This window comes from Gymnodraco acuticeps, unplaced genomic scaffold (assembly GCF_902827175.1).
Source record: "Gymnodraco acuticeps unplaced genomic scaffold, fGymAcu1.1, whole genome shotgun sequence".
Classification (NCBI taxonomy): domain Eukaryota; kingdom Metazoa; phylum Chordata; class Actinopteri; order Perciformes; family Bathydraconidae; genus Gymnodraco; species Gymnodraco acuticeps.
In genome coordinates this window covers 82718-211086 of record NW_022990757.1, presented here as the reverse complement: position 1 = coordinate 211086, position 128369 = coordinate 82718, and the positions used below count along the sequence as shown (strand labels likewise).

The following is a 128369-nucleotide window of genomic DNA, read 5'->3' as shown; positions in this document are numbered from 1 at the left end:
AGGTAGAATTGTCCGGTGCTACAGAAAAAACATTCGGGGCAGGCCAAAATATTATTTACCAACAATGTGGAATTTATTGGCTACATATTACACAGATTATGCACAGCGGGAGCAGCAATAACCGTCAAATAATAATTCAGACAGGGGAGCTCTGCACCCCCTGCCTGCCGCTAGGGGGTGCTGCAGCGCCCTCAGCACCCCCCTTCCCGCGCCCATGGACCCAACAGTAAAAATAAACATATTTATAACTAGTTTAGGTAGTTTGAGAGGTAATTAAAATAGCTACATGTGATGATCTAACTTGAAGTGTGTGTTTTGTTCCGCTCGACGCTCCATCACAGCGGGCGGAGCTGCAGGTGATCATGCAGAGCTGCGTGTCTCCGTCAGCAGCAGCTGATCTCTGATCTCTCTCTCCTGTCCGATTAGACTTCACTCGCGTTTATCTCCATATCGATCAGATCTAGCTAGTTCTAGCTAATGATATGACTGCCTGAGTGTCAAAGCACACCTAAACAATAAGCGTCATTTTGACCGGCGAGATTTAGATTTGCCGGTCTTCAGCATATTTTACCGGTACTGCTGTTGTTGTTGGCAAAACACATCAGCAATGACGCGGGTGAGCAGGAGAGGTAGGTAGAGGCAGGGCCATGGCGTATAGGGCGTACACACGGAGCCGTTTGGCCCCCCAGAGCATTCCGTCCGCAGATCTATCCACCTTGGGACCCGTTATCGTTTGAGGGTTCCGTTTCCGCGGTTCTGTTACGGCCTCGTGTGAAGGAACCGTCCATACGATAGAGCAGGGGTTCCCAAACTTTTTCAGCATGAGACCCAAAACAGAAATGTTGTGGTCCTAAGGGGACCCAAGCTCAAAAAATGTCATGATTTTCCATAATATCTATATTTATAAACAAAGAATGCAACACACCATGAATTTAAAATGAAAATATTTATTTAATTATAAAGTGCATCGCAGCAATTAGGTTTCTCACCATAACAACCTTCCCTTTGAGCTTTCCCAGAAAAAATAAGGATCAAAGCAGAAAGACGAAACATGGGAAGTGCAGTCAAGTACAGTACAAATCAAATTTAAATTATACAATTATCAAAAGTGCAATATTAAGTTTGTCACTAGCTCAAAAACTATGAACACACCATTTTAAAGTATTTTAAATGAACAAAGCAAAACATGTTGTAAACAGAAAGGGACAAAACACTAACTATAGGAAGTGCAGTCAGGTGTATACAGTACAGGTGAAACCACATTTAAATGATCAGAAGTGCAACATTAAGTTTGTCACTAGATCAAAAACTATGTACACACATTTTGTAAACACTTTTAAATGAACAGAGCTGTTGTAAAACACTGAGAGACAAATAAACTCTAACACTTGGCAACTGATTAACTTTACTGACTTATTTACAATATTTTCTTATCTGACATGCTAGAAGGAGTATTATATCATATATTGATACATGATATAATATAATAACAATGACATCTAATGAGAGGTATGTGGCTGGTTGCAGTTTTCAACCAGCAGATCTATTCTGGGCTGGGTTTTTGACAGTGCCAATCTGAGGTCATGCTCAGGATTTAGCCTGTCTCTGTATTTGTTTTTCAGGTATGCTAAAGTAGAAAACCCAGATTCACACAAGTATGTGTTGCCAAACTGTATCAATACTTGTACAGCTATCTTAGCCAAGCAGGAGAACTCAGCCTGCTGGAAATGAGCAACCCAAAACGGTGTCTTACTAAAACAGCATCTTACTGCCCCTGTTGACCTGCAGTGTGACCAGTGCCTCTAACTCTGCCTGACTGAGACCCAGGTCTTGTGATGGCACAGCTTGGAAGGGAAACTTCACCCACTGAAGGTTTTGAGCTCTCTGTGAGTCAGGGAAGTACCGCTTGAAGTTCTCCTGTAGTTGAGACAAGTGCTCGACTATGTTTTGCTTCACAGAGTCACTCAAGGGAAGACCGGTGCTTACTTGGTAGGCAGTGAGAACAGGAAACATTGCCAGTTCTCCTGCAACCAGCTGGGAATGCCACAGACCAAGGCGTGCTTCAAATCCTTGTATTCCATCTTCAAGATCCAATATGCTGTTCTCTTTTCCTTGAAGGCTGGTGTTCAGCATGTTGAGCTTGTTAAAAATGTCCACAAGGTAGGCAAATCTTGCCAACCAGCGCTTGTCCTCAAAATGCTTGACAAGGTTAGCGTCCTCATTTTTCAGGTAAGCCATGACCTGCTCTCTCAGCTCCCACACTCTCTGTGGAACTTTTCCCTTGGAGAGCCACCGTACCTCACAGTGGAAGAGTAGGTGCTCATGCTCTGCCCCCATTTCCTTGCAGAGCTCTCTGAAGAGCCTTGATTGTAGTGGTCGCTTTTTTATTAGATGTACCACTCTAACAACCACATCAAGAACCTCACCTAAGTCCTGTTGCAATGCTTTGCTAGCCAAAGCCTCCCTGTGGATAATACAGTGTGTTACCTTCACATTTGGGACCACTTTACGTACATGAGCCACAAAACCAGACCTGCACCCAGTCATGCTCCTTGCACCATCAGCGCAAAACCCTATACAGTTTTCCCATTCTAATTTCAGTTCTTTCAAATGTGTGTCCACCACTCTGAAAATATGCTCTCCCCTTGTTGTTGTGTGCAGCTGGTCACAGAATAGGAACTCCTCCTTGATATCTTTACCACTAATGTATCTGTCAAATACCATTAACTGGGGAATCCCAGCAACATCCACAGACTCGTCAAGCTGCAGTGAAAATAATTTGTGCTGCAGTATTTCCTCTGTGACTGTTTTTTGGATGTCAGCTGACATATCCTTGATTCTGGATGCAATGGTGTTGTTTGAGAGTGGGACAGACTCTATTTTGTTCGCTGCATCCTCACCCAAGACAGAGAGACACACATCTTTAAGACAAGGCTTTATCAGCTGCTCCCCGATGGGCTTCTTTGCTTTGGCAATGTGGAGGCTGACTTGATATGATGCTGTTACAGCCGCTACTTTTGTTATGCCCTTAACTCTGTTTGTGTGTACCTATGTAAATGAGCTGTGCAGTTCCTCTGCTGTCATTGGCCGTCCCGACCTCGCAACATCCGCGGTGATTGGACGGACGTTATCCAATCCCCGCACGCTTCTGCCACGTCAACCGTGGGAGGAGTACAAAGGCCGGGCACGGACATCATTCAGGAGGCTCTGTATTATGGGACAGACGCCTCAAGCCTCTCGCTATACTACCGCCATACTCTGTGATTCGTTAGACTGCCTAGCAGTGTGTTCAGTAGGGTTCCTGTGTTAGCTACACTGAGTAGCAGTGTGTTGTAGTAGTTCTGTGTGTAGCATTTGTGTGTATATTGCTTAGATCCAGGTGATTAGCACCTGTAGACCAGCATTTGTGTGTATATTGCTTAGACCCAGGTGATTAGCACCTGTTGATCAGCACCAGCTGTGTTCTCCCACAGCCTCGTTTGGTTTATTGTTTGTTCCACTTTAGAAGTGAGATATTTTATTTTCCTTTTTGTATAGTACTGGGCAACTCTCTTTTGGAGACCCTTTTGTTAGATAGTAACAGTTTGACCCGTTGTTGGGCCAAACTGTTTGTGTATATAATTTTACTCATTTGCAGTTACAAATAAACCGCTTGTAACACATACCAATTCTACTCTGGTCGTGTCGTTTCCCTTTTGTTCCCCTAGCCAATAGGGAACGTAACAGATGCCCTCAGTGCCCCTCCTCTCCCTTGGAATGCCTGAAAATAACAGAGAAGATATCATCATTAACATTGCTGGGTTATTGGGTGATTTTTAACACCAGCCGGCGTACGCTGTATACCTAATGTGGACCTGGCAACCGCATTTATAGCGCATTACATTACATGTTACTTGTTAGACGCTTTTATCCAAAGCGACTTACATACTCAATACTGTGGGGAATCCCCACAGGGGAATTTTGACAGGGTTGTTGCACAAAAGATCCAAGCGCGCACAGAAGAAATCTGAGAGCAGACATTTCACAAGCGCACAGAAACAGCCTGAGTGCAAGGAGAAGGTTTTAAGCTGGAACACAGGAAATCTGTAAGCAGCAATATATCTGAGTGCAAGCGTACAGTTTGAGCAGAAGCAGAGCAAATCTAAGTGCAAGCAGGCACTATTTGAGTGCGAGGACAGGGTTTGAGGGAAAGAAATACATATTCTGAACGTGAAATCAATAAAGTATGCTCTCAAATGTAAAGACCACGCTCTTGAATAAAGATAGGGAATAACCCCCGTATGTATTGTGCATCACACTGCAGCAGTCACGTCCGTGCGGCTGCAGTGAAAAAAGCTTTCTCTCGCTTTCCTTCTCATACTGCCTGTCACTTTCCCTCTAATCTTCCTGTGGTTATTGTTTCTCTGTTTTTCTCCCGGCCGTTTTAAAAACATTTTAGGCTAGTAAAAATTGAAACATCGCTCTGTGCCGCTGCAGAATGTAGTGGAATCGCGGGAGCGAGTAGAGGACGCGCGAGAGCGCGCAGCTGGCGGTCCGCTCCGGGGCTCAGTCTGCATTTCATCCAACTTTGCATTAACGAAACAATTTCACAACAGACCCTGACAAGCTCACAAACACACAAAACAAATGATTAAAATGAGTGACTTACTTTTCCGCCGTCAAAACACTGCTTCTTGAAAGACTCTTCTTTGCAGATGAAAAAATCCTTCGATTTGTCCCGATGTAGAGGATGTTTTGTTTGGAGATGCCGGTCCAATTTATTCATTTTCAAGCTTTCGTTACTGAGCACCTCTCCACATAAAACACACTGAGGCCGCTCTTCTCCATTTCTAACAGCTTTTGTGAAGCCAACGTTTAAAAACTCCTCTTTGTGTCGTCTTTTTGCCATCATGTACGATCGGGATTAATCAACAGACAATAAACAGACGGCGCGAAAACTTTCGCGGGGGACGTGTCAGAGCTGATACAAATACAATCTTTTATTTTTAGTTTATTTGTATTTAGAAAATTAAATCATTCAATATACAATGCTATATTGCATAAATTCATTTTCAAAATAAAAAATAAAATGCAAAAATTATAAAAAGATTGTATTTGCAACGCAGCCATCAGCTCTGATGCTGTGTGTGTGTAGCAATGCATTTAACATGGCGACCCAATCAAAACGGGTCCGCGACCCATTTTGGGTCGCGACCCTGAGTTTGGGAAAGGCTGCGATAGAGAACTGGAGTAGTGGATACAACCCGTTCCGTCTCCGTGTAAACGGGGCCTAAAGTCTAATTTAAGACTTGATTATATTTCACATCATTAATACAAATCTGTAAAGTAACTAAAGGTACTGTAACGATCACAAAGGGAGTCGGAAACAGGCTGCTAGTTATTAGGCTTTAATAACTCTTATTCTTTACAGATGATTACAGGTTCAGGAACAGCTTGTGGGTTCAACCTCACACTAACACTAACTTCTACACATACCCATATAACAGTGTCTACGTCACAACTTCCCGCCCTCCCCCGTCTGCTCCCCCAACCACAGCCCCGCACCTCAACCAGCATCACTGTGCAGCTCTATGATTGGCAGAGAGACGGGGGATGCCTGAGTGACACCCTCAGCATCCTATACAGGGTCGCTACAGTACTAAATAAATGTAGTGGGGTAAAAGTACACAAGTTACACCAAGTACAGAGTAGCATAAAATGGAAATACTCAAGTAAAGTACAAGTCCCTCAATATTGTACTTAGGTACAGTACTTGAGTAAATGTACTTAGTTACTTTACACCACTGAGAGCAGTAGTCATGCGTCAGGAGGATGCATCTCCAGGATCCATGCAGCGAGGGTCAAACTGGAGCAGGAAGTGATCTGAATGTTTTTGATCAGAATAACAACATGAAAGCAGAATTAGAGGCACAGATTTGTATAGCGATGAAACCAAAGCACAATGGACTTCCGTTTTCGTTCCTCAATTTGATTTCACACAAAATATAATGTTGTGCTTCTCCAATATCAGCGATGGAAGAACCAGATATTTTACTGACACAGCAATGCAAAAGGGAACATCCTGCATTTAAAATATCTGTTAAGTATAACTACAGAAGTATTATCAGGAACAAGTAACTTCAAGTATCAATAAATATATAATTTGTGCAAAAATAATTTTAATGTTGTACCTTCCCGTATAACTGTGTTCTGCATTCGTGCTAGCGTTAGCATACACGGTAGCGTTAGCATACATGCTAGCTTTAGCCTGTACACATGCTTATTGCACAGCTAGCATTAGCTATATTGACCTTGTTTACACTTAGCTGTCCTATGTGTTAATCTGTGTATGTTACACTTGCATGTATGAGATCATTAAGTGCCTTGTAACTTAATTTTGTATAGTTTCACTGTTTGAATGTCAGTAGACTGCAAATAAGTCAATAAAGGAGCATGGCTGCTCATTCCCTGGCTCTCAAAAGAGTTTGGCTGGCTGTTTAATCTGTTCACACTGAGACAGTACAACACATAGAGAGAACAGTACACCTAGTGTGTAAGTACATACAAGCAGGTCCCACAGTATGATCACAACTACATAACATCTGTTACAAAAAAATCTGTTTTTATTAAAAAGTACAGGCTGCATATGTTCTCAGCCTTGGAGAAACTTGACATGTTTTGGTACATGTGTCTGAACCTCTCTTTAGTGGTTCATTAATAAAGCAGATATTTGAGTGTGTGCCTACTTTGTTCATGTACTGTTAAGGTTCATTTCAGTAGTTGTGTGCTATAATGTATTTACAAAGTGTGAAGAGGAGGCCACTTTAGAATAGGGAACATGTTCAGGTCAATTAGAGTCAAACTAATAGCTTATTGGTTATGAACAAGACTTCACTTTAAAATATGGAACATGTTCTTAGATATAAATACCTAATTTTGAGTTATTTAGACACAACTAACACTTATCGTTTTATGTCTTGTAGAAGAGATCATATTTGTTAAGTGTTATTATGGGATAATTACTATTCTTGTGGTACTACTGTCTTATTAGGCCCATATTGAGCAGAGCATATTAAGACCAAAACTCATGTACAACAACTTCCTTACATGCAACAAATAAGCACTAATTAGAGGGTTATTGAGGAAAAACTCTCAACTAATGGCTTATTACTTGTAGAATATGGTCATGTAGAATAAGGCATTAATAAGTGTTTTATAATGACTAATAAAGAGCCAATATACTGCTAATATGCATGTTAATGAACAACTAGTTGATGGTTAATTTGTGTAGCCTATTAATATAAAGTGTTACTGTTTAGTGAAGTTAGGTGCAACAAATAAATAATAATAATACATGGTATTTATATATAGCACTTTTCCTGGTGCTCTTATATTAGCCTACCTCAGGTATAGGTTCAAGAATAAAAAAAGAATGAAGTAAATGTACTTCCATAATTTTGAATGTTAATAATTTCACTTTTGGACAGGGAGAGGGATGGCTATTGGTTCCTTCTGTGTGTGAGAGGCAGCTTTTATATGGCCTGAGGAGGAGGAGGAGGAGGAGTAAAAGGGGGGAGGGGGGGAGAGAGAGGGGGGAACTTGTAGAGCTGCCTGCAGACTTCATTGAGAACTCGGAAAGCGCCAGGCTAACATCTATGAACTGAGTCCTCTTCCAGACCCTTCCCTCTGTGTTCTGCTGGATTACCCTCCCTCCTGCTCGGATATTATTTATAAGGAACACCTGGACCGACCTGGATCTATGCGAACCCTTCGCGGGAGTCAACGGCATTTTGTGAAGCTGAACAGGAGGAATGTATCGTTTCTTTGTGAAACTAACATTTCTGATTCCTGCAATCGTCCTCACACAAGGTAAACTTTCACTTGTTTAAATATGCGCTGCAGAGGAGCATGAAGATGAATTAAAGTTTGAAAGAAGGTTGTAAATATCAGTACCGTGGGATTCTGAGCTGTTAAAAACGAGCTGTAGACTGATCACAACTTGGAACCCCCCCAGAAACTTTAATGAAGTTAGCCTACTTTATTGCTGGTGGGAATTTACAACAAGTGCATGAGCCAAATGCCGCGGATTCCCTCTGTGTGAACGTTTTTACTTTGTATTAAGGGTCCAAAGGTATTTAAGTAGCCTATAATGAGCACTTGTAACGCAACACAAAGTTATACAAAAGTAATGGATCAAAACGTGTCATTTGATTGGCTGTTGTACCTTGGATTTGATCCCTTATAATAACATATTTGGATGTAGATTGTGCTGAGAAGCGGTTTTAAATAACATGGGACATAATGGGAGCGGGTGCGTGTGTGGGGGACGCGTATGGGGGGGGGGGTGGGTAGGGGGGGACACCTTTTGTCTGTACGGTGGTAGAGTGTTGTGGGTGGAGGAGGTGCTGTTATTCCCGTCTGCCGGTAAACAATGCCCGAGGAGAGTGTTGTATGGCTCGTGCTGGACTCTGATTTCTTTTGTTCCGCACTGAGCCCCGCAGCTGCTGCAGCTCTCTCCGCAAAAGCGTGCGCCCCCCCCCCCCCCACTACCCGCACCACACGCTCTGGACTCACCGGTGTCCACGAGAGGCTTCCCCCCCAAAAAAAATCCCCCCAGGACAACTGTGTAACAAATCAATTACAGATTAAGGATGTGTACATTAAAATAAATGTTTTATTAAAGAATTGAATTCACTGAGGAATCATTTCCCATGTATTCCAACTCCAGCTAATCCTTACAGTTCAGATTGCACAGTGGTGTGGAGTAACTAAGTACTTTTATGGTACTTGCACTTTACTTCAGTATTTCAATGTTGTAGCCTACTACTTTGTACTTCGATTCCTCTACAATTCAGAGGTAAATGGTGTACTTTTCCTCCACTACATGTATCTAATACCTTTAGTTACTTCACAGATGTGGATGAATGATGTGAAATCTAATCAAGTGTTAAATCAGACTTTAGTTCCACCTGGAGTAAATCCACAAGCTACCCTGCAGTATACAAAGTCATTCAAACTAGCTGCACCTTTACCAGCTTTGAGAACACTTTCATGATCAATCATTATAAAACATATCATATATATTATTCTGAAATGGACCAGTCTGCACAATGAATACTTTTACTTGAGTAACATTTAGAATGCAGGACTTTTACTTGTAACAGAGTATTATATTCTTGTACTTATACTTTTACTCAAGTTCAAGATTTGAGTACTTCTCCCACCTCTGGTCTTATGAGTGTATTATTCATTTATTGTTGTGCTCCACAGGTCTAAAATGCTCCCTTCCCACTGAATCATGCCTGAATGGAGGACGGTGTGAAGGCAGCCATAATGGAAATGGAGAGTGCAAGTAAGTGCAGAGTCTGATGCAGCAGATGTTGAAACGCAGACCACCACAGAGCTTCCCGTTATCTTCTAGTCGTCTTAGAGGTGCAGTCTGGCGTGTTTTCTCTACTCGAAAGTGCTTTTTTAGGACGGGAGAAAAAGAAAAAAAGGGGCCACATATTCCCCCTTTTCATTCCAGCTTTTGAGCGGGCCCTGTGCCCAGCAACCAGGGGCCCTTGAGTTTGATCCGGGGCTGGTTTAGCTTCTGCATCGCTACAGGAGCCACATTTCTTTCTGAGGCTGCACACATTCCCCTTAAAAAAGATTCAGGAACTTTATTGTCATTGTTAAAGAACAACAAAATCTCTTTTGTGCCAGTCCCGTTGGTGCAACATATTTAGAAAATAAATAAATGTAGCTGCCTTTCAAATATATTAATAATGAGATATAACAGGATAATCATAAATGATACAGCTTAAATAACTACCCTAAACATGATCATAACGTGTGCATACTTAGTTACTTTGAATATGCAAGTCTATCCTCTTCACTTTATCACACATAGCCATCGTAGCTTAATGTACTGGAGTACACCTCAGACTGGGATTTATGGAAGTTGGAAAGAAGCACTTTTTTTGTCTGTTAAAGAAGTGAAGAAATACAAGTTTAGCAAAGAGTGCAGCTTCAGAGAGGTGAGAGAAGGGGAGCCTGACAAAAGCCCCCCACTCCCTCCTCCCCGTTAATGAATGCAAGACCCCTTCCCCAGCAGAGTGAGGGGACGCGTCCAGTCCTAAATCTTGTTTTTTTGTCTTTTCATGGGCGACAGCTGGGGCTCGCCCGCCGCCCGTCACCCATTGTCCCGCAGTCAGAATAATGCTGTGTGACTAATCTGAGTGGGGCTTCCCATCATGCCACAGCCACCACAGCACACACCAAACCCCTGCCATAACCCCCCTCCTTGCAAAAGGCTTGTCTCCTGCTTTCTGAATGGACAATCCCAAACCCCCCCCACCCCTAACCTTACCCTGCTTGTGATCTCCATTAGAAAACCAGATGGCAGTGAAATGTAATTGGATTGGATGTCAAGAGAGTCGGATTAATTGGAATGAAGTGCAGACATTTAAAGGCAAACAAGTGGGAATGGAGGCAGATTGTGGGATATCTGTTTGGACTTTGCGTGTGTATAACAGTTTAATAGGTGTGATATTTAGCTGACCTATATATGAAAATGTGTGAGTCACCAAGTTATTGTGCAAGACGACAAAAGACAGCTGGACAATGTCATTCCTGAAGAAATTGTTGTGTGAATGCTGAAATGCTGATGATGAAGTTATTACAAAACTGTGAATGAATTATGGTTAATACTTTCTGGGTTCTGAATGTCAGGAGTTATTGCAGTGGATTCCTTATCGAGCTGAGGGTTGTGATGTTTGAACAGAATGTCTGCCAATCATACATTTGGAGTGTGCTTCTCAGCATTCACACCAAACAAGAGGAGGATGAAAAATATTTGTTGCACTTGTTATAGTGATTTCCAGCTCCAGCCCTCGGGGCTTGTGGTCAAGGGACAAGGGGGAGCCATTCAGAGCCCCATACTGCTCGCCCAGGGCCACCTATTTCTAATCTGCACACGCCACACACTCCACACACTCCAAACACACACACACACACACACACACACACACACACACACACACACACACACACACACACACACACACACACACACACCACACACACACACACACACACACACACACACACACACACACACACAGACCACCGCACGTGTGCACTGCAACTGGTCCCCCCCCCCTCCACAAAGCTGTTATTTTGGTCTCCATCTCTACTCAGTCCAATTAAAAACAGACAGGATAAGAGCATCACTGTCCCTCTTCCTCCTTGCTGTCCCTGCAGCCATCAGTCACCGGAGGTACAGACAGGGGTCAGGGGTGTAGCGTCTCTACTGAGGGGGTTAGGGTAGCAATAACCATTGTTTTCTAGATTCATTTATTGGTTTGGTCTTTAATGTTTCAGAAAGTAGTGAGAAATAGACCCAAAACTACTCACATTAACATAGACAACAACAGGGTATCTCAAATTCAGGAGACAGAAGGCAGCATTTTCTGCCATTTTTGCAGATATTCACAATATTTTTATTTCCACTCTTAAAGGGGGCTTTTAAAAATATACCTCTTATCCTTACTATATATATTTTTGGACACTTTATCTGGCAATTTCAGTGAGTGATTGTGTCTTGACATAAATGGAAAGTCCACCTGGGGAAACCAATGGTTTGCACGCTAGGAGAAAAAGAGTCTCACACTGCAATAATAGTGAGAGCAATGCCACAAAATTGGGCCAGGGTTGAGATATTGTGACCTAAAATTGTTCCTGTTAAAAGTCGGCATCACATTGTTTTAAATCCACTTTTGTGGTGCTTGGCCCCTGAGTCATACTCTGATTTGGAGTTTTTTGCAGCGGTTTCTGAGGCATGCAACGACTCAGATTTGAGTGGTAAGGTATAGATTTAAATCCTCTTGCAGCACAGTTCCCACGAGTGTGAGCGCAGAGGGTGAAATCACTTGCTGGCATAGAGAACAAGGTTAGGCTTGGTGTAAACTGTGGTAATCAGATGTCTTACAGATGGATTTAGGGGGATAATAATCACTTCGAGACTAAAGTGGTATTCCATTGTCCCCGTCTTTCTGTCCTTCCTGCTTCTAAAGTTAGACAAACAAAAACATTTTCAGGCTGTCCAGACAGGTTGTTATTCTATGAATTATAGTGCTAATAAATTAGACTCTGTCTTTGGACAAACATGTCATGGGAGGGACAAACACAGTATCAACAAACAGTATGTCTTTTTTAATCCTTACAAAGGAAAGTGTCTTTTTTATTTTTTAAAGACATCTCATCAGGTTTGTCTTCAATTGCACAACCTATTTTTAAAGGTCGCTGTGCTTTAAAAGAAACCCAAACTCATATTTATGCCTCAAATCAATTGGTCACAAGTAATGGCCTCAGTGAGGGGCCAATCTGAATCAGATCTAAATGGTCTCACATCATGTTGTGGTAATACCAGACGCACAGAAACAACAGCGAGCCGGCGTAATAGGGAAGCACTCGCTCATGATTCTGTGAAGTGAAAGGTTATCTGAAGGTCTGGGGCTTCCTGTTTCTCATGCAGCTGAAGCCGCTCGCTATGCAGGCAGCTCTGAAAGCATGTGGGGGCACAGAGTCACATCTTTAGTTTCCATTTGTGGGACGGTGATGGACGCACGGTGAGGTTGAGAGGTTGCTGCCCCTCGAACCCCAGCTTCACAGCTGACTGCTGATGCGTCTTTGCTGAAATAGACCCTGTTTTGGTGCAAGGTGCACGTTAATAATAAACTCAGAAAACATCTCAACTGTCTCGCTGCATGGTTCAAATACCGCAAGACATCTGACAGAAATAGACCCGTGGCAGAAAAACTTCAGTCTGTTGCGGTGTGTGTCCGACCTCTGTGACCTTGCATGGAACTGTCTGGTGTTGCATATTGATGATAAAATGTCTCACACATGAAGACCGTCTACAGCACCACTGAGGAGACGTTCCACTCTCATTCAGGAAGGAATGCTGCTCTTCATTCGTCCTCCTACAGGATTACGGAGCAGGTCTCAGCTCCATGTGGGCTTAAGCCAATCAGGTGCACGGCTGGGTCAAGTGGGCCTGTTGGTGTGGGGCTTTTATTGGGTCTAAGCTCTGAGGCTGCCACTCCCCTGGTTGGGCCCATTCCCAAGATGCCAGGCCAAGTTAGTAGTTGATTTTGAGTCCTCCAGTGTGGAATACACATTCGATACGTGGACACATATTTCCCCACTTTTAGTGTCAGCGGGGCCCCAGAAGAGTGGGATCCTGTGCGCCTGGAGATCCTCAGAGCGGGGCGATCAAAGTCGTGTCACAGCGAAGAGATAAGAGGCTATTTGGCTGTAGTGGGTGCTGACAGTTCACAGGCACAGGCTGTCAAACGTAGAAACACCAGCCACTTGGCATGTCAGGGTGCACCACAGAGCATGTGGAAATGGTGTGAACGGGTTAGAGGCGTGTAAGTGCATGTTTTGCAGGATTAATCAAAGTTGTCAACTTTTAGATGAATCAAAAACTATTTTGACAACTGGTTAATCAGTTCGAATCATTTTCGTAGAAAGAAGAAGTGAACATGACAGTGATTCCTGCTTCTTCAATGTGAACACTTACTGGTTTTGTTACTCATGAAAATATCCATGAGAGGAAATGTTATCAGTTAAAACAGTTACTGCTCATTATCCCTAAAGTCCCCTTGTTACAAGTTAGTATTTCTGCTACAAGAGACAAGAACAACTGCGTCGAGCTGGTCCCATTTCAGCTCTAAAAGGAGGATGTTACATGTGATGTGCCGCCCTGATAAAGTGTGACCTGAGGTACTTTAGCAGATGTGTTGTCGCTGATAACGATTGTCAGAAGTGCAGCGGCAGGCAGGTGTGTTTCCTCCTGTGACTGTGAGGCGGGAGGTCTCCAGAACAAGGTCCACCTCTCTCTCTCACACACACACACACACACACACACACACACACACACACACACACACACACACACACACACACACACACACACACACACACACACACACACACACACACACACACAGACGATACAACCCGGTGTTTGCTAACTGGTATATATTTGTGCGTGAAAGCGATCTTGCAGTCATTAGTCAAGCAGGTGCTCCCATAGGTGTCTGAGCCTCGTAAATCTTCCCACATCACTCCTTTGAGAGTGTGAGACAGGAAGTAGCTTAATCACTGCCAAAACAAACCAAGCAAGAGCCTCCTTTTTTCTTGATTTGCAGGATTTAACACCACTTAGCAACCACACTTTTTTTTTTTACTTTGCAGTTTTGGAATAGTACAACTTGATAGACAGGAGAGATCTTGATAGGAACCCACTCTCCTGCATGTATTTACAGCTATTATGTAGCTTTTCACATGATCTCCTGTAGTATCAAACCCACTGATTCGAGTTCAGTCCCTTCCATGCCGGTACATTTTTCATTTCCTTTCTCAAGAGCCTCACTGTTTTGTTCTATGTCTTATTCACAGATGTGTACCCCAGGGGTCAGAGCTTGGCTAATGATTAGACACATCCAAAGGAACATCAGCTAACTGAGCCAAAAAAACGAAAGACAGTTTAGAGAGCCAAAGGAGTGAAGTGAGTGTGTGAGATTTGAAAACATCTGAATCAGAATTCCTTTATTTGTCCCGCAACCGGGACATTGACATTATTGTGCAGATAAAGTAAAGCACATGTTATTAATGGTTAAAAAACACAATAAGTAAAAAAAACAATAGCAGATAAGTACAACATGGTAAAAAAAAGTAGCAGTGTATATATAACTTTTTTAAGTGACCAGATACAAATAAAGAGATAGCTGGTATCGTCTACAGATTGTAAATACATCTTTATATTCACAGGCACTGTTATTGCACATCATCAGGGATCAGCAGTCTATGTGTGTGGTGGTCAGGAGATGCTGTTTCAAGACTCACCAATAGAATAATACCAACACATTGTCACCGGATGCCAATCGTAGTCATTTTCAGGACATTTTTCCTCAGTTGTGGCATTTCCAGCACACAGTAGGGGCTGGTCTTTGTGTCGGGGGATAAAGTCACCCCGAGTGGCAGATGGTAGATCAGCCTCAGAGGAAAGAAAAGGGAGAGGGGAGAGAAGGCAAAGAGGCCGTCCTCACAGTCACAAAAGTGTTTGGGGTCAGAGGTCAGGGAAGCATCTGCTCCGGCCTGAGGGGACATTGCATGGCGGAGACAGAAACCTGTTGCCGTGGTGTGTGTGTGTGTTTGCTGCTTAGCTTTTCAGCGTGTGGGTGGATCTTTATCTCAGATTGGGCTGACTTCAGGACAAAGAGGATCTATTACAGTTAGTTAGCGTGGGATGACACACACATGGGTGCACACACACACCAATACAATTAACAACATCTGTTCCATTACTAGGTTTTATATGCAGAGGTGGTAGAAGTAGTCAGATCTTGTACTTGAGTAAAAGTAGAAGTGCTCAGATCTTGTACTTGAGGAAAAGTAGAAGTACTCAGAGTGTAGGAATACTCTGTTACAGTAAAAGTCCTGCATTCAAAATGTTTCTCAAGTAAAAGTAGAAAAGTATTCTCATCAAAATATAGTGAAAGTAGCGACAGTAAAAGTAGTCGTTGTGCAGATTGGTCCATTTCAGAATAATATATATGATATGTTTTATAATGATTGATCATGAAAGTGTTCTCAAAGCTGGTAAAGGTGCAGCTAGTTTAAAGTACTTTGTATACTGCAGGGTAGCTGGTGGATTTACTCCAGGTGGAACTAAAGGCTGATTTAACACTTGATTATATTTCACATCATTCATCCACATCTGTGAAGTAACTAAAGGTATTAAATACAGTGGAGTAAAAGTACACCAGTTACCTCTGAATTGTAGTGGAGTAGAAGTACAACAAATTGAAATACTCATGTGAAGTACAAGTCCCACAATATTGTACTTAAATACAGTACTTTAGTAAATCTACTTTGTTACTTTACAACACTGTTGATATGAACACGGTGAATTCTCCTCAGTGTGTTTTTATGGTTAAGTGGAACAGGAAGCAAGGAGACTTCAAAGCAAACCCAAATGTTTTTTACAATCTTCTGCCAATTGCAACTGTCTGGGCTCCCTGTGGAGCTCATGGCACTGTTAAAACCCTCGGAGTGGTCTCACCTCACAAAGTCAACAAGGGAGTTTTTCAGCAGTCCCATGTGACATATGGGGAGCGCTGTGAAAAGCAAACAGCTGGGAGTTGTACAGAAATTCAGGATAGAAAACAGAGCAAAAGCAGAGACATGAAGAATCAGAATCCGATTCCTCTATTAGTCCTGCAGCGAGGAAATCTACAACGCTACAGCAAAAGTGACATAGATAAAGGGCAAGCAATACAAAAGAGTAGCTAACATGTTAAATATAGAGAAAATGCACACATTAGAAATAAACAAAGACAAATGAGTACTCATCCATTTAAAATAAAAATGAGTATGGAATAGGGAAGTGGACATATTAAGCTTTGAGATACTATACAGATTATTTGCTGCACATGAAAATGGTTGTTGCACAGTAGAATTGCGCAAAAAGTGTATATATTGCCCATTGATATATATCACAAGAGGGAGAGAATATTCAGTATTAGTGCAGAAAAAAGGGATTGAGAAGAGGAAAAGGTAGGAACTAAAAAAGCGTGGGGGAGAGGAGACAGAAGTTGCAACAGCTGACTTCACATGGGTTCTTTATGTCCCTGGAGAAGAGGCTGGCTTGTTCGCACCCCCCATCTGACAAGGGGACAGAGGGGAGGGCTGGGGGAGGGAAGGAGGGATAAGGGGGGGGGGAGGAGTCCTGTCCAACAGCTGCCTTCATTAACATGCGCACCTGCTCCCTGTGGAGACACTCCAACAGATGCCCTCCCACACACACACACACACACACACACACACACACACACACACACACACACACACACACACACACACACACACACACACACACACACACACACACACTACACACACACACACACACACACACACACACACACACACACACACACACACTCACTTGCCCCGATTCAAAACATAAACACTTCTTTCGCTGACGTTCAATGATGACACATGACACAGAGGACTTCCTGTTATCTTCAAGCATTTGAACTAAGAAGTCGTTTTTCATTATGGATTTATCTGTAGATTATTTCTAAATGAATCCTTTGGTCTATTTAATAGTCCAAGGAAGACTCATTTGATTTCTTTAAACGTTTTTTATGCCAAATACTAAGGATATTTAACTTAAATAGGACTTCACGTTTTTGTACAACATTTTAAAAAAAAAGAACAACAGCAGGAGAACTGATCAATCACAGGCTGAAAAGAACTGTCTGTAGATTTGCATGAAATCACTTGAAGATGCCGAATGCTTTTCTGACAGTTGTTCAGTGGAATTATGCAGCTCTAATGTTTAAGCTGAGTTTTATTGGAGACAATGTATTACTGCCCAGACGCTGCAGAAGAGTGCGGCCGACCTGATTTCTGTGAGTTATGTGACTGTAGCAGCAGTCCATCCTTAGTGTGAATGTGAGGGCTTAGAATGTGAATGCAGAGCTTTATTTAGGACATCCAGAGCCGGCCCGGCCCCTTGATCTCTGCACTCATTCAGGATGAGTGTGGACAGCCTGGGGGGGAAAGGTAGATGGGAACCGCTGTGGACTGTTTAGCAGCGTCTGTTCTCCAACACTGTGTGTTCAGGGTTCTGAGGGAGTCTAATCCAGAGAGACACACTAGATCAACAGGCCGTCCCTGTCCCGCTGCACTGGGACTTTTCTGGGCGGGAAACTTTCCCACCTCCCCTCCCCCTTATTCCCCCTTTTGTTTGGATAATTGCTCAGAGTTATACAAGAAAAAAAGATCCTCGTTTTCTAATCACCAGTTCTTCTCCCTTCTCTAAAGACACACAATACAGACTGTTGTGCAATAAACCTGCAAGATAGATGGATAGAGAGATAGATAGAGAGATAGAGAGAGAGGTAGATAGATAGATAGATATAGAGAGATAGAGAGAGAGGTAGATAGATAGATAGATAGATAGATAGATAGATAGATAGATACAGAGGTAGATAGATAGATAGATAGATAGAGAGGTAGATAGATAGATAGATAGATAGATAGATAGATAGAGAGGTAGATAGATAGATAGATAGATAGAGAGGTAGATAGAGGTAGATAGATAGATAGATCTTCAATTATTTTGTTACATCAGCAGTGTGTTCAGGCATTACAATATTTGAAAAGTGGAATAAAGTATAAACACAATGAAATCAAAAACATTAAAGGTGTGTGTGTGTGTATATATATATATATATAAACATAGCAAAGGAAGAAAAGACATGTATATTATTATATATTTTTTTTAATTATATTTATTATAATATATATTGTTGGCTTATCGTGTCGATCTTTTTTAAATTAATCGTTGGGTCTCTAAAACTGTTCAAGAAAGTCAAAATGTGATTTCTTAAAACGTCTTCTTTTAAATGCCAAAACCCAAAGATATTGAATTCTGTATTTGACAGAGGGCGCTTCACCTTTATGCACAAAAAAGCTAAACATTATTATTATTATTATTTTTATGTATTGGTTAATTTGCAGATCAATAATCATTTGGTTTAGAAAACGTCAGAAAAAAGTGACAAATATCAATCAATTTTCTCAAGTTCCATAATGATGTTGTTAAATGTCAGCCCAAAACCCCAGGAAATGGCATTTTATATGATTAAACAAAGATAAGATAAGGTAGACCTTTATTGATCGCTGTTAAAGCGCCCACAGAAGAAGAAGAAAAGCAGGAAAGCTGATGAATTGAAGGCTGATACAAAAAATGTCTGCAGATTGCTGGCTACTATTATTATTTCTTAAAAAGTGTTTTATTACTTATGTGTGCTGCTTTTCTTTTTTATTATTGCTTTTTTTTGTACCTGCTATGTATTCACTGTTAATGTCCCGCTGTGGGACTAATGCAGTGGTTCTCAAACTTTTTCTGTCAGGCCCCCCCCTTTGGAGAAAATAAAAAGTCTGGCCCCCCCAACACAAATAGTCACGTAATGGGCCAAGTTAACATTTATTAAAATACATCAATATGAACGTGAGCATTCCTTTGCTAGATCAGTGATAATAAAACAATGCTCCATAAGTCTGTGTGGTCAGAAAAAATAAATACATAATACAATTGTGCAATCCCTTTGCTAGAACAATAAGTTATAATACTTTGCAATCATTGCAAAAAAATGAAAAGAAAGAAAATGCTGATATTTAGCAAAAAAAGTGTGTCTTATCATTAGTGGCTGCAATGAGCCTGTTTGGCACTGCACATTTCTTCAAAACGGGGTTGCAGGCTCAGTGGCAGTGCCAGAGATTTCTTTTGGGGGTGCTGTGGGGTAGCTTGACATTTCATAGAGGTTGCTCAAACATTTAGAGTTTCCCATTAATGTACCGGGCGCTACAGTGGAACTTTCTACTGCAACACTCCCCACGCAAATACAGTGTACCCGCAACAGTTACAATGAAGGCTCGATAATCAGCTCATGGCATATAGGTGTAAGCAGGAGTAAAGTGCTATTTTTATAAGTGGGGCGTGGACCTAACATAGGGGGGTCCGGGGGCAAGCTCCCCCGGGAAGCATGCCCCGTAAACAGATTTACTTTTTCTTTATGGATATTTTACAAATCACTCCCCTTTTAAACATATAGTATTTCAAACCTGTTTTTCATTTATTCTCTTATTTTTTTATAACTATAATGATCATATAAACGTGTGCCTTGGAAATAATTGTTTACATTAATCATGACCAAAACGTTTGAGACCCGGCCACTGAGAGAGTCCTTTACTTCACCTGAGCCTCTCAGTCTGACAGGTGAGTTCTCCCTCCACCTTGTTGTTGAAAAAGCTCCTTATATCCGTTAGCGTAGCTCGCTAGCACCAGAAGCTAACAACAACGATATCCGGTACCGGTGCGCTCTCTCTCTCTCTCTCTTGCGCACGCACACAAAATGGCTCGTTTCACACACACACAGAGCCGAACTTGAATGAGACACTGAGACCCAGACGTATTTGTACTGTATCATATTATTTTCGAATCAATAATTTGACAAATTATGATTTCGTTTTTCAAAAACATTTTGTCATGCCTCTGCAACCCCCACTTTGAGAAACACCCGACTAATGACTGAGTTCTGGTGCTGATGCTGGTTTTCTCCCCCCCAGGTGTCCCAGTGACTACGTGGGTAACCGCTGCCAGTACCCGAGCCCCTGCAGCCCCTCCCCCTGCAGGAACGGAGGGGAATGTCGCGCCGTGTTACATGGCAACGGGTTTGATTTCCGCTGCGTGTGCCGCCTGGGTTTCACCGATGAACTGTGCCTGACCCCCAACAACCACGCCTGCATGAGCTCCCCCTGCCGCAACGGGGGGACATGTGACCTCATCACCCTCACCGTGTTCCGCTGCAGGTGCTCCCCTGGATGGTCAGGTGTGTGGAAAATAATCCATAAATAACTGTCTGTCTGTCTTTCTATCTATCTATCTATCTATCTATCTATGGTTGATTGCACGTATTGTCAGTTGTGTATCATTAGTAATGTGAAGATGAATGACTCCTTCTTGTTTTGCTCTAAAGGTAAAACCTGCCTGCTCTCTAACCCCTGTGCGTCCAACCCATGTGCAAACGGGGGCCAGTGCTCGGCCTTCGACTCCACTTACATCTGCACCTGCCCCCCCGCCTTCCACGGTCAAACCTGCAAGCAAGACGTGAACGAGTGCGCCCAGAGCCCCTCCCCCTGTTTCAACGGCGGGGCGTGTGTCAACGAGGTGGGCTCGTACAGTTGCCGCTGTCCTCTCGAGTACAGGGGCCAACACTGTGAGACCCCCTACATGCCCTGCAGCCCCTCCCCCTGCCAGAATGGAGGCACCTGCGTGCAGAAGGGAGAGACCACCTACGATTGTAGCTGCCTTCCAGGTAACACACAAACAGCTGTTTTCTCATATAAACTCCAGGCCAAATCCAGAAAAAATCAGGGCTACACATCTGCTGGAGTTTTCCTTTTAAACATGTAGCAACCAACAGGAGATTGTCCATTCTAGATGCTCACTTCAAAACTCCTTTCGGAGCGAGAGGCAGGAAACCAGTTTGAATTTGGTCATAAACCACAGTTTTGGCTGTTTTTACCTTTTTTGTTGTTGCCATTTTTGTGGCGTTCACACCGGAATAAGTCCCTGAAGGAGGATTACGCAAATGAAGCCGCTGACGTCACTTCTTCTTCTTCTTCTTCTTCTGCTTTGGGTTTACTGGCAGGCCGCAAACAACTTCACAGCGTATACTGCCACCGGAAGTCCCGGAGCCCCCCGGACTCTGGGACTTCGGATGGCAGTAAATCGCCAAGGCAAGGCAAGGCAAGTTTATTTATATAGCACTTTTCAACACAAGGCAATTCAAAGTGCTTTACAAAAAATAAAAGACATTAAGAAAATGGCATTTAAAAACAGTCATTAAAAAGAAAAGATAATAAAATAAACATTAAAAGAAAAAATACATGGATAAAAGTTACAGTGCAGTTTAAGATATGAATAGTTCAATTAAAAGCAGCGGCAAAAAGAAAAGTCTTCAGCCTGGATTTAAAAGTAGTCAGAGTTGCAGCGGACCTGCAGGTTTCTGGGAGTTTGTTCCAGATATTTGGAGCATAATAACTGGACGCTGCTTTACCATGTTTAGTTCTGACTCTGGGGACAGAAAGCTGACCAGTCCCTGAAGACCTGAGAGATCTGGATGGTTCATAATTTAGCAGGAGGTCAGAAATGTATTTTGGGCCTAAACCATTCAGTGCTTTATAAACCAGCAGCAGTATTTAGAAATCTATTCTTTGACACACAGGAAGCCAGTGTAAAGACTTCAGAACTGGAGTGATGTGATCCACTTTCTTAGTGTTAGTGAGGACTCGAGCAGCGGCGTTCTGAATCAGCTGCAGCTTTCTAATAGATTTTTTAGTGAGACCTGTGAAGACACCATTGCAGTAGTCGAGTCTACTGAAGATAAAAGCATGGACAAGTTTTTCCAAATCCTGCTGTGACATTAGTCTTTTAATCCTAGATATATTCTTTAGGTGATAGTAGGCTGATTTAGTAACAGTTTTAATGTGACTGTTGAAACTCAGGTCAGAGTCCATGACTACACCTAGATTTCTGGCTTTATCTGTTGTTTTGAACATTGCAGACTGAAGCTCAGCGCTAACTTTTATACGTTCTGCCTTGGCTCCATAAACCATTACCTCAGTTTTATCTTTGTTTAATTGGAGAAAGTTCTGACACATCCAGTCATTGATTTGTTCAATGCACTTACTCAGTGTTTGAAATGGAGCATAGTCTCCTGGTGAAATTGTTACGTAAATGTGTGTGTCATTCCAACCTAGTCCATTCACTTCCACGTTAACTTCCAACCGTTGCATTTTCATTTCCAACACGGCCATCTTCTGTAGAAGTTTGTGGAAGTCATCTGTAGAGAACGGAGGCATTTTGCTGCTAACTAGCTTAAGCTAAATAGCATGCAGTAGCCTTCCAGGCTTTAGCTGTTGCTAGGCCACGCAAGACTGAGGTCGTCGTAAAAATATTGAAATATGGCTGAAACCCTCCATCTATTTACGAAGAATAACTGTCCCAGTGATAGGTTAATGTCCAGGAGCCGCTGCTCGAAGTTTTCAGAAAAGAAAAATAGAAAAACAGCATAAAAAAGTAAGCAGAGGCAAGAGCAGGCAGAAAAGCGTCTGCACTGTAAGAAGGCTACACACACACATCTTCACCCGAAGTCCCGGGTAAATCACCAGTAGCGCCGACACCTCCTCATCACTCCACCGCTCCCACGTTTTATTTTGTGTTGCCATAAGTTAGTCTCTCTCCGTTGGTTCACTGGGCTAACGCTAGTGCTAATAATGCCAATGCGAGCAAATGAAATGGCGGCTTCACAAAAACCTTTCTGAGTTTTACGGGGTGTGGTTTGCAATTAGCCCAGCCAATCAGAAATTGGAACCATTTCCTCCCCAGGAAAGTACCACCTCTCTAGCAGGGATTGAAAAGGTTCCCGAGAACTAAATTCTAGTTCCAGATTATTTTGGTGTGAACGCAAAATCCCAGGAACTATCTGAACTATTCCTGGGAAAAGTAATCCGGTGTGAAAGCACCTCATTATATGCCTGATCCACTTGATTTGAACACTTGCATTCTCACAAACAGCTCCTTAGGGTAACGTTTAAATACATTTAGGTTGCAGCGCATGAGTAAACAATCAGAACAATCGTTTTTTGTTGATATATGGAGTTGCATACTGTATGGCTCGTGCAGCAACAGCACAAATACTTTTTTTTTTCCTATTACATCAGTCGACCGAAAAAAACTGCTTGTTGATATAGTAACATCTGATTGAGTGGACGAGTGGTCCCTGCTTCTCCCCCCCCCCCCCCCTCTCTGCCAGCCTCCCCTGGCAGGATGCAGTCGTACAGACGTTTCCTTCTGATAATGTCCCACAACACCAGGGGTACACACATAAAGGTATAGATAAACACGCCCTATCTTGTTTTCCAGCTAGATGCAGCCCCGGTCTGGTTGGCGTCTCTTCATTGTGTTGGCACCTTAAAGCCGCTGCAGTGTTGTGTAAAACTTTGGTTCATTTTGAGCTACTGTGGTGACTGCTGTCAGAAGAAAACTTTGTACGAAGCATTTTCTCAAACATGGATTGGTTGAGGACTTGGACAATAAAGCACAATCAGTAAAAATTAAGAAAGATAATTAAAGGGGACCTATCATGCAAAATGCACTTTGTGATGTCTTTTATACATAAATATGTGTCCCCGGTGCGTCGGGGAACTCACGCAGCGTCAGAAAATAAAACCCTCTCTCTTTTCCTCCGTACCCAAATCTTTTAAAAACAGGGGTACAACGAGCGGATATAGATTCCATCCGATCTGACGTCAAATCGGCAGCGGACCCACAGAACGTTGCTATCAGAAACAATACCTGACGTGTTGTGGACGTCTTTGTTTACATTAGCAAGCCTCGCTAACACTCAGAGCTAACCTGTACTGTAGAGCACATGTGTTTAAAAAGCAGGAAATAAAAAAAGGAACTCACCTTGTGATAAACCTGCAAGAGAAAAAGCATTTGAGCTCCATACTGTTTCAGAAATAATCCTTGACGTGGTTTAAACAGGATGGCGAAATATCACAACCGAATTTAACTTTATCTCCGGTAGAATTCTGATCAGGCATTAGCTCCGCCTCCTCTTATTTATTTTTTTCAAGCTAAAGACCCAAAATCTGCATTTCTCTAACAGGGCTTCAACAGAGGGGTATGAGCAGTATGAGGCATGGCTACAATGGGTGATCTGTTTGGTATTTTGAAAAAAAAACTTCACAGACATGTTTTGTATAGGTATGGCCCTACAATATATGTTTCAAATATAGCATGATAGGTCTACTTTAAATAAAAGGTAGAGTTCACAATGCATAAAACAGAGGGAGGTCCAACAATGAGACATTTATCCTTAATGTTTACAACAATCACACTTTTATCTAAATGTATCTTCTCCATTATGTGTGTTATTATGAACAGCATTTTGTGTATAATAACCCTTTAAAATGCTTGTATCGCTTTTATTGAGATCTTTAGGTACATTAGCAAGGTAGAAAACCAGCCACATTTCTATTTCTCAGAAAGATTTGATGTGGCAATTATGCAGCTTGTATTATTGTCTGAGTGCACAGAATGAGTTGTTTGTATATGCAGATGACCAAGAGATATTGTGTGTTAAAGTTGAACCCACGCTGTGTGTCTCGCGGGGGTCCGTGCAGGAATGCATTGAGAGAGCGGAGCTGCACGACGGCCTGCAGAGAGCTGAACGTTATCTGTCTTTAAGTTCACAGCGATATCGAGAGGAAAAAGAGGCCTTATCTTTACTAATGTTGCCTCATCTTTTTATGAATCCTCCACAGTTTTTCACCACTCTTCTTGTCTCTCTCTTCAGGCTTCAATGGTCCGCACTGTGAGCATAACATCGACGACTGTCCGGGCCACAACTGCCAGAATGGCGGCATGTGTGTGGACGGTGTGAACACCTACAACTGCCAGTGCCCTCCTCATTACACAGGTGACGTTTTGCTTTAAGAATAAATACAACTTCAAGGTCAAACCTGTAAAGAAGACATTTGTAACCGTTCCTCTCGTTTTTGTGAACTCTTGCAGGTCAATACTGCACAGAAAACGTGGATGAGTGTGAGTTGATGCCCAACGCTTGCCAGAATGGAGGGACGTGCCACGATACTCACGGCAGCTACCACTGCGTCTGCGTCAACGGCTGGACGGGCGACGACTGCAGCGAAAACATCGACGACTGCGCCAGCGCCGCCTGTTACCATGGCGCCACCTGCCACGATCGTGTGGCCTCCTTCTTCTGCGAGTGTCCTCATGGTCGCACAGGTACGTCTACATTGGCTTTCCCACACATACTCTACCTGCAGGACAACACTTTATTTCAACCACAAAAAATGTTTTGTACATGAACTACTCTCATTGAATTCTATAAGAAATGCCTCTATGGTGAATAAAGAATCTGAAAATCCTTCATTCACAGTAGAGGAATGTGAGAGAAATCTATTACTTTACTAAGGTAACACAGGGTGAAAGTCCGATTTATCCTCCTCTTGTGTGTGAAGTATTCCTGTAACAAAGTGATAACATACAATGACACAGTTCGATTCAGTCTTATCTTGTGATGCCTTCAGGTTTGCTGTGCCACCTCGATGACGCCTGCATCAGCAACCCGTGTCAGAAAGGCTCCAACTGTGACACCAACCCCGTCAACGGCAAGGCCATCTGCACATGCCCCCCCGGGTACACCGGCTCCGCCTGCAACCTGGACATCGACGAGTGCTCCCTCGGTAAGTGACGAAACTTAACTAAAACATTCCTGCTTTCTGCAATCACTCAACAAATCCCTTTCAGAGAACTCACATCACACATTTGTACATCCAAAAATCATAATGCGTCCATCTGAATGTAGTGTATTTAATTGAATATGGTATTTTTTGCAAACTCCATGTTAATATATTTATTTTGCTATCTCTAATTGGCCCTTTATAGTGTATATATTACACTCTTCTGGTATACTGTATACAGAGGTCGCGTTAACCGAATATTTCCGTCTAAGAGGGATATGATAACAGCGCCAAAGTTTCCCCGCAGCGAGGCTCCGGTGTTATGCCGTGTTATGCATGTCCTCCAAAAAGGAAATTATACCGTTTCCAAACCTAACTGTGCCGTACAAATCATTGAAATGTCTGTTTTGGCTTTACGCTGACAGTTCACGAGCATGCTTTCCCCCCCTTCCTCGTCAGAGTTGTGTAAAGGCCGACGGGTAATTCTGGATTTTGACGGAAGTTTTACGATCCTGCACGTCACAATGACGGGCAGCGAAAAAGTCTAGCGCAACCTCTGACTGTATATCTTCTTATGGTTTAAGTTCTGTTTTTATTTGTATTTTGAGGTGTTTATATTTGATGCTTATGTTTGTTTATTTTGTACTCCTTCTTCACATTGAGTGCAATGCCTTGTTTACATGGAGCTTGACAAAAAAAATCCCAAATTAGGATCAATAAAGTGTATGGTATCTTATCTTAAAAATACTGTTATACCCAGTTATATTTGCATAAATTACCACATGTGCATGACAACCTGTATCTCTTGTGTTAGGCGCCAACCCCTGTGAGCATGGCGGGCGCTGCCTCAACACCAAAGGCTCGTTCCAGTGCAAGTGTCTCCAGGGATATGAGGGCCCTCGCTGTGAGATGGACGTCAATGAGTGCATGTCTAACCCCTGCCACAACGATGCCACCTGCCTGGACCAGATCGGAGGCTTCCACTGCATCTGCATGCCAGGTAACAGCATGGATTTATATCGGAAGGGAATGTGGGGAGATAATGCGTGGATCTCCATAATATTGAATTTTCCAACTCCTGGGATTTGTCTAATAACTAATAACTCATGTGTGTGAATTCAGGATACGAGGGTGTGTTCTGCCACGTCAACACAGATGAGTGTGGGAGCCAACCTTGTCTCAACAACGGCAAGTGTGTGGACAAGATCAACTCCTTCCACTGCGAGTGCGCCAAAGGTGAGAAATAATGAGGGAAATTGAAAGATGAGGAAGTTAATGGAGTAAAACAAATAAGTTTTGGGATCCATCAGGTCTCTTTTCACCCCTTTTTGTTCAGACAATATAAGTGGCTATTAAATGGTAAAGTATTAACTCAGCTGTAAATGAGTATAGCACGCCACAGATCAAATGTGAATGATTTATTTCCTCTAATAATGTAAGTGAAAGTGTTTCGGGTGAACAGGACACATTGGGTCAGGTTGCAGAAACATTAGCATTTTTGGCGGGTTTGTGTAAGAGCTTAGCGCCAAAATTGGGGGCAGGGATTGGTATATGGCCGGTGAGCTGGAGGCCATTGTGTTTGGGTTTGAAAGAAAGATTTCCCTGCACAGTAAGAGCCAAGGAGGGGGGTGTTATGGATGGTTTGTTTGGACCTGCATTCCTACTTCAGATGCTAATTAGCTTCTAGCCATGACATACACAATATAACTTTTAATTGCAAACATTCAAGCAAATACCTGAAGCTTAATCCTGTGTTTTCCTCAATACATTTGCAGGTTTTTCAGGGAGTCTTTGTCAGGTGGACATTGACGAGTGTGCCAGCACCCCCTGCAAGAACGGAGCTAAATGTACTGATGGTCCCAACAAGTACACCTGCGAATGTGCTGAAGGTAAACAAACTGTCTTTTTTCTGAAATGTCTTGCATTTTGTTGTAATTCCTCTCCAAATAAACACTCCTTCCTCTCTTGCGCAGGTTACACAGGGCAGCACTGTGAGACGGACATCAACGAGTGTTACTCGGACCCCTGCCACTACGGCACCTGTAAGGACGGCCTGGCCTCCTTCACCTGCTACTGTCGCCCGGGCTACACCGGCCGCCTGTGTGAGACCAACATCAACGAGTGTCTGAGCCAGCCCTGCAGGAACGGAGGCACCTGCCAGGACCGGGAGAACACGTATATCTGTGCCTGTCCCCAAGGAACCGCAGGCAAGACTTTAGAACAGGGCCACAAACAGAAACAGAGAAATATACAAAGGGCTGGGCCCCTCACTACAGGGGAGGTATATTGCCTCATAAGTTAAGTTATGAGTTAGCACAATCAATCACATGTAGGTAAATGATGCTTGCTACTTGAATATGCATACATCACAGCTTTCCATAAGGTTTTATTTATTTTGTTACAAAAGGTGTTGAGAGGGGGGGGGGTTAAGGCGAAATAGGAAGTGTATATATGCTAGTTATGCAAATAAGTAATTGGGCTTTTTTAATTCAACAGACTATTGCGATATAATGAGATTTTCCCTAATATAATTTGCTAACTTAATTTCAAATCTACAGGTTTCCACTGTGAGGTGAACCTGGACGACTGTAAGAGCAAACCCTGCGACTACGGCCGCTGCATCGACAAAATCAACGGCTACGAGTGTGCATGCGAGCCGGGCTACACAGGTGAGCACTGGAAGGAGGTACAGATGGGGGGGGTGGCCCCTGAGCTTTGGGAGGGGCAGGTAGGACAGGTGGCTGGCGGGTCCACTGCTGCGAAACAATGGTGTCACATATCCTGGGTTGGAGAGAAAGGAACACAGTCCCATACCTGATACACACACAAAGCAACGCACACACACACAAAGCGCTTACTTTGTGTGCCATCTGAAAAGGTTCTGACGTGGAGCCTGGAGTAAGGTGATACTTTAAAAGGAAGAGAGCTTGGCCTTTAATCACATGTCTGAAGTTTAGCAGTGTGTAACAGCACTGCAAGTCCAATTCCTATCTCAGAGTGAAGCAACACTTAATTCACCTCAGGGGGAGAAGTACTCAGATCTTCTACTTAAGTAGAAGTACCAGAGAGTAGGAATACTCTGTTACAAGTAACATTCCTGCAATCAAAATGTTGCTCAAGTAGAAAAGTATTCTCATGAAAATATAGTGAAAGTAAAAGTAGTCGTTGTGCAGATTGGTCCATGTCAGAATAATATATATGATATGTTTTATAATGATTGATCATGAAAGTGTTCTCAGAGCTGGTAAAGGTGCAGCTAGTTTGAATGACTTTGTATACTGCAGGGTAGCTGGTGGATTTACTCCAGGTGGAACTAAAGTCTGATTTAACACTTGGTTAGATTTCACATCATTCATCCAGATCTGTGAAGTAACTAAAGGTATTAAATACATGTAGAGGAGGAAAAGTACACCATTTACCTCTGAACTGTAGAGGAGAAGAAGTACAAAGTTGCAAAACATTGAAATACTGAAGTAAAGTACAAGTACCATAAAAGTACTTAGTTACTTTACACCACTGTGCAATCTGAACTGTAAGGATTAACAGGGATTAGCTGGAGTTGGAAACAAATTGAAATACTCAAGTAGTACAAGTATCTAAAAATTGTACTTAAGTACAGTACTTGAGTAAATCTAAAATAAAATGGACCTTTGATGATAAAGATAAAAGATAAAATAATGAAAAATATAAAATAAAATATGAATAAACATGTAATAACAGAATGAAGAGAAATAACATGAGGGGAGCAGGAACAAGTGTGCAGGCTTCTGTTCACCCTCCCCCTCCTCCTCCTCCTCCTCCTCCTCCTCCTCCTCCTCCTCCTCCTCCTCCTCCTCCTCCTCCTGCTCCTCCTCCACCTTTGTGTGCTGACTGGGTGAGTGTGGAGGGCATGGCGGGACGGAGAGGGACAGAGGACCATTGTGAGTGCAGATCAGGCAGTTGGGCCCTCCCCTCCTGATTGATGAAGAGCAGGGTGGGTGAGGGGATCAGAGAGGGGGGGGGTTTAATTGTTATTCTGTCGTCTGTGAAATGGCTCTGGCCTTCTGTCCCCTGTAAACAGCCCTGGGTGAGGTTAGCTCTCCCTGGATGGGGGGTGGTATGTGTGTGAATAGGGATAGTAGCTACAGCCCCCCCCCCACCTCCTCCTCCTCACCTCCTGGCAGGACACCCCCCCCCTCAGATCCAGCTGAAATCCTCCTTCTGCCTATTCAACAGGGCCCCATTTGATCAATGGGAGCGAGGCAAAGGGCCTCCAGGGGCCGCGAGGATAGAGACACACTGGAGCGGCCCCAGCGTCTGCCTGTTTAATGCTTAGAAAGTCTTTACTGTGCAAAAGAAACTCAGCTAGCAGCTGTTCATCTCTCTAAGTATGTTTTGCACATTTCTGCACACATTTCTCCAAAACAGAAATTCTTTAGTAGACCCACATCGGGGACATCTTCTGTCTTTCAGTAAAAGTGGCATGGCAGTCAAAAAAAGGCAAGCAATGATAAAAAAGAAAAGCCCACATGAGTAAAAAAAACAACCTCCTTTTCCAAATATAATACACTGCAGTTTGGTCATATATTCATTATACTACAAGTATATACAGTGATGTAAATACTTGTCTTAATTCTTTTTTAATGCTTAATAGTTACTTAAAAATGTATTTTCTTTTTATGATCGTTATATTTTTGACCTACTATTGCAACTTATTTTCTTATTGTTTATGTTTGCAACACCAGACACCAAAGCAGATCCCTGGTGTGTGTAAACGCACCTGGCAATAAAGTTCATTTTGGCTCTGATAAAGGCTCACAGAATACCACAGCAAACGGCAGAAGTTTACTTAAAGCTGTGCAAACTCCATAATGATCACAGTAGATATTTCCCATTTCTCAAAATCGTTTCTCTTTGTCTTTCAGGATCAATGTGCAACATCAACATCGATGAGTGTGCCATTAACCCGTGTCACAACGGGGGCACGTGTGTGGACGGCACCAACAGCTTCACCTGCCTGTGTCCGGAGGGCTACAACGACCCCACCTGCCTGTCCCAGGTGGACGAGTGTGGCAGCAACCCCTGCATCCATGGACACTGCCAGGACCTCGTCAACGGGTGAGCACCGAACACATCTCAATTAGGACACGAGTGCTATTACCCCGGACGTTCATAACTTTCATCATTCTAGAAATATTAACCATAATTCATCAACAATGTACTATAGCAGTTTGGGTACAGCGTCTTATAAGTAACATTTAATATTACACATCTAAGCTAGCATTAAATTATAGCGTCAGGTTTCAGCAATGCATACAGCATTCTCTAGTTATCCTTCTCCATGACCGTTATCTCTAATACTCGAGATGGATAATATCACTACAGGCAAGAGGAGAAGTATCTCTTTGGATTTAGTGGTAAACTGTTCCTTAAAAGATGTATAAGCAGCTTAAAGTGACACAAAACATCCTAAAAAAGAAACATGATTGACCTGATATATCCTTGGCATTACAGCTACAAATGTACCTGTGACTCTGGCTGGAGCGGGCCCAACTGTGACATCAACAACAACGAGTGTGAGTCTAACCCGTGCATGAACGGGGGGACCTGCAAGGACATGACCAGCGGGTACCACTGCACCTGCAGGGCGGGCTTCACTGGTCAGTGACAACTCATAATTTCACCATTCCTTCATTGAGTGTGTCTCCTGTGAGCCTACATCTAACAGTGTGTTCTCTAATCTGTAGGACCTAACTGCCAGACTAACATCAACGAGTGTGCCTCCAACCCCTGCCTGAACCAGGGCTCCTGCATCGACGACGTGGCCGGATATAAGTGCAACTGTCTGCTGCCCTACACCGGTACGACATGTGGCTGCTCATCTTTCACACTATCAACAGGTTGATTTACTTAGCTGTTTGCACAGGTCTGAAAATGTAAAGACAGTCTTCCGGCTTCCACGCAGAAGGCTTATCATTGTGTTGTTTGAGAAAACACCACACAAACAGTGAGGTCTGTTTCTGGCATCCCTGTGTGGAAAGATCTGCTATGCAGGAATAACAGAAGGTGTGTGTGTGTGTGTGTGTGTGTGTGTGTGTGTGTGTGTGTGTGTGTGTGTGTGTGTGTGTGTGTGTATCTGTGTGTGTGTGTGTGTGTGTGTGTGTGTGTGTGTGTGTGTGTGTGTGTGTGTGTGTGTGTATCTGTGTGTGTGTGTGTGTGTGTGTGTGTGTGTGTGTGTTGTAGAATAACATGCCACAACGGCTAATATAAGCCGGATAACTGGTGCCTACTCCAGGCCCTATTCCCACTTCCGCCACGTCCTGTTTCCTGTCTGTGATCACACAATAGCAGGAAACAGGAAGGCCCTTCCTGTTTGGCTAAGTTGTCATGGAAATGGATAAGGAAGTGGGATAGAAAATGGGATTTAGAAATGTATGTCACTACTCCTGTAATCTTTTTCAGGGACTTTTATTCATTTATTCTACGACTTTTAAATATTGAAGTATGAAGAAGTTGCTCCATATATCCAGCGCCCTGCAATCACTGATGTGATTCCCCTGCTAACAGGTGATAACTGTGAGACCCTGCTGGCGCCCTGCAGCCCCAGACCCTGTAAAAACGGGGGTGTTTGTAAAGAGTCTGAAGATTACCAAAGCTTCTCCTGCATCTGCCCCGAAGGATGGCAAGGTATCTATCATTTCTACCTTAAAATGTATATAAGAAGTGGACAAAGTCACTTTGTTGTCCTATTCATCTGTGGACCATGGTTTTTACGTCTTCAATTTGGCTACTTTTTTTAAAACTATCTTTTCCATCCTATTAAGGTCAAACATGTGAGATAGATATCAACGAATGTGTGAAGAGCCCGTGCCGCAACGGTGCTATGTGCCATAACACCATGGGGGGCTACCAGTGCAAGTGCCAGCCAGGTTACACCGGCCAGAAGTGCGAGACCGACACTGACGACTGCAAACCAAGTAAGGAACAGATGCAAGTTCTCAAGTTTCTCAACCTAAAAACTAGAGAATGGTTATTTATTGTATCCCCTCTCTCTGTGTTTCAGACCCCTGCAGTAACGGAGGTCTGTGCCGCGACAGTATCAACTCTTTCACCTGCACCTGTCTGCCCGGGTTTCGTGGCGGCCGATGTGAGCAGGACATAAACGAGTGTGAGAGTAACCCCTGTAGGAATGGGGCAAACTGCACTGATTGTGTGAACAGCTACACCTGCACCTGCCGGCCGGGCTTCAGCGGCATCAACTGTGAGATCAACACCAACGACTGCACCGACAGGTAGCTCACTCTTTAGAAATATTCTCTCTACTTATTTAACCAGCATGTCTTATGAGGGTTTAACATGTTGTCCTTGTGTCTCTTCAGCTCCTGCTTTAACGGGGGCACCTGTGTGGACGGCATCAATGCGTTCACCTGCCTGTGTCTGCCTGGGTTCACCAGCAGCTACTGCCAGTATGACATCAACGAGTGTGACTCCAAGCCGTGCCTCAACGGGGGGTCCTGCCTGGACAGTTACGGCACATACAAGTGCACCTGTCCTCATGGCTACACAGGAATCAACTGTCAGGTGAGAATCACAATAATAATAATAGCTTTTTGTAGTGCTTTTTAATACTCAAAGAGACTTTCAATTTAAAAACATTTCATACAAGCATACAAACAAACATGCCTACAAAAAGAAAAAAACAAGATGCGATGAAATGGATAAAAAAAGCAAAAGAAACTAGGACAGAGAGCAGTTCAAGCTAGCAGTCATTTTTCTTTTAGGAAATATTGTTTAGTTGTTATCATCTTTGAACACTCAAGTAAAAAGCTGCCACACAGATCTTCAGGACAGAAAGGACTAATCTCAATTTCACCATTTTCATTGTCAAACAAAGATGATTACGTTTTGGCCACCACGTGAGAATAAATTGGTGAAAATCTGTGTGGGTGCTTCATTTTAGCCTTTGAGTGTTCAACTTTGCAACTGAACCACTGGGAAGGGGCTTCCTCTCAGAGACCTAACTACTATATTATCTCCTTAGAATCTGGTGCGCTGGTGTGATTCGTCCCCCTGTAAAAACGGAGGAACATGCTGGCAGCAGGGGGCCTCGTACACCTGCCAGTGTCAGACTGGGTGGACCGGTCTCTACTGTGACATTCCCAGTGTGTCCTGTGAGGTCGCAGCCAAACAGCAAGGTAAGATGACCTGCCTAAAGTTATGATCCCTTACATGATAAAGCTTTTTATATCTACAAGTTTCGTGTGAGATTTGTCTATTTTGTAACTCTTTCCTATCTGTTTTCAGGGGTGGAGGTTGCTCACCTGTGCAGGAACTCAGGCCAGTGTCTGGATGCTGGAAACACTCACTACTGCCGCTGCCAGGCCGGGTACACCGGGAGCTACTGCCAGGAGCAGGTGGACGAGTGCTCCCCCAACCCCTGCCAGAACGGAGCGGCATGCACCGATTACCTGGGAGGCTACAGCTGCGAGGTGAGTTCAAATGAGACCAGGATTAAATAAATAATAATAATAATCTTTAGATATGATGAGAGATAATCAGACCATTGAGACCATTGGATAGATTCTTATTGCTTTGATCCTGCATTAGGGGATCTCCTAATATTCGAGCAATGCTCCAAACACTGTTTATAGCATTATAACATCTGATTATATTTGATAAAAAAGTGAAATAATGAGTTAAATGCTTGCACGATATCATCCCAGCTGGAAGGTGCTTAAATGCTGGAATTTGACTAGAAAAAGTTTAGGAACCCTGAAAAACATTTCCTATAATGGTCGACTTATTTCCCTCAGTGTCTTCCTGGATATCATGGTGTAAACTGCTCCAAAGAGATCAATGAGTGTCAGTCGCAGCCCTGTCAGAACGGAGGCACGTGCATCGACCTGATCAACACGTACAAGTGCTCCTGCCCCCGAGGAACACAAGGTACACAGCTGCACCACACATCCACAGGCATACATTGACAAAAAGTCCCCAAAATACAATTTAATTTCTACCTTCCTCTCTCCTGTAGGCGTGCACTGTGAGATGAATCTGGATGACTGCACCCCCTCCAGCGACCCCCTGACCAACGAGCCAAAGTGCTTCAACAACGGGAAGTGTGTGGACCGCATCGGAGGCTATCAGTGTGTGTGTCCAGCGGGATACGTAGGAGAGCGCTGCGAAGGCGACGTCAACGAGTGTCTGTCGGACCCCTGCGACCCCCAGGGCTCCTACAACTGCGTCCAGCTCACCAACAGCTACCGCTGCGAGTGCCGCACGGGATACACAGGTATGAAGAGAACTGCAGCAGGATCCCTGTGTGGGAATGGTGTACAGGTGTTAAAACATATATGTTCTGTTCTCCAGGTCAGCGCTGTGATAAAGTGTTTGACGGCTGTAAAGGAAGACCCTGCAAAAATGGAGGGTCTTGTGCTGTTGCCAGTAACACACCTCACGGCTTCATCTGCAAATGTCCTCCTGTGAGTACAACTCAATACACTTTACAAATGTATCTCAAGAAATAATATTATACACTTGTATTGATTTTATTGCGATTTTATTAAGTGATGTTCAAGACAGTCAAATCATTAGCGCATACAAAAAACTGATATTAAGAAGTAAAATAAAAGTTATATAAAACACTCCTCATGGTTTCATCTGCAAACATTCACCTGTTGTTATAATTGAAGACATACTTTTTCAATCCTGTTCTTATCTCAAGTTGTCCACTTTCATAACAAAGTGATAATCAAAAAAACAAGCAAAGCAATAAAACAGTTGTCCAACGCTGAACTTTATATGTATTAATTTAGCACTTTTCATAATATAACATGCTGCTGAAGACAGGAAATAAAAAACAACACAGTTATTCAAAACAGATTTTATAAAAGTATGTAAAACATAAAGAACAACATAAATGTTTTGTGTAGCTCAATGATCATCTGTCTCTCGTCTGTCCTCAGGGCTTCACCGGCTCTTCCTGTGAGTACGACTCTCGCTCCTGCGGGGGTCTGAATTGCAGAAATGGCGGTACCTGTGTGTCGGGCCACCTGGGCCCCCGCTGCCTCTGCCCCCCCACCTTCACTGGGCCCGAGTGCCAGACCCCCACCGACAGCCTCTGCATCTCCAACCCCTGCTACAACGGCGGCACGTGCCAGACCACCCCTGACGCGCCCTTCTTCAAGTGCAGCTGCCCGATCAACTTCAACGGCCTGCTGTGCCACATCCTGGACTACTCCTTCGTGGGGGGCTTCGGCCGGGACATCATCCCCCCGCCGGAGGTGGAGGTGAGCTGCGAGATTCCTCAGTGTGACGAGTGGGCCGGGAACCACATCTGCAACTCTCTGTGCAACAACCACGCCTGCGGCTGGGACGGGGGGGACTGCTCGCTGAACTTCGACGACCCGTGGCAGAACTGTTCGGCCGCGCTGCAGTGCTGGCGCTACTTCAACGATGGGAAGTGTGACGCTCAGTGCAACAGCCCGGGGTGTCTGTACGACGGCTTCGACTGCCAGGGGCAGGAGGGGACCTGCAAGTGAGTCTGAAACTGAAGAAAAAGGAATGTTTGGCAAGCAAATATGTTTGGGATGTGTCATGTATTTGTCGGTAGGGGTGCTGTGATATACCGGTATTGGTGTTAAAAGTGGTATTATAATAATTATAAATAATAATAATTGTGTACAAACCTCCTCTCTGTACTCGCAGTTTTAATTGTTTGTATTTCCCAAAAAAGGAACAAAACACATAAAAAAAGTTATCAATGAGTTTGACTGATAGCATAATTATTTTATTTATGAGATATCAAGAACGTATTGTTATCATTCATGTTTTTGCCATCATAACATTTACTGTTATTTAGTACAGTATATCCCAAATTAATTAATTAAATATTACGTATTTAAACAAACAAAAAGTATTTGTTAATACTAACAAATAAGAATACAAAATTAAAATAATGAATCTTGAAGTGAAAGACATGCCTTAATTTAACGCTAACCAAAGCTCCTTGTGTTCTGCAGCCCGCTGTATGACCAGTACTGTAAGGACCACTATGCTGACGGTCACTGTGACCAGGGCTGCAACAACGCTGAGTGTGAGTGGGACGGGCTGGACTGTGCAGAGAACATGCCGGAGAAGCTGGCAGACGGGCACCTGGTCCTGGTGGTCCACATCCCCCCCGAGCAGCTGAAGAACCGCTCCTCAACGTTCCTCAGAGAGATCAGCAGCGTGCTCCACACCAACGTGGTGTTCCGCCGTGACGCCAAAGGAGAACCCATGATCTTCCCGTACTACGGAAACGAGCAGGACCTGGTGAAACACAACGTGCTGAAGCGCTCCACAGACGGATGGCCGGAGTGGGCCGCCAGGCCCGCCTCCGTCCTGGGTCAGGTCCAGGAGAGCGTGTCCGCCATGGTCAGCCCCCGCAGACGCAGAGAGCTGGACCCTGTGCAGATCAAAGGGTAGGACCACAGAGAAATCACTATACTACTTCTTCTTTGGTTTTATTAGCAGATTAGTTTCAGTTTATTGTCTTTTTGAACAATTAAGACATGATGTACAGGAAGGGGCAGAAAAACCCACTGGGCTTTTTTAAAACCTCCACACAGAAATCCACAATGTTATAGAGGACGCAAGATTCAAATACAAATAATAATAATCTATATTATTCTTTTAATGATATTTAGATTTGATTTAACATTTTCATATTGTATTCTATTTTTTTGTTTCACTGAGCTGTATTATAGTGTTAATATGTCCTCCCCCCGCTGCAGGTCGATTGTGTACCTGGAGATTGATAACCGTCAGTGTTACCAGCAGTCCAGTGAATGCTTCCAGAGCGCCACAGATGTAGCGGCGTTCCTCGGAGCGCTGGCCACCAGCGGGAACCTGAACGTCCCCTACATCGAGGCTGTCACCAGTAAGTCTCTAAAGCCTTTTTGTACAAACATCTATATCTTCAACGTGTAATCAGTGGGGCAATGTAACTAGGTACATTTAATCAAGTTTTGTACTAAATGCAAAATTGACTTTGACTTTAGTTGAGTTTTTTCTTTTCTGCACTTCAGTGCAATTCAAAGAGAAATATTTAACGTTTTACTAAGTTAAACTAGCCAAGCTTTTATATTACAACTTTTTGAGAGATTTTGAGAAATACATTATCATTTATACACAAGTAATTTATTTAGAATTAAGTTTTTGTATTAAATATATTTATTTCACAGAGTACCTTTAACAGTGTTGTATTAGTATATTTTCTTAAATAAAGGGTACTAAGTACTTCTTCCATCTCTGCCTGTTATATTAAAAGTGGTCACCAAGTTAAGATAAGTTAAGATGAGCCTTCATTTATTCAGGTGTCTTAGCAGCAACAGTAAAAAGGCAGAAGTAATATCAGATGTTTCCCCTCCAGGTGTGAGACCTGCCCCCTCCGGCTCAGAGCTCTACCCCATGTACGTGGTCTTCCTGGGCCTGGCCGCTCTGGGTTTCGTGTGCCTCGGTGTTCTGGTGTCTCGTAAGAGGCGACGCGAGCACGGCCAGCTCTGGTTCCCTGAAGGATTCAAAGCTTCAGAGCCCACCAAAAAGAAGCGCAGAGAGCCTCTGGGAGAGGACTCTGTTGGGTTGAGGTACGGACACTTTGAGAATGGATCAAATCTACCTGCGGCTCGGCATTGTCTTCACCTTTTGTATTTGATTTAAAGCATCTAGTCTAACCTGCCTCCTCTTTTCAACAGGCCTATGAAAAACTCTGACATCAATCTTATGGATGACAATCAAAACGAATGGGATGATGAGGATCCAGAATGCAGGCGCTTCAGGGTAAGGAAAAACCTCCTTATCTCTGAAATAACTTTGTTTTATCACTCTCGCAAACATTGCTCTACATGCTTTCGATGCTCATGTTGTGATGATCTGTGTCTCTCAGTTGGAGGAGCAGGCCATGTTGGACCTGAGTGACCGTACAGATCACAGGAAGTGGACACAGCAGCATCTTGATGCAGCTGACCTGCGCACTGCCTCCATAGCACCGACTCCTCCTCAGGGAGAGATCGAAAACGACTGCATGGATGTGAACGTCAGAGGACCAGGTTTGTACAGCTGTTGTTGGAAAAAAGGTTCTGACAAACAAGTGACTGTGAGCTGATTATAATCCCTTTTCCTGGTTTGCAGATGGTTTCACCCCCCTTATGATCGCCTCCTGCAGCGGTGGAGGGCTGGAGACGGGCAACAGCGAAGAGGAAGAGGATCCCTCGGCGGAAATCATCTCCGACTTTATTTACCAAGGCGCCAACCTCCACAACCAGACGGATCGCACCGGGGAGACGGCCCTCCACCTGGCCGCTCGCTACGCCCGCTCCGATGCTGCCAAACGCCTTCTGGAGTCCAGCGCCGACGCTAACGTCCAGGACAACATGGGACGCACCCCGCTGCACGCCGCTGTGGCTGCGGACGCTCAGGGAGTCTTCCAGGTGAAGAGTCTTATCAACCTGCTGGGTCTTTTCAGTTGAGACTTTAATACATGTTGGATGCTACCATTAACACATGTATCTAGTTAAGGCTGTTTATGCTCTCCTTCACCTGCATACATGCATATGAATTCCCGCAAGAAGTTCACTTACAGATATACAGATATAGTATTGAATATATTCCAATTTCAATAAAAAAAAGAACCTAATAAACTAAAAGTGCTTTCACATAAAAACCAACAAAAAATAGTAAACTTTTCGTCAACACTTCTTAAAACTTTTTAAAACACAAAATAAATAGAAGGTCATAAAACATGAATAATTATAATTCTAAAATATAATAAAACATTAAAATAATGACAAAAATGCATGAAGAGTCAAATAAAAAACATGCGTATGAATCTACAGAAGAGGGTTACTTTATCAGATATAGTATTGAATAGATTGCTTTTAATCATAATAATAACAATAATAAACTGTATTTGTTTATGCAAATAGTGCTTACACATAAAAACAGAAGACCTTTAAAACACACAGAGAACAAAGCAAGCAAGCGGTTTGTGACCGAGTTCCATCTCTGAGTTTCTCATGTTGTTGGTTGTGCTTGTTTAACACTTTCCAGCACCTTAAAAGCATTGAACTAAACACCATGTGTCTTTGCAGATTTTAATCCGAAACCGCGCCACTGATCTTGACGCCCGCATGCACGACGGAACAACACCGCTGATCCTCGCCGCGCGATTGGCTGTGGAGGGGATGGTGGAGGAGCTTATCAACTGCCACGCCGACGCTAACGCCACCGACGACTCTGGTACGCTAACTAAAATGCTATCATCATATAATCCTCTCCACCGTTCAAAAAGAGGCCTCCCAGTATGCTGAGCTGTTTGATAATCATCCCTCACCTTCCTCCTCTCTCTGCAGGAAAGTCTGCTCTGCACTGGGCTGCGGCGGTGAACAACGTGGAGGCCGCCATGGTGCTGCTGAAGAACGGGGCCAACAAAGACATGCAGGACAACAAGGTGTGTGAAGTCAATGCACTGTCAGAAGCTCCATACGTTCGCAGTAGTTCATATATTTTTTCAAAAGGTTCAAATTAAAAAAATCAAAACAGACCTCTTTATGAGTTTACTGCATTATCCCAAATTATTCCAATGATTTTAAACAAAAAATAATTTCTAATTTCATTTGGTCGCTTGCAATGGCATTGTGTGCTTCTTTGCTGTTTTTGTAAACCAGAAAACATCATACATTTACTTTTATTCAGGTTTAGGCCACATTTGAACCACTGTATATTTGAACCGGACGAAGGTCCTCAAAACATCTGTATCTTAATTCATCAGAGAAATAAGCTGAGAAAGCATCTGCCTTACTGAACTGATCACTTTTTCCACATGAACAGCTTAATTCAGTTTTTACCCCCTGATGTATTTGTTTTGGAGGAGGATAGCTCTGCAGATAATCTGCCTAACAGTAATCTTATGGCGCTTTCCCACTGCTGCACGTAGCACGCTTTAAGCTTTTTTTTGCTTTTCCACCAGGGGTAGTTCCGGCCCAGGGCTACTTTTTCACCTTTTTTCTGGCCCTCCAAAAACGAGGTTCTTACCGGGCCAACAACCGGGCTGAATATGCTAAACTAGTGACGTAAACACTCTCGACTGCTGAATGGTCGGAGAGAATCGCTGGCAAGGGGATTACAACAACATGAACATATTTGACCGTGATTTAATTGTAATACACGTTTCAAAATGATGCCGAAGTAACAACATACTGATACCGGTTAGTAAAAACCATGAATTAATGATTTGACAAGTCTGCAGACAGACGGCAGGCGAAAAACCTTTTAAAACCTTTTTCTGAATGGAGATCGGCTTGATCAGGCTAAGCTAATGCAGTATATGCTCCGACCGTCCACACTCACAACAACGGCCTACAGACATAAATAAACCAGCGACTGTATTCTCCATGACACAGGCAGTCTGTGGTTTGTACTTGTTTAACTTCTGTCTAGTTTCTGAACAGATATGAGGAGCTGTGAGCTCTGAGTGCTAACAGCTAACGGCTGATGTTGGTTTTGTGGTTCGCATTGAAGATGACGTCACGGCAGTTTAATGCAGCGTTGCACCGCCCGCTAAACAGCCGATCGCCCCGCCTACACCGCGTTACTATAGTTACTACCCCTTTTACTAAACTGTAATGGAAACGCAGCATAAAGTGAGCCTGGGCTACCAAGGCCTAACCATACCGTACTAAGCCATACTAGGTCCTGCACTGGAAAAGCGCCATTAGTTAGAAGAAGCTGATCCCACAAACTCCCATGATCCCTAACTCTATGCCGCCACCAAACTCCATCTTTTGTAATTGTTTTCATTGAGAGACTCCTAGTATCAGAAAATGAAATATTGTTCGTTTAACCGTTATTTTGTTGTTCTCATTACAGGAGGAGACGCCTACCTTCCTTGCCGCCCGTGAAGGAAGCTTCGAGACAGCTAAAGTTCTCCTGGAACATTTCGCCAACCGCGAGATCACGGACCACCTGGACCAGCTGCCCCGAGACATCGCCCAGGAGCGCATGCACCACGACATCGTGCGCCTGCTGGACGAGTACAACGTGGTCCGGAGCCCCGGGCTCCACAGCGGGCCCCTGAGCACCTCCAGCCTCTCCCCCCCCCTCTGCTCCCCCAATGACTATCTCAGCAACCTCAAACCCAACCTCTCTGTAAAGAAGGTCCGTAAACTGAGTGCCGGGAAAGGAGGAAAAGATGGAGGTAAAGATAACAGGATGAAGAAGAAGAAGTCGCTGGATGGAAAGGGGAATCTGCTCGATTCGACAGGTGTCCTCTCCCCAGTCGATTCTCTCGAGTCTCCTCACGGATACCTCTCCGACGTAGCTTCTCCTCCCATGACATCCCCCTTCCAGCAGTCGCCTCCCATGTCTCTAAATCACCTCCAAGGTAATGGGGATCACATGGGCCAGATGATGGGTAAAGATATGAGCTGCATGTCTTTCGACCCCCCACGTCTCTCCCACATGCCCGTCTCCAGCCCCAACAGTCAGGGCAGAGGGGGAGGTCAGTGTGACTGGATCTCAAGGATGCACCCGGGTGTGGGCCAGCAAGGGGGCTACAGCCAGCCCATCTCCCACAACATGATGGGGGCTCTGCACGGGGTCAGCACGGCCACGCTGTCTCAGATCATGGGCTACCAGAACATGCAGACCAGCCACCTGGTGATGCAGCAGCAGCAGCACTCGCGGCAGCTCCAGCACCAGAACTCCAGCTCCACCACGGGGGGGCTCAACCAGAGCTTCCCCAGCGTGGATCTGAACGACGGGCGCTCCATGCCCATCCTCACCGTCATGCCGCAGGAGACCCAGATCCTCGGCACTCAGTTCCTCACCCCCCCCCTCCCAACACAGCTACTCTGGCCCCATGGACCACACCCCCAACCACCAGCTGCAGGTGCCCGATCACCCCTTCCTCACCCCTTCCCCCGGCTCCCCCGACCAATGGTCTAGCTCGTCCCCACATTCCAACATGTCTGATTGGTCGGAAGGCATCTCGAGCCCACCCACGAGTATCCATTCGCAGATGAACCTGATCCCGGAGCAGTTTAAGTAGAGACTTTTAAAAATGGACAGTGGGAAAAAATTCAAAGAAATACAGAAAGAGTGACAAACCTATCTAAAGACCTTTTTTATTATCAGTTTTTATACTAACGATAAGAACAGTTTTAGAAATGTTGTATTTATTTATGTGCTTCTTTTTTAAATATAAAGAAGATGCTTTTATATTTATGCTTTTTTATTTGTATTTGTATTTGTTATGTATGGGAAGATTAGAAACTGTTTTAAAAGGAGTGTATATCATAAGAAAAAAGGACTCCTGTACACTGGCTATTTATTTGTGTCTCGTGTTGCTTTGTTCACTGGATCTATTTTTATCTTTGTCTTCACAAATGTTTTATTTTTGGGGATTTGCATTGCTTTATGTTTGTACAGATTTTTTCTCCCAACTTTCTATAGATTATTTTAAAATGTTCAGTATTAATTAATTATATTTTAACCTACTTTGTGTTTTGAAATGACACAGGTTATGTTACTGAACTACATTTCACTAAGTCTTATCACTGAGTCCGCGTTGGATGATAAAATATATATTTAAAGTGTGGCCTTTCATGATGTTGCTCGCTCTCACAGAGTAACGAAGGTAACAGAGACCTTAAAGCACAGAACAATATCCCTTATGAGTTGAGAGATGCTTTTTCGAAAAGAGTTAAAAATGCATCTTAATCAACCTGAGCCTATTTTTGATGAAGTTATGGTGTTGGCGGGTGCTGAGTACTTGATTTGTAATAATGTATGATGCAAGGAGAGTTTCTTTATTTCATATTGTATTTCAAACCAGTGATAATGGTTACCATGTTTAACCTGTAAAGTGTTCAATGGCAGACCTGTCGTAGAACATGTTACATTTGCCACAGTTTAAAATAGTGCCAGTGTGATTGAGTTTTTCTTAAGAAAAGCAACATATTTGTGAGATTTCTTGAAAAGAAAAACGTCTTCGAAGTGAAGAACATAGTTTGTGAAAGAAATGGGGACCTTTGTTTGTGTGTTTGAACACACCACCTGCACTTTGTGTGGTTTAAGGTGTCTAGATGTCACGTTTTATAAACTAATTCAGAGATACGAAAGATGTTTTTAAGAAAAGATGTAATTCAAAATCAATGTTCATGCAAAGTTGTAGTTTGCAAAGAAGTATTTCCTGATTTAAAAATGTTTGTAAAAATGGTCTTGATTCAATAAAAGTTGCTGTTAAGCTTTAAAATATGGCTTCATTTCCTGTTTAGTCTCTCTTTGCTGCACTATGTGGCTGACTGTAGCCCCCCCCCCCCCCCTCCTCCCCGGAGGTATCTGAGCTGACTGTAGCCCCCCCCCTCCTCCTCCCCGGAGGTATCTGAGCTGACTGTAGCCCCCCCCCCATCCCCGGAGGTATCTGAGCTGACTATAGCTGACTGTAGCCCCCCCCCCCATCCCCAGAGGTATCTGAGCTGACTATAGCTGACTGTAGCCCCCCCCCCATCCCCAGAGGTATCTGAGCTGACTATAGCTGACTGTAGCCCCCCCCCCCTCCCCAGAGGTATCTGAGCTGAACACACTTTATACAGCGAGCCTTGGAGTCTGGCGCCCTCTGGTGGCGACAGTCTGACACTACCACAGGAAGTGACACCACTTTGATAATTGTGCTTTACTTTAGTATTTCAATGTTATGCTACTTTTTACTTCTACTTGGCTACAATTCAGAGGTAAATAGTCTACTTTTACTCCACTACATGTATTTAATACCTTTAGTTACTTCACAGATGTGGATGAATGATGTGAAATCTAATCAAGTGTTGAATCAGACTTTAGTTCCACCTGGAGTAAATCCACCAGCTACCCTGCAGAATACAAAGCCATTCAAACTAGCTGCACCTTTACCAGCTTTGAGAACACTTTCATGATCAATCATTATAAAACACATCATATATTATTCTGAAATGGACCAATCTGCACAATAACTACTTTCACTGTCGCTACTATACTTTTCTACGTTTACTTGAGTAATATTTTAAATGCAGGACTTTTACTTCTAACAGAGTATTCCTACACTCTGGTACTTCTACTTTTACTCAAGTACAAGATCTGAGTACTTCTACTTTTACTCAAGTACAACATCTGAGTACTTCTACTTTTACTCAAGTACAACATCTGAGTACTTCAGTACTTTAGTCTTGGATAAATGTGGCTGCCATCGTAGAAACACTTACCAGTAACAGGCTGTACTATCCCCTATGAACATATTATACTACAAATGTAATCGTTCTAAATGTGTGCTGGATGCTTGGAAAAGAGAAGTGGCTAGCTCAGCCTGATTTGAAAAATAATAAATTCAAAATCGGAATCAATCCACACATGAACGAGCAGTCATTAATATCCGTGCATGCTCATTTATCTACATTGGACATTATGATGTAACCTGGCATAGTTACTTTAAAGATTTCATTACCGTCTAGAGTTGTGTTATTATCTATGGATTAAAGCCATTAAGGGAAATATTTAGCATGACAAACATTTATTAACAGCTGAAATTAAGTATTATGTCTATTCAGAGCAACCCCCTAAATATTGACCAAAAATATACTAAATTATTTCTTTCTGTACTTCTTGAATCAAGTATTTCCGTATCAAACACAGCTCTACCAGTGCTAAAACACCGTTTTTTAACAATATGTTATCTACTTCTCTACCTAAGTCTTAAGTACAATATAGACAAATGATATTAAATAATTAAAACAAATGTAAAAAAAAGTTATTTAGGTTAAATAAATATGAATGAATTGCATATGCATATACAAAATGTATACAACATTAATATTAATAACACAACATAACATATACATACATACATATACACAGGTTTACTTAATCAGGCATATTATTATTTATTGTATACATGTTCTACAGCAAAGGGGCCGTGCAGATAATAAGAGAAGCAGACAGATTCAAGAAAGAGACAAGCACAACATCATCAAATATAAGTCATATTTAAGAACACATGAAAGGTAAAGAAATAAGTAGCAGCATTATAAAAGTAATTCAACATATGAACGTATTCAACTAGCATCCAGTAATAATAATGTTACAGTCTTAGGCAGTGAAGAAGCAGCCACAAATAACAGTATTAATTATAAAAAGTAAACATGGTACCGATGATCTAGCTAAATAATAAAAACAGGTATACAACATTGTGCCTGCAGTGCCCTCTGCTGGTGAGGTTGAGCACTGCAGAGGACAGAGGAGAGCAGGTCCCCATAGAGACAGAGAGACAGAGAGACAGGCAGCCAAAATGACCCGTATGCTCTCTGAAACCATGACAGCCTCAATGTGAAGCAGCCGGCTTTGGGACATTAACATTTCCCTCGAAATCAGACTTCCGGATGGTTGCCAATCAGATTTTTCATTATTGGATTACCGACCAACAGTGTGTGCAGGGAGGAGTCCTGTGTTTCACCGCTAGCCGAGCTAAAACCAAGCCAGCATGTCGGCGATTTAACAGCAAACACAAAGCGAGCCAATGCACTATTAAAGGTGAGTCTCTGTTGTGTGTTCCAGCTTTTATTTCCCGAGTGTGTGCGCAGTTTAGCAAGCTAACACGGCTAATACCAGGCTCTGAATGGTGCTAGCTTCAGGTCATTCATTGGTCAGCACAGATTGCAGCTTCGACTACCTGGAAAATGCATTATCAGTCACAATTGTGTATATTTTATTATTTTTGTATAGGTAATAAGCATAAAGCAGCTGTAATGTGTGTCTAATAGTGCTGCTTTGCTTCCATTCCAACCCTACACACCATCAGCTGATCATCAGCTGTGCAGATAAAAGGTGTTTTGTCTTGAATGAATGTAATGGTCATTGTACAACATCATGTTGATTGACAGCCCAGACAGTAGCAGCAGAGTAAATCAGGTGGATCTATGTGTAGTATTTCATAAAAAACATGATGATCAGAGCAGGTGCTGTCGGGGGGCTGCAGGCCCTGCTTGTTGTTCTTCATATCATATCGATGATGTAATGCGATGGGCTGATACTGGGGGTAACAATGTTTCTGTCTTATATTCAGAAATGTTTCTTTAATGTTGGGACAATAGCACCAGTTTGTAAATATTGTGTGATTTGGTAGACTACCTGGTGCAGGGTATGGCCTGTTCCTTTAACATTCAGCATCACAGCCAACACTAGAACAAATACATCCGAAAATATATCAAATATATATCCAACAAACAGTTTTTTGGAAAGACAACATAACACCAACACATAACATTAGTATTGACACTATCACTAACTTGAAACGTGATTATAAATTGTTAATATACAAATACAATACAACAATCCTATAAAAGAAATTCCCTTTTCATGAAGCTGATTCTCTGTTTTGAACTCAAATTAAATGCTTTTTTGAGTGCCTGAAATGTGTAATACAAATAAATGCAAGTCACTAGCTTACATTTATTTTAAATGTATTTAATAGTGTTTATTATTTGTTTATATGATTTTATTAAACTAATTAACATTTACATTCCATTTATGTATATCATTTGAATAAAATGAATCTATTTATTTATTCTTTATTAATCATTATTATATTAATGATCATAATTGTATTGTTTTGTACATTCTTCTTGTTTTTATTCTTATTACTATCTTTCTTATTTTACTATGATTATTTTATTATTATCGTTATTATAAATATAATTATTCTAAATCTTACTACTATTATTATAATGTTTTTTTTAATCATTACTATTATAATTATTACTTTTATTATTACCCTTATGTAACTCCTTTTTCTTGAACCTTTGAACAAGTCAACACTAAGGGTTGTGTGTGTGCTGCAGGATGGATGTGGAGGGCAGCTCTGGCAGGGACAGCAGCTGGAGGCGGGCAGCAGCGCAGGATGTGGGAGGACGAGGAAGCATGGAGGCTCAGGTCGTTCCGCTGGAGCTCTACGACTCTGCCAGAGCCAAAATAGAAGCAAATCTCCGCTGGCTGTTTGCCAAAGCTTACGGTAAAGGTAAGGCTTTACTCCCCGCTCACTGGAACATATCTATTGTCCTTTAACACGTTGCTCTTTGGTGTAGCCAAGGAGTTGTTCCCGTATGTGTATTGTAATTCATATCAGCAGCTGCACATGTGGTGTTCTACATGCTGTTTGTTCTACAGTCAAATAGACTGGACCTATGATTTACCAATGCTCAATGCAAACCATGTTCAAAACAATTGCATCAGTTCCTTTCCTGGCATGCTTTCTTGGAGAGCAACAAAACCAACGCATCATTTTAAGCCAGGGACATAATAACATCAGTGTTTTGAACAAATCCCGGTCAAAAGGCTGGTTAGGGGTTACAGCACGTGTATTATAAGCTTGTATCAACCTGGTATTAACAAGAGGACAAATACAGTACAATAAGTAGCCATGCATTAAGAAATGAAGGCTTACACGTTTTACTTTAGCTTTTTGCTTTTATTGGAAGTTCAAAATAGTAAAGGGTGTGATATGCATCAAACCTCGCCGCTCAGAAACATTGCAGTTCTACTTAGAGCTGAAACGATTCATGAGCTGAGAGAAAATAAACAACCATTTTGATCCACATTGATCCTCTACACCAACAATGACAAACATTACCTTGCAATATTTTCTCCGATATGGGAACTTGCTGCTTTTGGTTGTTGCTGGAGAAGTGCATGTGGTGAAGTGCATGTGGTGAAGTGCATGTGGTGAAGTGCATGTGGTGAAGTGCATGTGGTGAAGTGCATGTGGTGAAGTGCATGTGGTGAAGTTGAGGACTGTGTGCTGTGGATGTAGTGCTCTTTCTCTTAAGGCGAGGTGGCGCCCACCTCTGCTATAAAACACTCGAGGATATACATTGCAGTATGCTTGGATGATGCAGTGAAATGAACTGTGACTATGCATAAATGGATTTGGAAATAGAGTTGTTATTGTCCACGAACAGAGTATGATCACCAACTACTGACCATGTTCTCATGCTGCTGTTAGCCTCTCAGATTTGGATATTTCTTGCCTTACTCAGTTTTTTCATATTCTTGTGAATGAATGTCTTTGTGGATTTCGATTGACAAGACAAGACATCACTGAGGACCTGAAGAAATGAGGATGGACATTGGGCAGTGTATCGGCATGTCCTCTTAGTAACTCCTGTATTCAGGTGAACTGTGCACTGGAAACAAAGTTACAAAAGTCACGAGAACAAGATGTTTTCGCTTGTAATAAGTTACAAACAATCTGCCAATACAACAAATGAAATGTTCTTGGAATATGATGGGATATTTAGATAAATGACATCTTGTAATCAGCTGGGGAAACTTCTTTTGAACTATATTCAACATATTATATATATATATGTGTTTTCTAAAATCAAGCAACAAGGTGACCCCTCTTTTACAAATACCATAGCAGTTTAAAAACCTTGTGACATGTCAAATAAAAACTTGTTTTATCTGAGATCCAACTCAAATAAGATGTTTTCAAGAGTCTGACATCAAAAGATACTAAATCAGAATCAGAATACCTGTATTGGTCCCAGAGGGGACATTTACATTGTTACAGCGTAAGGGAAGATGCATTGTCTAAAAACAACACCCTATACCTCAACAGTGTTACTTCTTCCTTTATGATGTCCTCTATGTAGTGTCAAGACATACTCTGACTAGACATTTGACAAATATACTGTTTTTGCAGTGTTTATTGAGAAGCATTTAGCTTTGCATTGCTTTGTTGTCTGGTTATTTTTACAATAATAAACATTCTTCCTGAATCAAAGTCAGCAGCGTAGCAACAGAGCAGAGCTTCATGTTATCGAGTGAAGCTGACATCATCAGCCAGAGTCCTTTATACACGGGCCACTAACCTCGCTCTACTCAAACACTCCAAATGACTGCTCTACATGTCCCAGTACATGTCTGGAGAAGACTCTGAATGTGGGCTTTGTGCCGCTCGCTCATCAGAGCTGTGACTGTCCCTGTCATTTTATTAGGAGTTCACAGTGAGGCATTTGGAAGTCATTCAGTTAAGAAGTAGCCTTCATCCTCAAATCCAGTGTATGAGCCATGCCTACAGTAGTGAGCTGTCTCCTGGTTTGCAGTGGATGACTCAGTATATTTGAGAGGGAACTGACGCCTCCAGGTCAAAGCTTGAAATGTGAAGTCATCTTATGCAGAGGTGGAGAAGTACAGATCTTGTACTTAAGAGTAAAAGTAGAAGTACTCAGATCTTGTACTTAAGTAAAAGTAGAAGTACCAGAGTGTAGGAATACTCTGTTACAGTAAAAGTCCTGCATTCAAAATGTTCCTCAAGTGAAAGTAGAAAAGTATTGTCATCAAAATATAGTGAAAGTAGCGACAGTGAAAGTAGTCGTTGTGCAGATTGGTCCATTTCAGAATAATATATATGATATGTTTTATAATGATTGATCATGAAAGTGTTCTCAAAGCTGGTAAAGGTGCAGCTAGTTTGAATGACTTTGTATACTGCAGGGTAGCTTGTGGATTTACTCCAGGTGGAACTAAAGTCTGATTCAACACTTGATTATATTTCACATCCTTCATCCAGATCTGAGAAGTAACTAAAGGTATTAAATACATGTAGTGGAGTAGAAGTACACCATGTACCACTGAACTGTAGTAGAGGAGAAGTACACCAGTTACCTCTGAACTGTAGTGGGGTAGAAGTACTGTACACCATGTACCTCTGAACTGTAGTGGAGTAGAAGTACTCCATGTACCTCTGAATGTAGTGGAGTAGAAGTACTCCATGTACCTCTGAACTGTAGTGGGGTAGAAGTACACCATGTACCTCTGAACTGTAGTGGAGTAGAAGTACACCATGTACCTCTGAACTGTAGTGGAGTAGAAGTACTCCATGTACCTCTGAACTGTAGTGGAGTAGAAGTACACCATGTACCTCTGAACTGTAGTGGAGTAGAAGTACTCCATGTACCTCTGAACTGTAGTGGAGTAGAAGTACACCATGTACCTCTGAATGTAGTGGAGTAGAAGTACTCCATGTACCTCTGAACTGTAGTGGAGTAGAAGTACTCCATGTACCTCTGAACTGTAGTGGAGTAGAAGTACTCCATGTACCTCTGAACTGTAGTGGAGTAGAAGTACTCCATGTACCTCTGAATGTAGTGGAGTAGAAGTACACCATGTACCTCTGAATGTAGTGGAGTAGAAGTACTCCAAGTACCTCTGAATGTAGTGGAGTAGAAGTACTCCATGTACCTCTGAACTGTAGTGGTGTAGAAGTACTCCATGTACCTCTGAACTGTAGTGGAGTAGAAGTACTCCATGTACCTCTGAACTGTAGTGGAGTAGAAGTACTCCATGTACCTCTGAACTGTAGTGGAGTAGAAGTACTCCATGTACCTCTGAACTGTAGTGGAGTAGAAGTACTCCATGTACCTCTGAACTGTAGTGGAGTAGAAGTACTCCATGTACTTCTGAACTGTAGTAGAGTAGAAGTACAAAGTAGCTTCAAAGTGTTGCTTAAGTACAGTACTTGAGTAAATGTACTTAGTTACTTCCCATCTCTGATCTTATAAGAAAGAATTGCATTAAAAGAACAAAGTTAAGAATAGAAAATGTTATCCTGTAACGTGATGATTGACGTGAAGTCTTTAATCTTTTATAAAAAGTGACAGCCGGAACCAGTATTGCACCGTCAGCATGATTGATATCACATTCATCTGCAAACAAGTGGAGGATTGGGATGCTTAGAGCCAATGGCAGTATTAGAGCTCTGTCCTGCTGGGGTAACCTTTGTGAATCGAACCAGCCATTTAAAACACAAAGTCACACAATAACACAAACAAACGTATGTCACTGTAGATGAGTCATTAGAGCTGTGTTCTGCTAAGTGAAATACACTTGTTGTCAATGGAGTCTGGTGACTTTAAAGAGACTATAGATAATGGGTTTAGTTCCTCGTCGGAAAGTAATGTCTGACACCAAGTTAAAGCGGTGCAAATGTTCTATCAAATCAAATCAAATCAAGTTTTATTTATATAGCACATTTATAAACGATTTTTGGTGGAGCCAAAGTGCTGTACATAAAATAAAAATAGCCTACAGTAGAAACACTTTACAGCAAATACAACAGCACAGATTGTTCAGAATATCAGTATGAGAAAAACGACACCCTCTGTCCTTAGACCCTCTGTCCTTAGACCCTCTGTCCTTAGACCCTCTGTCCTTAGACCCTCACATCGTACAAGGAAACACTTCCAGAGAAAACCCACAGTTTAAAGGGAACATGGGAGAAACCTCAGGGAGAGCAACAGAGGAGGGATCCCTCTCCCAGGACGGACAGACGTGCAATAGATGCCGTGTGTAAATCAAAGAGATAATACATTTTACAGCATATAGACCGAATGTTAGGAAATGCATGTGTCTGTAATAAGAAGATGAATCCACGAGGATGTCAGCTACAATCCTGAGGAAGCCATCAGGGAAGCAGCATGACGAGACCCAAGGCAGGACCGCAGAGACAGGTTCAGCCACGACCCGAAGACCACGACTTAATCCAGAACTCAGGATAGAGGATCCAAGACACAGGACTACAGTAAGAGGTTCAGCCTCGACCCGACCCGTTCTAGCACACAATTAAAGTCATATTGAAGTTTTTAGGTGGCTTACATTTGTTTGAATGCTGCAGTACATTTCTATATATCTGCGCTACTACTACAGACTTCTGGTCTGAACTGTGGGTGTCCCGACTGTCATTCTGTAGGTGACACTGAGTATGAATAAGTGCCTCATCACTAGGGTTGGGAACCGAAACTCGGTTCCAGATGAGAACCGATAAGAAAATGCCGGGTACCGGGTACCCATACAAAATACACAATTTCGGTTCTGCTTAACGGTTCCTAAACGCGGTAGACCCTGTATTCCAGCGGGTCCGTCTGCACCGCGGTGCTGCGGTGACCCGGTGGAATACAGGGCGGACCTGGAGAATCACAGAACGGCCGGTCGTCAGCGGGCCGTTGACGGCCGGCTCGGTACGCTGACGGCCGGCACCGCCCTTCATTTTTTTAAACGGCATCATATAAATTGCGCTGACAGGCGACAGAGGTCCACAGTTGCCCCGCAGCGATGCTCCCCCGCCCTCCCGTAGACATTTCACGAGCTCAGTCACTTCATAACACCAAAGATAGGTCGCGGTAAACACTCTGAAGTGAGGCTCCACTAAAAAAGAAAAAGAAAAGGCAAAGTGTAATGCCTGTTAATAGCTTGCCACAGGCATAGCTCAGTTAAAATAAAGCACAGCTATTGTGCAATACATTTGTATTGCATGTATATTTTTTAGTAACAATTTCAGTTAAACCTTTTAAGAATAAATATATTTTTGTTATCTAAACGTTTGACCTCTTTATTTTACAATTTTGGAATCGAAACGGGGAATCGATAAGAACCGGAATCGATAAGCAGAACCGGAATCGAAATCGGAATCGATACATTTCAAACGATACCCATCCCTACTCATCACTCTTCTAAAAAATCCCTTTAAAGCTTTACCACTCTGTTACTAAACAGGGCAGAGTTCAGACGCCTGTAATAAACAGCAGAGCCTCACCTTTCCCCCCTCAGGCTTTCTGCTGCTCCTGTAATCTGATTGGCTGCTGCTGACGTCACACTGTGCCAGGGACACATCTACTACTACACCATCTCCTTTTCACACAGAAAGGACAGGGCTAGCTTTTCATTGTTTGACCGCCATCACAGCTTTTAAGAGGTTCTCACAGTAGAGATGTTAAAGTACACGTAGTTTTGCACATTGATGAAAGAAATAATGGTGGAACAAATAAATAGCATTTTCTTTGGTTTGGTCATGGCTGATACCTGTTTCTCTACCGTTGAGATGTTTGGCTGGTGGTCTCTCACGTCTTGCTGATTCAATCAGTGATACCATCACAATGATGCAGCGCCAGAGCTGGGGTCTAGGCTGAATCAAATGTTTTAATTGGCAGATTATGGTACTGCAAAATACCCTACTAACTGGAGCTTAAGCACATATTACAGGCCATCTGTTCTTGGTATCATATTGGTGAACTTTAGCAGCATTTGGGCAAAGGTCCCACTTAGGGCTGCAAAATAAAAATGATAACAAAATGACCAATTGCGACTATATTGACTGAAATTAGGAAATGATCATTTTAAATAATGGTGTGATTTTAGTTTTTTAGAAGGGTCTGAACCAAACAAGGATTTGTATTGAAGTCTGTAGAATACTGTTTGTAGACCTGTATTTCTTTGTAGCTCCATAATACTTCATTCAGATATTTCACAAATGTAGCCTTTATCAAATATTGCGATTTGGTTATTGCACCAGTCCATATGGCAGTTTCAATAAAATGCCCTAGTCCCACTTACACCTCCTAAATCCAGAATCCCATTTTCTAACTTCTTAAAAATGATTGGCATGCTATACTCCCATTTCATTATTTAATGATATTTAGAATAACCAGCCCCACATCTGTCAATGATGTTTCTCTTGTGAAACAGTATCTGTTGTTGATGCACAGTGAGACCGTGTATCAGATTAGACCCACAGCGCGGTGCTGCAAGGTGTGTGTGTGTGTGTGTGTGTGTGTGTGTGTGTGTGTGTGTGTGTGTGTGTGTGTGTGTGTGTGTGTGTGTGTGTGTGTGTGTGTGTGTGTGTGTGTGTGTGTGTGTGTGTGTGTGTGTGTGTGTGTGTGTGTGTGTGTGTGTGTGTGTGTGTGTGTGTGTGTGTGTGTGTGTGTGTGTGTGTGTGTGTGTGTGTGTGTGAAAGCCACCACAGCCAGTCACATGTTTAAGTGTTTAATGGGATTGGACCTGAAGAATGTTTCTTTGTCCAACACAGCCTGTTTGTTTTGACTCTTGACAGTTTCATAACAGGCCTTCAGAGGCCTATACTACGAAGCCAGTTCAACCTAACCTGGATATGTTTGAGTTAGCCGGTTGGCCTAATCCAAAACATACGCGCTCTCGCTAAACTGTACTACGACGCGGGTTATCAAGTGGATCGCTCAAGCCAGCCGTGTCCTATCTAGTTAGGTGCGCGTTCACATGAAAGGGATGGTATTTGGAACATTCGACCAATCACAAACATGGAGAAGCGTACTGACAGCGCAGCGTCATACTTCCTGAATGAAAAGTGAACTATAATATTAGACATATGAAGAAGTTAAACTTTAAACATCCATGACTTAAACACTTTATCCAGGATAAAAGCCACAGAGCTGCACCTGCAAGGTGAATACAGCTGGTAACAGAACAAGTGTTTGAATGCGTACATTAACAGGTTTATGATATCACTGCCCCGTCTAAGACACGAGTGGATCTGACTTTAATTTCATTTGACTCGAGTGTTTCGTCAACTTAATGTGTTGCTTAAAATAATACTTCTGCATACAGTATGTGACACTGTGAGTGTTGCACGGCCTGATACGACTCAGCTGACTCAGATAAGGAGATATGATACATTATGATGTGATATGATGTGATATGAATGATAATGGGACACATCGACGTCTGCACTCACAGTGCCGCGGACTGTAGGCTACGTAATGTTACTTTGACCCGGTTACTTATGTTGTGGCAGATATTTAATTAAGCTTTCTTAACATAATAGTATAATAGTTATAATAGTCAGATTGCTCTGAAGATGGGAGGTGATGTTCTATTCATTTTCACGTTCACACAGTCGGTGATTTTGGCCGGCCGTCTTTCCTGCAACGGCCAGTGCTTGAATTGGAATGAAAAAGGTGCCAGTACTCTAAAATCAGCAACTTTTTCAAGTCAATTTTATATATACAGCCCACAAACAAGAATTTGGCTACTATAATGCTGGTGGGTTTGTCTCTTTACTACTGTATATTTTAGAAAGGTTCACTGTACTTAACATTTTTTATGATAGGCAGCGGATATGGCTAAAGCTCAGTAAGGTCAATATTAACTGAAAATATAGCAATCAAAGTCTAGATCTTCTGCTGAAGACACATGAAGCAGAGACCTTTCAGGTGAGAGCCCCTCTGGTGGTGTTCAACATTAATGACAAGGAAACAAAGCTCTGGTCAGAAGCATTTTTTATAAAAAGCTTTAACAAAATTAAGTATTTCTGTACATTTTGAATGCAATCTAACTTTCCAACTCAGAAAACGAAAAAGTGCCAAAAGTCTTCTCACATGGCTGAGCTGCTTTGCAATATACTTCACCACTGAAGAATACAAATATGTATAAAGTAAACTATGATGCAATCTAACTTTCCAACTCAGAAAAATGATAAAGAGCATGAACAAAGAACATGTAAAAACAAATGCAAAATTTGCACAATCTAAAATGAGAAACTGTAACTGCAAGTAACAAAGTCTGAGCCATGGTAAAGAGTTACATTGAACACCAAGCTGATCAGATAACTCCCTGGTTGGTCTGAAGTCCTTCTATCTCCAGGATCTGTACAAATCGGCACATTATGCCAAAAGTCTTCTCACTGGGTGAGCTGCTTTGCAATATACTTCACATTGTTAGAAAAGGCTCCAGAAGGCCTTGGGGACATCAGTATCAGGGGCTGAAGCTGGACAGGCTCTTTCATCAGCACTTCTCCTTCCCTTTGCCAGCCAGGACCTCACATACTGTTCCGGATTGAACTGTCCTAGTGATGGTCCATTACATTTAATGAAAACCAGGCTGGACAGTCGGCTGACAGAGAGAGCATTCCTTTTTGCAGTAAGGATATGGTTCATGCAGCTGAATGCCCGCTCACACTCACTAGTGGAGACAGCGATGGTTCGGACTGCTTTCAGTAGAGGCTCCATGGCAGCAGGTGTACGGGATGCCCTGGTTTCCTTGTATTCGCGAAAGCCCTGAACAGTCTCTCTTCTCTCCACTTTCAGCACTTCGCACAAACGTAGCACCTCTACGTCCCCATACTGTACGTCTAACTCCTCTTCAGGCCAACTTCCAGGATGGATAACTTTCATGTCCTGGATTAGCTGATTGTCCCGGGCCTCCCGGCCATGTAATGGGATTTCTCTTGTGCTGACATGAGAGGAGGTTGTGGAAGTCATTCTGTGTCTCAGATTCTCTACCATACTGCGGAAAAACTGACCTGCATGAATCTGTACAAGCCTGCCATTCTCACGCAGGGCAACACCCTTGAAGGACTTCTCAGCTAGAGCTGTATGAACTGTAGTCATGTGTGGGCCAGGCATGGTGACCATGGATTAAAAAACTCATATTTCTCGAGTTAAGAGCCTATCTGCTGTAGGCAGTGTCATCTCTCTTTTTTGGAGTTGCCGAGAGAGGTCGCTGAGCTCTGTGAGCGCATCGTACATCAGTCCCAGATTGCTGACAAACGTTGCAGATGTGAGCACATCATCCAGGCCCTTGTACTTTGCTCTGTCTCTGGAATCCCTGCTCGTGTCGTTTGCAGCATTTGTGAAGTGATCATGAAGCACTCGGTAGTTTTCCCAGACTGCTCTGACGCTCCTTTCACTTGAAGCCACCCAGCGGATGGACAAAACACGCCCTATCACCAGGAGACGCTGTCCGACTGCTTGCGCACACTGCGCTAACTGCCTCTGATTTTTGGGGGAGGCATGGAACAAGGAATAGAGTTTGTCAAAAAAGATCTGGAAATGATTGAGCCCTGAGACCTCCTTGACCACATCCCCAACTGCCAGCTCTAGACGATGATTGGAGCAGTGCCACACAAACAGGCTTGGGAATTTACTACACAACTGGGTAGCAACGCCTGTTCTCTTCCCTAGCATGACTGAAGCCCCATCACATGCAAAAGAAACGAAACACTGACCTAAAAAGTCCTCGTTAAAATCTCTTCCAAGACACTCCATTAACGCCTTTGTGATGTCATCAGCCGTTGTTCCATCCAACTCGATCAGCTCCCAAAAAAACGTTTCGGGCTCAGCATCAGCTAATGCTGAGCGTAGACACACAACAAGCACCGTTTTACCACTAATAGTGGTAGATTCATCGACCAAAACACAGAGTTTTCTTTGGTTTTCTGTAATGTCTTTTGCCATTTTTTTCTTCAGCTCATGAGCTATGTGGTCGATGATTTCGCCACAGGTTTTATTGGAGTGCAAAACCCTGCCCACGTTCAGCCCGTATCAGTTTCTGTACATTCAAATCAATTGGCATGTCTGTGAATGGCCGGCTATGTTTGCCAATTTTATATGCCGTTCTAAAAACTCTGATAGTGGTGTCTAATTCAGATTTATGCATAGACTGCACTTGATGTTGAATAGTTTCACGTGAAGCAGATGTAAGGATGTCAGCAGCTTTTACATGGGCTTGTGATTCTTTATGTTCTTTGATTTTTTTTCTCAGGCTAGCTTGTTGTTTGCCCTTGTCAACACCGAAATGAGACACTGCACACTCACCCCATTCAGTTGACAGTTTCAGTCCTTGTCCAGTGTGTATTCCCAAAGATTTGACATCTCTGCATATCCGACATCCTAGCTTCTTATCTTTAAGAAGGAGCCATGCATTGGTCTTGCAAAAATATTGCACCTGGTCCGTTGTCCAGCAGTCAGGTGCATCGCTTTGCCCGGTGTTGGTGGTGGCAGTTGAGCCAGCAGCAGCTAACGTTAGAGGCTCTGGAGGAGGCGGCGGAGCTAGTGCTAATGGTAATGCACTAGAACTTGGAGCAGGAGGATCAACCAAAGAAAGCTCCCCATCAGACACAATTTCCAACACAGGCACAGCATTCTCTGTATTTGAAGTTTCTTCCGGCGACAACCGCTGTCTTTTTGCACTTTTATTAATCCACCTAACATTTTAGAAATGCTAATTTGTGACGTGACTTGCTTTCCTTCTCTCGGGGGCGTGCCTGCTCTGTTCTATCACTCTACATAGCCACCCACTGGGTGGGAGTTGCACTGCATAAACACAACACACGTGCATCTAGGTATGTACATTGTAAAGCATTAAAACATGGTTTTACTAACAGTTTTCAGTATGTTGTTACTTCGGCATTATTATTATTATTATTATTTTGAAACGTGTATTACTATTAAATCACGGTCAAATAGGTTAATTTTGACAGTCGTTTCCACCACAGTATTTACATGGAGAAGATAAGCCCCGCCCCCTCTCCAGCACGTTCTGTTTGAATGACAGGAGTAAACAGCTGAGAGCGATGAGAATGTCCGTTCGGCACCTCATGACGCATCTACTGAGTACCGGGCGGCTGTATATATATATATGGATGTATAATAAGAACGGCGGGAGAGTGTTGAGTACTGGCACGGTGCATGAGTACCGGAGTACCGCCAGCATGCCGGTACTGAGCAAGAAGTGCCGGTACTCCATGGGTCAGAACCAGAAGTGCCGGTGTTACCGTTTAACTGGTTACACCGGGGAACTCGTTACGTTACGTTAACGGTAGGAATGGGGCGTGTACTTTGAGGAGCCATTGTCGAATAACCAGGAAATACACATTTCGATCGCTTCTTTTGTGGTTTACATTTATCTTTTGGTATATTTGGCTCCATAGGAACACTTTGATGCACATTCAGTACCAGTGTGTGAGGTTGAGGTTGCGATGCCGATATCCGGACGCGTACAGCGAGGACTACAAAATGACAATGAGGTGACTGGGGATGTCTGTTCAAAACATTGCAAACGTGAATAAATCATTTCAAATATGTATTTGTCTCCGACTTTCATTTGTACATCGTTGTTAATGTGATGTTTAGTAGCTTTGATAGCTGTCCATACCTCCAGACAGCCTAAAAGCAAGACACAAGTTGTTTACTCACAGCCCGAATGCAGCATCGAGATCCGTGGCCAGCTGTGATCCTCTCCGATTAACTTGTGACAGGACTTCTTTAGCTATTCTCCAGCGAGCAAGGTTTTTATTAAATACCTCCATCCCTCTCATCACAACAAGACTCTACACTGTGCAGAAAAAAAACAACATAAATGAAAATAACCTTGCTGGATAGCTTAGAATGAAACAAACAAACTATCTTCCATGGCTGATACTGATGTCACAGTAACGGCTAAACCACAGACAAGTCCACCGGGGGGGCACAAGTTGAATCCATATAATGAACATGTTATTATTTCATATATATGTATATACATATATATATATATATATATACATGCTATATATATTTATATTTATTTCTATCCTACATTGTCTAGTCTATATAAACCGGCGGAAGTGTCACAACTTTCTTGGTTTGTGATTATAGAGAGAGATAGCGATAGAGACATAGATAGAGATACTGTAGAGATAGACATAGAGAAAGATCGGCTGTGTGTGTGTGTGTGTGTGTGTGTGTGTGTGTGTGTGTGTGAGAATATGTTATGTTAGGGCTAACCAAGAGGGGATGGATTCAGGAGTTGTTAAACAACTGATGGATTTTATGATCCACGATATTTATGCTGATGGCTTGAAAAAAAGAAAATGGTTGACAATTATCCTTTATTATCTTGTATGAATATATCTGGTATATTGCTCATTTTCCATAAAAGAAAAACATTTATTTGAGTTTGATGCATACAAATACTGTAGATGATGATTGTTGAAAATGCACTTTTACCATAAAATGCCAGCACGACCAGTTGGTTGAGGCTCATAAAAACAAGTAGTTTGTGTCCCATTTGATAAAAAAATGCAAACAAATACTTTTTCTATAGATTTTTTTCTTGGTCTGTCAATTAAAGGGTTAAGCCTATATGTTTAAGCAATTATGTCTGCCTTCCCCGTCTTGCACCATTAGGACCCACTGATATAAAATGCTTAACTGCCTAAGTTGCAACTATGCACTTTTTGGTGGGCTAAGCGCAAGCTTCACATATTTTTGGCTACATTTAAAGTGCCAAATGTAAGTTTAGATATTATGCAATGCAACGTTTTTCTTGGCCTACATCAGTGTTATAGAAGGAAAGACAACAGTGATAGTTATGTTTCAGAATAACATTTATTGGAAATTGTTGGAAAAATATCACTTTTCACCAGTTTGAGCTTCAACCTCAGGATCCATGTGTCTGTGATCCTCTCCAGAATGGAAGTAGTCATTACATACAGAGCATCAACTAGTTCCTGAACAGTGTACTTCACATGCTGATATCCAAGAGAGGGAGTTACATAGTCACAAGATGGAGGAATAGAAAGCAGTATTCAATGTTTACTTCAGATTAGCTGCACGTCAGAAATGAGCATGCTTGATGTCAAGCTATCCAGCAAGGTTATTTTCATTTATGTTGTTTTTTTTCTGCACAGTGTAGAGTCTTGTTGTGATGAGAGGAATGGAGGTATTTAATAAAAACCTTGCTCGCTGGAGAATAGCTAAAGAAGTCCTGTCACAAGTTAATCGGAGAGGATCTCGATCTCGATGCTGCATTCGGGCTGTGAGTAAACAACTTGTGTCTTACTTTTAGGCTGTCTGGAGGTATGGACAGCTATCAAAGCTACTAAACATCACATTAACAACGATGTACAAATGAAAGTCGGAGACAAATACATATTTGAAATGATTTATTCACGTTTGCCGGTACTCGTTTGCCAGTACTCCGGTACTTGCCGGAATTGGGCCGGTACTACCGGCCCAATTCCAGCACTGGCAACGGCAGTTTAAACTGTATTTCCTCCGCACACTGAGCTCTGATTGGTCAGCAGGCGTGGTGCTTTTCGCTGAGTTGATCTCTTATCCTGGAACCTATCCGGCTTCGGAGCACAGACTAGGTTCCAGGATAAGTCACCATGGAGATCTAGCCCGCTAAAAAGTGAACCAGCTTTGTAGTACCGGAAATCCCAGAAGTTATCTTGCTAAACGAAAATCCTGCTTCGTAGTTTACCCCCCTGGTTAGCCGCACAGCATAAGTTACCATGGAGATCGAGCCTGCTAAAAAGAGAACCAGCTTCGTAGGACCGGTAACCCCGAGTATTCCCTGAAGTTAGCCGGCTAAGCGAAAATCCTGCTTCGTAGTACACCCCCCTGGAACCAAACGAACGTTTATAAATGTTACTATAAGAAACCAGGGAACATTTCTGATTTTCAGTTTCCATGAGACGTTCCTGGTTAAAAAAGGTTCAATAAATAGTCAAAACAAACACTTTTCACATGGTTCCACATCAATTGATCTTTAAACATTATGACAAGAAGTAATGAGTGGGATATGTTACAGTAGGCAAATACAAATGTTATTTGTTAATGATTTGTTTTTATTAAATGATCAGCCATGCAATATCTGCACTAGTGGAAGATCAACTCTCATTAAACCATGGAGGATCAAAATGATGAGCTACATTCAGATAAATAACATGACCGATCAGAATCAGGGTTATTACCAGGTAGGTTCACACGTACCAGGAATTTGACTTGGTGTTGTGGTGCATAAAAACAAGAACTAGAAACATATGAAAAATAATGATATATAGTCAAATATAAAGGATACATTTCCTTTTGTTCTGCAGAGTCAGACTGTTTCTATATAAATAAAGCTGAGAGGCATACTGTCTACCTTTTGGAGAGGACAGTCCAGTGCCCCCCTGCAGACCCTCAGTCTGCCATGTCAGCACATCGCTGCTGATCAATCTGACCTTGTGTCTGAAAGAATAGGAACAAAGACTTTCCCTGCACCCCCTCCTCTAGATATCCCCCCTCACACACACACACACACACACACACACACACACACACACACACACACACACACACACACACACACACACACACACACACACACACACACACACACACACACACACACACACACACACACACACACACACACACACACACACACACACACACACACAGAGACCAGGGTGGGGTTTAACGCTTGGATCAGGTGGATGATAAATATCTAAGGAGCATTAGCATCTGGGACTAGGAGAGGAGCTTCAATTCCCCCGAGTCACACACACACACACACACACACACACACACACACACACACACACACACACACACACACACACACACACACACACACACACACACACACACACACACACACACACACACACACACACAGATCCCTGATGTCAGGGGTGATAAAACGATTGAGTGAGCATGCCTTGGTGGGTGTGTGTGATGTGATGGCCACCCAGCCCCCGCCTCTAGACAAGTTGGCATCCATTAATCTCCACAGCAACCGGGGAGGAGGATGAGAGTGCATGCTGGGATATCTGAGAGGCAGGGCAAAGAGAGATGTGTTTGGAACTGTACAGAGGAAGACGTTCAAGATTGGCTCTTGTTGAGAGAAACATAAATAAGAGGTGTGAGCCTGGAGGTGTGTGAAGAGTTTCCTGACCTGTTCTGGATCCTGGTCACATATGGCAGCTCCACAGAGCCGCACACAGTGAGACGGGTATGAGGAGCTTGCCAAGCAAGCAGTCGGCTGTGAAAAACAGCAAAGGTTTTCACACTGTGCTGTAGCTCTGATCTGAGCCGGTGCGTGTATGTGTGTGTGTGTGTGTGTGTGTGTGTGTGTGTGTTTTCCACTGATAGATGACTCAGTTTGTCTGTTCATCACAGTCAGCCGCTTTTTAATGTGAAACTAAATGACAAAATAAACTGTTGTTAAAGAGACAGTTCCCCCCATATCTATAAAACATGTTTTTCCTCCTGTATGTATTGATATTTATCCATTTAGATCTTAAGTAGAGGTGATTGTAACAGTACATGTTTAAACATAATGTTAAGGAGGCCCTGTTAGAGGCTCATTGTCAGGTTCATATTTGTATTTGTGTCCATGCTTTAATGTTCAAAAAGGTTCAACTTTAGGATGTTAGCCTTTGCAGAACATGTACAAAACCCCTTCAGAACACACTACAAGAGAAGGAAGACCCCAAAAAGCAGAATAGGACCCCTTTAATATTGGCAGAAATTCTCACCAATGTACTCATGGTAATCCTCACCCTTCTTTAAACTGATGTAAAAACGACTAAAATAAGACCCTTTTTGAAATGAATACAAATATGCCTTTGAAGGAGGTATTATTCTTCATTACATATATGGAGTTATTGATTAAAACTTAAAGTTAATTAATCATTTAAGAAATATTCCTGAACCCCTTTTATTTCTAATTGCTCTCCTCTTTTTTCCCTATTCCTCAACATATGCATTAGCATACCAGTTGCTATCCTGTTTATTCCTGCCTAGAAAGTGCTGGAAGCTCAATTTGGTGAGTGCTTCAGGCGTTAACTCTGGATTAACACGTCCAAGGTTTATATAAATAGCTGCCCCATGTCTGTGTCCATGAGCAGGAGAACCCCCCCGCTGGCTGGGACAACACCAGCAGCTTACCCCCCCCCCCACTAAGACCTGTTAGCTTACAGCCTCTGGACCTCTGTGTCTCTGTGCTGGTTGACTGAGACAGTCTAATGCCTGGAGTCCTGGGAGAGGCTCTGCTACATGCCTGAGGCACACGTGTGGAAAAATTGTTGAAATGATTTGTGACTTTTCATAACTTTTTAGATATAATATACTTACTGGAGAACCATGAATATCCCAATAAGTAGACGTAAATGTAAACATGAATGTATTAGGTCTGCAGAATTAATTCAAATGTAATTGCAGGAAGCTAAATATTTGATAAAGGCTAAATATTTGTTAAATACAATGTTTCATTAAGTATTTTGGATCTGCTGAGATGCCATATTCTGCAGACCTAACTAAATGCTTTTGTTGCAGAAATTATCTCTTTATCTTTTTAATATATTTTTCAGTGATAATGAGAATAATGATGAAAAAGTTATCAATCCCTTGTGTAAAACATATCTATTAACATATCATTCATAATAATCGCTATTAGTAATATTTCCAAATATTATGTATGCATTATTTTCTGGCAGCATCTGTTGGCTTTTTAATATTCCCTTCAATTCCATATAATCACACATTATCATTGTCATTTAGAATGTCTATTTTGTGATTTTATTATGTTGTTTACACAAAACCATTGCATGTCTGTCCGTCCTTCAGAGGGACCCCACCTCTACTGCTCTCTCTGAGTGTTCTTCCATTTCCCCCATCTTTGGAGAGTTTTTGGGCTGCTGTAAAGCCTGCTGAGAGAAATGTATGATTTGCATATATGGAAGAAATACTGAGATGCTTAACTTAAGTACAAGTATACATACTATGGTCTTAAAATACCCCATTACCAGTACAATTACTGAATTCATTGCATTTTCTATAGAATATTATTATTATGTTTTTATCACCAAAAAATAAATGTAATCTATCATTTTAAAATTGTAGTTTGCGAACATTAGTTACTGCTTAAAATACTTGGTTGATTAGTAGTACAGTACTGCATCATATCACACTATCATGTGTTTTTATATGTGAAAAGTAACAATACGTGTAAAATAAATGAGTCAGATTTGCGTCCAAAATGTTTTTGAGTTGAGGTTTATGTAATAATCAAGTAAATTACAAGAATGTCAAAGTAGCACTAAACTACTTTTTGACATTCACCATTTGTAACGTTTTGTGGTATTGGGCAACATGCATTAAATGTGATAGTTTGATGATGGTATGCTTGTGTTTTGTTGCAGATCACATCCCTGCAGACCTGCGGGACCCCTTCTACACGGACCAGTATGACCAGGAGCACATCAAGCCCCCCATCCTGCGGCTGCTGCTGTCGGGGGAGCTGTCCTGCCGGGTGTGTGCTCTGATCTTGCCGGGGGGGCAGGCGGCCGCGCTGCACACACACCTCTCCGTCCTGCAGGCGCTCAGCAGGAGGGGCGTCTACGTCCTGGAGGCAGGAAACAGTCCTGTCTCTGACCTGGACCTCAGCTCCTCCCCCATCAAGATGGTGGGTACTGAACAGATTATAGAAGAACATTAAAGCAACAATAAGGACATGGGGGGGGCCAAACTGTTTTCACTGAGGGCCACATACAGAATAACATACAAAGGGCTGGGCCCCTCATAGAGGGGAGGTATATTGCCTCATAAGTTAAGCTAAGTTATAAGTTAGCTAAATCAATCAAATAAGGGTAAATTGTTCTTGATAATTGAATATGCTCAAGGAAAAAAACAGCCTATATCACAGCACTCAGTTAACAGGGTTTCATTGTTTTTCATTTTGTTACAAAAAGTGTTGGCAGCTCCTCCCTTAAAACAGAAGCGTCAGATTGCTCCTCAGTCGGGATGCTGCCCCCCCCCCCTTCACAGACCTTTATAAAGTGAGGACAGTCAGGGGAAATGGGAAGGGTCTATTTCATTCTTGTTATGAAAATAAGTTATTGGGATTCTTTTATCAACTAAGATGTTTTTGTAATATGTTATATGTGGCTGAATTCATTGAAAAGTGGTCTTATTAACACATGAATACTGTGTTATTACTGTGGGGGTCACTGGGATATATATGTTTTAAATCCCCTGGAGCAGAGAGAGGAGCTGTGGATTATTGTTATTGATTAATGCATCAGTGTTTCTTAGGGTCAAAAACACTAAACTCACAACTTCAAATGAAAGCGTTTAGTTTATTTAATAAAAGAGCACATGTGAAAAGTGACAGTAGCTACAGATTAGTTGCAATTTGGTGCTATATATATAAAAAAAAAATAAAAAAAGTTTTTTTTTAAAAACACCTTGAATTTCAGGGGGGGCGTGGGGCTCCGTTAGCGGGGCGCAGCGCCCCTCCAAGATAACGTTAGGGGAAACACTGTATTCTGTTCTCTATTTACATTCTTCCTCTCGGCAAAATCATGCAAAAATATAAAATTTCCTTCCACTGTTATGCGGATGACACACAGCTCTATCTCCCCCTGAAAACAAACGGTCACTCCGATATTAAGAACCTCATGAACTGCCTTGAGGAAATTAAGGGTTGGATGGCACAAAACTACTTGCAGCTACATTAAATGAAAGCAAGTCAGAAGTTGTCCTTTTCAGCCCCCCTGAATCCCTCAAAGCATTTACTAACAGTCTTGGCAACCTAGTGTCCGCCCTTGTCAAACCCCATGTCAAAAACCTTGGTGTTATATTTGACTCTGCCTTTAAGTTTGACAAACAGGTCAATGCAGTAGTTAAAGCCAGTTTTTTCCAGCTTCGAACCATCGCCAAAATCAAGCCATTTCTGTCTTCTAAAGATCTAGAGAAAGTCATCCATGCCTTTATTTCATCCCGCTTAGACTACTGCAACTCCCTGTATACTGGGACCTGTCAGTCATCTCTGTCCCGCCTGCGACTGGTCCAGAATGCCGCAGCCAGGCTCCTCACAGGGAGCCGGAAGAGGGTCCATATTACCCCCATTCTGGCCTCTCTCCACTGGCTGCCAGTACGGCTCCGAATTGACTTTAAACGTCTCTTATTTGTGTATAATGCCCTGAATGGGCAGGGCCCCTCCTGTGTTGCAGACCTTCTTATCCCATATTCTAGCTCCAGGCCCCTCAGGTCGGCTAACCTGGGGCTCCTGGTTGTCCCACGCTCCAAGCGTAAACTCAGGGCCGACCGAGTATTTTCTATTGCAGCCCCAAGACTGTGGAACAGCATCCCCCTCCCTATCAGACCGGCCCCCTCCATTGACTGTTTTAAATCCAGGTTAAAAACACACTTTGACTCTCTAGCATTTGACTCCTCCATATATGGCTGGTTGTGCCTGGGCCTATGTTTGTTGTGCATATGACCTTTCTGTATGTATGTTTATGTCGTTGTTCCTTTTTAGTTTGTACTTACTTATCTATTTATCTAAAGGTCGTGTCTGCTACCTGCTCTGTTCTGTACAGCACTTTGGTCAATGTGGGTTGTTTTTAAATGTGCTTTATAAATACATGTGATTGATTGGGCCACATTTGGCCCCTGGGCCGCAATTTGGAGACCCCTGAAGAAGGAGCTTTCATTTTGTTGTTTTCCCTGTCACTTTGTGTTGTGAGGTTTTGATTTTGCTAAGACCTGCATTTGTTTTGGAAGCGAGTAAAAGAGTGATCCCTCAGTGACTTCTGCTCTCTGTATGCTGTTTGTTGGTTATCATGCTCAAAATCACACAAAATCACACAAAGCTTTTGCTTGATAAACGTAGCCAATATTAGCATTCATTCGACTAAGGTTAGCAATTTATTAAGCTAGCTTTACTTTAACCACCACCATTAATATAAATTAATATATTGACTAAAAAACCACATCTCACAGTTTGTTTTATAAGTAAAACTAAATGAAAATGTAATTACATAACAGTCTGGAGGCAGAAGGCCTATTCAGGATTTGTTTTGTAGTTTCCTGTGAAAATATAAAAAAATGCTCTCGTGGTCTGCATGCTGTAATGCATACCTTTTTGAACATAGTTAAAATAGTAAGCTAATTCCTTCAAGAGTAAGAGTAGGCTGGAACAAAACAAAAAAAGAGTACACATTGGCATTTATTAGGTGATCAGATACACAACTCCTGACGTACTGTGTGCCTAAACATTTACCAATAACTTGAAATGATAGTATGTGGATGTTGAGTTACTACGGACCCCCTAGGGGACATGGAGAAGAAAAAAAAAATGATATGAACAAAAAAAAAAATGTTTGCGAGATATCGCAATACTTTTGCGAGATCTCGCAAAACCCCGTTGCAGTTTGTAGACGGTCCCTAAGCACTCCTCTCCCTCCTCCAGCTGCAGATTGTGACCAATTCTTGATGTTTAGCTCGGATGACGGCGCGTATCGAACTGTTCTGATAAAACGACTCTTTAGCTCGTTGTCTACCTTGCTATTATTGTAAAGTTGTGTTTGTATTTTTACAACGTTATTTTCACGAGTTATTGATCCGCGAAATTCAAATCTGTCAATAACTCAGCTCAGAGGGACGTGCATGTCCCGCGCTCTGAGTGTTCTCTTGAGGTGTCTTCACTTATGTGAAACCCGTGCCTATTGCCAAGCACTGATGTTATATCTTTATATTTAAGGCCAAGCTCAAAGTAAAATCGATGAACCACTCCATTGTTGTGGTTTCTGTGTTGCCGTAGCAGCCGAACTGACCAGGAAGTACATTGAGCTAAATGAAAAGTATTGCAAGATCTCGCAAAACCTTTTTTTTTTTCTTTTTTTTTTTTCTTCTCCATGTCCCGTAAATTACAGCCTGCTCCACTCCTCCTCGATTCATAATGCTTAAAGAATCATTAGATAGTTCAAAATCAGATTTTTTTTCCTGTAATGTAAATGAGGGCGCATCCTTTCTGTCTGGCAACAAGCTACAGTGACTTTGCTTTCCAGAGCTGAGTGTTGAAATTAATAATTCACCAGTAGAGGTTTTGCAGGTTTTAGGGTGTGAAAATAAAATATTCATGAATCAAAATGAACCAACATTTTTCATGTAATATGAAACCACTGTTGGAAATACGTACTGCAGGCTAGTGAGAGTCATCTTTGCTCTTTAATCATCACATTTAATAATCACACACACACACACACACACACACACACACACACACACACACACACACACACACACACACACACACACACACACACACACACACACACACACACACACACACACACACACACACACACACACACACACACACACACACACACACACACACACACACACACACACACTTTCCTTTTGTTCAGCTTTAGCTCACCCTGTTGTTTTGTATGACACACAGTGTATGAGTGTATATAACACACACAGCAGAGATTGTCTCAGGTGTAGGCTGACGAGGATTTTGCCTTTAGAAATCTGCCCGTTTCAGACAGGAAGTTCTGCCTGTTTCCATGGCAACTCAGCAATGGAGCATATTTTACCTCATGATACTGTAAAATCAGTTTTGTCTTCAATAGAAAAACACACACTGTATGTACACTGAACAAAAATATAAACGCAACACTTTTGTTTTTGCTCCCATTTTTCATGAGATGAACTCAAAGATCTAAAACATTTTCTATATACACAAAATAACCATTTCTCTCAAATATTGTTCAGAAATCTGAAAAAATCTGTGATAGTGAGCACTTCTCCTTTGCCGAGATAATCCATCCCACCTCACAGGTGTGGCATATCAAGATGCTGATTAGACAGCATGATTATTGCACAGGTGTGCCTTAGGCTGGCCACAATAAAAGGCCACTCTGAAATGTTCAGTTTTACTTTATTGGGGGGGTCTGGGGGGGTCCGAAAACCAGGCAGTATCTGGTGTGAGGGGTAGGGGTAGGGTTAGGGTAATGTTGTGAATCGAGTGGCCTGTGTTCGTCGTCCATTACATACGCCTGCCCATACCATAACCCCACCACCACCACGGGCCACTCGATTCACAACATTACCCTAACCCTAACCCTAATCCTACCCCTACCCCTCACACCAGATACTGCCTGGTTTTCGGACCCCCCCAGACCCCCCCCCAATAAAGCAGAAATGCACATTTCAGAGTGGCCTTTTATTGTGGCCAGCCTAAGGAACACCTGTGCAATAATCAGCATCTTGATATGCCACACCTGTGAGGTGGGATGGATTATCTCGGCAAAGGAGAAGTGCTCACTATCACAGATTTTTTCAGATTTGTGAACAATATTTGAGAGAAATGGTTATTTTGTGTATATATTAAATGTTTTAGATCTTTGAGTTCATCTCATGAAAAATGGGAGCAAAAACAAAAGTGTATTTTTGTTCAGTGTAGTGTGCAAAATATATATATATATTTTTTTAATTTGTATTTGAGGCTAGGATTGAGGTTCTCTAAAGCAGTTTTGTAATATTCTATGAGATTATTACAGTGAAATGGAGGAAAACCTTGAACAGTACAGCCATTCCAGTATTCATTTTTGTATTGCCATATATGCATGTGATTTATGGAGATAGATTTCTGCTGACCGCCCTCTGCAATAAAAAAGAAACTGTTTACAATGTTTGAAGCAGAATATGAATAAGCATTCTTTTTCAGATAAAAACATGAATTCAATTTTTTATTTGGAAAATGATCACATTATCTTCAAAGAGTTTTGACTTTTTGACTTAACAATGCTCTGGAGTTATACAACATGTGTAAACAATAATGCACAGCAATACTGCAATCTACCCCTACAATAGTATAATACTAATTGTAGAGGAAACTTCTGTGTAGCAATGCAGTGGGAGTCACCGACTCAGGAAGGAGACACGGTGGAGCAGGAGCTTTGATGTCAAACACTGATGATTTATTTGGAGTTATGGCCGGAGGATTCACATCACAAATCACAGCAGTCACGGTCTGACTGCACGGGTGGGTTGCTACGTCAATTCTGGAGCGCCTCTCTCTTGTTAGCCCATTTAACTGGTTTCACAGAGAGTAATCAGCATATTTTGATAAGATAGCTTTAGACAGTTGGGCACACTGAGTTACTTATGGCCTCGAAGATGTCATACCTTGGAGTCCACAAACAACAAAGAAGGAAGTGTCCCAGCACACCCACAACAACAGACCATCTGTGACCTAGTGTTGACCGGTCACAGAATGGGAACAATAACATTATGGCTGAAGCAGCCTGTGTCCTTAAAGGAGATAAACAGACGTCAGGGTTGGTCCTGTACGTCATATCTAGGAGTCTAGGTCAATTATTTCCCTAACAGTCCACTCTTTTTTTATCATTTATGATAACCTAAAATATTAGTCTAATAATAATTTGGTCAATAATTAACTCAATAGGCGTCTCCAGATTTGAGTGTGGTCTCACCTTACATTAATTACATCACAAAGTAGAATAAGATTAAAACATTCAATCACAATGATTGATACAGCCAATCATAATAGGAAAAATCATCTCTCATCAGTGTTTGATCATCTTTCGTCAAAAGCACAATAATGAACACACATAAAACACAAATGCATAAATAGCTAAATATTTGTTTTAAACTAATATCCTTTATCATTTAACATTAGTTAATTTCACTCATCAAACTATAAAATCAAAACCAGCTTGCCGCTTTAAAGATTTACTTCAAGGCAATCACTAGTCAAAAGCATTTTAAAACTCAGGATCGTAAGAGATCCAGCTAAAAATTCACAGTTAGAGTATATAATTCACAATGGTGATTTGATCAATCTGTAATCTACAAAATTGCAGTGTCCTCAATTTTAGGATTACTTTAAGAGTCAGGCACTTAGTCAAATCAATACATTCATTTTAGTCAAGTACATTGTTCAAAATCTGAAAAGGAAAAGTTAGGCAAATATTCAAAGACTTGTACAAACCTGGAAAGGAAGGATTAAACATTCTTAAAACTTGAATTATTACATTTGTAAATGCTACCACTAATCTGTACCAAATTAAGTCTATCAATTATTCCTATTAGCCATACTTACCTGAGCATCTACTTATGGTACTTGGAAAGGATACTTTAAATTATATTTCTCTAATTTGAGGATCAAATATGCTACATAATTGTTATATGAAATATTATAAATATTAGTTTTGGGCCAAAACTGAAATGAATCCAGTACTTGAAACATCATTGTAGGTCTTTCTGTGCATGGATAATACATTAAAGAGTAGTGTTGTTAAGCCTGATTGCTGGACGATTAAGGATATTAACATTATCTGTGATAATAGTAGAAATATCTTATTATTCAATCTGAAAATATTAATTAATTAATTTACTTTAGTGCGAAAGTGTAATCTGATCCGGCAAAACTATATTAATCACCACTATTCAACACATGTCTGGTCATTGGAAATATAAAGACAGTCATTAATTGTACATCTGTAAACATCCAAGATATAAAATCAATGCAAAGTTCATCTTTGTACGAGAGCTGGAAGAACATGTCCTTCAGTCTTTCTGACTCGTTCTCCTCCTCTCTTTATGACAAAGAGTGTCTGGTGTGTGTAAAGGCATCCTGATACTGTAGATTAGCACTGAGGTGCTGATTGGCTCAAACTCTTCGTCATCAGAGCGCCATATTTCAACCCCCCAATTGCTCTGCTTTTGTGTGGCTCATCAGTGAGCACTGTATGATCCCCCAGTGAAACGGAGGCTCATCCGCCTGCATTCCTTCTGCTATCTGCTTGAGAGCAGTGCAACTGCGTATTCCAAGTGGCGCATCCAGGTCTCCCCCTGTGATGGGAGAGGTTAGGAAGACATCTGCTCCTCCAAGAAACAAGGAACCTTGTATGAAGCCTCTGAAGTCCTCGCTCGTCCCGCAGGGTTGTCTGCCTGAGCCCACCGAGCAGAATGGTGAAGAAGCATCCCATCTCCTCAGATAGTTGAAGATTAGAATCCTCTCATCTCGAACGACCTCGTGCCTCCTTGCCCGTGGCTGGGGGTGCCCTCTGCAGCCGGAGAGTGTGATCCTCTCTCTCTGACCCTTGGCCTTCAGAGCTGTCCTAGTTATTGGGTTAACACTTGATAGGGATGTTTTCCTGAGTGCAGACAACTCAAAGTAATGGATTAGCACATTATCATTTAATTACAAAAATAGGATAGGCCCCTCAGAATTATTAGGGAGCCTTCCTGACACATGCACATGCATAAATGTAAGGTTTGTGTTGGTCATTTAACATGCAAGAATCATCAGTCCAAAGTAGAGATATTTTATTGTAATTTAAAGGTGAGCTAACCCTGCGGATATCACCCCTTCTCAATGATTCTAAATGTTATATTAATTCACCATTTACCGTTTGATAACATATTAGTTTATCAGAAATATTTTCCTCTTCCATAAAACAGGTTTGAGAAATAAATGTTCCAATATAAAATCAATTACTCAATATAATTGACTCTTCCCTCCCTTTTCTTACATATGTCACATATGAAATAATAACTTAGGAGTCTATTTAAGCATGGTGTAATCTATTACTCGAGAAGACTCAGTATCACCTGTGTGCAGCTTACAAAAACTATTGTGAGAAACATAGATTATGCAGGAAATGTATACTTTTGTTGAAGAACAAAGCATATCTGATTTGGGAGTAAAAACGTCATCCCCCTTAACATCTGAGTCACCACTGAAGGCATAGCATGAATGATAGTGGGCGTCTGAGGGTGTTATTACTGAGAAATGTCAAACAAATTCAAAACCTTACATTTGAAAACAGGTTTGCATTCCTCCACTTAAAGTGACGTTATCATTGGAAACAATAAAAGCTAATTGTTTTGATGTAGAATCTATCAATTGAATCGTTAGAGCAGAACAGAATGGTCGTATTGTAGCCTGAGTACCGTGCAGCCTTTAGTTTTACCAGGTGGAAACATTGTCCCTATAATGTGAATACATGTAGAACTAAGAGGCCCCTGACATTAGGCCTGTTTTAAAAATAGTAGGGGCTTTTAACAGCTTGCCAACCTACAGGCATCCTCTGCATAGCAGTATGAATAGCCTTAAAAAAACAACCCACTCTGCGGTAACGAGAGTCATGTGTCTGACCCAAATGCCCTAAGTGAAGCCGTTAGTCCCATCTGACTGACCCAAGGGTTGGTGCTGGTGTGACAGGGAGGCTTCCAGGTGTTCAAAGCAGATGTCAAGCTTTCAGTTCATGGCTCGGTGGGGGGGAGCAGACCCATGTGAGACAGTATCAGTTTGAGGAGCGTCATTGTCTCTGGGAGCAGGGAATGGTGTCCATTCTCGGACCAGACCATTAATGTCATTTCATGTAGAGCAGCCATAGCATCTCTGTGACTGCACTCAGCCGGACTGTAGCAGGGTAGAACTGGGTGACTCTTAGTGAAGCCGTCCAAGGCCATAGACAAAATGGAACCACGTACTAACAAAAGGGACACGAGGTCATCAATGTCTCTCTTTACCATTGGCCTAATTGCACAACAAATGAGTGGGGAAAAGAAATGTGGAGCACTAATCCATCATGTGAAATGTTGAGTTAATCTAAATAATTACTTATGGGTTGAAATCAAATTAACATTAGAACTAAAGTCAGTCAAAATTGGACTTTCCACGGATCAGAATCTAAGCAATACACCATTTTCCCAGCTCTGTAATGAAAAGGATAACAAGATTAGGTACATTACAGGAGTGTTAAAACACCCAAACATGCACACTTATCTTATTCTAGTAGAGATTAGAGGACAAGGTCTAATGTTGTGAACAAAATGATCAAGTCAAAGTTATGTTGTTTATTATATGTTATGTACCACATTTAATTTAATAATTAATCTTGAATTACTAATAACTTTAAAGAAGGCAACAATTTGGATAAAGTGAATACTCATCCAAAGTGTGTGTGTGTGTGTGTGTGTGTGTGTGTGTGTGTGTGTGTGTGTGTGTGTGTGTGTGTGTGTGTGTTGTGTGTGTGTGTGTGTGTGTGTGTGTGTGTGTGTGTGTGTGTGTGTGTGTGTGTGTGTGTGTGTGTGTGTGTGTGTGTGTGTGTGTGTGTGTGTGTGTGTGTGTGTGTGTGTGTGTGTGTGTGTGTGTGTGTGGGGGGGTGTGTGTGTGTGCTTGTCTGGCCAAGGTTTAGAACATTTGGGACAGCACAGCAGTGAGAATGTTATGAGAACCAATCTGTTGCTTAGACTAAACTCGAAGGAAGCTAGACTGGAACATTTTAAATAAATCAAAACACTTGCACATTAATTAAATACATTTGACATTTAGCTCGAGCTGGGTTCAATACTTTTCTTTATGGTATTTAAAATTGGGCTCGAATAGAACCCCTGGATTTGGCTTGCAACACAAAGTGATACTGATCTCTGTAGGACTTGGAAGTGTCTTAAAGCAATATAATCTTATTTTCTTCTTACACCTACAGCGCACACCCTGAACAGTGGGCTTCTTGTTTACATTTTCCTCTGCACACTCAGATGCAGGACATAAAAACACTCTTTTGCTATTTATTTTCATTTTGCAGCACATTTATGCGACCAGAATTTTGCTTTACATCTTTATATTATTTATTTTTCTCAAGTCATTTACTTTTGGTGAGATAACTAAAGTTTAGTTCATTTTACCCAGTCTATGGACTGATTCATTATTAGTTGTTACAAAACATACACAAGACGGCGGGTAGACAAACCAATATAGACCCCCCATACAAACAATCAGACAAACAAACATGAACTCGTAATAAACGCCAGCGCGACAGCAAAGCTCATCCAGCTCAATTTAGTCCGAATTAAGAGGTCTCAGAGGGGGTGGGGAATTATCTCCAGTGTGGCGTCTTGTCTCACGCACCCACCCTTGTATACAAGTTATAGATCGGTGCCTGAAAGCCGTCCAAGAGCGATAACTAGCTTATCCTCTTGCGACAACCACTACTCTTTTCTAGTGGCGCTGTGCCCCCCCGATCGGAGCCCACAGACTTTTCCCTCTTCCCTTTCTCTCCAAACGACAGCCCAGTTGACTGTAGTCTGATACGACCAGCCTATACACTTGCTATCGAGTTCACTTCAAGATGAAACATAGTTTGTTCTATGCTTGCTTGCCACTACCCACCTGTGATCAATTAGCCTATAATTTTATGTATGCACCCCTGACCGCCACCTGCTCCAGGGAACTGTGGCGCATCGGGTGATGCACGCACTTCGCGCTGGCCCGCCTTACCATGAGAAAGCGGTCCTAAACAATGAGTGCTTTTAGACCGTCCCATTTGTAGTAAAGACGGCGGTGTTGTGAGTTAAAGCCTATAGACAAAAACTGTGACTTTCTCCCTCTCAGCTGCACTGCTCCAGCCCCACAAACACGGGGAGGTTTTACACACACACACCCGCGGCTGCAGCTGGAGCCGCGTTTTACAGAGAGGCGATAGCAGTATTATATCTCTGGCTGCTTATTTTCAACTGCTGTGTTTGGCCGTTAAAACCCTCAGAATTCGGCGATTTGTCCAATACAAATCTTTTACATTGCTTTCAATTCACACAGAAGCTCCACTTCACTGATGCCTTTCTTTAAGGTCTCTCTAAACATGAGCTGTGTATGCTTGTATGGCACTTCCGTCCCGAGCAGCACACACAGAGGAAATCAGCCAGGACTGAGTCCCCAGACACTGATCTCCTGGGTTTATTATCCCCAAATGTTCATTAACCAAAAACGAAACGCAGCCGCTCAGTGTCACAGGTAATTTTAGGATACCGTCAATCACAGATTCTGGTAAGGCAATGTCCAAATGTAGATTTGAAAATCACACTTACCAGCTCTGAAGATTTGTTGGTATCCTGCCGACAACGCCAATTTGTAATGGAAACTTCTGTGTAGCAATGCAGTGGGAGTCACCGACTCAGGAAGGAGACACGGTGGAGCAGGAGCTTTGATGTCAAACACTGATGATTTATTTGGAGTTACGGCCGGAGGATTCACATCACAAGTCACAGCAGTCACGGTCTGACTGCACGGGTGGGTTGCCACGTCAATTCTGGAGCGCCTCTCTCTTGTTAGCCCATTTAACTGGTTTCACAGAGTAATCAACATATTTTGATAAGATAGCTTTAGACAGTTGGGCACACTGAGTTACTTGCGTCCGTCACTTATGGCCTCGAAGATGTCATACCTTGGAGTCCACAAACAACAAAGAAGGAAGTGTCCCAGTGCACCCACAACAACAGACCATCTGTGACCTAGTGTTGACCGGTGACAGAATGGGAACAATAACATTATGGCTGAAGCAGCCTGTGTCCTTAAAGGAGATAAACAGACGTCAGGGTTGGTCCTGTACGTCATATCTAGGAGTCTAGGACAATTATTTCCCTAACACTAATAATATTGAAACAGTGTACAAAAGCACCAGCTTAAAACGGAATAGACTTGCAAAAAAAGCTATGCAGCATTCACATTTTGTTCAAGAATGAAAACATGTAACAGTATGGATGAAGCTGCAAGTATTTGGCACAGCTTTAGTATTTACTCATATTTACATGCAGTATAATTCTTGTGATGGTCATTCTTCCAGAGCTCCCACATCCACCTCATCGATGCCCTGATGATGGCCTACATCCTGGAGATGATCAGCGTGGAGAAGGTGGTGTCCAGCGTCAGACGCTTCTCCAACGTCAGTGCCTCCAAGGAGCTGCCGTTCGACCTGGAGGACGCCATGTTGTTCTGGATCAACAAGGTGAGAGCAGAGCTGGTTTCTAACGAGTTGGATCTGTGCTTTCTTTATCTGTGCTGATCTACAGTGTGTTTGTGGCTGCAGGTGAACATCAAGATGAGGGAGATCCTGGAGAAGGAGCTGAAGATGAAGCAACATTTGATGGAGTCGCCCAGTCACCAGAAGGTGTTTTCAGCTTCCTCTGTTCAATTGTGTTTATTGTCTGTCTGGATTCTACATGCATGCATCCTGTCCTCACTGTTTGCATGAGGGGGTTTATTCATTGGATCTAGCTGGTTTATGATGAGCACCTCACATCACAATCTGATCACAGAACACATTTCAATTGTATTTTTTGTAACACTTTAGTTTGACGTTACTGAACTGAACTGTAGTTGTAGATACTGTACAGTTCTCATAATATGGGGGCTTTGGGGATGTAAATAAAGTAAAATGTTGCCATGGAGAGAGCAGCAATGATTAGTCGACTATCAATAAGTTGATCGGCAGAAATACTGTGTCAATTGTGTTGATCACTATTTGTTAGCGTCATTTGTAATGCAGATATGGCAGAACATGCTATTTTCAGGCTATAAAACATAGAGATGTTCTCTATCATATCATTTTAAAGTTAATTTCTTTGGGTCTTGGACTTACAAATCAATGCATTTAAAGACATTAACTTGGCTTTGGGATTTACATTCATCAGTATTTTCAGACATTTCATAGACCAACAGTTAATTCATTTCAGTTTAATAATTCAAATGCCATAATGCTTATTTGCTTACAATGAACTCTAATGCATCCAATCATTGTCCTCTTATCTGTCTAACCCTTTGTCTTTCAAATCAGATGTGTCTCCACGTTAACAGGAGAAAATCTGATTCCTTGGCTGCGTCTCACTTCGGTTATTTTTCATTTCCTCGCTCCTCGGTCTCGGTCTCACCGGAAGTTGATTTGTCTGCGCCATCTTGAGTAGCGTCCCAGTGGCCTTATTGGTGCCTGAGGATTGAGGAGCGAGGAGCGAAGATCGAGGAGCGATAACGGCGGAGCGATAACCGAGGAACCACCAGACCATCCTTCGATGAAATCCTCAGACACTCGCCCCGCCCCCTTACTGTGTATCACTCACTGATTGGACGATGCAGTGCATGCATTGATCTGATGCTTCTTGACATGAGAGCAGTTTCCCAGCGGAGTGAAGAAAACACATGAACCTCACGAGAGTCACTCATATCTCTTTTTCTTCTCTCAATTATTTTATTTCTATTGTGCACTCTAATCAATATTAATCAAACTATTGTTCGTTTATACATTTTAAGAATGGCGTTTATCTTTTTTGAGAATGAGTTCTTATTTTATTTTATTTATTGGGGTCTACAACAGATGATACAAATGTTTGTGTCAGTAAATGTGTACTAACAGAGGCGGGGGGGGACAGAGCTGCTGTCAGACGATCAGCTGTGCAGCGTCATCACAAACGGACGTCGCCGTGACGCTCCGGAGGAAAGGACGTCCCATTGCTCTTAAAACTCATTTCCCTTCTTCTCGTGGTTTCCTTGCGTCTCTCCATGCTTCCCTGGTGGGAGGGACTAGTCACAGGGAAACAACGCAAGTGAGGGACGCAAGGAATCCATTTAACCGAAGTGAGATGCAGCCCTTGTCACTGTTTCTGACCCTTGACCTGTCTGCTGCTCTTCCTGTTTGTGTCTCCCCAAACTCTCCTTTCCTTCCTGCCTCCTGGATACTAGTCTCCCTCCAAATGGTACTGGAAGCTTGTACCTGTAAGTGCAACCGCTTAAAAAACTTCCTGTGTGAGTGTACGTATGTGTGTGTGTGTGTTAAATCAGACCGAGCAGAAAGGAGCCAACAGTGCCCCTTGGTGGCAACGATAGGCACACCGGGCATTATTACCATAATGCCTGGAGAGGAGTCCCATCATCCACACAGCTCGCACCATTTCATTCTTTCTTGCATCACTTCATTAATTTCCTCCCACTCATTTCTCTCCCTCCCCAGCCTGATATGTTGCATGCTCTGGCCAGCAGCTTATATGAGCCCGTGGAGTTCTCTCAAATGGTAATGTACTCACCATCGAACCTTTCCTTTAATTAATCCTCACCTTCATTATTTCCCCTTGTGTAATCACGCATCACATGCACCAGCTACTGAACCCTCCTTAGTCTAAGACTCTAAGTGATCATTAGGGTTGGGAACCGAAACTCGGTTCCAGATGAGAACCGATAAGAAAATGCCGGGTACCGGGTACCCATACAAAATACACAATTTCGGTTCTGCTTAACGGTTCCTAAACGCGGTAGACCCTGTATTCCAGCGGGTCCGTCTGCACCGCGGTGCTGCGGTGACCCGGTGGAATACAGGGCGGACCTGGAGAATCACAGAACGGCCGGTCGTCAGCGGGCCGTTGACGGCCGGCTCGGTACGCTGACGGCCGGCACCGCCCTTCATTTTTTTAAACGGCATCATATAAATTGCGCTGACAGGCGACAGAGGTCCACAGTTGCCCCGCAGCGATGCTCCCCCGCCCTCCCGTAGACATTTCACGAGCTCAGTCACTTCATAACACCAAAGATAGGTCGCGGTAAACACTCTGAAGTGAGGCTCCACTAAAAAAGAAAAAGAAAAGGCAAAGTGTAATGCCTGTTAATAGCTTGCCACAGGCAAAGCTCAGTTAAAATAAAGCACAGCTATTGTGCAATACATTTGTATTGCATGTATATTTTTTAGTAACAATTTCAGTTAAACCTTTTAAGAATAAATATATTTTTGTTATCTAAACGTTTGACCTCTTTATTTTACAATTTTGGAATCGAAACGGGGAATCGATAAGAACCGGAATCGATAAGCAGAACCGGAATCGAAATCGGAATCGATACATTTCAAACGATACCCATCCCTAGTGATCATACTTGATGGTGGTCATCCCTTATGAGTGATGACAGGCTGATGCACAATGTGATCCTCTCAAATATCTTTGCAAAGGTCAAGCATCAGATTTCAGTCACAGAGACCTACCCCAGAAAAAACATCCCTATTCCTCCACCTGCACCCTGTTTCCACCGAGTTGTTGACAGAGATTACTGCAGCCTTTCCTCACCAATAATGTAAAACCACTCAAAGGCTTAGATTCGTGTCGGACAACATTATGGAAGGGATGTTTCTTTACCTTTAGCCTGAAAGCACCGTTTTATTTTGTTAGCCATGTGTTGCTCAACGATAAATTCTCATTCTGAAATCTGGCATTACATCCACATTGTAAAACAAATCTAAATATTCAGCCACGACCATTGAAGATCTTTGAGTTGTTTCCACTTTTGTCTTCCGTCAACATGTTGCGGGACAATTTAAATAGATTGGATCAAATTCAAACCAGAATCAGAAATCCTTTATTTTCCCGCACAAACAGCATTACAGCAAAGGTGAATCAAAAGGCAAACATAAAAAGAGTAAGTTAAAGCAAGCAAACGCTAATACAAATAAAGACAATTAAGTAAGTAGCAGCTTTTTAAAAGGTAGGTGAAATAAGAAGCTATTGAGATTTTATATAATGTATTTGTTCCACATACCAATGATAACAGCTGACTGTAGTAGCAGCCAGAATAACAACAGTAGCAGGAAAAGTTACCTTAAAACATTTGATTTCACTTAAGGTTCTTCTATAATGTTGTCAGATGCTTTGCAATTGAAATGAATTTGAAAGTTTAAACAATAATCTGAGCCTGTTGACGTTGCGACATCACAGCCCCTCCAGAAGCTCCCAGCTTCAGCACTCCCGCTCGATACTGGACCAATTTCATAAGTTGTCCTCCCCATTGCTCACTTAGACTGAAAGACATGGGAAATGATGGTTAAAAAAAATACAAAAGAGACCTTTTAAAGAGAGCCAGTGGATGCTTTGTGATGGATGTTGTGTTGGTGTGTGAGCACGTGAGTCCTGATTAGATATATGTGTGCACCTGGATAAAAATGCTCTCCTCTGGTTCAGGTGCGTTACCGTAGAGACCACCTGTCGGGGCGGACCCTGCAGCACTTCCCCCTGCTGGACGACCTGCTGAAGGACGTGAGTGACGGCACGGCGCTGCTGTCCGTCGTCCACTTCTACTGCCCGGAGCTCCTCAGGCTGGAAGGTGACACTGCACTGTGGAGATCTGAGACAATGAGCAAAAAACTGCTTTCTGCTCATTCTGTCTTTTTTGGTAGCTTTTCTTGGTTGTTTTGTTTCCCTCTGAAGATGTGTTGCATCTCTTTGGAAGCTTTATAGATGAGATTTTAGATAAGATATACTTTATTCATCTCAATTTTGGAATACAAAAAGAACGTGTCTTTGTCATTATTCGGTTGCTTTTTGGCTGTTGTTTTTTCTTTTTAGGTGTTTTGTGTCTCTTTGTCTTGATTTCAGACCTTTCTCGTCTATATGGTAGTTTTCATTCACTAATAATATTAATAAACTTTATTTATATAGCACCTTTCATGCAAGATGCAGCCCAAGTGTTTTACAGATACATAAATCTGTAAAAAAAAAAAGTGAGGAACATAATTAAAAACAAGTTATAAACAAACAGCAAGAGTTAGATAACAGAACCATAAAACATGAACAAGTGATACAAGTAAAAATAACCCCAATTTTGGGGCCACAGAAAGCAGCCTCCCCAGATGTCTTGTTTAATACTTTCAGTATTTCTTATATAAAGTCTTGTACATTTTTAAAAGCACTTTAAAATAAATTCTGCAGAGGGGAAATGTGATCCCTTTTTTTTTGTGTTTGTTAAAATCCTGGCCACAGCATTCTGAATTAATTGCAATTTATTTAAAGATTTTTCCGGGACACCAGTAAAAAGAAAGTTCCAGTAGTTCAAGCGACTTTTATTAAAAGCATGTAAATCCATTTCAGCAGCATTCTGAGTTCAAAATCATCCTGGCAATGTTCCTTAAGTGGAAAAAGGACGTTTTTGGAACCTTATTTTTGCAAAATGACTCCCGGGTTGGAAACTTGTGTTTTAATATATTTGGACATGCTGGAAAACACTGACTCTACTCTCTGCCGTTCTACACTCTAATCTGTGCAAGTGACTGTAGAACAGATACTACTGACATGTCTAAAGCTAGATCCAGGAGAATGTAAGCCTAGCTTTAAGACAGGAAGCCTGGGTTACTCAAAGTCTTAAAGGTCCCCTATCATGCTATTTTCAGGCAATAGCATAGGTCTCAGACATATAAAATATATAAAAAACATGTCTATGAAGTGTTTTGCTCCAAATACCAAACCCATCGCCCATTCTAGCCATGCTTCATACCCCTCAATTTCACTTCCTGTTTCAAAAGTGCTGATTATAGGTATAAAGCTTTAAAAAAAAAAAAGAATTGATAAAAAAAGAGGGGGCTGAGCTCATGCGGGACATGGGGCCGTGGGTCCACATTTCCGATATTACGTCATATCGGACGCAAATCTGGATCAGCGCCGTTGTTCCCCCGTTTTTAGAGATTTGGGTACGGAGGAAAAGAGAGAGGGGTTTATTTTCTGATGCTGCGTGAGTTCCCCGACGCACCGGGGACACATATTCATGTGTAGAAGACATCAAAAAGTGCATTTTGCATGATAGGTCCCCTTTAAGTTAACAGCCGATTGGCACCTTTAAAATGAACTTATTAACACACTTTGAGTACATTTATTGTAGTTCTTCTAAGATAAAGCTAGTTTTTTTCATATTTAGCATACACATATGAGTGCTCTTAGTATTATCTTATCAAACATGTTTTAAGCATCTCACATAAGAAATAGGTTTTGATATAGCATTTAACTTTAACATGATATGGTTTGAGCCTGGGACTATGTACCATTGTTGTCCTGTGTGCAGATATCTGTCTGAAGGAGGTCCCCTCCATAGCAGACAGTGTGTACAACATCCAGCTGCTGCAGGAGTTCTCTAACGAGTACCTGAACAGGTGCTTCTATCTGAAGCCTGAGGACATGCTGTATTCTCCACCAGTGCTAAAGGTGAGCCCAAAGAAAATGAACAACAACTAAAAGCAGGTTTCTTTCATTTCTTCCTAATGTGATCTCTGTGCGTTGCAGAACAACGTGATGGTCTTCATCGCTGAGCTCTTCTGGTGGTTTGAGAGTGTGAAGCCAGACTTTGTACAGCCTAGGGACCTTCATGAGTTCAGAGACGGTATAACACACGCTCTACTTCCATATACCGGTTTCTTATTCATCAAACTGCTACTGGCTCTTTTAACACTAGAACCGCCAGGGGTCGCTGTATAAAATGTACCCGCTATTAGAATGCATTGATTTTCAAGGTACAATGTTCTTTTATTTATCATACAAGAACACAGGGTTAACAATGAGTTTTGATCGCACAGTGATGAAACTTATACCAATAGAATCTGTGGATATATGAAGTATAAAATATCGCTAAAAGTGTCTCTCTCTATCTATCTATCTCTATCTCTCTATAACGAACCGCAGTAAACAATAGGCATTGCTATAGCAACACGTCATGTTTATGTTTACACGTGAGATCAATAGCGTGAGAATCGCTGCATTTTCTATAAGGTAATGGCAATTCTTGTTGGCCATTTTTTCAATCTGACTTCATATTGACAATTTTTAACAACAGAGGGTGCTACATAACACACTTTCAGGAAAAGTCACGGACTGGGAGACTTTAATATTTGATTGAAAAAAAGTTACATACATAACATACATAAGAAACATCTGCGGGTAAAATGTACCCGTTGGCGATTCTAGTGTTAAAGATTGCATCGTATGTTATAGGTCTTTTTCTAACGGTTCCCTTGCTATTATTTTCCAGTGCGATTGCTCCTGCAGCCCAAGAGTTCAAGATCTAATATTCCCATCTCTAACGTCACCAAACATAGTTTCCTGACAACATCGAACTCTGCCGACATGTTGACCACGCCTCCGAGCCCCGACCTCAGGTAACACCCACAGACTGTTTTTTCACGTGATATAAAACACAAATAGTTTAAGGAGTTAGGCGTCCCGTATATATTTTAACGTTGTCAATCTCATGGTTATAATTTAAAACATACAATAGAACACATTACTTAAAGGTGACCTATCATGGTGCGTCAGGGAACTCACGCAGCGTCAGAAAATAAACCCCTCTCTCTTTTCCTCCGTACCCAAATCTCTAAAAATGGGGAACAACGAACTGATCCAGATTTGCGTCCGATATGACGTAACATCTGAAATGTGGACCCACGGCCCAATCAGAAACGTTGCTATCAGAAACAATGCCCGACTGTTTTGGACGTAATATGGTCGGTGTTCACATTAGCATCGCTAACACTCAGAGCTAACCTGTACTGGAGAGCATGTGTGTGAAGAAGCAGGAAGTAAAAAGGAACTCACCTTGTGGTATAACCGGCAAGAGAGAAAGCCTTTGAGCTCCAGACTATTTCAGAAATAATCCATGATAATCCATGATATGGTGTTTCATCACGGCAGCATTTAGTTTAGACAGTAGCTGCCGGGTCCCGCATGAGCTCAGACCCCTCCTTTTTATTTATCATTTTTGTTTTTAAAGCTTTATCCCCAAATCAGCACTTTTGAAACAGGAAGTGAAATAGAGGGATATGAGGCATGGCTAGAATGGGTGATCTGTTTGCTATTTTGAGCAAAACACTTCATAGACATGTTTTTTATATATTTGTATATATCTGAGACCTATGCTATTGCCTAAAAATAGCATGATAGGTCCACTTGAAAGGATTTAATGCATACTTTACAACTTAATATGGTAAAAGTCACAGCCTTGAACTATCTTTGCTTGTGATGTACATTAAAATCCGTAAAAAAAGTTATTTTTGCAATTTTCTTACTCTAAGACAAAAACATTTTGGCCAAATAAAGAGTACATTAGCACAGATCACGCCTCTGCCCTTAAAGTACATAGTAGCATATTTCCTAATATTTGTATTATTATATAAATCAGACTACCATTAGCTTTGGATACACACCATCAGAGTTTTGTCTTTTTCTTGATACTGACATGTTTTTTAGAAGCAACATTAATAAACCCCAACCCTCTCTTTATGTCCCTTCCAGCACTAAACCAACGTCCCTAAGCCCGTCTCACTGTCTCCTGCCCCTGAGACAGAGACAACAGAAGGTGGCTGACGAGAGCTCTTCAGGTAATTAAATACATATTTATTTACCGCCTCTAGTCACAAAGGAACTTCTTCAAACAGAGCGGGAAGATAGAGAGCAGGAAGAGTGTTCTTTTATCCTTCCTTAGTTGAATGTCCTTATCTAACAAACAAAAAACAAGGGGCTTGGTGAGTAGTTAATTAATCCATTTAATTGAATCAACAATAAAAAGAGTTGTAACATGCCAAACTAGTACATTTATTTGTAATCTACAATGGTGTATTAGGTCTATTGTAGGTTTAAAAAATAAAATAAATAAAAAAACATCCAAGAAAGGGGCTACAATTCAGAAAAGTCCTCAGAATTTACCCAATTAAAGTCGTAATTTTTCTATAAGAAAATCTTGGGTATTGAGATAGAAATGTGTGAGTAAAGACACACACATTAATGATCAACCTCATAGCACCGAAGATTTTCTCATACAATCTCAACAATATATAATTTTTTGGTCCTAAACCTGACACTTTAATCTCAGAGAATACAAACATTTTATTTTGAAATAATATATGACTGTTATCTCAGAGAATATCTACTTTTGTCTTTAAAATGTACAACTGTTATTCAAGAGAATATCGCAGTATTTTTTCTGTAAAATTTCAAATTAAACTAAATAATAATGCCCTGCCTGTGCTCTCTTAATACTCTTTTTTTTCTACACATCATCATCTAATACACATCATATATTGATGATTGTCCCAGGTGTAGATTATCAAACTTTGTCCACAATGAATGTTACATGTTTTTGGAGTTTTTGTTTGTAATCTGCATCATCTTATCTTTGAACAGTGCTGAGAAACAGGTCCAACTCCCTGACACCGGACGGGCAGAACCAGGGCTCCATCCTGGCCTGGCCCGACAGGAGGGGGAGGTGAGGGGTGTCATTACAACGTTTTAAAAATACTTATTTCAATTTATAGCAGGTACAGATATAACAGAAAATTGCTTCATGTTTCTGTCTATTTCTGTTGCTTGGTAAAATTGTAAAATGCCTATTTATTTGAAAAATAATTGTCCACAGTAGAGGTAATCATCAATGGTCGCAACACTGTTCATGGTAGTCACAATCAGCCCACTGAGAGTACAAATATGGCCACTTTCTGGTTAAAACTGCCATTTTTGATCCTGAAAATGTCGGAAATGTATTCAGCATCCTCAATAACCCCCAAAACTAATCCAACATTGTAAAAATCGGACTTGTCACTTATAAACTGTTGTTTACATGTGTTCTTTACCATTCATTTTAATTAATGCAACTTATGCTAATTGTGCAAATTGCCCAACAAAAGCAAGTGAGCATCCGGCAGTTTCTATGTGCTGGGGACCCTACTACAGTATACATGTATGTCGTAAAACTTTGGGCTACTCAACATTTCCGGGTTCACAGTGCTGGCAGCACTGTAATGTAAATACATTTTCTACTGTGAATATGTATATATTTGCAGTTAATGTTAATTTGTATTTGTTATATATTTGTATCTTATTCTATTTTTTAAATATTTGTAACTTCATTTTCAACAATTTGGGATGATCTCTATCTATCTTCATGAAATCTCACATTATTCACACTATGCTCTCCCTGCAGGCCTCTTTCCGTGCAGGCTCCCTACGCCCTGCACTACCCTCTGGAGGAAGACGCTGACAGCATCAGCCTTGCCCGCTCCATCAGCAAAGACAGCCTGGCCTCTAACATCCTGAGCACCCCCAAACACATGCTGGGCCCCCAACACAGACTCAGCGGCCAAAGCCTGCTCAGCCACATGCGCATAGAGGACGAAGAGGAGGAAATAGAAGAGGGAGAGCTGGTTGCTGTCACCCACCCTTCTGCATTGTCTCGCCGTCGCCTTGGGAGTGACATGGAGCAGGACGAGCTGGAGATCCCGAGTGCAGCGTCCACCTCCAGGGTTTTGAATACTCGTTGTTCTCCCTTTACACCCGAGCGCCCGACAGACAGTTACTATCTGGAGCCTTTGATGCCCACCACCCCTAAGCCAGCCAAGGAGAAGAGCATCAGCCTGAATAAAGAGGAGGAGAGCGGGGAGAGTCGCTTCAGAGCTGCTAGGAAAGAAGCAAGCAGCATTCCACAGAGGAAAACCCCAACGCCTGAGTCCAACAGAGGCATCTTCACACCCATACAGCTGGCAGAGTCAGGGAGAATCAGGCCGCCCACAGAGGGGTCTGCAGTCACCCCTCAGCCTGAGAAGAAACTCTCCCCAGGCTTTTTCCTTCATATGTCAGGAGAGCCAGACCCCCACTGCCCTCTCCCCTCTGCGCTGGGTGTCAGAGACGACTCGGACTCTGACATCGCAGACCTGGAGGAAGACGAGGAGGACGAGGATCTGACTAAAGAGGTGGTGAAGAGAGCACAGGGGATGTACTTGCAGGAGGGAGAGGTGTGTAAGTTTAGGGAGTTAGACTGTGAGTCGGCCAAGCTGAGAGAGGACTCGAAGGTGAGCGAGCGGGACGATAAGGAGGGGGGCAGCGGGCGCTCCAGCCCCTGCCTCAGCACCGCGTCCTGGGCCAGCAGCGCGTCAGGCAGCGCCAGCGTCAAGATGACCAGCTTCGCCGAGAGGAAGCTCCTCAAACTGGGGCTCCGCGAAGAATTCTCGAGCACCAGCAGCTCTCAGAAGACCACCCCGGACGGGTCTGAGGTCACGCCTTGCCCCCCCTGGCAACTGAGAAGCGACTACACCTCCGGCTGGCTCGCCAAGGAGCCCAGATCTTTGCTGGGAAAGAACCTGGCGTTGAGTCCCTCCGTAGTGCCTTCAGAGCTGCTGCAGCTTCACATGCAGCTGGAGGAGCAGAGGCGAGCCATCGAGCACCAGAAGAAGAAGATGGAGACGCTGTCGGCACGGCAACGGCTGAAGCTCGGGAAGGCTGCGTTCTTGAACATCGTTAAGAAGGGAGGAGAGAAGAGCGACACACTTCCTCTGCCCCTAAAACAATCATCAGAAACAGCTGACAGGGGTCACATGAAACCCCTGTTTTGTAAGGACGACTCCTGTCTTGATGCTCTGAAGGCGAGGGAAACACAGGGAGGACAGATGAGAAAGAACCGGTTGAACACCCTGTCCCAGGATAACGTGGCAGAACCGGACCTGAATGAGTGCTCCCACTCCATAGATCTCCTCAACGACGCCATCAGCTCCATCCAGCAGCAGATGATGCAGCTGTCTCTGCAGCAGAACCTGCTGATGAAGCGCGTGGTGTCACCTGCAGAAAAACCAATGAAGCGTGCAGTTTCTCCTCCAGAGCCGCTGAGGAAACACGCCTCCTCGCCTGCAGAACAGGAAGAATCGAGCACTAGCACAACCCCCATCACGACCCCCACCACGACACAATCCACACCCTCTGCCTCGGACCCCAGGTCTTTTGCGGTTCACTTCGTAGAGATCAGTGGCAGCAGCTCCACTCCGTCCCGCCGGCCGCCTAAACTCAGCTCAAGCCAGCGCAACAAAGCCTCGGAGCAAAAACAAATCAGAGAGAACAGCAAGGCGGCTTCTGTCAAGCCTATTACACAGCCCCCGGGAGGCAGAGAAGATTCAGGGAGACTCCAGGAGAAGAGTGTTGAGGAGAAACCCAGGCCGGAGAGAAGCATCCGGAGAAACAAAACCTTCAGAGTGGGCGATGACCTCGAGCCGCGCAGCAGCGAGGAGGACAATAACTGCTTCTTTGACTGTTCCTCAGCGTTTCCCTCACCAGAACTAGAGAACAAAGTCACCAACTCAGGGAAAGAGGCAGCAGATAGGGAGGAGGCCGCCAGGGTCAAAGGTCAGCTGATGGAGGTGGACCTATCTGAGCTTAAGGATCGGCTGGAGGACGTCAGTGCAGACGTCACAGAGTGCACTGCAGAGGGAGAGCAGAAGAATACGCTCGGTTACTTCTTCAAGGTAATATTGGGTTTCTGGATTATACTAGACATTTTTCTTTACAATGGTTGTGTGTTAAATATGTGCATACGATTTGAATAACAACATGTTTGGTATATTTACAGGAAATAATCGTTTGCCTGTAGGCGTCATGTCATATGCTTTTATGTTTTGTGTGGACCCCAGGAAGGCTAGCTTAGGTTCTTCTTCAGCTAATATGGATCATAATCAGTGGCGTTTTTATATGTACAAAAGGGGTGGGGCACAAAAAACGTAGATGTTTATAAGCTTCTGCAGTGAGGTTCATGGCTGGTGAGGCACTGACTCTGACTCTTCAGGTTTACAAATATTATATTTTGACCTAAATCAAAATATTATGTTATTTTCAAAAGCTTCGATTAATTTTAAACAGAAAATGTAATTTTATCATTTAAATATTGAATTGTTCTCTCTTAGTAAGATCCCATTTTCAATACAATTGTGGTCTTACCTTGGCTTGAAGATGAAGTCCATTTGCCTATCCCTCTGGACAAAAATCTCTTACTTTTTTGTAAAAGTTCTCCTTATCTTCTTGTAGTTTCAAAAGTCTATCATAAATCTAAATGATAGATTTATGATTAGAAAATTATAAAAGTAGGGTAGACATGTGGATATTATCCGGCTGAACAAAACGTGCATTTATCTAACAGGTACGTTTCCCACAGATCTTATTTTGAGCTATTTTCTAAAATCCTATGGAGAAATCTCATTGCTTTTTTGTGCAGGGAACCCATGCACAGCTTACTTCCGGGTTTTAGGACGCGTCACTGCAGCTCTCTCGTCTCCTCTTCACACACCACACTTTTCGCGGCACACGTACTTACAGCCAATCAGCTCTGAATGATGTGAGATGACGTATGGTGGGGATGGCAGCACTATGCCCCTATGGTCATTATTTTTTTGCCACACACATTAAATAGGAAAATATTCTGAGCATGCGCAGTGTAGTTTTTACAGTCACCGTTCACTTAGACAGTGAGAGGGAGGGGCAGGATCGGGTTTTGTCCCACATGGCTCTAAACAGCTCAATAGGCACACACTGTAGACACTAATTAGAAGAACACATACTAAAACAGCAATGTACAGACGAATCAGATGATTAAACATGATCTTAAAATATATTTTATATATATTTGTTTTTCTATTTTTTGCATTTTGTTGTAATCATTATTTGTAATACTTTCTGCTGACACTAGGTGGGGCTGTGCCCCTGCCCCTAATGACCAGTCGCCACTGATCATAATACATCTTAAATACTTTGGGATATTAAGTGAGCAGTCAGGGAAGCATAATAAGCATTCTTCCGTCCTGCAGGATGAGGAGAAAGCAGAGGATGAACTGGAGAAACGCCGCGCTGCCTTCCTTCTCAAACGGCAGCGTAAAGCTGAAGAGGCGAGGCTACGCAAACAGCATCAGGAAGTGGAGTACGAGCTGAAACGGGATGAGACCAGGTAGGTGTTAGTTAAACACACTCACTCAATCAAAGGTTAAAGGTTCCCTATTTAGTAGGGATGCACGATATTGGGTTTTTGAAACCGATACCGATAACTTCCTGCTTCTCAAGACCGATACCGATAACCGATAATAATATAATATATATATATATATATTAAATGTGCCTGTAGTTTTTGCACACCTGGTGGTAAAAAAAAGACTAGTAGTGAGCAAATTACATGAGCATTACTACTATGAACAAAACAAAGCCAAGAACAGTTTTGACTCTTCAAAGTGACCATATTTATTTTCCCAAATAAAGTTCTTGCCTTTTTCAAAAGCCTCGTCGATAGGTAAAAGCCCCGGTGCCTTTGCAGCTGGCTTTGGATTCACCGCTAGTTTAGCAGCGCAGGCGTCTTCATACGCTTTTAACACACCATCGTAGCGATGGCGATGTTTCAGGTGACTAATCAGGTTGGAAGTATTATAGCTCGTTGCCTTTTTCCCTCCTCGTGGAACTTCTGCATTGCATTTGTTAATACAAATAGCAAGCGAACTATCTAACTCTGAAACTTTGAAATCCCATACTACCGGCGACATGTTTGTTTACTGTCCTGGCTTCACGGCCGCACACCATTTACGTCACAGCCAGGCATGAGTTAGGGAGCGCTGGATTTGTGAGAAACTCCCCTCTTCCTAAACCACTAATACCACAGTACTGGCAAAACGGGAGGAGCCGAGGGAAAAACAAGCGCCCCTCATTCCAATCCACCACACCGCAGTATTTTTTTCTTTTTTTTTACCCAAAAAATATATTGTATATTATTGGGGCTATTAATACTTTTATCGGGTTTATCGGGATGACGTCATAATTCCTAATATCGGACCGATAATTATCGGGCCCATAATTATCGTGCACCACTACTATTTAGCCATGTTGTTGTGTCTAAATGATTAATGGGGACAACAATGTTTTGGAATTGGTCCAGTATGGAGACAACACAAATGTCAACCATTGAAAGTGCTCGTTTTTGCCACTGACTAACGCAGATTGTTAAAATAAGGGACTGACAACATTTTGGAGGAGAAATTAAAAAAAGTTCTTAATATTGTTTTCTTGTTATGGAGAGAAGTCTCGTAAATGGTGACGTTTTGAGGAAAGACAACAGTGGAAATGTGATATTTGGAGAATGGAATGCCGGAAAGAGTTTGTTGTGTTGGAGTAAAGTGAGCAGAGCTGAATATTCAACTGTTTTTGACAATGTTGATGAGGCCTACCCCGCTCTTTTACATTGAAAATGTAAGAGTCTGCAGTCATGGGGGCAGGGGTAAACTTTATCTTGCAATTAAATCCTACCTGACCTAACCTCCAGGCGTAAGGCAGAAGAGGACCGTATTCGCAAGGAGGAGGAGAAGGCCAGGCGAGAGATCATTAAGCAGGAGTACCTGCAGAGGAAGCAGCAGGTGCTGATGGAGGAGCAGGGTCTGGTGAAGCCCCGCCCACGGATGAAGTCCCGGAGGAGCAGACCCAGATCCCTGCACCGAGAGGAGGCCAGCAGCCTCTCCAAAGGATGCGCCACACGTAAGAAGACCTTTCCTAAAGCGGTTACTTTCTCAATGTTGTCTTTACATTGTCTGTTGTGTTCATCTTCATTCTGAATGTGCTCATGATTGTTCAATCGAGTTAACAGTGAAGTTGTTAGATACACATCCTGCATCTCAGATGCACCTTTCTAGAAATGCGACATTGGAAACATCAAATCTGTGTGAACAATCATAGAAAAAACAATAAGCTTGTTGCAAAAGCATGTTTCTATTAGATGCATACATTAGCTTAGTAACATTTGGTTTGAATCCCATTTGAAATGTTACTATTTAATAAAAAAAAAAAGATTTAATAATGTATATTACAAAGTGTTAATTTCATCATAACATTTAAAAGAATATCCTGATTTGTAAAACAGAGTAAAAGCTGTAATAGAGTTTGAAACTACAGTTTGTAAAAAACAACAAATGTTAGTGGCTTTTGCTATAGTCTCCGCCTGTGGGTACTCACTACATTAAAAAGCTATCACCATCACCGAGTTCACATGTGTACATCTGTCATCCTCTGAGTGTGTACGTGTGTGTTGTGCAGGACATTCTCTGAAGACGTCCTTGTTGATCAAAGCCCAGAGCTCAGCAGCAGGCTGCAGGGGAGGTGAACCTCTTCACTGCTCTGCATGACCAGATGTATATTTACACACACAGCCTATTAGTCTGTCTGCCAGCTCTGTAACTCTTTTTACGGCCCGTCCACACAGCAGCTTTTGGCGATTTGTCCACCGCTTCCAGCGCGTCTCCGCCCATTGACTTTGAATGGGGATGACGTCACTTTCCCTCGCTTGTCGCCGAACTGCATTGTGGGGGGGCGAGGCGAAGATTTCCAGGATTTCCAGGATGTTCAGGATTCCAAAGTTGAACATTGTTCAACTTTTGAGGCTGAGCTGGAAGCGACAGCCAATCAGATCCGTTTATGCAAATCTGACAGTTCAAGCGCTAGCCAATCAAACCGCGTGCAAGCTGGAGAACGAGACCCGCAGTTCATTTCTATATTCCACAAAAATGGAGGAGAACTTAGTTATTGCGGTAGCAAATCACCCGGTTCTTTATGACCAGTCCCTATTTACTTACCGGGATACAAACCGGAGGAACCAGGCATGGGGGGAGGTGGCAGAGGCTGTGGGGGAAACTGGTAGGTTTTCGGTTGTTTGGGGATTTTATATCCAGTTTACTTCGTTGCTAGTTTACTTCGTTGCTAGCAAGCATAGACAGTATCATTAGCCAACATGGAATGTAGCATAAAATAGCACCATAAACATTAATCTCATAAATGTTCAAAATGTTAAAAAAATAAATGTTCATCATAGCCCTTCCTATTTGACAATAGTGTAGAAGAACCGGGTTTTTTTGCTTTGTATGTCGGGGGCGGGATATTCATGTGATATTCATGTGATTGGTTGTTGGTCGCGAAATCCCCAAGCTGTCAGACACGCCCAGCTCCAGGATTTTCAAGATTTGGTCAAAGCTGCTGTGTGGACGAGTCCTATTGTGAACCCGGAATAATGAGGACCCCAACGATTTATGTTAGAAATGTATTGTACGGGTCCCAAGCACATAGACACTGCCAGATGCTAACTTGCATAGGCAATTTGCAACATTTGCATAAATTGGTTAATTGTTCATTAGCAATAATAAGCATTATAGCCTATGTGGACAATTGTGACAAAATGGCTTGGCATATTTGGGCAGCTTTTCAGTGGTTCTTGGGGTTATTGAGGATGCTGAATCAATTTCGGACATTTTCAGGATCAAAAATGGCAGTTTTAACCAGAAAATGCCAATATTTGTACTCTCGGTGGACTGATTTTGATACATTTTGGGTCGATTTGGGAGATTTAGGGATTTGGATTGGACATATTGCCTATTTATTTGAAAAAACTTTCTGGTTAAAACTGAAATTTTTTATCCTGAAAATATCAGAAATGGACTCCAAATCGGGGATATAATGCAGTTCATTTTAATTTAAATTAATACAACTTATGCTAATTTCGCTAATTGCCCAACATAATGATGCAAGTTAGCATCCAGCAGTTTCTATGTGCTGGGGACCCTATATACATTGCTAACATAACACTTGGTGTACTTAACATGTCCAGGTCCACTATGCTGGCAACTAGACTACATTTAAAATAATTTGTTACAAACCCAAAAGAAGTTATGCTCATCCATTAATCTTTTTAGAAATTACTTAGTATGATCGATTTATGATTTTGTTGCCTTGCCTGTCATGCAGCTACTACCATTGTTTGAATCTCATGGTTTATGAACTTTTAGTGCTTCATTTTGTTCAGTAAAGTAACCAACATGTAATCATTCTGTCTCATTTTCAGCTGATCTGAGCTGCAGTCATCGAGGGTCGACGCTCTCTCTGGCGACGGAGGCCGACAGCGTTATCTCCGGAGGTGCGGAGTCACAGAGGTGAGACTTCCTGTCTTGTGTTTTAGATCAGAGGATATGATCTATTCCCATCTTGTTTTTTGACTGACCTTCACGTGTGTTTTCAGGGCTGGATCTGTGTGCTCCATGGAGTCGTTCCCCATGCTGAGCAGAGCGTCCAGCAGGAACATGGAGCGGGACTGGGAGAACGGCTCCATTGCCTCTTCAATCACTTCTATGGAGTACAATGGTGAGCAGAAATCAGCTTTGCCTGCTAAATTCCCTCAAAACTGCTTTTTTCAAATACATAAACTCTATTGTTATTGTTAGGGTTAGGGTTGCAGTATAGACGCATGGTTAGCGCTGTATATTGAATTTAACAAATAAAAAATGCACACATTTCTTTAAACGTGGATAAAAAGTATTTCTGATGTTGTCACTTTCTGTGGAGAAATAGTTTAAATTTTTATGAACTGGCTTATTTACTTTTTTGCGAGAGTTAGATGAGATGATCGAGAACACATTGCCAGAAGTTTCTTAATTATCTCTAATTATTCCAAATAGAAAGTGCCATGGAATACGCTCTTAGTGTGCTTATGTTCCCAAAACGATTTCATTACACATTAGACCAGGGGTCGGCAACCTTTTTGATATGAAGTGCCATTTAAAAAAAAATTGTTATCAGCGTGCCGACGATCGTGAATTATCAACGGGGGGCTGTGATGTATTTTGTGAAACAGAAGAACAGCTAAATAAATGCAGCGGCCTCCCAAGAAGAGCTCGCCTCTCTCCAGTCATTTAAGCTAAAGTGGGTTATTGAACCTGAAGCTTGTTGCTTGTGCCCTCCTCGACTACGGTCTGGGAGCCGACAGGAAAGTTCAACACACAGATGGCCAGTCCGCCCCTTTGTAGCATATTATTTAGATGAGAGATGAGCAGATCGCCACTGGGCTTTCAACTAAAGACACAGCCACGCAAAAACTGCGGCATTTGTACAGATCCTTATGGGTACTGCAATTAGTGAAGTGCTTTCCTCCGTGGTGAAACGATCAGCACCACGGAGGAAAGCGGCAGAAAGTCACCTGGAGTTAAAGAGAGCGGGGCTGCGTTGCTTCCTTCTGCAGGTAACGGGGAGACGCGCTCTGGCGGCGGTCTCGTTCAGGATCCGAAAATACAATTTAAAATATTTTGCACACTTATTCCACTTATTCCTAGTGTGCCACTGGTTACGGCCAATGCTGGCACGCATGCCAGGGGTTGCCGACCCCTGCATTAGACTCTTTAGGGATTATGCATTTACCTTAATTATCTATTTTTTACATTTGTGAAAGGTCCTAAACTCTTCAAGGAGCCGAGTTCTAAGTCCAACAAGCCAATCATCAGCAACGCCATCGCTCACTGCTGCCTGGCTGGAAAAGTCAATGAGAGCCAGAAGAATGTTATCCTGGAGGTCAGTGTTATCACTTAAGAACTTTTTGAAACATCTGTGTTGTTACTCTCACACCTTTTTTTTCATATTTACTAACTATTCTTTTGTCAATGTCTCTGATCACAGGAGCTGGAAAAGTGCGAGTCCAATCACCTGATCATCCTCTTCCGTGACGGCGGGTGCCAGTACCGAGGCATTTACTCATTCTCTCCGGAAACAGAAGAGATCCTGAAGTTCTCCGGCACCGGGCCCCGCTCCATCGGCCGGAAGATGATCGACAAACTGTACAAATACAGCTCGGACCGCAAGCAGTTCAACGTCATCCCCGCCAAGTCAGTGTCGGCCACCGTGGACGCGCTCACCATCCACAACCACCTGTGGCAGGTCAAGAGACCGGGCAGCGCACGCAGGAAGTGACACACACCACTCTTGTTGGGCAGGACCCAATAATCTCTGAGGTGATTGACATGTGATCATGTGACAGGTCTTTAGACAGTTAAATCAGACTGTGGCAGCGTGAGAAAAAGAACCGCTGCCAACTGAATGTTTTCTTTTCGTCTCGTTTATTCTGCATGTGACACTTTTAATTTGTCCTACATTATTAGGCAGTATTAACGGCGGGTTGATTATAATGTAGCAGTAAGGAGGAGATGGACCTTAAAGTTGAATACTAATGGATCTACTTACAGCACCAACTACTGTACGATACCAAGTGCAACTATAACTTCAGCTTGGCAAAAAAAAACCTACTGCTGTGATTATTCCTGGAAACTATTATTCATCAGTCACTCCGACTGGTCAGTGCTTTTACGGAGAAGGAACTAACTTTTTTTTATGTAAGTATGGAGTGGATGTTAGTGAGTGATCATGTCCAGTATTGTTTTATATTTAGTGTGTTTGGGAAGTGTGTGTATTTGTGTTTGAGCTGAATGCTCTGAATGTCTCTTAAATTATGCTTTAATACTGCAATGGAACTACGGAGCAAAGCAACACAATTGTATTTGTTTTTAGTTTCGAAGCTGCTGTTACAGAAATGGAAGAGAAATTATGTTTATACAGAAGGGGAAATTGTACTTGTATTACAAACACGAGCCCTTTTCAGACGGTGCGTTATACTTTTCTGCAGTAGCCATGAGATGCAAGTGAGTTTTTCTAAATTGTTTTCTTTTCTGTGTTTATATCCTAAGAACACATGAAAGAGTTTTGTTAGGACGATCTTTCTCAGTTCCTTTTTTTATATCTGAAAACAGATGAACATTTTTGGGACCACAAGAGACCGAAGTGTACCACAACTCTGTTCCAGTAAGAGCAAAAGCATTCATGTTAATGTTTTAGTTTAAGATCTTCCCAGATTATTATTACAACAACAGACACTTCATTTTGACAACAACAAGGAAATCCCCCGTATATTTACAGATTTAAAAAAAAGACATTTAGAAAAAATATGTTCGGAAAACTTTTTTTTATCTAGAAAAAAACTTTTTTTTCTCCACCTGTTTTACAGATATCTTTTAAAGAAACAAATGTTCACCTGTTCTTAAGTCATAAACACAGGAGAGAAAAACAATTTAGAATCATAAAATGTTTTCCCACTTGCCTCTCAGGGCTTTCATACATAGTAGTGCATTATATTAACTTCATTCTTACATTCCTCCTCCCGTACGACGTAGCCTCTGGCGCCCAACACGAGTAACTTCCATCTAATGACTGACTGTCAGCGGCTGGTGTTATGTGGGGGGGAACTGCACAATACTTGATATTTGTTTGCTGCATTTTGTACACGTTTGAGTAGTATTTTTTTGTACGTTACGTACAAGTTATGTTTACTAAAAAGCAGGCACTATTTTGAGGTTTATTCTGTTACAGGCTTTCAGAGATGTAATGAGTCTTATTTTAAGTGTGTTACACTGTATGTTTTATTTATTTTGAAGAGATATAATAAAATGCTACTAGCTATGTTTTCTGATGAAGTGTGTGTGCTTGCTTGAGTCTGTGTGCATTATTATGTATATACAGTAGGTGCAATTGTTCCTTAAAGCTTTCTTACTTTGACTACCTGCCTTCCTGCTTCACTCTCCTCTTTCATATCCATGCTGTCTCTATTTCTTTACTGCTGCTTTATTCCTACTTTCTCTTCTTGGTGTGGTGGAGGAAAAGTAGTGTGTATAAAACGTTTGTAAGCCTGTTTAACTCTGGCACATAAATCCCTAAACACCATTGTCACAATCATATTTTTTCAAGAAAAGGCACAGCTCTAACTTGGGTTCTCACACCCAAGTTAGATTCAAGGACTCAATTCCCTCAAATTCAAGGACCTAATACAGCATAGTTTAGGACACAGTTACAACAGAAGCTTTCATACAACAGTTGATTTCTCTAACACAACACAGCAAAACAATACATTGCAGCAGAGAAAAATATCTATTCACAATTTCAGTAACAATTTATATCCTTTCAAATAAAATATATCTAAATCCAAGCCCTTTTTAAGGACCCATGTCTATTTTCAAAAATGTTTAAGGCCTTGGTTAGTTAACCTTACATTCACAAATGTTTTAGGATTTCAAGGACCTTTGCGATTTATGGGAAATATCACTCCTAAAGTCACACATTTACATGTTACATGTACTGTACTGTTTAATGTGAAAGCCGCTCTCTGCAAGATGTCATGCTAATTACAAGAACATTTGCAAGGAAGTCATTAAATATACAGTATCTCCCAAAATGTTGACATCTTTCTTTAAAGCAGCAGTATGAGCCATGGTGAGATATTTAGTCTTAAACATTCAAAGTTAACTAACACTATTAAGAAAAAGTCATGAAATAAATATGTCTATATGTATTGTGTTGCTGAGATATCTACTGAAATGAGCATGTTGAACAGCAAGCCTCGGCCCATCTTCTCTTGTAATACCACTCTTTCCTCTAGGGGCGATAATGAGTCACCGTTTGTTGATCTGACCTCAGTCCAACTCGAGATGTCTTACTTAGAGGAAGTCCAGCCTGCTCTGCCCTGAGGGCTTGTTAATAACCTCATGTAAGGTGGTTGAAGTTAGGAGCACACCTGAATTCGTCTGAAGCCCTTGGCAACAAAGTTCAACAATAAGGGAAAGGAGCTAAACATCCGCTCTTGTGGAGTGTAGAGAGGAGGTTTGGTGCTGAACTTGCAACGTGTCTTCTGGACCAGTAAGTTACTCGTAACGTTGGCTATTTAACAAACATATTTGTATTGCAACTAAACTGAAAAATAATAGTCTCCAGACTCTGCACATGAAGATGATCAGATCTGGGGTAGGTGAAAAGCTGCCTCCAATTAGTTTAAAGCATGACGACCAGGTATCAATATATTGCCAGGCTTGGACCCAGTTATTTTATGAGCTGGGTTAAAAAAAACAAAGGCAGTATAAAGTAATTGTGTAAAGTAAACATAAAATTGGCGTTTCACCCATAATTACTCCTGTGGGGAATGCCCACACCCACAGGGGTGTCAAACTCTTGAGTGGCCTGATCAGACCTCAGTTATATTGCCGGAGATGTGACTCACCTGTTTGTCACTCAGCGTCTCCTACCTTCCTTTTTCACATCATCTCATCGTTTCAACCCTGTTTCTTTGCTTCGATCTCCTCTGCTTTCACCAATAATTGTGTTATTCAGTATATTTTAAACAGAACCAAGCTTTACACATGTGTGGTCCTTCCATGTAGGCTGGTAACTGACAAATCTGCAAAATATATTTTTTCAAAGAACTTTATATTTATGGTCAAGAAAAATCCCCAAATTAGTAATCACCATTTCTATGTTGAAGACATGCATCAATACAAAGGCCCTTTCAATGTGTTTTTACTTCATGATATAGCACTTTATTGTGAAAATTAAAGTCAAAGTCAAATATTCTTACAATACAGGATGTAGCATTTTAGAAATTCCTACCTTGTCCAAAGAGCCATACATGTACAAGCACATTTATTAATTAAGTAGTGCTTAAAGTCAAAGTTTTCTGATTCCTAATATAGTACAAATCAAATCAATCTGAATGGCACAATACTGAATATATTGCACAGACTGTTAAAAGGGTTAAACTGAGCACTTGTATTGCAAAAACCTCATCCAACCTCAGAAATGTGCTGCAGAGGAACAACAATATTTACATGATTTAATATCTAAAACCTCTACGCCACTGAACAAAGTTAACAAACCTAGGACGCTATTTATTAATTCCAGTAGTTTATCGATCCTTGATAAATTGTGCATTGCTCATAATATCATCCACAATCTTTCTTTATCAGCAAGTCTTGTAAACACGTCAAGATAACTCCTCCCAGAGCTAAAGTAAAGCTTCATTAATATGTATTCACATCTCTCTATAAACGAAGGACTGGAATGAATGACTTGGCCTTGTCCACGGCTTACATTATCAAAGATTTAATTTGTGGACACAAAAACAAAATCTGGTAATGATTTCATTAAATTAAGTATATCTTGTGCTCACAAATGTGAATAGTGTCCTTTCTTTCTCTAATGCCGGGCTCCGTTAGCAACTACTTCTATGATTCAGCTACAAATAAGCTTTAAAGGAAAGCTTTAATGCACATATTTGATTTAAGTCACATAGTGTTGAGTGTTGTGTTTTATTTGATGTGATTGAAGGTGAATAGGTAAGTGACAGACCAGGCACAACTAGAATAAATGCATCTGAACAAGAAAGAAAAGACAGATCAATCCTGGGCCAAAGTCTCTAAACTCCATGTTTTTTTTAGGGGAGCCACAACCCAAAAGAGCATGAGCAATATTAAACATCTCCAGACAGTGGTCAGTGAAAGTCACTCTAATCAAGCAGGTTTGATGGGCCTGATTCAAATCTTCCTTTTTGTTTGTTAAGCTTGTCCCTGAATGCTCATCTGAGAGAGCTTTCACAGCAGGAGACGGTGAAATGCCACCGGCCAACAGTAGGCACTCAAAACACGGTTGCAGACTGCAGTGCTGGAACATCGAAGCACAGATTGTCCTCTTTCAGACTGCATGGATGCAACCAGACCCCCGTGAAAAGCTGAAGGGGTGTATCAGTGGAGGTCAGCGTGTTCCTCAGAGTTGGGTGTCCTCTCTGGGCTCTGTTTCAGACTCGTGTCTCTCTTTCAGGCTGCTTCTGTGGAGAGGAGTCTCCTCTGGGACGTGAGCCAGAGGGTCCGAACGAATCAAATACCTGAGAGAGAAAAGAGGACAGATGAAGATAGGAGAAACTGTGCATCAATTTGAAAGAGTCGCCACGTGGGATTCAGCTGCTTTCTGAATCCCCTTAAGAGCAGAAGTCACATGAGCTGAAATTCATATTTTCACTGTAATTGTCTATTATTTCCAAAATAATAGGCTGCAGAATTGTCAGGGTCCGTTCTTTTGAAGAGGAATATTAAGAGCTGGAGTCAGGGACTTTTACATATAATTGAAGGTTTGTTGCATGCAAGCCCTTAACAAATGAGTTCACACAAAGCTGATGAAAGGCTCGTTCTGATTCCACTAGGCTTTAAGTGGACGTCTGTGTGCATCATGCAGAATGTACATATAGCAAGCATGTGAGTGGGAATGCTCCAGTTTTGTTGGTGGCGTTTGCACCTCTTGCTAGTTTGCGATTAGGGGGATGAATAACTCCAACAAAAGGGTGATGTTCATGGATGTATAAAGAGAACTGGATACAGCGTTGAAGGCGGGATTCCGTTCAATTCTGTAAAATATGCTCAATGCGGCATGAAGCCAAAATGCTGTTTTGAGCATTGCAATATATTTATTTTCACCATGTTATTTATTTATGATTATCTTTAGGATTTGATGTCAGCTGTTGCTGTCTTTTTTTCTTTAGTTAATACTGAAATAGAGCGCTGCTGTTTTGTTAGGGCGTTTTCTTTAAATACAATTTAAAAGCTGTCCTTTTTTTAACTGTCTATGCTTAAGTTTTTATAGGTGTTGCTATCTGCTTTGTGTCAGTGCATTCATTGGGTGGTATCAGAGAGTTACAAGGGTCTGTAAATGCAATGATAACAATTGGCCACAGCAAATCATTTATATCACATTTTTGAATACTTCAGTACAAAGGATGTATTGAATAATGTAAGTGATATGTGTACACATATACATTATTAGTCAAAACAGGGCTACATTTGATTGAATTATAAAAGGTGCAGTATATGTGGTCAAATGAAGAGCCGTTTGGTGAGCCGAGCCAAATGATCCGGCTAACTAAAAAGATCCGGAATTCCCATCACTACAAAGGACGCTTATCTGCACGCATAGAGTGCGCACTTGTGTTTTCCCTAAGCCCCGCCTCCAATTAGCAGCGCCAAGGCCGGTCTCGGCTCAGTAGAATTAATCGAGAAAGAAAATTACTTTTAGCGAATGTTACAACTTTTAAACCCTAATGATTTAAAATATGGGCAATACAAGTGTTCGTACTGGGTAATATAGTTACAAATAAATCATGAGCCTATTTACAGACATGTCTTTCCAAATAATAGTCAATGGGAAAAAGTATTTGTTGAGCCCTATGGCGTCAAGGAAGTTGTAGTACCATATTTTGGCCACTAGGACACTTCGCTTAAACGCCCTGCGAACTTCCTGGGGGCTTGGGTTATGTTATTGATTTGATTTGCCTGTTTGTCAGCCGAATTGCAGAAAAACTGATCAGATTTTCACCAATGCTCCATTACATACAGTAGCGCGTCCGAATCATGGTTTGGATCCCAACATTCTTTTTAGATAGCAAGATATGAAAATAAAGGGTTAACGCCTAAACCTAACCCTCAGCCTTAGAAGTGATATATCTGCTTTCCAATGCAATTCTAGTTCTCTGCTTCATTTTAATTAGGAATCCACATCGAAAGTATTCACTGTTGAGACCAACACAGTCTCACTCCCTGACCGCCCAATAGCGATGCTTGGTCAGGGTCCTATGGCGTGCAGTTGTGACTCACCGAGTCTCCTTCATCTTCATAAACGGACGCAAAGAGCTTTCAACTGATTGCAATGTATTCCCATCAGCGGCGGTATTTGACGCTCAGGGAAGCACCGCATCGGTCCATGTCTCAATCACGGGGTTTGTCAAGCAAAGCGGCTGGTGTAGTCCTAAACGATAGTTGAGGATTATGGGTAGTGTAGTGTTTTCTGCCATCCTAAACTCCGAAAAAATATTTGTTTATCCGAATCAAAGGGCAGAAATACAAAAGCATTGTCCACAATTCAAACCAATCAATGTTGTGCAATTAACAAGGATAATCTGGTGTTTTTGAGTTGATGAGTTGTGGAGATATCACTGTAAAATGAATCGACAGTAAGGAGCAGGGCCGGCGTCATGGGCGGGCCCCATGGGGCCGGGCCCGCCCATCCAGGATTTGGGCCCGCCCATGAGAAATCAGGGCTGATTAAAAAAAATTATATAAAAATATTTTTTAAATGTTTGTATTATTATGTTTATTGTTGTTATTTGTAGGGCTTTGTCATACCATTTATTTTTGTATTAAACTATGTTGAAACATTAGTATAATATAATTTTTTTATTTTGCTATGAAATTCTGAATGAATCTCTGTGCGCGAGACTGGTTTTTCGCGGGGTTGAGTTGTGTGTGTTTTTTTTTTTTAAATGAGACGCGTCACAGCAGCCTGTCAGTTTACTTTGGCGGTTAGTTTGGCTAGGCTATTATCCTTTTTTATATGTATCGGCAACAATGGATATTAGGAAGTGGTTCACGAACAATAAGAGCTCACAAAAGGATTGTGGCACTGACAACTCAGCACCAGATGCTGGCAACTTGACGTGTCTCCCGCCACCTATTCCTTCTCCTCCACCAGGTCCCGAGTCAACGTTGTCAGACGAAGCCTCTTCGGGGCCGGGCAGGAGCAGCAGTTCAACCTTTAGCAGCCCAGGCCCAGCTCCCATTCTAAACGCTCGTGATCTTGGAGATTTTAGTTTTCTAGTTCCAGAGGACCTTGGCGTGGATACACCAAAACAGGTAGTCCTGGATAGTTTCCCCTCTCGGCTCTTCTCCGGGAAAAAACGTAGTTTTGCCAGCTCATGGTACCAAAACCGACCCTGGCTTGAATACTCCGTAAAAGGCGATGCTGCGTACTGTTTCCCATGCAGAAAGTTTAAAGCTCATCATCATGACGCATCGTTCACCATAAAAGGCTTCAAAGACTGGAAGCATGCCTTACAAAAGGGCACGGGTCTTAGCAAACACAGCTCTTCCAAGGAACATTTAGTCTGTGAGAAATTGTGGAGAGAAAAACGAATGCGCATCGAGACTGGTCAGGAAATCACAACTCTGGTCAACAAAGATCAGCTGGCTCGTAACAAATATTACGTGGGCTCCATTATTGACATTGTGACTTTTCTCTCTACCAGCAATCTTCCTTTCCGAGGTGACCACGACTCTTTAGAGTGTATGTCCAAGTCTGGCAGTGGGTTATTTTTGTCATTGTTTGAGTATACCATCGAAAAGGACCCAGAACTCGCGAAAATTGCCCCCACCATTCCCAAAAATGCTACCTACATAAGCCATGATATACAAAACGAAATAATTGACCTGATGAGCAAAGTTGTAACGGAGCATATTGTTGAGGAAATAGGCGACTCCTTTTACACTGTCAAAATGGATGGAACCCGAGACCCAACAGGCTGTGAAAACATTTCAATTGTACTGCGTTTTGTTGATGAGAACTATGTCATAAAAGAGAGGCTCTTGACAATCGCCACAGCAGTTGCAGGTGATGCAAAAACCCTCACACAGACACTCATTGATGAAATACGCAAAGCTGGCCTGAGCACAGACAAAATTCTCAGCCAGGTATACGATGGAGCAAGTCTTATGTCGGGGAGACACGGTGGGGTTCAAAGACTCCTTCAAGATGAACTGGGCAGAGAAATCCCATATGTGCACTGCTTCAACCACCAGCTGCACTTGGTCGTTGTTCACGCCATGTCTGGTGAGAGAGCCATTGAGGATTTATTCAACATCTGTAATGTCCTCTACAAGTTCACACGAAAGCCCACCATTGCTGCACATTACCAGGGAAACACGCTGAAGCGTTTACTCGAACAGCGCTGGACAGGGCACCTGGCCACTGTTCAGATTATTCTGAAATCTTTTCAGGATATAGTGGAACTACTACGACACGTTGAAAACTCTGCATCATTTCCAGCTGACTTGAGGATGGAGGCAGCAGGCTTGCTGAGCAGAATTTTAAAGCCAAGCTTTAAATTCCACACCCAGATAATATGCAAGATATTGTCCCTGCTTGAGCCAGCTAACAGGATGATGCAGTCAGAGGAAATGGACCTTCAAACGGCAGTACAGCTTGTCAACACTGCCAAAGAGTGTGTTGAGGCCCTGCGCACCGAAAAGGTGTTCACGGAGATGTGGAGTGAGTGCGCACAGGAGAGAGCGGATGATACTATCCATCCCGGTCCCACCAAGAGAAAGCGAACTCTTAACACAACTTTGGAGGATTATGTTGTTGAAGAGACAGTGGGAGTGGGAACACAAGAAAACCACCAGATGACAGAGAAACGGCGGCTGTTTTACAGCTGCATTGATGCAGTTACGGGAGAAATTGCGCGCCGCTTTGGAGAGCGAAACAGCGCATTCATGGAGGCTATTGCTTCACTCAACCCGGAAAGCAGCTTCTTCCTGGAGCCCGAAAAAGTGGAACCCTTGCTTAAACTGACTGGAACCACGCTCGTTGATGCTGAGTTCATTGTGGCCAAAAAGCTGATTCTGAAACACGTGGACAGCATCACACCACCAGAGGATGGGAAATGGACATTGAAAAACATACTTGGTCATCTCCACACGACGCTTGAGGCAATGCCAAGTGTTCTCACCGCATTTAAGGTTTCACTTACCTTTGGAGCTTCGACAGCTTTATGTGAGAACTCTTTTTCCACACTGAAAAACGTTTTCAGTGAGCACCGAAGGAGCATGTCTCACACTCGGAAAGCAAATTTAATCCAACTTGGTTTCGAGAAGGACCTGACAAAAAAATGCAAGAATGAGTGGAAAGAGATGTTGCTGAGGAGGTTCCATTCATCTGGGAAACGTCGGCTACAGCTTTATTAGGCCCACCCTGAGTACATCGTGTAAGTAGCAAACAATCATATCACGATGTAGACTAAGGTTGTTTTCAAGCTTTAATGTGAACAAAATATTGGGTATTTTTCAGTGTGTTCTTTTCACTGTATGTTTGCCAATATATTTGTTATTTGTTATTTGTTTAATTCCACTTCTTTACGCCAAGAGACACACCTCTGCTTTAAAGTAGTTTGTGCAAACTGATGTTTAACATGTAATTTCCTCCTGATGCTCATCCTCTGAAATTAAAATACATTTGCATATTATATTTGTATATTTTCTGGCAGTATTCTGTTTTTTGCTGCATAACTAAAGCCGTCTGATATTCTATTAAATCTTTAAATGTTAACAGCCTTGACTCAATACATTGTTTTTTCTTAGTACATTATGCAACATTCTCACAGCTTTTTTCTGTAATGTAATTCAATGTTTTAAATTACTCATAGGTAATCCATCCATGGTGCTGAAGTAGCGTTATTTTTGTGCCTCTATCCTGAGCACATGTGTACATTTCCTATGCTCAAAAGGTTTCATTGCGTGCACAAACATAACGCCTAAATCTGTCTGCAACTATATATGCACATATGTTACGTTAAAATGGGGTGGGGCCTGGTGGTCGGGGGGTGGGCCCGCCCAGGTAAATCAAATGCCCGCCCAGAGATGTATGTCTGCCGCCGGGTCTGGTAAGGAGTACTTACTTCCAGGTGTAAAATTATCCGTTATCCAATGGGAATGGACGCTCACATTGCCTTTAACTGTCGCTGACATAGATCGATGCGGTGCTTCCCTGAGCGTCAAATACTGCCGCCGATGGGAATACATTGCAATCAGTTGAAAGCTCTTTGCGTCCGTTTATGAAGCTGAAGGAGACTAGGTGCGTCACAACTGCACGCCACGGGACCCTGACCAAGCGTCGCTATTGGACTATCAGGGAGTGAGACTGTGTTGTTGAGACAAGAAAAGCCTTATCTTGCAATGTTAACGAAAGGGAAAAATAATGTGTGTATTAAAAGTGGGGTAGGTAATTCACTTCAGAAACACTTTTTGTTATATTCCATGGAATGCTCTTAACATCCCGATAGCAATGAATATATTAAATGCTTTGACAATAAATACATACAAATTCATCTGTGGAAGCCGTAGCGCTGTAAAAAGCACGACCAATCATCTGAGCTGGCCCGCCTAAAGTAACTGGATGGCCTACCTGCCTGTCAGCCTTCCATCTGTGCACAAACTTATCTCGTGCCCTCATTGGTCATGTGCGCGTTCGTGTGTGTTGGAGGAGGGGCTCTGTAAGGAAGTCTGAAGGAAGAGGCAGATTTTTTCCGGTTGTGTACTTTCACATTCTAGCACACTCAAGCTGGTTTCTCCAAAATTACATACCCCACCTTTAAATCCTTAATTCGGATCCACCCATGGCCAAATCTATACCTTTCCACCAAAGTTTCGCGTGAGACTGCACTAACAAACAAACAACACCAAACCGAAAACATTCTTGACAGAGACTCTAATTTGTCAAATGAAGTTAAAGTCACTATTGATTTTCTTCAAATCCACCTTGAAAAAACAGTTCTGCTTTGATTGTCACTTGGAATAATTTCTAACAAGATTCACACAGTATAATACATTTGCAAGAACACCCACAAATAAGACAGCTTAGAGAAAGCTGAGAAATAAACAGAAGCAGTGGTGATTCAAATTTCACCAGATTACCGTTCTTGATAAACACACTCGCCCACGCACACAACAGGAGCGACACAAAAGAGAAACGCTTACACAACGTCATTGAGCTCCAGCCTGGTGTCAGGAGAGGGGTTGATCAGGACGTAAGACAGGGTGTTCTGGTGATCGTTCTGCTCATCTGAAACAGGAAAATCTCCTCAATCAGAAAACTGGATTAGTTGGGTTTCTATTATGCAGTTATGATATCATTTCTAGTTGCTAAAGGACTGTGATTTATGTCTTTACCTTGTAGGTATCCCAGGTTGACTCTGTTCATGACGTCGCTGGCTGTCAGGTTAGTGAGGTCTTCTGCACAGTAGAAACAGACTTTTTAAGGTTCTACTCACGGTTGTTTTAGGGGTTTTTCTTTGGGAATATATATTTGTGGTTTTGGCTGATATTGGGGTAGGATAAGGAAAGATTGACTGAAAAACTGAGCAAAACTGAAAAAATAATGGGCAAAATTAAGATTAAAAATGAACGGCTATTACACATCTTGAAGGATTTGAGAGGATTCAAAAGAGATCCGGAATTGATCGTCTTCCTTCGAGACTGGTATGTAATGTCTATTTTATTTACAGAATCCATTGTGTGATGTGGTTTTACGTAAATGCGTGAATTAACGTTGGTGGCTAAGACAAAGTCAACTTTGTTTCATCATTTCATTTTCATAGTTATTTTGTTAAATAACTACAAATAAACTTAACACAAAAAGTAAGGACATTTGTGTTTGGTAGATTATTTCTTTGTTGTAACAATGCTTCTTGGCAATACATCTTATACCGTTGGAAAGCCTGTATACTTACCTTTCAAATGGTGCGGCATTTGTGAGGAACATGCATTTGTGGGATGAAAAATGTGGCAATTCTCTTCTGCAATTGTTTAATAAAGAAGTTGCGTCTAAACAAAGGTCCAGATAGCCAGATTTTTATGACTAGAGGGGGTGGTGCTCATTGAAACAACTGCCGCTTTTGTCCACAGGGGCCGCTAAAATCAATACAAAAGTTCCGTTCTAGCTGCTTAAATCAGAAGTATTAAACTTTTTGGAAAATGAAACCTCGCTCTGACCAGTTGCCTCATGACCTTCCTCACCATATCCTGAGGTGGGGAGGCCCAGATGCTTCATGCGGTTGCGGACCAGCTCGGAGAGCTCCTCCCTCTCTGAGCGGCGGTACAGGTTGAGGCGCTGCTGGGCGATGCGCTGGCCATGGTCCCGGCTCGAGTCCCGGCTGGGCCCCTGCCACCTCACACTCTTCTTACTCAGACGCCGGGCCCACTGCATGCTCTTCTTCCTCAGCAGGGGGTGATCTGACTGGTCGTTGCTGCGAGACTCCTCCCCTTTCTCCTTGGTGTCCTCACATTCGTCCACACTGACTGACACCTGAGACTGAGGCGGAGACACAGGAAGTAACCTTTACATCACCTTCAAGTGTGTTTACGATAATAATACTTCATTAGTTACTTCAGTAACATGTTTTATATGAAAGAAAATACTCCACGAATCAGAATTGCTCCAAAATTAAATGAGTTCTTCTTTGGAAAATGGTCACCTTTCTCAAAGTCCATGATGATGTCTTAAAATATCTTGTTGTGTCAGTATATTTTTGTTGTCATGATATTAAACCTAAAGGCTGTACACAAATGTGTCTACCATTTTTGCATGAAAAATTATTTTAAAAATGTATCTATCATCAAGCTTTCCACTATCTATGGACTACTTTATAAGTTGTCATATAATTGCAGCTCAAAGCTTCCTTTGCGGAGGTAGCAAAGTGTTATTGCATCAAAGCTGGATGTTTAGCTTGTTACGACTTACAGTACATCATCTCAGGATCTCACCTCAGAAGTTGGGAAAATGTGAGATTCTGTCCGATAGATCCCAATAGGAATTTCGGCACTCGAGGAGCAGAGTTTCTGGAACAGTCTGCCATAAGTACTGATCCACAGATCTTCCTCTGTTACCTTCATCTGGAAGGAGGAACGCAGGGGTAAACTATGGCACTGTGTTAGATTATTAATTTTCTCTTAGAGATGTTTTTTATTTGATTAAACTCACAGCACAGAGGTATCCTGACCCTGGAGTGGTGTCCAGCCCCAGAAGCAGCCTTGCAATAAGGATCATGTAGTCCTTCACAAAGGACTGGAATCACAGAGAACATTTGACATTAACAGACAAAACAAAACACTTTGGTTTTCTACCACTGACTGAACATAAGAGGGCATGTTTGCTTCATTCTGCTTTGCTTCTCAGTTTCTTCAGGTAGTACTGCTGCTGTAGGATTTCATTTCTTTACCTGGCATTGAAAGTGTTATTGGAGGAGCTTTGCTGTAGGTGTGTACCAACCTGATACAGCAGGGTGTCCAGCATGCTGATACTGAACACTCGCCCTGCAGCGAAGGGTAGGCGAAACATGAAGGCCAAGTTGGAGCCTTTATCACGCTCTTTCTGTGTGGGAGAGACAAATTGAGCAACAGCAATGATTTTAAAGGTCTGTCACTTTTCTGATAGAAAGTCAGAGGGAAGTGGCAAACATAAAACAGTGGTACAAAAAGAGAAACACTCTCTTCTGCAACTCCTCTTTATATTCATGCTCATAACGAATGCCTTGTCTTTTATGCTGCTGCAACAAAAACAATTTCCCAAATTGGGATCAATAAAGTACCATCTTATCTTATCTTATCTTATCTTATCTTATCTTATCTTATAACTCTGCCCCATTCACCATGTTGTGTTTTACCTTCTCAAGTTTGGACAGGGCCAGTGAGTAGCAGTCCTTTGCCCTGAACTGCATGAATCTCATGTTGGAGGGATGAGTTAGCTCTGTGATGATGCTCAGACTGGGAAACAACCTGGAGAAAGAGAGAAGGGTGTTCACTTACAAAAAAACAATGTATTAATCGTATCTTACTACAGCCACAGCATTCTGGTTATGGCCATAGTCACAACCATCTTGGCAATTTTATAGTTATTCTGCAATTCTGTAATACTATGACAGTGACGTGAGCAGTGATGTGGTGATGTGACGTGCAACGTGGTTGTTAAAGGACATTGTGTGTTTGTTGTCCTCAGAATAAATGCCAGATGACATAGGAGATGCTTTGCTGTCAATTCTTCCACATACTCTATTGATAACGAGTCACCTGCAGTTGTGACCCGTTAAAACATTGATGCTCTCTTGTTTTTTGATTAAATTAACGTGCAGAAGAGTGCAGCTTTTGGTTGTGTTTTTTCATAAAAGGTCATTTTTATTTAAATGTTTCATTCTTTGTAATGTTCCTCATGTAAATAGTATATAATCATGTATTACTTTTTCAAAACGTTTAAAAAGTAGTTTCAATTCAAATGTAAACTTGAGTGGCTGTAGATCTGTCATTGTCATCAACAGTTTTTGTTTGTTAAACTGCTTAACTAATGATAAGATAATGGTGAAGAAATCATTAGTTAATGGGTATCTACTGTTTTTGATGCATTACTTTACTTGAGGGGACACAAACTGCTTAAGTAACGGTAGGTACTCATTAAGTAATGGGTAACTACTCTTTTTGTATGCGTTACTTGAGTTTACCATACCCAAACTGCCGAAGTAATGGTAAGGTAAGTAATGATGACTTAAGAAGTAACACGTGAGTCGGATCCCCCTCCACCAGTCGATCCAGTGTGGGACCCAAGCCAGCCGAAGATGGCCGGTTTAAAAGTGCCCTGCTGCAGCGGCCCTTTGCTTCAATCAAAGTCACTCAGGAACTCCTCATTAACTAACCATTAATGAATGATTCATTAATACAGTACCCCAGTCTGTTTACCAGTAACAAACCATCTTCAATCGCAGTCACTCAGGAACTCCTCATTAACTATCCATTAGCTATCTAGTCGTTCCTTATTCACTACTCAGTAACTAAGCACATTTTGTGTCCCTTATTGTAAAGTGTTACCACCTGTGCTCCCCTGATCCGAACACCAACGCACTAGTCCACCACGCCACAGCCTCCCTGTTACACTTTTCATTTCCAAGACAGTATTCTTATTTCCAAAATGTATGCATATGACAACAAAGCCTCTTAGTATTTGATAATTTACCAATATTTACCTAACTTTGATGTTCAAATTGCTCTTAAGAAAGGTCTTAAGAGAAATCTACGTCAGATTCATGACGTGTTCTTAATGATTAGTAGCCAAATCGACACATTTGACCGGAAATTATTTGGGTACTATTTAAAAAAAAAAAAAAAAAGTTCAGATTTGTATGCAGAAATATAGTTTTTTAGCCTCATAATTATGTAAGGTATGTATTCCTGTTTCTTTCTGTTTAAACCCTATTCAACTTAATACTTTTAACTGACGCTAAATATCATGCAATTCAATCTTTAAATGGCCATCACATTAGTAATACATATACAAGATTCATACAATGATGTTTTTCTGTTTCTTCTAACTGTTTCGCTGATAACACCTAAACCTTTTATTTTTAAATCATTTTAGCAATACTTCTGTTGTCCAAACATGATTTATACAAGTTTAAGAACAAAGTGATAATATACCATGCCATTAATAATATATGATAATAATTGTGATAAAATCTGCAGAATTACCTGAACATGGTCTGCACATTGACAATAGTTTTGGCATCAGCCATGTAGTCTTCTTCGGCACTCATTGTACTCTCTTTATCCACAACCACCAAATTATCAGCGTAGATAATTCCACACTGCAGCAGGCTGTCTAGACTGAAACACACACACACACGCGCGCACACACACACACACACACACACACACACACACACACACACACACACACACACACACACACACACACACACACACACACACACACACACACACACACAACAATAACTATCGCATCAGGACATCAACTTTCCTGGAACATGCTGCACATCCAATTTAAATCTCAGATGAGTAATAATAATAATGCATTACATTTTTTTATTAGAACGCTTTTACAGGTGCTCAAAGCGCTTTACAAGTACACATTACAGATATTAGACATGTAAGAGTCATTACTGCGGACATTACCCACAGGAGCAAATGCGGGTAAAGTGTCTTGCCCAAGGACACAACGGCCTGACGCACATACATCATGAGTACATCATCTTCTTCAACATGTTGAATGAATGTTATATATAAAAGCAATTTTAAATGAAATGCTGAAGCTCATATGACAGTGTTACTTGTCGATGGTCCCAGCCATGTAGTAGACCATAGGAAAACAGCAGATGGCCTCCAGGAAGTGATTATCCGGCCTGCAGGAAATAAATAACATATGATAGATCTATTTATAAATAGATTTATTTTATAAGCAGTGATGAGTAGTTCTTTATTACTAGTCACTTGGACTACTGCAATTCTCTTTTACTGGTCTCCCTGAAAATAATTGCAATTAATTCAGAACGCTGCGGCCAGGAAACAAACCGGCATCACTGCACTGGTTGTCTTTCAGAATGAATTTTAAAGTGCTTTTAATGATTTACAAGGCTTTATATAATCTTGTAACCACTACATACATCAGTGACTGACTTTCATTTCATAACAATGACATTCACATCCTCCAATGCCTTTCTTTTCGAAGTATTTCACCAGAAATCTGGATCCCATTGGATCTTAGAACAGCAAACTCCATTGGAATTTGTAAAAGTGAATCAAAGACCTATCTTTTTATTTTTAATACATCATTTATTTATGTTTATTGATGATGTACAAGGACTAAATTGACTTTTTTCTAGTCTTAACGCTTACAAGAGAAAGCCTTAAACATGATAAAGAAAACATTTGTAATGAGTATACACTTGAGGCTTTCTGCGTTTCTTTTAATCCCTATGCTATTTGTTGCATTTCTTTTTAAACTTGAAATCATGTAAAATAAGGAAAAGACACAATTGTGACATCTTGAAAATAGATATTATTTATATACTTTTTTAGCTTCATGGGCTATTCCAATGTAAGGCTTATTATCAAATGCAGCATGGTCATGCTCCTTCACTGCTGACGGAATTTGTTGAAAGACATCAGAAGGCAAAACATACAATAACCCTCAACAAATGATTACTGTCAAAAACTTTATTTGGAACAAAATGATGGAACTGACTACCAACTAAATTGGTTAAAATGCAATTGTAATGTTTTTGATAGAAGTATTTAGTCATGGCTAAAAGAGATACACTACCACCATACAGTAGATCCATATTTTATTTTTTAAAGCCTGCTGAAGACAGGTGTTGTTCTTTATTTTTTGCTTCAAATATTACCCACAGTGCATCTGGTCCTTGAGTGCTATGTATCTGCGATGTCAGATTTATGTAAAATAAACAAACACTTGTGTACAAATGATTAAATGGGTGCTGTTTTACTTTTGGTGTTGTATACATGTTACTAGAATAGAAGTTACGAAACAAGATACTGCAAAAATATTTGGCACGGAAACAGAAATAAACAATGGTAATGCACCAAAAGCCAAACAAATGCAAGAATTAATTGTGAATTTTGATCATCAAGTAAATCAGCAGAGCAGATTTAGCAAACTAATCTGCTGCTCAACTTCATTTTGGTATATGTGTTCACGCTAAAGCGATGATCCGTTTGGTGCTGAGCACACTCAGAGAGATTTAGTTGCTTTATTACTTCCTGCCCCCCACACAGAACAACTCTTCATGCATCTGCCGAGACCCAAGGCTGTCGTAAGCGCTCGAATAGAAAGTGTGTGGGTGTTTGTATTTGTGCGACACCGATGGAAGGGGGGAGGGAGAGCTGCATGTGTGGGGGGGCAGAGAGTTTATTGTTATTTGTGTGTTTCTATGAGAGTCCTGAGAGCTCGAATGTGGGGACTCAAAAGGGACACATCAGGGTTGCTGATGAAAGCCCGCTCGGTGTTCTCCAAAGAAATATTTTACTTCATCTTTTTATTTTTTTCTCCGCTTGTAGCAATATGTAGAATTGCGGTTCAAGGCAATGCAAGTTGCTATGGTTACTGTCTGGAGAGTGCAGCGTTTTATTCGTCTTCAAAAACACAAATCACTGTGAGTAGCAGCAGTAACCTCACATCAGGGCTAACAATGGACCTCCAACTCCACAGTCTTGTGCCACACCGACGGAAGCTTTCAGAGAAATTATGTTTCCATTGATTGAAGGATTGGTAGATCGTGTTTGTCCATTTTCAGACAAAGAAACACAAGTCTATAAAGGATACAATGTTAAAGCTAAAACCCTATAGTCCCAAGATCTTATAAGTAATAGAAAACGCAAGCCATGAAACAATACATTAAACTGAACTAAAACAAATCTTGAAATTGAAAATCATGTCACCAAAATTAAGAATATTACGAAATAACTAAATTCACATAATGAAAACAAATCATATTATTTCAAATGTTACTTCAAATCTTTTACTGTTCCAAATAAAAGCCATAATCTGATTTTATAAACTTCAATATTCCCTTAAGGCACTTTACATTGGTGGACACTTGCCCTATTATATTGAGAAGTGTGTGTTTGCTTTCCTGTACTCATTGGGACAACATTTTGAAAAACAACCCATTCTGTGAGGACATTTATGGGTATGAGGACCTTTAAAATGAATAAACAATTGTATGTCTGTGTGCGTGTGAGCATGTGTGTGTGTGCGTCCGTGCGTGCGAGAATGTGTGTGTGTGTGTGTGTGTGTGTGTGTGTGTGTGTGTGTGAAGGTGAACTCACGGATTATCCAGCAGCAGGACAATGGGGTTGAGTTCTTTTCTGGGTCTGTAATAAGCTCTGAGAGGAACGATAAAGTTATAAAGACCGTTCCCTGCTGTCTCAGCAGACACAATTATGAGCTTGTTTTTAAAACCATAAGCCTTAGCATCCTCAAAGCTGTTGTGCCTGCAACCCTGCATAAGAAACAAAAAAACAAAACAGGTATTTTAGGTTTGCGTTTCAGTCGTGAAGGACAGAGGGAGAGGAGGATAGGAAATGATGGAGGCAGTAAGTAATTGAGTGACTAAGTTGGAGCAGCGACTGCCCACCTGGTCCAGTCGTAGGCAGCAGAACGGAGCATTCTCTGCCAACAGATGGCACAAGGTGGGCGAGCTCCCGATGTACGGAGAGTTGGGGGGATAACCTTTCACGTACCTGCAAAGAAATCCAAAAAGCTTGGAAACAGACTGTGTTTAAAAAAGGATTTCCAGTACCAACAGAAAAAGCTGGTTTCCTAGAATTCACCTAGTCATTCATATGACCTTTAGAAATGAGATGTCAGTGCACTCAGGTTTTATTGCATGCTGGGAAAACTATTCAAAGAAAGATACCAGGTCTCCTTTGTAATGATAGTCTGAGAGGTTGCATAATGGGAAAACACAACAAGATTAATTTAGATAATATATGATTGTTCATTTGATTTGCATTTTGCAGGTTTAGCATATATTAAATGACTGTTGTTTCAATTATTTTAGGCTCCATCAGAAATGGGACAGCATTCATTAATTGATGTGTAGAACTATAAACAAGTGAAACTTATTTACATAAACTAAAAAATCAAAAGTATGATTACTTGTGTAGAAATATGTGCCCCTAGGTTACACTATTTTATGTTAAAATAATACATATTGATAGCAAATGTTTTACTCAAACTTGTATAAACAGATCTTATGTTGTTTGTAAAATGTTAAACTGCTATGTAACAAATAATTACAGCTATTGCACAAATGAAGGGTATAAAGCACAGTATTTCCCTAGTAAGCAGGATTATATAAGATGTACAAGTAACAACAACAAGCAAGTTACAAGCACATCCTATTTGTACTTAACTTCTAAACTACTCGTTCGTTTTCATCACTGGAAGAAAAAGACTTAAAGGTTATTCATAATAAAATAACTGTTACTGTAACTAATCAGAAGAAACTACGTACAAATGTAATTTTCAACACAAGAAATCTAACTGCAACGTGAGAAAACTGAAAGTCAGGTAACTAGTCTTTCTGCATTCAAAGTCGATGTTATCATTATCTAATAGCCTGCATTATTTGCTCCTTGTCATTTTGTTTTTAAGGTTTGATTATTAATGTTCAAACAGAAACCTTACTCAGTAGATTTCTCATCTGTGAAGACAGAGTCATCTTCTGATTGGTCGCTGAGAAGGTCACATGGCAGAATGGAGGAGGAGTCGGCGATCTCCTGAACTGGAGCGATGCTCGGCCGGCGACCCCCTGCTCCGTTTACTGAGGGCGGGACCAGTTTACCCCCATCAGGGGGACTCGTGTTGTGAAGATCCATGGCAACAGTGCCTGTAATTATATTCTCTCCAGCTTTATATCACACATAAGGAACAACTCATCCCTCAGTGAATGCCTGACGAGGCACAGCAGAGCTCACTGTGCCAGATGACAAAAAGGCACACAAAGCTCACAGAGACACAGAATGATACAAAGATACTCAAAATGACCACAAAGAGACCCAAAATGGCACAAAAATGACCTGAAACAACCACAAAAAGATAGAAATAGCTGCAAATTCACTCCAAAAATACCTACCCACTCACATATTGAGACATAAAATGACATTAAAGACACACAAAACAATTGCAAAAAGACCACAAACAATTACAAAGTGACATTCATCGACTATAAGAATATACAAAATTAATACAGAAACAATTTTCTTGACAAAAATACAACAAGACATACAGTACAGTAACTTTGAAGAGACATAAAATCACTTCATAGAGACGCAGGAAAGCTAAAAACAGACGAAGACAATTGCAAAATGACCTTTACCAACTACAAGTAGACACAAAATAACTACAAAAAAAACAAAACAATTACAAATGGACATTAAACAAAGTTAGATACATACCAAAAAGACACAAATACATGATCAGAAAACTACAAAGAGATGCACAATAACTTCTAAGTCTGTGTATATTTCTCCAGTTTAGGTGATGTGGGGTCTTTTGTCCCGTAATGCTCCTGTGCCTCTCACCCATGCTGGCGATGATGCTGTGCACAGGAAGCTGCGAGGGTCCGTCGTACAGCCCCCCCGCTGGGCGGCCCTTCCTCTGCTCCTGGTTGAAGATGAAGGCGGAGTTCTCCTCCTTGGTGATGTTGATGTAGTAGCAGGTGTCGGTGGCGGCCATGATGTGGCGGGGGCCGGGGTTCAGCAGGATGCTCTTGTTGTCGTCCTTCTTTATCCCGATCAGACACACGCCGTACCTGCACCACACACACTCGCTGTTAGCATTATATACTTTAGGATAATATACGGATGCACCGATACCACACATTTTCAGACCAAGTACAAGTACATGTGAGTACTTGACAATACCGAGTACCGATATGAGTACTTAATAATACCATTAAAGGTTAACTTTTCACCCCTCCTCTTCACAATTTAGCAAAGCTTATTACACGGCTTGGTTGAATACTCAATTCTGATTGGTCAATTCTGACATTTCAGAGGTCATTAACTAAGGAAGATCAAGGGAAGAGGATCAAGGGAGAGAAAGGAAAAGAGATTTCAAGTCAGAGCGCTGGACGTCAGATAAATCAACAGAAGAATGCAGACAGGAAGTGAACACTAACAGGAACACAGTATGGGCTACAGACAGGAAGCAAACACTAATAGGAACACAGTATGGGCTACAGACAGGAAGTGAACACTAACAGGAACACGGTATGGGCTACAGACAGGAAGCAAACACTAATAGGAACACAGTGTGGGCTACAGACAGGAAGCGAACACTAACAGGAACACAGTATGGGCTACAGACAGGAAGTGAACACTAACAGGAACATGGTATGGGCTACAGACAGGAAGTGAACACTAACAGGAACACGGAATGGGTTACAGACAGGAAGTGAACACTAACAGGAACATAGTATGGGCTACAGACAGGAAGTGAACAATAACAGGAACACGGTATGGGCTACAGACAGGAAGCAAACACTAATAGGAACACAGTGTGGGCTACAGACAGGAAGCGAACACTAACAGGAACACAGTAGAGATAGAGGAGATAGTCTGTGTGACTTACTTTAAATTGTGGGTAAGGGTAGATAGCTCCCATTATTCTGTGACCTGTCAGTCATCAGACCGGGGGTCATATTTCATTATGTGTTCATTGTTATCTGAAGTTGTAACCATGGATGTATAAAAAAGAGTTCTACTGCAAAGTTATTCTCCGTGGGGACTTCCGGCAACAATCTTGATTCTGATTGGCCAGAAGACTCGAAAAAACATCAGCAAAGATATTTTATTGAGAAGATGATCACTATGTGACAGAAGTTTTCAAAACCGTTTATGGTCTCCGGTACTTCCAGTCCAACGCCGACTGCATGCACAGCGTTAGAAAATCGGGCCTTCAAAGTCAAAGTTTGACTTTTTCCCCAAAAAAAAAATTCCAATTTTTTTTTTTTTCTTCACTCACACATCCGCGACCCACTCGAAACGGGTCCGCGACCCACTTTTGGGTCGCGACCCACTAGTTGAGAACCATTGATCTAGATGCTTCAGTAATGAACAATTACAGGCCCATATCAAACCTCCCATTTCTAGGTAAAATCATTGAAAAAGTTGTTTTTCAACAGTTGAGTAATTTCTTGCATTTAAATAACTGTTTCGATGTGTTCAGTCAGGCTTTCGTCCAAACCACAGCACTGAGACTGCTCTTGTAAAGGTCTTTAATGACATCCACTTAAACACAGACAGTGGCAGAACTTCAGTGTTAGTATTATTAGATCTCAGTGCTGCGTTTGACACTGTTGACCACAACATATTACTAGACCGACTGGAAAACTGGGTGGGACTTTCGGAAACAGTTCTAAATTGGTTTGAATCCTACTTAAAGGACAGAAACAACTTTGTTTCTATAGGTAAATATATACAAATATACAAATATGACATGTGGGGTTCCTCAAGGCTCCATCTTGGGGCCTCTTCTCTTTAACATCTACATACTACCACTGGCTCAGATAATGAAAAACAACAAAATAAGTTACCATAGCTATGCAGATGACACACACATTTACATAACCATTTCACCAGGATACTATTCTCCAATTCAAACACTGAGTAAGTGCATTGAACAAATCAATGACTGGATGTGTCAGAACTTTCTCCAATTAAACAAAGATAAAACTGAGGTAATGATTTTTGGAGCCAAGTCAGAACGTATCAAAGTTAGCACTGAGCTTCAGTGTGCAATGTTCAAAACAACAGATAAAGCCAGAAATCTAGGTGTAGTCATGGACTCTGACCTGAGTTTCAACAGTCACATTAAAACTGTTACTAAATCAGCCTACTATCACCTAAAGAATATATCTAGGATTAAAAGACTAATGTCACAGCAGGATTTGGAAAAACTTGTCCATGCTTTTATCTTCAGTAGACTCGACTACTGTAATGGTGTCTTTGCAGGTCTCACTAAAAAATCTATTAGGAAGCTGCAGCTGATTCAGAACGCTGCTGCTCGAGTCCTCACTAACACTAAGAAAGTGGATCACATCACTCCTGTTCTGAAGTCTTTACACTGGCTTCCTGTGTGTCAAAGAATAGATTTCAAAATACTGCTGCTGGTTTATAAAGCACTGAATGGTTTAGGCCCAAAATACATTTCTGACCTCCTGTTAAATTATGAACCATCCAGATTTCTGTCCCCAGAGTCAGAACTAAACATGGTAAAGCATCGTTCAGTTATTATGCTCCAAATATCTGGAACAAACTCCCAGAAAACTGCAGGTCCGCTGCAATTCTGACTACTTTTAAATCCAGGCTGAAGACTTTTCTTTTTGCCGCTGCTTTTAATTGAACTATTCATATCTTAGACTGCACTGTAACTTTTATCCATGTATTTTTTCTTTTAATGTTTATTTTATTAGCTTTTATTTTTAATGACTGATTTTAAATGCCATTTTCTTAATGTCTTTCATTTTTTGTAAAGCACTTTGAATTGCCTTGTGTTGAAAGGTGCTATATAAATAAACTTGCCTTGCCTTGCCTTACAGACAGGAAGTGAACACTAACAGGAACACGGAATGGGCTACAGACAGGAAGTAAACACTAACAGGAACACGGAATGGGCTACAGACAGGAAGTAAACACTAACAGGAACACGGAATGGGCTAGACAGGAAGTGAACACTAACAAGAACACGGAATGGGCTACAGACAGGAAGTGAACACTAACAGAAACACGGAATGGGCTACAGACAGGAAGTGAACACTAACAGGAACACGGAATGGGCTTTGTAGTGTTTAAGGACTTGTTAGTGGAACATAAACTGTGAACAGACCTGGACAGTTACAGAAAACATAGATCAGAGCTGCTGTTCATTTTAAATGAAGTTGTTACCGCAGTTCCAGCCTTTGGTGTGCCGTGAAACAGAGTTTTTTTTCTTAGCAGAAGCAATACAATCATTTTCAAGTCAATAAAAATAATTTCAAAGTTAAGTGGCCGTGTAATGAGCGGGATATTGTGTCATTATTGAACACCTTTCAGGATGATAAAGATCGATCTGTTGGGTGTTCTTTTTTTAATAGTGACCGCCTTGCTACACATTATACTGAACATCATGATGTCTGCAGCCTGCTCTACTTTTGTCATCACTGCTTATCCTAAAATATTTCCAAACTGCAGACATTGCTCCTCCTCTGCATACCTTCTAAATTGACGAAGGGTTAACGTCATTACAGTAAAGCGGTATCGGGTGCGGTTGGATCGGAGTAGAAAGTTATTTATTGTTAATAATTCAAATGATATTTGCCCGGAGATCTGAAAATAAGACTCAAGGGAGTCACTGTGGGCAAAGGAAGTAAATAAGAAGTAAAATAAGTCTCAAAATTCAAACTATTTCTTCAAACGAAACAAGAAAGGGTTTTCTTGTCATGAAAGAGTTCAATTCAAATGTTGCAGCACTGAGATGAAAATATCCAACCCTGTCTCCTAAAAATTACGTTCCCACAGAACTAAACTGCATTCTCAATTACGTTTAGCTTGAAACGTATTTTCTCCTACGTTACGTTCGTTATGAACGTATCTCAAATACGTTTATTTCTACATATCTTCTAGAAGCATATTTTCTCCCACGTTACGTTCGTTATGAACGTATCTTAAATACGTTTATTTTCTACATATCTTTACCATTTATTGTCTTGCTTATAATAATGATAATAGTCATTTATAAATATCATTTTAGAGCACACATTTGAAATCAGTAGGCGAGGCTGTAATTTCGCCAGCTGTTACTCTCATGAGCGAGGCAGAAAATAATAGTTTTTAACATGCCAAAAAGCTGCTGTATCGTTTATTGCACCTCAAACATTAAAACAAATCCAGAGTTACGTGTTTCTGTACTTCCTCTAAGAAGAAAGGACAGTAAAAGAAGATATCTGTGGCTTCAGGCTTGATCGCCGTTCAAATTACAGCGTTGGTTTCCCCAAAACTGGGCGGGGCTGTAAAGTGACGTAGATTTTACTCTCCTATTATTCAAAACCATTCTATTTATTCTAACGTAAATTACATGCCAGTGTTTTATCTTTTTATTGTAAATCGTATAATGTCGGACTTTTTTTCCCGTCTGTGAGGAAAATAAATGGGGCTTAGAGCCTCAAAATACTGAAATCTGTATTTTTGAAAATCTTTTTTTCCTTATTTACTCAACAATAACACACAATTATCCTTGTTTTTATTTATTCGTTTAATTCTATAATCTTGGGCTTTTTAGCATGCTTTTTAGCCGTAAATAAAGTCACCGGAAACAGACGTAGACCTATAAGGGACATTTTGAGGATACACACAAACCCACTGAACAGATTACCCAAGATCCTCAGCTTGAAGCTTGTTGGGATATGATGTTAATGCGATATGATATCCGGAAAAAAATTAATAAAATTATAATAATAATACTTTATTCCGAGTGTTCTTGCTTTTCTCTTTGGAGGTCATCACATAACGGCATTGCAATACACGGTTCGGCTGCATTAAATATTACACATCTGCTGTAGTTCTTTATTTATAGAGCCCTGATGAGAAGACTTCTGGACAAACAGGAGAACTTCCGCCAAAACTGAATATGTGACGTGGATCATCAATATATCAACAATTAAACAACACCTTGCATTTCTTTTCACAAAATACGTCTCCTTGCAGTATCAACATTAATTCGGCTGACTTTTATATTTGATCCAATTGGTAGATAGGTTACATTTACACCATAACGGTGCACAGCTGATAGAAAAGGACTTGTAGTTTTTAAAGATATTACTGATTTTCTTTGAATATAAGAATGTAATTACTGAGTTGAGAGAATAGTCAGGGAATTTGGGTGATGGGAGACACATCTATGGAATCACAATTTCAATAGCTTACCATTAAATGACGGATATGGCTTTCTGTCTGTGATTTTTTACAAATCAGATATTAATGTGTAGTAAAACATGAGAAATAGTATAGCAATATCCTGTAAAATTATATAAAAACATGAATAAAACTACACATCTTCAGATGTTATACATACATAGTGTCCTACACTAATAATACAAAGTTATTATTAGTATGCTGTGTGTACCTTGTGTGCACCGCCTAGTGGTTAAAGCACGTTATTGAATTATTTTTGTTGAATAATGTTATTTTTGTTGAATAATGTTATTTGATGAAAAACATATTAAGAGTACATACTTTCATAGGGGGAAAGTAGAAGGTCTGTGATAGAAATATAGAATATTAAAAAATCAAGAAGATACTGTAAAACAGTTTAGTGCTGGATGTACAAAGATATTAATATGAGGATGTGCAAAACAGACAAACTAATTAACCTTTATTAACACATTAAATAATACTTTAGGTTAAGGTCTTCTTTCAAATAAGAAAAAAGTTTTGGGGGTATCTATCTACAGATAAATATTAAGCCTGACAAAGTACTTAACGTCTAATGTATTGCTTTCCTGCAATGTTAACTATGTTGAAGCACTTATTTTAACTGATATTATACACATTAATTATACTCTTATGTATGTAGATAGTATAAGAAATGTGCAGAATTTGACAGTTTAATGGTGGAGGTACACACATATTGAAAGATGTCTTGTTGCACTGTTGAGGAACCTGTGACCCAAGTTTTTCATTCATTGCATAACTACACCATTGTTGTGTATATGATATGTCAATAAACCTTAGAAAATCTTGAAATCTTGAAAGGGATGTGCAAAATAGCAATTATATACAGTTTTTTATTAACTATTAGTAGAGAATAACGAGTAATTAATATACTCTTTATAGAGATCTGCAGATAAATGTTTAGTCTTCTCAAGCACCTACTATCAAATATCTCTCCTGATTGTTGGCACTTGACAATCACCTTTCCCTGAATTTGACTCAGGTGTAACTAAAGTCTGCTTTAAGGGTTGTTTATATTTCACATCATTAATCAGAATCTGCAAAGTAACTAAAATAAATGTAGTGGAGTAAAAATACCAGGTTAACCTCTGAATTGTAGTGGAGTAGAATATATATTAATGCTGCCCATTATGGATACAAGCGATTTTCACCCATTTAGTAATTACATGTTTTAATGTGTACACACCAATGTGTTTCCTATCGCCTAAACCTCCAAGGCTGTACACACTTTAATACTGTCAACTTCTAATTGTTGGAAAAACGAAAACGTCTTTTAAAACTACAATTCCCAGTAGAGACGTGCCATAGAGAACATGTTGCGAAACACAATAGCCAGCAAGTGTAGTTCTGGGGGGGCGTTCGAGGCCAGTTTTGAATAGTCTGCCGTGGTTTCGTTCCATTTCAAAGAGCTTGACGCTCGGCGTAACCTTGGCGCACTGCCACTCCAACATCCAATCCCAGAGCTTGAAGATTAATCACGGGGTTTGTCAACGGGACTGTAGTCCCAAACGATAGCAGGGGATTATGGGTAGTGTAGTGTCTTCGGCCATCCTAAACTGAAATGTTTTTCGGATATCATATCGCATTAACAACACCACATCTGGCGTCACAGAGATCTTCTGTTACTGTCCTTTCTTCTTAGAGGAAGTACAGAAACACGTAACTCTGGATTTGTTTTAATGTTTGAGGTGCAATAAACGACAGAGCAGCTTGTTGGCATGTTAAAACTATTATTTTCTGCCTCGCTCATGAGAGTAACAGCTGGCAAAATTACAGCCTCGCCTACTGATTTCAAATGTGTGCTCTAAAAGGATATTTATAAATGACTATTATCATTATTATAAGCAAGACAATAAATGGCAAAGATATGTAGAAAATAAACGTATTTAAGATACGTTCATAAGAAACGTAGCGTGGGAGAAAATATGTTTCTAGAAGATATGTAGAAAATAAACGTATTTGAGATACGTTCATAACGAACGTAACGTGGGAGAAAATACGTTTCTTGCTAAACGTAATTGAGAATGCAGTTTAGTTCTGTGGGAACGTAATTTTTAGGAGACAGGGTTGAAATATCACGCTTTAGACAAATAACTCACATATTCATACAAAAGAATAATCTGACAGCCCTGTAACTGTCTCTGTAAATTTTCAACTTTTCAGCATCTGAAGAAGATGCTTTAGCTTACACGTCAACTCACTTCTTGTGAGCATGAAAGGAGGCGTATGTAAAGCTTTTGCCATTATACTCTCCAAAGAACTTGCTGTCACACACTCGGATGTGGTACACCTCGTTTCCAGAGCAACAACCGTACATCCTCTGCCACTGCTCCGGAGACTGCTGTCCCTCTCTGCATTCACACAGGAAAAACACAAACACACATACAACAGATCAATGAGCCTAGTCGTTTTTAAAGGGTTAAACCAATTTGACACATATTCATGAAGTCATGCTAAATCATTATCCTACTCCAAAAGGGTTTTCTAACACCTTCCTGAGTCTCCGGTAATAATTGGCTCAAGTGCTTTTATTGAGTCTGATGGACTGCGAGAGATGCTCAGAACAACCCTGAGGTAGGAGTCTATGTACTTGTTTCTAAGCAGTAATTCATATTAACATAAGAAGAATTATCCAACATGTGGCACACTCACTGGTTTCCCTACTGTAACACAAGGTAAGAGACAAAAAAGCCTGCTCATTATTATCAATATCTCCTAGACTCTTTTAAATGTATTGACCATGAACCTCTTTGATGTCCCTAATTTAATTTCATGTACTCAAATCCTTGAGTCCACACATGCAATGCAAACTCAAAACAGCATAGTATCTTAAACATGTTGTAAAGCTAAGTAATGACCTTTCTATTTAATAATATTGTGTTGTTGGTCTTCTGGTGATTCCCACCCCTTAAAACAAACTAACTTCCTCATACACAATCCACAATCACAAAGCTATAATATTCATGCAATCTCAAAGCCTGTTTGTCTTTGTCGAATACAAATACAACAGGCTTTCTATTCTTAAGAGCAGGCAGGAACAAAGAAAGTGCTGTTGCTCAGTGATTCCCCTTTGTTGCAGTTTCACTTAGTCACTGACATCAGCTTTTAAAAGTGATCTGTCAATAACCCATTTTCCAGCAGAGAGCTTTTCACACTGTTTTACAAAGAACACATCCAAAGAAATCAATTTAGTCACTGCCTGTTTTGTCTTCTTGCCTCATTTGAATCTCTCTTTACTTCCTGTGCCTTTTGTTTTACACAGGGTTATTCAACTCTCTGTGCCAGTTCCATAAACACTTCTCTTTAAACATGTGAAGAAATGTTAACTTCACATTGAGAAGAAATCAAAAAGCCAAGCTAAGATGGCTGACCGTCCGCGGGAGGTGTGCACGAGGAGCGTGACCAGGGTGGAGGTGGCGGGACACACACAGTTGAGGGCCAGCATGGCGTACTTGAACTCCTCCTCACACACAACATGATCTGAAAAAAGGCAAAGACGTAGAAGTTACTTAGCACAACATTTTCCCTGTTTCCAGTCTTTATGCTAAGCTAATGAGCTTTCAGCTCTTGCCTCATATTTAATCATGCTGTTTTTGACCACTTAGTGACGTTTGGGGATAATACATTTGGCAAACTGCAACTGTTGTTGGTAACTTACTTTATCTGTTTTTTGCCGTTTTATTTTAACAACGTGATTGCACCAATCTTTCCATATTGTTGCATATCTGCTGTAAGCTAGCTATCTAACATTTATGAAAACAGACTGACAGAGACAGTTTGCGTTGAGTTAGAGCTTCTTGCATTCTTCAAGTAACTTTTACCTGCAAATTTCACATGAAACTTATTTTCAGGTTTGAGTATCTGAACATAAAGGGGGCAATTGGGAGCAAAGTCCTTCACAGCCCAGGCTCTCAGGATGGTCTGATGGTCCTGAGGGAAAACAGTCAAAGATAATGCATTATTAAAGTAATCTCCTCTAATTAATTGCTAACTGTCCTGATGACTGACAGCATTAATGACTTGGTAATTGTAAACAAATGAACGACAACTCTTCTTACCGCTGCCATGCGATCCACCTCGTTACGACTGCTCAGAATAAAACAGGCCTCAGCGTCATCCATTCTGCAGAAACAGTAAAGTCAAATTCAGCCATGACCTTGAACCAGACAGAAGAGACAACAGAGACATCCTTTGATTTAATATTGAATGTAACGTATAGACCAGGGCTTCTCAAACTCCGGACCGAACTGCAAATCAATCCGGACCGAACCCTGTGTCCCATTATACTTTTTTTTTTTTAAATGATAAAAAAAAAAAAAAAATGTTCTGATTCTGATGTAAATTAAAGTGGACCTATCATGCTATATTG

At 41.6% G+C, this 128369-nt stretch overlaps 3 protein-coding genes across 16 annotated transcripts in view; 2 read left to right on the top strand and 1 right to left on the bottom strand.

Moving 5' to 3' along the window:
- The first annotated feature begins 7612 nt into the window (after nt 1–7612).
- On the top strand, nt 7613–44152 carry LOC117556765 (neurogenic locus notch homolog protein 1-like). Its single transcript, XM_034232276.1, is given in 35 exon segments — nt 7613–7848; nt 9250–9331; nt 20173–20435; nt 20583–20921; nt 24972–25094; nt 25190–25423; nt 25729–25884; nt 26696–26881; nt 27004–27117; nt 27657–27770; nt 27855–28088; nt 28440–28550; nt 30786–30978; nt 31375–31520; nt 31608–31721; nt 32428–32547; nt 32685–32837; nt 32924–33152; nt 33240–33441; nt 33902–34055; nt 34165–34349; nt 34674–34806; nt 34895–35152; nt 35230–35342; nt 35826–36397; nt 36882–37322; nt 37635–37780; nt 38273–38486; nt 38595–38679; nt 38786–38948; nt 39031–39329; nt 39990–40137; nt 40251–40348; nt 41767–42726; nt 42728–44152. Coding segments are annotated over 35 exon segments (7359 nt in total). The 5' UTR covers nt 7613–7790; the 3' UTR covers nt 42947–44152.
- A 2010-nt stretch (nt 44153–46162) lies between these two features.
- LOC117556762 (calmodulin-regulated spectrin-associated protein 1-B-like) lies at nt 46163–98764 on the top strand. Of its 9 annotated transcripts, none has more exons than XM_034232262.1 (20): nt 46163–46455; nt 47763–47932; nt 65465–65727; nt 77714–77875; nt 77957–78037; nt 79871–79930; nt 81858–81999; nt 83728–83867; nt 83946–84042; nt 84688–84814; nt 85947–86032; nt 86835–86916; nt 87631–89935; nt 91268–91404; nt 92761–92969; nt 93525–93587; nt 95320–95407; nt 95494–95615; nt 96697–96815; nt 96921–98764. In XM_034232262.1, exons 2-20 carry the CDS (start codon nt 47764–47766, stop codon nt 97209–97211), a joined length of 4743 nt encoding a protein of 1580 aa, XP_034088153.1. In that variant the 5' UTR covers nt 46163–46455; nt 47763; the 3' UTR covers nt 97212–98764. The 9 variants fall into 9 exon arrangements, with proteins under 9 accessions (XP_034088153.1, XP_034088155.1, XP_034088152.1 ...); XM_034232264.1 differs by lacking the exon at nt 79871–79930 and adding an exon at nt 79603–79635; XM_034232261.1 differs by having other exon boundaries at nt 47763–47938.
- A 1867-nt stretch (nt 98765–100631) lies between these two features.
- The window catches only part of LOC117556764 (potassium channel subfamily T member 1-like), a 62383-nt gene continuing 34645 nt past the window's right edge, over nt 100632–128369 (bottom strand). For 3 of the 6 annotated variants that reach the window (XM_034232270.1, XM_034232273.1, XM_034232272.1), the window contains 18 exons: nt 128059–128122; nt 127822–127930; nt 127372–127480; nt 126202–126351; nt 118592–118821; nt 117696–117897; nt 116641–116746; nt 116333–116505; nt 113815–113886; nt 113216–113350; nt 111367–111478; nt 110973–111074; nt 110685–110768; nt 110468–110596; nt 109721–110015; nt 108875–108937; nt 108683–108782; nt 100632–101994 (listed from right to left, as the gene is read on the bottom strand). In XM_034232270.1, coding sequence (XP_034088161.1) covers nt 101877–101994; nt 108683–108782; nt 108875–108937; nt 109721–110015; nt 110468–110596; nt 110685–110768; nt 110973–111074; nt 111367–111478; nt 113216–113350; nt 113815–113886; nt 116333–116505; nt 116641–116746; nt 117696–117897; nt 118592–118821; nt 126202–126351; nt 127372–127480; nt 127822–127930; nt 128059–128122 — 2353 coding nt within the window. In that variant the 3' untranslated portion in view covers nt 100632–101876. Of the gene's footprint in view, nt 101995–108682; nt 108783–108874; nt 108938–109720; nt 110016–110467; nt 110597–110684; nt 110769–110922; nt 111075–111366; nt 111479–113215; nt 113351–113814; nt 113887–116332; nt 116506–116640; nt 116747–117695; nt 117898–118591; nt 118822–126201; nt 126352–127371; nt 127481–127821; nt 127931–128058; nt 128123–128369 lie in introns of those variants that run through there. The other 3 variants (XM_034232271.1, XM_034232275.1, XR_004570621.1) reach the window with 2 other exon arrangements.

Bases quoted from the DNA above. Each gene is read 5' to 3' on its own strand.
- LOC117556762 (XM_034232261.1), top strand. From the start codon at position 47,764: ATGGATGTGGAGGGCAGCTCTGGCAGGGACAGCAGCTGGAGGCGGGCA. The intron at 86,917-87,630 runs GTGAGGGGTGTC...CTCTCCCTGCAG, and splicing joins TGGCCCGACAGGAGGGGGAG to GCCTCTTTCCGTGCAGGCTC. The intron at 91,405-92,760 runs GTAGGTGTTAGT...CCTAACCTCCAG, and splicing joins CTGAAACGGGATGAGACCAG to GCGTAAGGCAGAAGAGGACC.